Source organism: Mytilus edulis, chromosome 10 (assembly GCF_963676685.1).
Source record: "Mytilus edulis chromosome 10, xbMytEdul2.2, whole genome shotgun sequence".
In the NCBI taxonomy this organism is placed as follows: Eukaryota; Metazoa; Mollusca; class Bivalvia; order Mytilida; family Mytilidae; genus Mytilus; species Mytilus edulis.
The window spans coordinates 58017806-58161984 of NC_092353.1; the positions used below are offsets into that span (position 1 = coordinate 58017806).

General features: G+C 33.5%; 4 protein-coding genes and 1 long non-coding RNA gene across 11 annotated transcripts; 2 read left to right on the top strand and 3 right to left on the bottom strand.

Moving 5' to 3' along the window:
• Positions 1-1546: 1546 nt before the first annotated feature.
• On the bottom strand, positions 1547-31347 carry LOC139491537 (choline/ethanolamine transporter flvcr2b-like). Of its 6 annotated transcripts, none has more exons than XM_071279283.1 (11): positions 31189-31347; positions 18313-18875; positions 17814-17955; positions 13495-13632; positions 11896-11963; positions 10369-10472; positions 7664-7774; positions 6722-6827; positions 5179-5290; positions 4254-4297; positions 1547-3720 (listed from the first exon to the last, which is right to left on the bottom strand). In XM_071279283.1, the coding sequence occupies exons 2-11, from the start codon at positions 18838-18840 to the stop codon at positions 3649-3651; spliced, it is 1425 nt and encodes a 474-aa protein (XP_071135384.1). In that variant the 5' UTR covers positions 18841-18875; positions 31189-31347; the 3' UTR covers positions 1547-3648. The 6 variants fall into 6 exon arrangements, with proteins under 6 accessions (XP_071135384.1, XP_071135386.1, XP_071135382.1 ...); XM_071279285.1 differs by lacking the exon at positions 31189-31347 and adding an exon at positions 28590-28696; XM_071279281.1 differs by lacking the exon at positions 31189-31347 and adding an exon at positions 26486-27122.
• Positions 29414-37827, top strand: LOC139491538 (uncharacterized). Its single transcript, XM_071279288.1, has 6 exons — positions 29414-29563; positions 32918-33107; positions 34827-34956; positions 35892-36021; positions 36666-36811; positions 37603-37827. The coding sequence occupies exons 1-6, from the start codon at positions 29561-29563 to the stop codon at positions 37631-37633; spliced, it is 630 nt and encodes a 209-aa protein (XP_071135389.1). The 5' UTR covers positions 29414-29560; the 3' UTR covers positions 37634-37827.
• A 3291-nt stretch (positions 37828-41118) lies between these two features.
• Positions 41119-45729, bottom strand: LOC139491539 (glutathione S-transferase 3, mitochondrial-like). Of its 2 annotated transcripts, none has more exons than XM_071279290.1 (5): positions 45556-45729; positions 43980-44041; positions 42827-42884; positions 41917-41989; positions 41119-41358 (listed from the first exon to the last, which is right to left on the bottom strand). In XM_071279290.1, the coding sequence occupies exons 1-5, from the start codon at positions 45673-45675 to the stop codon at positions 41249-41251; spliced, it is 423 nt and encodes a 140-aa protein (XP_071135391.1). In that variant the 5' UTR covers positions 45676-45729; the 3' UTR covers positions 41119-41248. The 2 variants fall into 2 exon arrangements, with proteins under 2 accessions (XP_071135391.1, XP_071135390.1); XM_071279289.1 differs by lacking the exon at positions 45556-45729 and adding an exon at positions 45327-45516.
• An 11036-nt stretch (positions 45730-56765) lies between these two features.
• On the top strand, positions 56766-70388 carry LOC139491540 (protein downstream neighbor of son homolog). The gene is made up of 10 exons (XM_071279291.1): positions 56766-57156; positions 59442-59579; positions 61286-61474; positions 62879-62988; positions 63671-63727; positions 64719-64897; positions 65895-65991; positions 67427-67570; positions 68561-68756; positions 69950-70388. The coding sequence occupies exons 1-10, from the start codon at positions 56872-56874 to the stop codon at positions 70298-70300; spliced, it is 1746 nt and encodes a 581-aa protein (XP_071135392.1). The 5' UTR covers positions 56766-56871; the 3' UTR covers positions 70301-70388.
• A 45216-nt stretch (positions 70389-115604) lies between these two features.
• Positions 115605-126654, bottom strand: LOC139491541 (uncharacterized). The gene is made up of 3 exons (XR_011656569.1): positions 126401-126654; positions 125166-125273; positions 115605-115728 (listed from the first exon to the last, which is right to left on the bottom strand). It is a non-coding gene; the product is annotated as an uncharacterized lncRNA (long non-coding RNA).
• Between the last annotated feature and the right edge of the window lie 17525 nt (positions 126655-144179).

The window sequence follows — 144179 nt, forward strand, 5'->3', positions numbered from 1 at the left end:
TGTCCCCAACATGTTTTTAATGTCTGTTTGTTTTGTACACACACCGTTGTCAATATAATAGACTTTAATATGGATGCAACCGTCATACAAGTGAGAGGTTTAGCGCTATAAAACCGGGTTCAATTCACCATTTTCTACATAAGAAAATGCTTGTTCTAAGTCAGGAATATGGCAGTTGTTGTCTATTCATTTGATGTGTTTGTGCTTAGAATTTGCCATTTGATTAGGGAATGTCCTCGGGGTTTATATTTTTGTAGTTTTACTTTTTATTTGTGTTAAGCCATTTCAAATGATATTTTAAAGTGCGTCCTTCTACTTTTTTCATGTTACACTATTGTTTCAGGTTGGGATGCAAGTTTGTTACGATGTTCAGAAGTGGTAGTTTGTTGATGTGATTCATAAATGTTTTTGGTTTTCCGTTTGAATGGTATTGCAAAAGTCTGTTCTTTGGCCTGTTATAGCTTGCTTTTCGGTGTGAGCAAAGGCTCCGCATTGAAGACCGTACTTTGACTTAAAATGGTTTTTCTTTTACAAATTGTGACTTGGATGGAGAGATGTCTCATTGGCACTCCAAGCACATCTTCTCATAGCTCGAAACCATCAAAATCAATTGTATTGAAAAGTCAATATCGTGACAACACAAACAAAAATATTCAGTATAATAAATCAAATAACAAAACGACAAAGGCACAACTTAATCATGTGTTCATGTCTTGCAGTATAATTCATAAAATCATTTTCTTTAGAAAATGCATGTACAAAGTCAGGAATCTTCATAAAATGAATTAGTCTATTTGCAAAAAGCAAATAAATACTATAGCAATCCAAAAATATCTTACAAAAAAGATACAAAGATAAAAACAGCAGAAAACAACACGCATGATACAATGTTAAGTAATAATATGACATGTCATTATCCATGCTGCCTTTAAATAATATCATAGTTTTATATCCTGCTAGTTGCATGATTTATTAGTAACTGTAGTTTTTATGAATTGGTCTTGTTAACCAATATTCTTGTTCCAATTGTCCTCTGTTTGATAACCGTTTTTTTTGTCATATCTGTTTTTGCCATTGTTGACTTCTATAGAATATCCGTTTCACAGATGATGTCGAATATGTTCCATATGTAGTAACTCTAATTCCGGTCCCTTTTCAACAACTTGACCGACCGAATTTGTAACTTGAGCAACACGACGGGTGTTACATGTGGAGTAGGATCGGCTTACCCTTCCATAGCACGTGAAATAACTCCCAGTCTTTGGAGGGGTTCGTGTTGCTTAGTCGTTAGCTTTATTTCTTGTGTCTTGTGTGCTTTTTGTCTGTTCGTCTTTTTTTTTTTAACAAGTTGTCAGTTTGTGTTTGATCTTTGTGTTTAAATGGACCGCTGGTATTTTTCGTCCCTGTTTTGCTGTTCTGTTGATGTATTATCAATTCAATGCGGGATAACACAATTTGAAGAAATCCAACAATAACATGAATAACAGAATAGATTCCCATGATAGAAATTAATCTCTCAGACAGCACAATAAAGCAACTATACATCTAAATTGCATCTATTTAATTCGTTGAGACATTTCACAACAACGCCTATTTTTTAAATGATTACATGGAATCACATCAAGTTAGCCCAAATCACAAAATATCACCATAACTGCAAAACTAAATTTACAAAATAAAATAGTTAATAAAACAATTAAATGTGTTGTTTGATTTGACAATGTTTGAATATCAATATAATATACAAATATACAAATTAATATGTATAATAAAATTTACAAGAAAAAAGATAGAATAAATAAGCTAGTGTGCAGCTATTATTTCAAAGTATTTGTCCTTATGCAAAAAGAACAATTAGATAACTAGACATAATTTTGTACTTTGTATAAGTGAGATGCTTAGAGTCTACTATGAATTGCAATTTGTTTATCATAGACTTGTGTTTTATTTCTTATTGAAACATCTCATTGTGTACGGCTTCAGAAATATAAATTAGAGAGTACTTAAAAATGATAAAAGTACTTTTTGTTCACACTCAGTCATTCTTACAAACAATGTTTGGTTATACCTTTTAAACACGATCTTGTAAAGTGAGCTTTCATTCTGATACTGTCCACCAATGCTAAAAATATCAAATGGCTTTATGTGAAATGTGTTGCACATGTATGTACAAAATTAATATGCTGAGATATAATTTTGCAAGTTCTTCTCCCATTTTGACAATGTGTGAGCCATACGCTTATAGAAAGAAAAAAATAAATTGTAGTCGGTTTTTTTTAAATCACTTTCATACTTTTCCTTAAATTGATGTGATATGAATGAGTATAAGAATGCTTTAATTTCCCGTTTAAATAGTAAAAACCAACTGCATAGGTATTTTAATACCCTTATTTTGTCTGGTTTGGAATAATCTAACTTCTTTAAAACAAGGAAAAAAGCATGACTAAATAGATAAAAAAATATATACATCGTCATGTTAAAACAAACGCACAATCTGTCATGCTTTTAATCATTAAACAATTAAAGATACATAAAACAAATAAACACTTAATTCAAAATTAACAATGTAAAAAACTAGAAATTATGTAACAATAACTTAATTTGGGATGTAACATGTCTTCTGATTGGCTGACAGTGTATTATTTATCATCTCATAGACATAATTTCATTAAAAAAAAGTGACCGTGCCGTGACGTCATCAACGTTTTTCATTGATTTACGACGGTTGAAAATGGAATTTAAAATTAAATTATAAGAAATGACTGTAATATTGTTTCCGTCTATTCAAAATAATATAAAAAATGTGGTGCATTTTAATAATATCCTGTTACGCGTGTTATTCAGTGTGCACCACATTATTTATGTTATTTCTTCATAGACTAAAAAAATATTATAGTCATTTCTTAATAATATTATGGCTTGTCGGAATTCATGACATGTCATGCGTTAATTATTCACCAAATGAAAATTTGAAGAATTGAAAATGATCATATGTATACCTAAAAACATAACATACATTGTGATGAACATTTAGTCTTGAGCATTCAATCGTAACAAGACAGCAAATCGATTTTTGTAATTTACATCTTCAATGGTAATTAGTTTATCAAAAGAATATTTGACATCTTTTGAATATATCTAAAACGCTTTTAAAATCGCATGAAACAAACTATATACAATAAACGAAACGTCCTTAAAGACACACATTTAAAATTCTCAAAGATGAAAACCTAATATCATTGCTATAATTGTAAAATGGCTTGCAACAAAACAAAGTTGAAATTAAATCGAACATCTCTTTATCCATGATAAGTTTTCATCGATTTAAGTAACTATTTTTATTCTAATAATTAAAATTTGATTTTTTTATGATCTTTAATGTTTACAAATCTGCGAGAAAAAACATCAATGATGCCATTAAGAAAATAATAAGTTAAAGTAGATTTCCTATCGTACGGTTTTGTTACTGCTTACATAGCTTGTATCAGTTTTTTATAACTGTCTTTACACATGCATGCTTGGAAGACCTTACATCTTAAAGGATCATTTGGCCTCAAAACTGTATAGATGTTGAAATTATATCATCAAAAGCGACATATTCAGCATCTTACATTGTTCACATTATTGTAACACATTACTAGATGTCGCCTAAATAGATTGGTCCGCCATCTGGGATTTTTCATCTACAATGTACTCTAGCTGATCTATTTTTGCCATCATCTACAATTTAAAAGATTTGTTTGATGATAAGTCTGCATTGATATTCATTCTATAAATTGAACCATCATGCATCATGATAACATTTTTTAAAAAGTCTTATTATCCAAGGTGACAATACCTCTGAATCATCTCAAATACTTGTGTCTTTCACTGAAACATCTTCCTAAATTGTATTTTAACATGCAAGTTTTGATGGTGTCTTTTTTGCATAAAAATCTTAAAACAGATGACAAACGAATGAGCAGATATAAATGTTCTGTTATGAGGAAAAAGGAAACAAAAGTCGAGGGAAAGTCAAATTTATAAGTTCCTAACTTGGTGATAATGTGTTGGATTTTGAATCTGCGAGAGAAAAAACACAATCGTATGGTGTTTGATTCTCTATCTTTAGCTGTCGTGTCATATACAAATCGCGAATAAAATAAAAATTTCCCTATTTTCATATGATGTCACTTTAAATTTGACAAGAAATTATCATTTTTATCATGTTCAATATGTTCAATATGTTAACAAAATACGAAACAAAATTATACCTCTCTCCCTGCCTCTTGTCTTTTATAATTTGCACCAATAAAGGCTAAAAACATAAAACAAAAATATATATGTTTACATACTTTGAGTACTCTATTGTCAAATAGTATGAATTTAAATCCGGTAACATAGCACTGATAGTCATTCTAATTTCATATGTAATATTCAAAATAATGCTGGTATGTTTCGGTGTTTTCATGTCTTGTTTGACAAAGTCTAAATATATTTTGGGCATTGAACAAGAACTGTATGGGGTGAAAAGTCAGAATATATTCAACCTGTTTAACATATGGTGTCGTACAAAGTAAATCATTAGGTTTCATTAATAAAAGATAAAGTACATATCATGAAACCACTTGCATATATTTCAGAACTACGTTTACTAGTTGTCGTGATAATCGTCAAATTCACGGTAAATCAAATATTTTTATTAGCTATAAGACCTTGATTGCAGACTTTCTGGGAGGTCATTTGTAAATGTGTACAAATGGCATTTTCAAAACAAGGGGACTTAGAAAATCGATTTGTCTCACACTTTCTGTTGAAAATGCATTAACCAATTATTCGTATATGTAATTAGGTGATGTAAAATGTAACATCGATAAATTGTTCCGGCAATGTAAATTTTCATAGACTTATGATCTTTTTTCAACAATGATAAGTGCCCATTTCTCGTCAAATGTTTTAACGAAACCAATGAAATATATTCTTTTTTCCAAGAAACCTTACTAAAAAGTTGGGGGATTTAAAATAACGAGTCGAAAATAAACTGACAACGCCATGGCTAAAAAAGAAAAAGACAAACAGGCAAACACAAGAAACAACAAAGAAAACTAAAGACTTAGCAACGCGAACCCCACGAAAAACTTGGTCACACAAAAAAAAATCACACAGTTATCACTTGTGCATAGTAAGTCAAAGCCTTACCTGTAATAACTGTACCTATCAGTAGGGCTACACATATAGTTATATTGGCAGACAGAATACTGATGTTGTTCAACATAGCTCGCATACCAATGGTCAGTATAATGCCAAAAGTCTAAAACAAATAGTTCACAACTTGTATTAATTCAGAAAACAATCTACGGTTTAATTTACGATACAAATCAACTGAAAAAAAAGACCAAAAAACAAGGGATATGCAAGCACAAAAAAAAAAGAAAATATTTCTACGATCGAGAAGGGTCGTTAATGTACGACAAGGTATAAATCATCCACATTTATCAATTTATTAAAGAAATCAGTAAAAATGGACTAGAAATGTATGAATACATGAAACCATAAAAAAAAAGCATACAAAACAAAAACGGGAAAAAAAGATATTACAAACATCCTCGTTAACATATTGATAAAAAGTACCAACATACTCAAGATAATTTCCCGTTTCGCGTCTACTTTTTCATTATGTTTTAGTTTAGTTTTTATACATCTACAAGACCTCTTTGATTTGATATGTTCTATGTACGTATCATGTCTCGTCATCATAAAACGTCACTCTGTACTCTGATTTCAAGATGTGAACACCAAAACCAGAATTTTGAATGGTTATGGTTTATGTACCCTTCTGTAGCCATTTTTGTACGAGCTTTTCAAACTTCAATTGTATCAAAACTACAGATATAATGAATAATAGAGGTAGGCCTTTTTGTACATATTTCAAGGGGAAACTTGATGCAAAGCATTATTTTTTACTGTTCCATTGCATTTAATAGAAAAAGAGGACTTTGTGGCAGATAAATCAAGATTTTTATAGAAAATCCACAGCCTTTATCCTTGTACTCTCATATTTGGCAATTTGATGACTGATAGATATAGGATTATTGCATGCAGTGCTAGCATTGATTTCCTTAAAACAAGTTTATAAATGTAGTTATTGGTTAAGACAAGTATAAATATGGCAAAAATCAAACTTTTTGTAAAAAATAAACACTAGCACATCATAGAAAATCAAGTGAATAATTTATGTTTCAAATTTTATAACAAAAATCTCTGTATTAAAGGCTGTGGATTTTCTATAAAAATCTTGATTTATTTGCCACAAAGTCCTCTTTTTCTATCAAATGCAACGAAACAGTAAAAAATAATGCTTTGCATCAAGTTTCCCCTTGGAACATGTACTAAATGGCCTATCTCTATTATTTATTATATCTTTAGTTTTGATACAATTGAGGTTTGAAAAATTCGTAAAAAAAATGGCTACAAAAGGGTACATAAACCTTAATGTCTGAGTCAGAGTACGAATTTCGCGCTAGAAATTTTCTGATTTCAAGGCCGGATGCACCTGTCAATTCTATAATGCATACATGTTTTGGAAAAACAACTTACACAACAGTTGTCGTTCTTTTAATATTTTTGAAATGAAATAAATTGCTAGTATTTGTTACTGATCGTGAATGTTGTGTGAAAATATCGAAATTTGAAAAAATTACCGATCAACGAAATAATTTTACTCAAAATCAGAATAATTTACCTGTGCAGAGGCATTCAGTAGACCCGAGGATGTACCTTCAGATTCTGGATAAGTTATTTCAGCAGCAAATTCAAATCCAACAGGTAGATATCCAGTCATAAAGAAACTGAACAAATCATAGGAAAGAGTTTTAATTATATTAATTATATTAATAAAATATTACACAAGCGCTTTGTTATTTTAGTAACTAGTAAAACTGCGTAGATATTTATTGATATCATTCATATCAAGAATTCTTATTTTAAATAGGATAACTTTTGCATCTCAATTAGGTTATACATGTATATATATATTCGTGTATAAGAATAGTCATTTATTCATTATTCTCTTAGCATGTGCTACAAGTTATTTCATTTGTCGCTTTTTTTTACCATGTCTACAGTAAAGACATATAGATATAGATAGATGTGGTGTGAGTGCCAATGAGACAACTCTCTATCCAAATAACAATTTCAAAAAGTAAACCATTATAGGTCAATGTACGGCCTTCAACACGGAGCCTTGGCTCACACCGAACAACAAGCTATTCGGTTTTACTAATGTAAAACCATTCAAACGGGAAAACCAACGGTCTAATCTATATAAAAAAACGAGAAACGAGAAACACGTATAAACTACATAAACAAACGACAACTACTGTAGTGTACATCAGATTCCTAACTTAGGACAGGTGCAAACATTTGTTCATATTGTGTTGAAATGTATTGTGATATAAAATCATCAATATATCAATTTGGTGTGGGTTCTTTACCCTATCATTGCTTAATATGTTTGACTTTTTAAATGATTTGATTTCCTTTTAATGTACGCGGACTACCAAGGATTAGCCAATGCATGTCCATTTAGGATAATCAGTTTGACAGTATAATCCGACAACCGTGTGTCAATGCCTATCTGTATGTAAGTGTGGGTTTATTCATTCATTAATTTGAGTATACGTACCCTAGAGCTCCGGCACATAGATAAACTACCCATAGAATATCTAATTTCAATGTGAATGTAAATGCAAGCATTCCAGCCATAGATAAGAAGTAGATTCCAACAGTAGTTCCCCTAAAAGTAAACATTCATGGTGTAAGAATGAGCACATTGGTATTTTGTTAGAAACATTTTATTTTTTTTTCTCATTTGGACCATTTTTTTTTCTATTATTTTCATATATGAAATTTGCACACATCAACATAAATATGAGCATTTAATCTTTTTTTCGAAGTTTTCAAATCTAGAATTACAAAATTACATTTTTATGTTTACTTGAGGCTATCTTAAATACAAATAGAACATCTTTTATGTTTTTTAAGGAAACAATTAGAGATGTATACAGTTTTACATTTTCGAGCATTGTCAATATAACAGAGACGGACATTTTTTGCCCCTATGAACCTAATAATTCTAAGAATATTTTTGAACTATTTGAAGATTCTATATGTAATGCATCCATAGTTGTTTCCTTGATGAACAATACTAGCATAATCATAGTTTATGAAGCTGAAGAATAACAGATAAATGCCTGTGTAAAACGTCACATAAGGATACAGTTGTACCAAAGAAAACAATCTGCTTTTATTATTTCATATCTTCGTTTTTATAATAGTAAAGGGGGGAAGAGGATACTTGCCTTTAATGATGCGTGTTTTAACACCAATCTTCAATGTAGAGACAATAAAACATAAAAAATGTATGTATCCTTACAATAATAATTATCGAATTTACTAGGTACGTGCATTGTTAAGAGGTTTTATGAAGTGGATACTCGAACCATATATATTTGTAGTCTGCTGTTCAGATAAGAAAAAGTAGCCCCTTATTAGTTAGCAGTTTTAACTCTGAAACCTATTTAAACAACGTTGACATTTTGTATTCACGTGTATCGCGTATTTGGTTAATACATATTTAAATCGTACGCAAACAAAGATTTTTTATAAAATGCATTCTTGTTAGATGATGCATCGTCCTCCGTGGTGTTTGCTATGAATCTAAATTGATATTGGGCATTAAACTGTTCGAGGACCAAACAAAATTATATAATTATATAGGTTACAACTAGCACCCGTGGGACTCGACTTCCATCAAATTGACTCGAAAACTTTCTGGTACAAATATTGCACCAATATTTTGAACCAGCTTTTTTTAATCACGACAGTCATAAAGCCGCTTTAACATCCTTGAACTTAAACTTTGATTATCTAAAATGTGTATATCTATGTCGGTTGGTGCTTCAGATATTATTCCGCGAAATATGTTTGAGATTATATGCTTGCTAATTGTATTGGCTTGTTTCCTAGTACGTGTGGGGCAATACTTTAGTTTGATAAAACATTATAAGGGGACAAACTTTCTGTCATAGTGGACTTAATGACCAATTCAAATATTGGTTGTATTTACTTTCTTTTTAAATTTATCAATCAGTTGCACTATTTAATTTTAATTGCAATGATTAAGCTGAAATCAATAGTAATACATATAGAAATAGATAATAAAATATAATAATAAGAATTAATGAAAAACAACTTCAAGTAATATTTCAAACTGAAAGTCATTATGTGACGTATTATTCGGGCAAATATTATACTAGCTAAATAAATCTTTGTTTGTTATGCAAGCAAGGAGAATTTTTCTTTAGATGTGTATTCTATATCAAATGCAATTTAACCAATGAAGTATTTAAAATACTGAAAGTTTGAGATATAAAAGCGTGGTCCCAATTTAGTCATTATTAAAAAGACGAACGATTGATTTCTATAAATTAGATTTTCGGTTTTAAAAAACATTGTTATCATATTTTTTTATTTTTTTTTTTAGAAGATTCTATTTACATGTCTGAAAACACTTTGTGAAGAAATTGAAATCAAAATTGTATCTTTAACAAGTATAATTGCCTGCGTTTTGGTTTTGCATAAATGTATAAAGTCAAATTGCACTTAATAGGGTTGATATAAAACCAAGCAATTTGTCAAAATATAATAACATAAAAAAAAGTTCCCAGACATAAAATATGTTATGACTGCACTTCGTCATAACAAACAAAGGATGTACAAAAAAGGATGTATCCATAAAATTGTCAGACAAAAAATAAATAAATAGGGTACTAGAGGGTTCAAACTGATTTCCAGGAAAGTTTTCTAGTGAATATATGCAAATAGTAAGGTACGCACTATACCCTTATATCAAAATCCTTGTTTTAGTGCAAAACAATCTAATTGTAGCTTTTCAATTTATAAATAAATTTTATAGAATTTTTCAAACTAAGTTTCTTAAAACGATTTTAATCTACAGAACAAGCAAAAGAAAAAATTAATATTTGGCTAAAAATATAATCCATGACAATAAGAACACCTTACGAACAAGTTTCAAAACATCTTACAACAAATGCGTTGTTAACATGATGAAAAATATTTCAACGTATCTAAAATCTTAATTATTTTTTTTTATCTGTTAACTACAATTGCACCACACTTTTTATCTATCTCTTTGCCAAGATGAAAAGTTATAAAGAATGGACTTCCGATCTAATGACTCAAAACCATTTTGAACCCTTTTTCTAATGAAGCTGAAAACATAAATATTGTTCCATTAAAGAAAGGTTTCGTATAATTGAAGCCACCGTGTATGTGTTCTTTAGCCACTGTATTGAATGGCTATCTTACTTGAACGTTTTGGTCCTGTCAAGCCACACACCAGCCACTATGGAACCAACGACGCCAGCCAAAACGATAGTTAGACCTATCTGACCAGCGTCTTTCTGGTGACCCTGTTGTTAACATTAAACAAGAAAATATCTATTCAGAATTTCCCATTTTAGTAAATATGATCAATATAATGACAACCCTTTGATAAGATGAAAATATCCCACACCTCCCCATTATAATTAGTATGTAACTAAATAAATCCTTTTCGTCAGTAATTAAAAAAATATGTTCCAACAACATATGAAATACAAAAGTTTGAATTTCTTGTTTTACTTATCATACCAGCCATTGAAGATGAATATATATATATAGATATTAGTCCAATTAAAAATGATTACATGTTGGCAATAAAGTAAATGTTATCATACAATTTATATATAACCAAACATCCATAGCTTATAGTACAGTCAGCTAAAAAAATCATTCGAATTGATTACTTTTTTTTATTTAGCTTAAAATATGTTGGAAAAACAAATATAAAAAGACAAAGCTAAAACAAAAGATCTTGACAAATGTTCATTAGGTTTATCATTTACATACACCAGTTGGTTGAACTCCCAGACATTTAACATAGAATGGTAAATGAGGCTACATGTAATAATTTGTTGAACTGTCAACGATTGACAACATCAGTATATTAAACACATGGGATAATAAATAACATGTTATTAAGGCTAGAAAAAATATGTCCCATTTACTGTACATGAAACGTGTTAAGATAAATATGAACAAGAATGTTTCCCATGTACGCGGATGCCCCATCCGCACTATCATTTTCTATGTTCAGTGGACCATGAAATTGGAATAAAATCTCTAATTTAGCATTAAAATTAGAAAGATCATATCATAAGGAACAAGTTTCAAGTTGATTGGACTTCAACTTCATCAAAAACTACCTCGACCAAAAACTTTAACCTGAAGCGGGACGAACGAACGGACGAACAGACGAACGGCGGCACAGACCAGAATTCATAATGCCCATAAATGAGGCATAAAAAATATTTTCATTTGTTTGGTTAAATTAAAACACATTTGAAAAAATTATAATAAGATTTCACTTTTAATACTACAGTTATATCAAACCTAAATATATTTTCAGTGTAGTATGCCAAAACACAAATCACATTACGACAAAAATGCAACAGATTTTTTATCCGGCCTTATTTAAAAACTTTATATACATATAATATATATATTACATTAAACCACCATTTGATTGTTTATTCTTACAAAAATATAAACAGTATTTGATTAGTACCCTACAGTGGACTAGTCAACTAAATGTAAGCTGAATCTTTATTTTCTATTTCATGTATAAGTATTGACAAAATGAAGATAAACTTTAAGGTAATTACGATAAAAATCATATAAAATCTCTAGTTTAAATTATGATGATTAACACAATATTTCAACGTCGAACCAAATGGTGATTAATGAAACTTATTTGAGTATTGACATAATACTTAAATTCGTATAAATACTAACCTCAAAATAATACAATACGATTGGATTGAGCAGAGTTGATATTGCATAATACGATCCGGTGTTGATACCTGTAATTGACAGAAAACTTCGTTAATATTCCTTGAAGAACTGTTGAATTGGTATCGTTAATTTTATTACTACCACTGGGTCGATGCCTCTGCTGGTGGACTATTAGTCCCCGAGGGTATCACTAGCCCAGTAGTAGCCAGTACTTCGGTACTGGCATGAAAATACGGATTTTTTTGTGTTATTAAAATTTGCTGTTACAAAATGAAAGAAATTATTATAAATTAAGGAATGTATCTCCCTCATGCAAAGCTCTGATTCCTTTCACGTATTTGGCTATACTTTTTGGACCTTTTGGATTATAGCTCTTCATCTTTTATATAAGCTTTGGATTTCAAATATTTTGGCCACGAGCATCACTGAAGAGACATGTATTGTCGAAATGCGCATCTGGTGCAAGAAAATTGGTACCGTTAATTTTATTGAATCACATTAAAAATACCAATTGTTCTGCAGCAGAGGCGCATTTAGACAATTCATGTCCAATCACTGATGCTCGAGGCCAAATTTATTTGAACATCTATAGCTTATTAAAAATATAAAGATCTATAAACAAACAATACGAATAGCAAAATGAGGGCAAGAAACCAGAGCATTGCATTAGGGAGACACATTCCTCAATTTAAATATATCCAAACTTTTGTAGCCGCAAATAACATAAAAGTCGTATGTTCATGCCAGTTAAAAAGTGCCGGCTACTGGGCTGCTGATACTCTCGAGAACTATCGGTTATACGTTGAAATATGGATCTGCTTATTGAATATAAATAAACGTTGTATAACAATAAAAAAAAATGAATTTATACCATTGTTTAATTTAATAGGACATTTTTTAGCATATTTAAAAAAAAAACAAGAATGTGTTCATAGTACACGGATGTCCACTCGCACTATTATTTTCTATGTTCAATGGACTATGAACTTGGGGAGTCAAAACTCTAATTTGACATTAGAATTAGAAAGATCATATCATAGGGAACGTATGGCCAGTTGATTGAACTTCAAGTTCATGAAAAACTCACTTGACCAAAAACTTTAACCTGAAGCGGAACAGACGATCGGACGAACGGACGCACAGACCAGAAAACATGTCCCATAAATGGGGCATAATTAAGCAAAATATATATATTGTAATAACTCTAGTCATCAACTAAATACAATAAAAACCAAATGAATATTCATAGCGCTTAGTCATTTAAAGGACTCCAATGAAGAGTAACGGGTTTGGTTGTTACTTCCAATCTAAGACTGTCACAACATCAAGTACAGTGCAATTATGAAGGTAATGGTACATACATGAATACATACATTATTGAAGCCATATAGCCTCAACATTGCAACTTTATTATCTAATTTGTTCCGCGTTTTGGTGTAAAAATCGAAAATACGAAACATAACAAAATTATGGGTTCCTTATAAGATTTATTTTATGAAAAAATGCCATAAAAGTCTCGTGTACTTTTACTAAGGTTTACCCCGTTATATATAATTTAACATTTAGGACTCATTTCCAATCACTTAATCTTGTACTTACCATAAGTTAATGTCAGCAGTATAAAACCTCTATTTTTGACCAATCGAAGCAATGATTGCCCATAGTGTTCATTCGATGCATTTTGAACTGACAACATCTGTGCCTTGCTCGGTGGCATAGGTGGAGCATTTTTGAAAACTGAAAAAAAAACATAAATTCGTATACAGTCAAATTCTTATTTGGTGATAAATATATATCTTAACATGTACAATGAATAAGTTCTATTTTGCATAGCACCATATTGAATGCATTCAGAATATTTTTTTATTGTAATCTGCCTATAGTTGTTAATGTCTGTGTCATTTTGGTCTTTTGTGGATAGCTGTCTCATTGGCAATCATACCACATCTTCTTTTTTATATTGACCAGAATATTTTTTTTTTATCAAATTTGGGATCATAATTATTAGGTTTACCCCCCCCCCCCCCACCCCCATCCCCCTTAAAGTTTAATTATAGTTCCCTGAAACTAATTTCATACCAATGAATATGTACCAGCCTTTAAATTGTGTATGCCAGACGTATTGTCTACAAATGCTTTATCAAAGACGCTTGGTTCTACAGATTTTTTAAAAAGTTCCAAATAATTCACGAACTCGAAAGCATGGAGGATACAAATTTCTGACAGGTTTTGCAAAATGCAGATAACTTAAGAACAAAGGCGGAAGTAACGCTCAGTGTGTGGATCGTATGATACGAAGGGACATATAAAAATGCAACGATTAGGCATGAGTAATGTTTCAAATCTATCAATTAGATTACTTATATCAAAGACCTTACATTTTAACCATCTGATGAATTCAAGGATGAGAAAATACTGGAATACATGTAGTAGCATCTATATGCCGAAGTGAAACACACAGAACTGTCAAATTTTCCCAAGGATAACTTGCTTTGGGAGTTGGAAACTTGGTTTCAAAACAATTTCAAAATTAGTCAGCGAATTTGTGAAAGGTATGTTATAAAATTGAGACAGGTATGTTATAAATTATGTAAACAGAGGAATATTGAACATTAAAATATAGTAAGTGTACATTTCCTATCAGTACCAATTACAACCTGATAACTCTGTCACAACCTTACAAGACATAGCCACCGTGGTATTCTTGAACTTTAAACATAATTACAATTACTCAACAAATGAATATAGTTTTGACAAAAACACTGATTGCTTATTTAGGTTAATTCGCCTTATATTCATGATCTTTTATACCTTAAAGTGAATAAAACTAATCACATATACCAAGCTTATACCAAGACTCGCAGATGTCTTCTTTTGTAAAAGTGTAGGGCAAAATCACAAAGAAGAGTCAAAATACTTGTGCAAATAAAAATACGTCTAACGCCATGTACATGAGGTATGCCTAGGCGAAGAAAAATATTTTTCGAGTGAATATAATAATAATGAAAAGTGAATTTTAAGAAAAGGAAAATAGTTTCATTTCTTTTTTTAATGTCTAGCAACAAAAAATACCACTGGGGTGCGAAAGAAACGTCACACTATTAATGTCATTGACCAAGTGCACGTGGTTCTAAAAAGCTCATGATGCTTAAAATTTCTACATCAGACGTTATATGTATCTATTTCCATAATAATCAAGATAATTGGTAACTAAAATTTCAGTTCATATGCAGTCAATTGCATGCGTTGTATTTGTTTTCGCATCGATTCCAAATAAAAAATAATATCGTTGGGAAAGTTTCAGTACTCCTACCAGGTTGACTAGCGTATACATTACGCTATGACAGGACATGCACTTGAATTGATTGGATACCGTATCCTTTTCTGATACTGAGGGTAGGCGTAATTATTCAAAAGATGTTACATCGCTTTTAAAACTAACAAAAAAAATTGAACACCTATTGGTTTCACCCCCACACCATCTGTTGTGTTGAAGGACATTTTATATCTTTACTACCGATATGAAATACATTTTTCTCCCGTTATCATCGTGCACAAACACTTTATTTAAACTCGTTTAGATATTTGGTATCTTATACAATGATCGCCATCAATCCTATCCATTGACACATCTTTATTGTTACCAATTTGTAAATGTGTCTGGTTAAGAAACTAAAGATTTCGGCTCCGTGTTGTTTTCAAATATTTCATATGAAATTTTATGCGTTCAGTGACGCCGTTTTAACGTCCTCTTTGACTAGGTTCTTCAATTTTATATGTCACTGTGTAAAACATCGATATACCAAATTGTTGTATTCATTATTGACTTATTATTGTATTTTTGAAATATAAAGGTTGATGTTAATGGATCGTTGTGTTCATTTTCTAATCAAGGCTTTTCATTTTCATGTTCATAATTCTACTAAAATTAAAATCACAAAAATACCGTACTCTGCGAAAAACAACATTCATATTCCCGACTTGGTACAGATATTTTCTTTTCTAGTACTTGGTGGATTAAATCTGGTTGTGTAGCTATCTAAACCTCTTACTTGGATGACATACAATTCCATTATATTGAAAACGATGTGTAAACAAAACAAACATACATACTAGGTAAAAATGTCAAAATATGAGTACAACAGTCAGGATTGTGTTATAATCTGCCTATAAAATCAAACAAATATGTAACAAAGAAACACAAAAGGGCATATAGACAAAGCACATAAGCAAAAATAAAACACAAACTGAAGAAAAAGTCTTTACACTTCAAGTGTTTACCGAATCAGTGTTTACAAAATCTGGTTATTGATCCATTTTGAAAGATATTGTAACCATGTTGCAATAAGAGTTGTTCTTCCGTTTGCAGTTCAAGTAATCTTCGCTGTAAGTTTATTTGTTTTAATTTTGAATAAGAAAAATATGGTTTTATACCTCTTTCATATGGTTTGCCATTCATATCAAGTTCGTTAATAGGTTTTTGATTCCAACTTCTTGGGAATCTTATAGATTGTAGTCTGCAATGCTCTTCAACTTCTTCCTTTATTATGCATTTCTAACATTTTTTATTCGAGAATCACGGATATGTCGTTTGTAGACGAAACACAAGTCTGGCGTACTGTACAGAAGTTTAGACCAGATATCTCTGCTATTTATTAATATAGATAACTTGCGCGCATTATAATCTTTGGTGAGTTTTTTAACCACTGGGTATATGTCATGATCACTGCCGATGAACGTTTAGACCTCTTGGGTTTTATCAGCACAGTAGTTAGTGCCCATGTTTTAACGAGAACTATTTTGACATGGGGATAGTTAAGTAAATTTTCTGTTTATCATTCAAAACATCAAGGTATGTAAGATGACGCAGATGGCCTAAGCCAGATTTGAAAAAACTTTTCGGAATTGTTGGCTTAGAATGTGCTTTCATTTCGTGAGTGTCTCGGCCTTCCAATCCGTTTTATTAGAGTACATGTCACTAATGAGTCTATTTAGAAGGATTGTACATCTGGTGTATTTAACTGTTAGCCTTGTATCTTCGATTAGTTTTTCCAGTGGTAGATGTTTTTATTGACTGTATATAAAAGTTACATTATTGTTAACTTTAACGTTATCACTTTGTCTATACATACTAGTAGATTAATAAACATTTTATGCAATATTTTACTTGCATTCGCGAGATTTGACAGAACCTTTTTGAATGGTTAGTTTTCAATGATCTTCATCTTTGTAAATACTTGTGCACCCTTTGTGAATCGCCATTAAAACGCGCAACTGGCAAATTTAACTAGAAGCCTGGTATCATTAATCAATAGATATAGGAAGATATGGTGTGAGTGCCAAGTCTAGTAGTTTACACATGTAGTCCAGTAGTTTACACATGTAGTCCAGTAGTTTACACATGTAGTCCAGTAGTAATCAAAAACAAAAGTTATAGAAAGTAGAATTTTGTGTTTGTGGACTAACATTGCGGTCACGATAAAGAAAAATTCATTGTTTTTCTGAAGAAAGACCAATGTCATCCATTCTCATTTTTTATGTGATACAATGATGTGATATATTGTGACGAAATATTAATATGTGTTGTCAGAAATATTCTCATTCATTATTTATATCTTTCCATGAATATTGAATTATTAATTCTTTAGTTTCATGGACTTTTACCTTTTTGGATTGTCCATGGAATTTGGAATTTAAAAAAAAAAGATTTACAACTAGTGTATTCATCAAACAAATTATCATCGAGGATAGCATGCGTATAATGTTGGACACCAGACGGTAGTTTCGTCTTCAAAAGACAATCGAGTAAACAAATTGATATGCCAAAATAAGAACGAAACTGCTTAAAGGTCCGAAATTTCCGAAAGTTTTGATAAACACAGCTATATGTGAATTTTATGCTTGTAAACTAGACTTACTTAATATAACCATTATGAAGAAGAACGTAGTTACACCAGCTCCCATATAGAACATGGTACCCATATCTTTTCCTATCTGGTTTAAATCTTCACTGTAAGGTACTAATACTGGAGGCAACAGAAAACCAACGGCACATCCGACCTATAAGTATAGAATAGACATGATAGAGAAATAATCATTTGTTAAGTAATCGTTTGCAAATGTTTACCGAACCTGGTTTCATCTTTTTGGAAGTTTACAAAGTTTATAATAGATACGATAGTTTTTGTCTCATGTTCATTAATAAGAATTAACTCATTTTCAAGGATCTTCAAGTTGCCTCATGTTTTAAGTAATAGGCATACGCAACTCGCTGGACAGTTGACTTGTCATATTATTATTATTTGCTACAAATACGAAACATATCCCAAATGCCTCTAACGAATAAATAAAATGAAAATGAAAAATTCCCTTCCTTAGTCCTCATAATCGCGAAAAAAAAGATAAACAAAGCCTCACCTGATTTCCGAAAACCCCAATAGATGTCGCTGTTGACACCTCATTCGGTCCAAACCACACTGCCGCTAACCTAGCTGGAAGTCCAAGTATAAATATTTGAGCAATGGCACATATTGTTTGAGCAAACATAAGTACTGGGAATCTGTCTGGACTCACACATGCTACTTTGAGCCATGCCCCAAGTGCATTAAGAAAACAACCACAAATCGCAACAACGCGGAGGCCTTTTTTGTTAAGTAACCACGTGGCGGGAAATATCAACGGTATATATGCTAGCATATAAACCATAGATAACCAGTCTAGTGTGGTTTCCCTTTGAAATTGATCCTCTGGCATGCTAGCATTGTAATATTTTAATATCACGTCGCCTATAATGTTTAGATGTATCCACTGGTATGCGTTACTGAGAGAGTAGAAGGCGAACAAAAACACAATCATCCATCTTCTCTTGTAAACACGTGGTTGCTGATCCAAATCAGATGGGTCTTTTTCTGTTGTAGGAAGAATTGGTTTCGCCTGGACTTCCATTGTTGCTAAATCGCCGCTGCGACTCAACGCTTTACCTAAAAGAAAAGCAAAATTGTTAAGACCTTGGCCGATTGAGTATATCGAATGTTTTCTTTTGGTCAGATAACTGATAAAGGTTCACCGTCTTTAGGTCAATGGATCTGTTTGTGTTTAGATAAAAACAGATAAATCTTACCGAAGTTATACAATCGTTTGTTAATATTCCAACAAAATTTATCATTCTGTGTTTGTTTATTTAGTATATTAAACATGATAAGTCCTTCATTTCTTATACAAACAACATACTAATGGTTACACTGAGGCGAAAGCAATCATTTTAGCTTCATATTATGTTCAGCAAATTAATTTCATTTAATGACATTTTCAGAATCCTCTAAAAGGGTTTATATTTGAAAGCAATGTGTATAGCTGAAATCGGGTGTTCACCTGCCGTCTTTGTTCACAAATATTCAAGCACAAAAATAATATCATAATATTGATTAATAAATTGTCATTTATTCATCATATGATACAAAAATAAGGACATGTGATGTGCTTGCCAATGAGATAATTTCCAAGACTTACCATATAATTGAAAAACAACTTTACGACTGTTACAGTATACAAAAAAGCTACAAAACAAGTTACTTCCGAATGTTGGCTAGTTTATCATGATTATAGTGTTATATGTCATGTTTTTACTCTGACATTCTAATTTAAATTTAGTGTTTAGTGTCAGCGACTTGTCCTTTGTGATATTTGTATTACTGATTGATACATTTATATTTATAAAGTTGAACTAAAATGTAAGTACATTAAACTTTTGACCTCTAAATTCATGTGTACTGATTTTAAAAAGCAATTCTTATAAAAGATTTATACTGTTTCAATAGGATTTCTGTTTTTATGCAAGTTAATTTGACTATTGCATTGGCTTGATTTAAATTTGTGTGTGCTTGTTTTATCAAACGATAACCAGTAGAGAGCCGTGGTGTAGTCCTTATAAGGAGTTATTTCCTTTGAAAAAATATACACAATTTAAAAAAAATTGTATTTCGAGAATCAGAAGTCGTAGTGACTTGGGACCTACAGCAATAATCTTAAGTTCATGTGACCTTCAATTTGCACCCAAGGTCAAAGGTCACCGAGTGCCAAACAAAATTACGCTGCAATTTCAAGCTTGCATATTAAGAAAACGATAAGAGTTTGCTGCATACATACTGTGTATAAAATGTTCCTCTCGATGAGCTCTACATTTTATACTTTTAAAAGCTCAAAAACGTCCGACCGTCTGTTAAAAATTTACATCAACTTAATACTTAAAAATATAGTAACATGTGTATATCGTTTAAAAGGTGAATGAGAGCCGTGGTGTATTGGTTAGTGCATCGGACTACTAACACAAAGGTTCCTGGTTCGATTCCCGTTCGGGATGAAAATATTTCAGGAACTGAATTTTCGGCTCTCCCTTGACACCATTTGCGAGTATGGTCTTGAGGAAACTATGATAGTCCGTCGGAAGGGGACGATAAATGGCTGACCCGTGTTAAGAAAGGGTCATATCTCTTGCACGTTAAAGACACCCTTGTAAATTTCGAAAAAGAGCAGGCAATGCCGCTACAAGGCAGCACTCGCATCTTCAAAGTGGAAAGGGATTTATATAAGTTGTAAAACTTGTTTCCCAATCCACTACAAATAAATAGGTTTAGATTAAAATAAATTACCAAAGATGGCTTTCTTCGTTTGGTGTATACCATTCAATTCTGGTATAACTTTATTCATGTTTTTTTTTAATTGAACCAGTATCGACGTCACAACTGTTTCGCGGTTTGTTCAAACATTTTATGTTTTGGCTCTCTTAACTTCCGATCGCGAGAGATGAGAAATTTAATCCTGAAGATCGTATGAGAATCATACATTTTTATCAAATCTGTACCTTTGTTATATATACATGTAGTCCAGGCCTCAATACAACGATAGTACTCAACTACGCAGCTTCTTTTGAATATGTTCTCTTCAAGTGCTATTAGTTTATAGTTTTATGAACTAACAAAATAATATAGAGATGATATAGTACTTCTGAAATTTTGTACAATATTATTACAAGTACTAGATTTGTACTGCAAAATATGAAGTACTAGATTTGAACCTTCGTTAAATAGTTCTATGAAGATAAAAAATTATATAGTACTATTTTTTTTACTATAACTTGACAGGAAAGTTTACTGAAAATTCAATAATATATGGTCATAAACCAAAACCATGTACATTGAATTTACTTTTACTTCTCTTTAAAAGTATGAAACCGATACGTTCGATTTCAACATGTTCAAGTGAAAACCCAATAATATGAAATTTTACTATAATTTTGACATGTTTGAAGTACGGAAAAAAGTACTAAATATCTATAACCGTTTTAAGCAATTGAAAGTGCGCATATTAAAGTACCTGTGTATAAAAGTGAAAAAATATTTACAATGCAAAACGTGTTAACCATGTTAACCGAAATCTGAAAATTATGTTTTGTATTTTTTTTCTATTTTCATCAACACAAATTATTTTAATACGGAGGTTAATATACACAACGCTGTTAAAACATCATGGGAGACGATATGGATTGGCCAATGCTACAGTAATGAATCAAAACAATTGAATAGACAGATAAATAATAGATATACAAATAGAAAATAGAGAAAAAATGGAAACAAATATAAAGTATAGAGAAAAATTACATAAAATATTTTTAAAATAAAAAAAAATACAGAAATGAAGGCTCCCCCCAGTCCATACCCTCATGTGTTAGATAATATACATGAAATATAATCTGCACTGAATTTATAATAAGAAGGTACAAAGTCCATTGAATAAGATATTGTTCGCTGTATATATGTTTGGATAATGATAGAACAAAAGTGCGCGATGTTCAAAAGAACATACTGTCTACTGCTATTATTTTCTTTCTATTCTCCTAAAGGTTCATGCATTTTCACTCAATTGTTCATTAGAAAGGTTTTTGTACGGTAAAACTTACAAAGCACTAGTATGCTTACTAAACGTCAATTATTTTAGTTTGAAAAAATAAAGAAAAACCAGATTCATTTTGATCTTTAATAAATATCTTTGAATCATTTCTCTAATTTGAATTATTTTGTGCTCTATCATAATTTATAGAAGTAAAAAAGGAAAAATACTATTCTTATTATTAATGTAAATATCGATATAATTAAAGAACTAAGCTATAAAAGAGGAAATACATAAAATCTATTTGCAAGTTTCTTACCACATGAACTTGGACTTATGATGTATTTTAACTAGATTGGAAAATAAATTATGTTTATAAATGCTATTTTTCCCCGTTAATAATACGTAACATATGTTAAAATGGTTAATTTTATTAATTCAATAATAAGTATCATGTTAAAATTCAATATAAATTAATTAAAATATCTCTATTTTATTTTAACAGACAGATATTGAAATATACACAATGGTTGGTCTACAGACACAGTTATACTACAAACAATGCCATAATATAATCTGCGTTGAAATCTATATAAAACTAGTCGTCTGTGAGGTTCAAAGTCCATTCGTACACAATGTTCCTAACCAGTACATTTTTGTATTATGACATAGTTAATACATTGTTTATACCGTGTACTAAAAACATTGTCTGTCTTTTTTGTTTATTCGTATTATGAGGGTCCTTCATTTCTGCATTTTTAATTGTTTCTGTCATTTAAGATTCTTCAAAAACAAAGTTTGCCAATCTCTTCATATTTTTGAACCTTAACTACACTTTCCCTCAATATTAACACTTTATCAGAGGCGGAACTAAAGGGGGGAATTCCAGTGCATGCCCCCCCCCCCCCCCCCCCCTTTGTGCAAACAAAATGGTTGATTATAAATGGGAATCAATAAATCATGACACTGGAGCGGGCCCCTCTTTCGCAGTCAGTGCCCCTCTCCCCTGTTATGAACATTTCTGGATCCGCCACTGTTTATAGGTCACCCTCGGTTTCCGAACCCTTGTCTTGTTCACAGTCCATGCAATAAAAGTACCATGCATTACCGTTTGGTTGTCGCGGCAAGTTTTTCATGTACGCAGTCACGTCCTGTTAGAAAGTAGACGTTTATTCCGATAACTCGTGTAAAAAGATTGCCATATGCTCTCTGTACCTTGAGAAAAACAACTCTAAACGGGATCCGTAAATCGCCTGTTGCAATGAAAATTGTTGTCCCTTTCCAATGTAACCTCATATTGGAGTGGCAGTCTAAATTTCTTCGACCTTATCCCGGAAAACCTCTATTACGTGACCTATATCTATTTGTACTTATAGTTCTCGTCTTGATTCTACATGTAATATTTGCCACTGGACGTTAAGCAACCAGAAATCAATCAATCTATCTATCCGTCTACGAAATACCGTTTCTCGTGTTAATTGTCAACGAGTGATATGCGTGACCGGAATATTGCGACTGGATTCTTTAGGATAAGTTTTCAATCGATGATACAAAAAAAAAACCAAGCGAGTCTTAGTACAGATCGATGACCCTATAAATAATATAACACCAGGATGGCAGATTTATTAGACATATTTATACAGCTTTGTATTTTAGTTAAAAATATTGATCCGCCTGTGTTTATTTTATTTGACAGAAACATGCACAAAAACCAGTGATAGCTGATACACAGACGAAGTACTTCGACCGAATTTTTGACTACGAAATATAATTGCATGTATAGAATTAGACATATTTATACATCTTTATATCTTAGTTTAAAATATTGATCCTTCTTTGTTTATTTTATTTGACAGACAAATGCACAAAAACTTAAGTGATGTCTGAGAAACCGACGAAGTATGTCAACCTAATTTATTACAATGGAGTCCGACGATAATTGCATGTATATGTGCATGTGTTAATTTGCACAAAACTACGAATATTTTCCTGTGTTTTCATTTTATAGTATTAATCAACATTACATAATACACAAATTTTACCTGCTGAATATGACAAAATAGTGGCACATCAATCAGACTAAGCATCAAGGTATATGAGGGCCTGTATGCAGTTTACAGAACATAAAATGGACCATGCAATTATACAGGAAAATAGCATTATAGCAATGAATACAGAGAGAAAAGGGGGAGGTAGAGATAAAGAAAAGAGAAAATGGATAAAGAAAAGAGAAAATGAGTAAAGGAAATAAAGAAAAGAAAAGAGAAAAATAGGTTTTAACAAGAATTTGTCTATAGTACACGGATGCCCCGCTCGCACTATCTTTTTCTATGTTCAGAGGTCATGGACCGTCACGGAAATTGATTTCAAAACTGTAATTTGACAATAAAATTAGAAAGATCATACCATAGGAACATGCATGTGTACTTCATCAAAAACTACATTGACCAAAAACTCTAACCTGAAGCGGAACAGACGGACGCACGAACGTGTCGACGAACGGACGAACGGACGCACAGACCAGAAAACATAATGCCCATAGGTGAGACATTAAATAAAATAGAAAACTGAAGACCCCCATTGAGACAATCATATGTATTATAGTTTTCTGTCATTTTACAGTTCAAAGTACAAGTTTTTAAATTTAAAATTAGCAACGGGTCGCAACTTGTGATGTCAATCTATTTTTAATCAATTTCAATGCATGTTTATATTTAAAAACACTATCTTAAAAAAATAATGAAAGAAAGTAAAAATGCATATACCATGTATACTAATAATTAATTTCTATTTGAAGATAAACATAACGTATATGAGTATAATTTCATATATAAAGTTTTTCTTACCTAGCATTCCTGAATGAGAACTCATTTTGATTAATTATATATTATAACAGTCTTCAAATATATGAAAAATCTACTGCAATACTCTATATATTTTCATCATCCTCCATTTTCTGTTGAAACGTATCACAGATTGGAATCGACTGCTAGTCTAAAGATACGTAGTGGTAGCCATTTTACAATTGTAAACATTGGCAACGCGTTCATTGACCTCGCTGCTGTGTGTTTAGATTTCCAATAGTTCGATATAACCTATATCCGCGTTAGTGTGTCAATGCAGAATTAAATACTTTAATCATTTAAATTTTATTCAGTGTCCATTTAATCTGGTCACGTATATCCTTTTTAAAAATGCATTTTGAATTTAATACAGTATAAAATAACTTATACTGTTTAAATACGTAGTATAAGTTAAATGCAACGCTGTCAAGCAGTTGCAACTGTAAGCTGTTTTTCAAACAAATATGACATCCCATTTCCATTCAGAGGTATAATATAAATGAATACTTATTCATTTTTTACTGTCGCGGCCTCGCTCGGGCCGTCGTAGTAAATTATATAAATATTCAATGGTTAGAAACAAATAAATGTGACATATTGAGTTATCTTTCTTTGTCCAAATGCATACAAGAGGGTCCGGAACAGAGAATGCCTTGAGAACATTTAGCAAAAAATACAAAAAAAATAGAGAATAATAGCTGCTAAAGTATATAAAAAAAATGATGGAAAATATAAGAATAAGGTCATATAAATAGTAAACTCATTTTCTTGAGAATTTAAAAGAATTCTTTTTTTTAAGCTAAATTTAAATGCTCTAAATACATTAAGGAATACAGAAATTAAGGACACCCCCCAATTTTCTTACATTGATCTACATATGAAGTACACGTATGTATTTGTTATCTTACTGAACAAAACACAAAACTTTCAAACTTCACATGTTGTATATTACAATTTAACCTCTTCTATGAACTTTAAAAATATAAAATTAACATGAATGATTGTATGCTAACAATTTAGTTGAACCAAAGGTACGCAAACAGTTGTAATCTGAGATTGTAATTTAAAATTAACTTTTCTGAACGTAACGTATAAAGAATTAGAATGTTCCATTATTTTTCCAGATGTTTCACTGAAACTCAATTATTGGAACAAGATCTGTATAGCCATTAGCCAATCAATGTTCCAATTGTAATATATTTTATAAGCGGAAGATACTATAATGTTGTTAAAACTCCTTTGTCGAAGACAAACTGACATTGCAATGCATGCCGGGAAAAAGTAAAACGACTGACGAAAAGACATGAAATAGTATAGAAACACAAAATGGAAAACTTAAAAACTGAGCAACATGAACCCCACCAAAAAGCGGTGGTTATCTCAGGTTCTCCGAATTGGTTAACATCATAATACTGCTCCACATTTGGCATCCGTCGTGTTACTTCTGTATGTACAAATTTGGTGTTAATTTTCAGTCGGGGATGCCAAATTCATCGGAAAGATGACAGGGTTGTGGTCACAACAAAATATTATGTGTGCTTCCACCAAAAAGAAGTTTTAACTAATTGTCAAGAAAACTTGTTCGTGTTTATCTGTTTGGAGTTCGCGACATTTTACTTTCTTGCGATTTTCTAACTTTATTGAAACGTCTAAATATAAGGGTATATTTTTATCACATATTGGCGACGATTTATTTCTCGTTATTTTTTTATCGTGAAAATCGTAACAATAATGGGAAATATTTGGTTAACAGTATTAGATGTTGATTGCAGATATTTGATTATACTCTCTTTGAAATTAGAAATATAAGCGACTAGCGATTTTATATATTAAATGTATTTTGCAAATCGTCAAAAACTCACCATTAATGTGCCCATTTGATGTGACATCATTTATACAATCTGACGGGCTTTTAAATTCTGCGGTATTTTCTGAAATATTTGACTTTTTCTCGGAATCAAAACCTTGTTTGTTCCCATCGTCTGTTGGAAAAACTCTGTCGTCATCGTGTTCTAACGCTGCATTATTTTCCCCAGACTTATGAATTACGGAATCCTTTAGTTCGGCACTATCACTGTCGACTACTGGTGCATCGGTATTTGACTTTTGAGTAAAAAAATTATCACCATCTTTCATTGAAAGAATGATTTTCTCATTCTCAGCTAAGTCAGGGCTGTGAATATAACTGCTAGTTACATGCAATTTTTCTCCGTCAGCGTTTATATCTTTATTACTGATCATAACTAAATTATCCCCTTGCTCGCTCCACTTCTTTTCGACTGCATTTTCGTGTTCGACTGTTCCCGCAACTAAACTGTTAGTATCTGTGTTATCCATAACTGTTTGTCCGTTGCTCTTCTTTTTGACTGCATTTTCGTCATCTACTGGTCCCGCAACTAAACTGTTAAAGAAACTATCAGTATTTTCTTGTAGTGTTTCAGGGTCTGGTATGTCATTCGGGTTCATTTTTTCCAAGATATGTTTCGAGTTTCTCTATCCTAGCTTATGCATCATGTGTGCATGCCATTACTACTCTAGGCATCCTCGTCATTTAATTAGCTTCTTTATTGTCCAGTCTTTTGACACTTTAAGATGAATATACGATACTGTTAGTTCAAATTTAAGATATTTGACCTTGATCAAGGGTTATATATCTACATACTTGAATCATTTCGCATACCTCAATCTCTAGCTTGTGTTACGTAACGCAAAAATTGCGTTGACCTTGTCTATAAACAATATGAAGTGGCATAACATTGATGCTAAGCACATTCAGATTTTGGTTTACATATTATAACCTTTATCATAAAACTGGGAACTATGAAGCCACCATCGGACATATATTTACCTCGATTATATTGAATTAAAAGGAAATATTGCTCTATATTTCCTTGTTCTTCAACGTTTACTTGTTACATGTTGATTTTTAAAACCACAGAGTTCTCTACATTGAGGACTCATTGGTGGCCTTCGGCTGCTGTTTGATCTATGGTCGGATTGTTGTCGCTTTGACACATTCCTTATTTCCATTCTCAATTTTAATTTTAGAATCAATCGTGAATTCAAATGTAGTGCACCCGGCGTCCCCCTCCACTTCCCATAAAAAAGCATCATATGTATGTCAAAATGTGTCCTCTAAATCGCCACACCCCTCCCCTTTTTCCCCCAATATCAAATCCCGGATATGCGCCTGAGAATGATTATGGATTCAATTAAAAGATAACTTACCAAAACTATGTTCAATTAATGTTTTGTTAATAATACAATCTTGCGTGCTTTTAAGTTCAACGGTATGTTCTGAAAAGATTGGCTTTTTCTCAAAACTGTTGGTGCTCATTTCATCTATCGGTACACCTTTTTTGTCATCATGTCATGTATAAAAGTTGTCTTGCTGTTCCCTGACTGGTCGAAATCTGTATACATGCGCAGCAAAAAAGAAACAACAAAAGAGCAAAGTCATAGCGTTTTTATATCTGTTCTTTTTATTTTGTTTATTTTCTTTGGTTACATCTTCTGACATCAGACTCGGACTTCTCTTGAACTGAATTTTAATATGCGTATTGTTATGCTTTTACTTTTCTACATTGGCTAGAGGTATAGGGGAGGGTTGAGATCTCACAAACATGTTTTACCCCGCCGCATTTTTGCGCCTGTCCCAAGTCAGGAGCCTCTGGCCTTTGTTAGTCTTGTATTATTTTAATTTTAGTTTCTTGTGTACAATTTGGAAATTAGTATGGCGTTCATTATCACTGAACTAGTATATATTTGTTTAGGGGCCAGTTGAAGGACGCCTCTGGGTGCGGGAATTTCTCGCTACATTGAAGACCTGTTGGTGACCTTCTGCTGTTGTTTTTTTCTATGGTCGGGTTGTTGTCTCTTTGGCACATTCCCCATTTCCATTCTCAATTTTATTTATCTCAAAGTCAAAGTGAAGCCTTCAACAAAAAGCAAAAAAAAAAATCTAACCAAACTGCAAGTTTAAGACGGCCCCTAGCAACGGCTTGGATGGATCTTTATAAGAATGATTTAGATAGACTTTATAAGATGTAACACCACCTAATCAGGCTCGTTCGAAAAGAAACATGTTCACTAGAACGAATCCAAATAAATCTTTTTTCTGTAAAAAAAAATATTTAGCATTACATTATATTAAACGCAGAATTTAACCTAACATATCGTTGCTGTTCAAATGCTGGACATTCCATCAGAAAATGAATTTCATTTTCAATTGAATTTAAAGAACAAAATTTACAACTCCTTCAAATTAATTTAATCTTTTTCAATCTTTCTATAACGATCCTGCTCAATAGCTGGCACTAATTCTCATTTGCCTGAGGTACTTTCTAGTTTTAGAATTCTTAACAACATTTGATTCTTTCTTGTGTACTGACAAAAAAGAAACAGAAAAAAATCAAATTTTTACGTAAATGCATGTTATGATTTGCATTTCTTTTTTGTTTTTTGTTTATTTTGATAACTTATAACATGTATTTACGTAAAAATTTGATTTTTTTCTGTGTTTCTTTTTGGGTGTTTTTTTTTTTTTTCTCGTATTTTGATAACATGACTTTTGTTCTTTTTGATTGTTTATTTTTTGTTTTGTTGTTTCAAGTTATAATAAACGTTTAATTATCTCATACCGAGTATTTATTCACAGCTAAGAATAGTTAACACAATAGCAGATGCACAAAGGACGTGCTGTGACTCAATTACCCCAGCTCAGCTTCCTGCCTTTGATTGTATATTTACAGTACAATGGATGCAACTACTAATTAGTACAAACGTCTAGAGTGTTTTCTATATACATTCCACATGTTATAGTACTTATAGTTGCATACTTTTAGTACTTGTACTGTAATTTCCGCCCCTTGATACATTTCTTTAGTTAGTATTAGTACATCGTTCTGTATGAAGTGAAGGATTTTAGCCAATTTTGAATGGTAAGTTATTTAATCAAATTATTATATTCAATTTTAAAGTTAGTTTGAATGATACTCATATAATGTTGATATATTAATGTTTATTGAGTAATGCACAGTTATACCCCGATTGGGTTGAAGTCATACGTACAATAATTACGCCATTCTTATCATTTATTCCATCATATACATATATAAAAATAGAAGATGTGGTATGATTGCCAATGAGACAACTCTTCACAAGAGACAAAATGACACAGAAATTAATAACTATAGGTCACCGTGCGGCCTTAAACAATGAGGAATATCATACGTGCCCGAAAAGACAAATGTTAAACAATTAAAACGAGAAAACTTACTAACTAATTTATGTACAAAATAATGAACGAAAAACAAATATGTAACACAGCAACTAACAACAATCATTAATTAATTACATATATATGCTCCTCACACACAGGTATATACTAGGTTAGTTTTTATTCCAACCATCAGTATACTACGGAAGCCGATAAGGGCCATTCAAAAAAAAATAATTATGTCGTAATTACGACATAGCATGTCGTAATTTCGACATGACATGTCGTTATTACGACATCGCTTTGTCGTAATTTCGACATAATATGTCGTTATAACGACATCGCTATGTCGTAATTTCGAGATAACATGTCGTTATAACGACATCGCTATGTCGTAATTTCGACATATCATGTCGTAATAACGACATCACTATGTCGTTATAACGACAAAGCTATGTCGTAATAACGACATCGCTATATATAAAAGAATATGTATTATGATTGCCAAGAGACTAAATGACACAGAAATTAACAGCTATAGGTCATCATAATACGGAAGCCGATAAGGGCCATTAAAAAAAAAAAATTTATGTCGTAATTACGACATAGCATGTCGTAATTTCGACATAACATGTCGTTATTACGACATCGCTATGTCGTAATTTCGACATAACATGTCGTTATAACGACATCGCTATGTCGTAATTTCGACATATCATGTCGTAATAACGACATCACTATGTCGTTATAACGACATCGCTATGTCGTAATAACGACATCGCTATTTATAAAAGAATATGTATTATGATTGCCAAAAGACTAAATGACACAGATATTAACAACTATACGTCATCATAATGCCCCCAATAATTAGAACCCCCCCCCCCCCCCCCCCCGTATTACGACATAAATTTTTTTTTTGAATGGCCCTTATCGGCTTCCGTAGTATACAGCTTGACGTGTTGTTTTTTTTCAAAAAAGAGGAATGGAAGGATTAGAAATTAAAATTTGAAAAAAAAATGTCAGCTTTTAAAAGTTTTTAGAGTGTAAGAAATCTTTATTTTAGAAAACATATCAGAAAAAAAATATGCAAAAATAAATTGGTAGAATTAAACTTTTTCAAATGTGACAAAAAGAAAAAAGCAAATGTTAAAAATTCAAATATACCAGTGTATGTAAAAACGGTGTTTCAGCTTTGAATGACCGGTTTTAACATTTATTAGATATGTGCATGCTGCACAATAATTTAAAATACGTTGATGAGTGTTCATGTTCTTTAACAAAAAGTCCAAACAAGTTAATGTCTCTTCAGTGCTTTTTTACGAGATCTATGCAAAAAGTACTTACCAAAGACAATGAAAGTATGTTCCTAAACTGATATAAATCTAAGACAGTCTTGCAAGAAAGTCTTCAATTGATCTTTATCGGAATAAGTATACATTTACATGAATTGATGGTTAAAAGCTACGCCTTGCAAATATCATTTTCGGCGATTAATGTTATTTTTTCTGCAACTTGTTTACAGATCTAGAGCAAGAACAAACATCAAAAACCACATAATCATTTTTGGTATATATGTTCTCGACATAATGAAAGTGTCAATCGTTTTCACGTACAAAGGGCGCATGCAGTGCCAAAACAAAATATATAACCAGGGCAATAAACTTAAGGTGCAAATAGTTATATCTGTGAGGTAATCATATATTTGACAGTTATCCAAAAATGCACACACAAAAAAATCTGTCATCAACGGCAAATTCTTGAAAAGACAAAAAAAAAAAAACAGACGTAAAAAGGACAAACAAAAACAAACAAAGAGGTTATAGAACATGACATTATGTTAAATGTATATGTTGAGTGTTGATTTTGCTTTGCTGTGGTACTTAAATATATGAAGATATGATATGAGTGTCAATGAGAAAACTTCATTATAGGTAAAAGTACGGTCTTCAACACGAAGCCTTGGCTCCCACCGAACAGCAAGCAATGAAGGGCCACAAAAATGACAAGTGTAAAACCATTCAAACGGGACTTAATTAACTTAACTAGATGAGAGGTCACTTGTGGCTGATCGAATTGTCTTGATAGTTCATCTACAGTGGTCATTAGCCTGTCAACACTGAGGTTCACCGTTGTGAGATCGTCTCCAAATTATATCATCTGAATGTCGGTGGTTTTCACCGGACAGCTCTGATTCTCTCTATCCATAAAAAGTGACCGCTGTAATTGTCCTGAAAGAGGCGCTAAATACAATCAGGCAATTAAATCAACTAGATGAGTGAAACATGTGAAGTAGATAGTTTTGATGAACAAAACATGTATATATAAACACATGAAAAAAGGTCGGAAATTGATTCTTTCTACACTAGCAATTGCAATGGCCTATACATAATTTGCTTTCTTAAATGACAGTTGTTAGATATAGGAAGATGTGGTGTGAGTGCCAATGAGACAACTCTCCATCCAAATAACAATTTAAAAAAAGTAAACCATTATAGGTCAATGTACGGCCTTCAACACGGAGCCTTGGCTCACACCGAACAACAAGCTATAAAGGGCCCTAAAATTACTAGTGTAAAACCATTCAAACGGGAAAACCAACGGTCTAATCTATATAAAAATAAAAAAAACGAGAAACGAGAAACACGTATAAATTACATAAACAAACGACAACTACTGTACATCAGCTTCCTGAGTTAGGACATGTGCAAACACTTGCAGCGGGATGTGTTCACTTCCACTATACCATATCTCCTTATTTGTATACGTGACTTTGAAGAGTGCAAAGCATTTGCATGGTGAATGCACATGAAAAATACATTTTTTCATGTTTCACGTCATTAATAGCTAGTATCATTAATGTAAAAGTGCACAAAACTTTGTGGTTTTTTTCAAATATTACTAGCATGGCCTTAAAATTGTCTTTTGATATTTACTGAATTTTAAAGGTATCTTCAATAAAACATTGTATTCCTGTTTAGTGTCTTTTATGTATGGTCTTGAAATGTTAAATCATTTACCTTAAAATACTATTAGAATTGTCTTTTAAATTTTGTTTTTTTCTTAATTGTTTTAGATAACAGAGATGTATACATACTGCATTCTCTTGGTGGTCAGTTTATTGTCCGTTTGTAGCGGTATAGAAAATCAGTGGAAAGTTCAAGAATTCCCAAACCCAATATATCAAGTCGAAGATTGCGGAAGGTCGGCAGATGTTGAAAAATCATGGATATGTGATCCAAACAAAGTAATATCAGAGCAAGATGGTAAGCTTTGCTACTCGTAAAATCAATTTACCGAAACCACGCGAAACCACGAGTATGCTCGATCTCCATAACAATAAGTCAGTTGTATATTTACATCTTAAATTTGATTGGCTAAACCAATTTGATATCATGGTAAGCATTCTAAAGAAACTTGCTATAGAAAGCAAAACGTCCGATATTCAAATATCTTTACGATATGTGGTCGATCTTGAATATTTGTATATTTTCATATAGACGTACAAAGTATAATGCATGGTTACATTTTTTTTCACCCACGGGGTCCAACCCAGAAAGTTGCTATATGCTCATGCTACGGGAATATGAACATCATAGCACATATATATATATATATATTATAAGCAAAATCAAATGTTTGATACAATTATTTACCTAAGACTGAGTGTACATATTTTCCATAAATTTGGAACCAAATCTCACTGCTCTTTCCCCATTTTGGCATTTTGGTTGTAACTTTTCGTTTTGTTAGTTTTTTTAACGAATACTTAGAAACTGTCCAAATCAATAAAAATTATCGTTATTGGTCATCTTCCATTGTTGTCTTCTTAGATTTACACAAATGTAGTTCAAGATTGTTCTGACGTCTGACGGCCCTTATATGACTAGTTGGGGCCGGGTGTTTGGTTCATTAATATGTAAAGTCTAGCTTAGTGGACAAGAAGGCAGGGCTAGAAATTTAGATAGTCTCTGGAAACAAATCGTTGCATATATGGATAGATATTTTGCATTGTAACAGGCCTTTTAAATGCCATTCAAAAAGTTTTCACCAGGCTTGTTTAACGTGTAGACAGGGTAACACTTAATCAGAGAGGGCATGATAGTAATAAATAATCTTAAGGGAGCTACCATTTGATTTGTAATAGGGACTGGTGGGGTTGGCTGTGGGGGCGTTGGCTAGGATGTTTTAAAAAAAAACTACAAGACAGGAGTTTTGGGTGAAAAAAATGGACAGGATGAGACACTTTGCAAAAGAAAGGCAGGATGAGAATTTATGAAGGAAAAAGTCAGGATAAACCAATAAAAAGAAGCAAGGCAGAGATTACAACTTAAGGGAGTTGGCGTCTCAGCTTCAAAGTAATTAACTTTTCAAAACACTAGTTTATATTGATAGGGGATTAATAAAGGAATCAAAAGAGCAGAAAAAATATATAGGTCACCATGCTTGTTTTCGAGATATTACCCATTGAAATTTTGGCGGGAAAATGTTTTCTCTTGATTTTTCATAAGTTTATCATTGACAAGTTTAAGTCCTCAAAAACTACTAAAAAATAATTAAAATTTTATTAGACTTTAACAGACAGCTTATCATTATACATGTAAAAGAATTATAAAAAGAAAAATGGGGGTCACCGGGCAAAATTTGTTAAGGCATACAAATGAATAAAACAAGAGGATTCCGAAAATCTGTCAAAAATTTCAAAACAAGACAAGCGAGCGTCCTTAAACAAATGCAGGACAAACTTTTCATCCATTTTTGTGGATATTTGATGTCTGTTCACGAATAATAATGAATCCACAGATTTTCAAAGCTAGACCGACCATGGGTCCAGCAATGTAATGTATACATACAAACACTTTTTCTACACGTAGATTTTACACAAAAAAAAGGTTACGAAAGACTTGATTTATTGACAGATATAAATGTTAACAGTCAGTACAGAATTAGGATTTATTTAATCAGTCAGATGATTTTCTTTACAGTTAATGATATCAGCGACAAGCTGGTTGAGATCTATACCAACTCCAGATGTAACTGCGCAATGTGCATCAATAACAGAACCGGATATATTGTCATGGTTGCCATTATGCCCAAAATGTATAGGATTATCAAGTATGAACACTTTTTAGCCTCTTCGTGGTTTTTTATTATTATGTGATTATCATTATTATGTGGCCGTTTTTATAGTGATTATTCGATTACCAGACCAAATATTTCTTGAATTTTTGATTGTTTGATAATCTAGGACTGTCTTTTTGATTATTTGATTACCTTTCAAAAAAACAATCTTAATGACGATGTAAGTATATTGGCAAAAATTGTGATTATGTGATTATTTGGATAACCCCATGAGGAGCCTCACTTTTTACAAATTTATCAAATCGTTACTATGGTTCTCGAAAGCTTTTGACCACCAAAATTCGTAAAGGGCAAACACATTTTTGAAATAAAAGTAAGAACCAGCAAATGTTCTTCATGGACCATCAGGGGGGGGGGGGAGGGTGAAGGAAATTTCGAGAACTCTGCTAATCTGTACAGTTTATATTACTCAAGAAAATATTTATTTTTGTGTAAATTACATCTTGTTTTTCAAATGAAAATAGTTCTGAAAATAGTTCTGAAAATAGTTCTCTATTTTTAGGGATATTAAAGTGTCGTGTACGAGGACAGCAAGAACTTTTTGCAATGACGGACGTTGAATTTAAAAAAGGAAAGAAGAACTGCCCTCTTGTAGTCATTTGTGTAATGTTACTCGCAACTGTCAAGAAACAATTATAATGGATACATATAAAAACAAAAAACATAATTTGGGAAATGAAAAAAAAAAGTAACGACATTTTTATTATTGATGTTCATCTTAAGTTAACATATGCTGAAATGTCTTTAATGATTGCCAATTTATTCAGGTCTTGCTGTCAGATAAAAACGCATTTACCCCATCTGAAATATTTGCCGCTGGACGTCACTAATAAAAATAATCGATTATTCAAATTCCTATATATAGTGCATTACATATTTAATTTTGCTAAATATATTTTATATTTCAGTGCATCAAATAGCATGTCAGATATAATACAAGATGCCAGGGTGTATTCCTATTATCTAAGTATGTACTGGGGATCTTTTGCTACCTGCAAGCAATTGGTCTTGTTGTTGATTTCAAGAGATGATGGTGTGGTATGGTTATATACATTTTAATAAACCTGTATATTGTAATCACAGACTAACAAATACCACCTACTACAGTTATAATGGTCTTATACTAATAAGATAATTATATATGTATAGCAATATTTCAACCTCGTCTGTAAATGGAGAACATATATTTTATCTCCCATTTTTTGATACAACATTTCAGAGCTTGCAATTCCTGCCTTAATTTCCTTCATTGCGGGTTGGTGGTAACAAAGACGATTCTAGATCAAGGGTTACGGCGCGTGTTCAAAATCCGGTCCTCTTTTCCTCGAATAATACTAATCACCGACTTTGTACTTACATCACCAATTAAAATGGATGTTAAATGTGGTAGCAGGATCTGTTTACCCTTCCGGAGCGCCTGAACTGAACAGCATGCAGTTTTAGTTGTGTTCGTCCGTTATTTTTCTATCGACCATGTTTCGTTTTTGCTATAGCGTTGTCAGTTTGTATTCGACCTATTAGTTTTAATGTCTAGTTTGCATGTTCTGCCTTTGAAAAACGGTAATATTTTTTTTTAAACTGGTCACGGATTTTTCCTCTTGGCCAAAATTAAGGACAGCCATATTTATGAAAAAATAACCAAAACAACAATCAAACTAATAACACGTGACTTCATTTTGTAGGTTTATACATTAACGCAGATGGATGCAAGAAGAAAGCTTACAGATGAAATGGTAACAAAAATAACGCTTGATAATCAGAAATACTTTGATGGAAATGACAGAGTCAAGATGGGACAGGGGATCAAGTCAATGATCAATAAATATGGGTAATCTTTTTTGTAACGACATTATATATTTATTTTCCAAATGTGCTTGTTGTATTGTTATTTCAAGAGATAAGCTTAGTTTCTTGAAACATGGGTATTTTTTTTTGTAACGACATTATATATTTATACATCAAATTTGCTTGTTATATATTGTTATTTCAAGAGCTTAGTTTTTTGAAATATGGGTAACCTTCGCTTTACTCAAATGTAAAAAAAATCTACATTTAAATATTATAATAATATGCCTCAGAACACATTTACATTTTATTTCGTAGTGCATTTATTTGAGACAATAAATGCAACCTTTGCATCTGCTCTTTCCCAATGATTTTTTTTACAATATAGTGTAATTACATTATTCAACAATGCCAAAATCTGTTTTTAACAATAACAAATAATTTTAAAAAATCTTACAAAAGGCTAGCTATCACAGAACATTGACGGATCCAGGAGGTGTCGGGTGGTTGGAACCTCCCCCTTATGATATATCTCTGAAATATCTGAAGGTCTGAATGGGGTTGACAGAATAGACAATAATCATCTATGGGCAAAATATGCTAATTAAAGGGGACATAATACATTGCAATATAAAGAAAAAATACGCAAAAAAAGAAAGAAAAGAGAATAACCCGGAGTGCTTAAATATAAAGAAAAGAGACGAATAGGCATTACGAATAAAGAAAAGTTAAACAAAAAAAAAAAAGAAATGAAGGATCCCACATGAAGACCGTCATATCCTGGTTTTATATCCTTGTAATGTATTTAGACTAAAAAAAATTATTATTTTATAGAGAGTTGCTGAGAAAGCCATCAACAGAATAAGAGACCAGTCATTGAAAAAGGGTTAACACGTGTGTCTTGAAATATCATTAGTTATAAAGACAGTTGTAGTTTATTACAATAAAGAGGGAAAGAGTTTGCATGTAAATAATGTATGAGATTGTGAAATAAAATGTATATTTGTTAAAAATGTTTATATTTACATTGTATAATAAAATTTCAAGCTTACTTGTAAAGATTGTCACGCGTTTGATTGACTGCATAATTTTGGGTATATAAAGTCGGGTTGAAAATGTTATTTTTCAGAAATTGAAATAATACTGCAAAAGGATTTTTTATAATCTGAATCTCAATACCCAGACATCGTTGCATTGAAATAAACTTTATAGAAACTGCTTGTACACTATTTCAAATGAAAAAAACTAACAGCCTAATTATGAACAAAACAATTTACGAAAAACAAATATGGCAGACATGAAACAACGACAACCACCGAGCTATTATAGGCTCCTAACATGGGCCAGGAACATAAATGATGTGGGGGTGTTAAACTTGTTTTGAGGCGCCGATCATCCCCTAACATTTGACAGTGGTGTAACAGTACTAGTACAACGTAAGAACAAACCATAAAAATCAGTTGATATAAGCTTAGCCGTCATCAGATGGATTCAGATAGAAATACATCTAACAAAATAAAGTGGACGTAATTGTTTTACATTGTCTTATCGGAGCCTTTTATAGCTGACTATGCCGCGTATGGGCTTTGCTCATTGTTGAAGGCCGTACGGTGACCTATAGTTGTTAATGTCTGTGTCATTTTGGTCTCTTGTGGACAGTTGTCTCATTGGCAATCATACCACATCTTCTTTTTTATATGTGCTTATACATCCAAAACAAAAAAGACACAAAGTACAGATCTGAGAGTACTGCCAGTTACGGACAGCTAGTACAAAGCCATTTAGATATATATATAAAACAAGATGTGGTATGATTGCCAAATAGACAACTCTCCACAATAGACCATAATGACACAGAAATTAACAACTATAGGTCACCGTACGGCCTTCAACAATGAGCAAAGTCCATACCATTAACAAATATGTACCGATATGAATCTGCTGCTTTCCTGTTTGTCAAATGTCAGATGCTTTTTGTCAAGTGAGCTCGATTAAACAAGTAAAGTCTTATAAAGGCCGGAATGTGACATTTCTACTTGAAATACGTATATGATATTCATAAAAGATTTTAATGAGCAGAGAACCTCATTGTGATTTTCAAATACCATATATCAAAATATTTACTTTAATGGTTATATTAACAAAAACAACGAGCATCAGTTTTGCTAAACAGCTACCTCCGATCAGAATACGGACACAATCTAGTGTCCTTTAACTTATCTGCACGTTAGATGAACCAACACATATAACTTTTTGATCTGTCGATATAAGAAGATGTGGTATGAGTGTCAACGGGCCAATCTATATATAAATAACGAGAAACGCTTAATTAGAACCACACCAACAAATGACAACTACTGAACATCAGGTACCTTACTTAAAACAGGTGCCAACAAATGCATCGGGTTGAAACGTAATAGGTACCAACCGTCACCGTTTCCTGAAACAATAGTGTAACATCACAATATAGCTACTAGTAAAATGATTTTCATTTTCGCTTAAGTTTTGTTTTATTCATCTTAGCGATGTCAGATGTTTGGCAAGATCACTAAATGCAGACAATTTAGGGATCATTAATCCGAAGTTTGGTTAATACCAGTGATGTCAGAAGACGTCCTGTGGTTTCAAATGATAAAATGTGAAAACAGTTGACCGTTAAAGACGACGAATGAACGTCAGTGACGGTATTAGCTCAAAATGATGTCAGAAAGCAAGGAGAGCTCAAAAGCTAGTATAACAGTCACTACTCCACAATGATGTAGTCTTTCTGATAAGACCACCCTTTGTCCCCCTTTTCTCTCTACACACAAAGAGTTGAACCAATTAATTATTGTTGACGTGCACAGAGAATAACGTATGTCTCGCATACCATTGAATATTCACCGTGATAGACTTGGACATCGGAATGTCAATACTTTAGCATGTAAAGTATTCAAACACATCTTTTAATGAACAATCATTATGGTTCAAGGCCTTATAATCTCCGTGGAAATGAGATATGCCAAACATCACGGACTTATCTCAAATGGTTACGCTTAAAATAACCTAATTATTCTTTAGATGTTTAAGACAAACTACGTGCTTTAAGTGGTCCGTTTGATTCTGTTGACAGTTTTGGTTTTTCAACTCTTTACACTACACCTCCACACAACTTTTTCTATCTAATTAAATGGTCGTTTGGTAATTCTAAATGCAAATATATTTGCTGCAACTCATTGAAAGCATTCTTCTCAAATGAGAAAGGTATGTATGCTAGGATGAAAAAATATCTGCATTTTCTTAGTTGTAGTCTCTGTCCTGAGTTTTTATTTTGCATCGCTCTATTTGGTCCTGTCTTTTTCTTTATTAGTATCTCCCTAAACTTGGAATTGATAGTTAAAAGCAAATAAAAGTTATTAAATTGATTATATTTGTGTTCTTATAACACAGAAAAATGCGAAATAATTAAAATTAGTAGAAAACAAAAAATTACAGATTTTGGAAAAAAGGGAAGTGCTAAACAAAATGTGTCCTGTCCCTAAGTACCACTTGTGATACCTGTGGTACATGGTCATATATCTCTGACTCATAATAACATATTTAACTAAATCCATTGGATGTTATATTTGTTCTGATTGATATTATAGTTTTAAATAAATTAGGCTGTTAGTTTTCTCGTTTGAATCGTTTTAGATTGTCATTTTGGGGCCTTTTATAGCTGACTATGCGGTATGGGCTTTGCTCATTGTTGAAGGCCGTACCGTGACCCATAGTTGTTAATTTCTGTCATTTTGGTCTCTTGTGGACAGTTGTCTCATTGGCAATCATACCACATCTTCTTTTTTATATTAGAAATATGATTTTTTTTGTTTGTTGTTATTGGCTTTGAACTAGTTATCAGTAACTGTGAGTACTCTCAGATCTAAACTTTGTGTCTTTGTGCTGTGGGGTTGTACATTTTGTTTAAGTACCCTGCAACGTCCTCTAAGTGTTTCATTACTTGTTTTTGTTTAGTATCCATCTGATGAGTAAATCCCTTATTAACTGATTATTTTTACACCACAGTCTTATTTAGGGGAGGGTTGGCTGCCCGCTATCATGTTTAAATCTGCCACTCTCTGTATGTACAATGTATGTGTCTGTCCCAGGCGAGTAGCCTGTTATTCAGTGGTTGTTGTTTGTTGCTGTATATCATATTTTTTTTTCTGTTGATTATTTCGTTCTTCAATCAGGTCCATCAATCAAAGAAACTTTATAAATATAAGTATTTTTTTATTGTTCAATATGTTAGACATATATATACATATTCACTACAAATGTAAATTTAAAAACACATGAATTGTAAATTTGCAAATTTATCACTTTTATAAAAAAAAAATTGTTACATCACTTTGTACTGTCATGAAAAGTTATGATACATAAAAAGCAAATAAATCTTAAATGTTTAAATGAGTAATTATTCAATGTATAACAAATTCAGAGTAATGGTTGTTCATGTTGTTTAAACAAAGTTGACAAATCCAAGCATTTTCAATGCTGTAATAATGGAACAAACCAGGAGTGTCAGGAGACCAATATATGCAAAAACACCTCTCATTCTTTTCTTGGGATCTGCAAAAAGGAAAACAAAATCAGAGAAAAAATAACATTTATACTGAATTTATACACCCTGAGTGTCCATAGAAATGTGTTGTCTTATCAACAATCAACAAGTAAGGAAACATAACTTAAATAAAATGAAAACATGATCACCCAATTGCTATGCCAAAGTAAAACAAGGAGAAAATACAAAGAGTTTGTAAAGACCATACCTTACAGAAGGGCATGAGTTGACACACCAAATTAAATTAAATTTCAAACCATGTATTCTATAAGTATATTTTTTGTCCATTTTTTCATTTTGTATCATTCAATGTGTGCAATATTATAATTAAAATCAATTACAAACGAAAGTGAACCAACGCTTTAATTATAATTAAAAAGTGTACTAATATCTGCCTCAGACTTTATTTGTACAAAATTAAGCAGTAAAAAGAAATTGACTTTTGTTTTTAAAAAGCACATTTTCCTATCACCTCACATTTACTTGACATCAGCAAAACACGGTCCAGATTTAAAAATTTTAAACACAAAAAAGTGATAGTAATATTAAATATGTCAATTTGTTACCTCCGCTGTAGTATCCCAATGCGTAGAAAACACGTCCAACAATCCAAACCATTCCTGCTGCAGCTGATAATTTCTAAAAGTATATGTAAATCATTAAATTGTGAATTAAGCAAATATTTTAGGCATGTTAATCAAGAACACCTTTTTGAAATGTAAAATACATTTAGCCAAACGTCATTAGGCAAAGTTTCCATTCACTCTTTTTGCATCTTGAAAGACTATTACAATTTTTTTTCTGTGACACAATCCTTCTATGCAGGGAGCAGGGAGGTGTCACTGAAAAGAAGTTTAAAGTTGTTCAATAGAAAAAAGGCTTTAAAGACGTCAAAATTATTATTTAGACTAAGTTTTTCCTTGAAATTTTCAAAAAAATTCTTCCATATCAGAAGACATAGACCATGTACATGATGTAGAAGAAACCCTATGAGCTATTTTGACTTAAAACCTTTTGACTTTCCTGTACAGAAATAAGTATGTGGTTGGAATAGAAAAGGGGAGATAACTCAAATTTAAAAATAATTGCTACAGTCAAATGACAGTTGTACCAAAGGTCATAAATGCAAAGGTTTTTTTTATTCATTCAGATATTTAGAATTTAAATGAAATTAAACAATTAAAAAGATATATATATATATATGAACAAATTTATACTTTTAAAAGCTTTTAGAAAATCTTATGTCATTCAGAAATGATATCTGATTATCTTAAAAAATAAACATTTACATGTTTTGGCAGCAACTTCTGTAGTATTTTTAAGATGGAAAGCTAGGCTAACCATTGGATTATTAGTTGGAAGAATTTGAATTTAATATCATGAACTATTTATCAGAATTAATATATTGCATGGCAATTAACTTTTATTGTCAAAACTTTTAATATTTTGTAGCAATTTGTTATCTGTTTTACTTACTGGAAATGTCAAACCAGCAAACACCAACAAGATCAGAAACTGTGGATAGTTTTCAAGCCTGTAATAAAAAGGATTATTTTAGAAATGAATGATACACAATGAACAATGATGAAGTAAACAAAATATACCTTTTGAATAACAATTTACACAGTTGGTATTTAAAGATTAATTTTCATGTTGCACCGAGTGTATAGCAAATTTAAGCAAATTTTACAATATGAATATGTTTCTTCACAAAAACACTTTCAATAAAAACAGGCAGTAGATTCAACATAGTTTACATCAGGGCTGCAGAGGCGGATTTAGGGGGGGCCAGGGGGCCTGGGCCCCCCCTTTTTGGGAATTAATTGTTTGCTTATAAAGGGAATCATTGAAGCGTGACTGGAGTGGGCCCCCTCTTAGGTCAGTCAGTGGGCCCCCACTTATGAAAATTTCTGGATCCGCCACTGGGCTGTTTTATAAAAGTTTCTGCAACTCCACTTTGATCTTCACAAAAATTATAAAAAACATGAAAAAGAAAAAAAAATGTTGGAATATATTATCAATTCATTATATATATTCAAATCTTTATTGCCATAAAACTACATATTTATAGTATGTGACACAACATAACATAATGAAAATAAAAAATAACAACAAGATCATTAAGTTCCATAATAAAAGTAAATATTTCACCCTGTCCTCAGTTCAACAAATGTTCAATAGACTGTTTAAGCTATTTGCACATGTTGATATTCAAATCCAAGTTGATTTCAAAAACTCTATTATTTTCAGTTCCACTTCTTTGAACAATGTATATTTGTTATGCGATTAAAACTGATCTATGATGAGTTAGAAAAATACTTTGGAAAATGGCCACTTACCTCCTTGACAGGGACTGCCTGGTCCATACTAAACTATAGCAGAGGCGGATTTAGAGGGGGGGCCCAGGGGGCCCGGGCCCCCCCTTTTTGTGAAAAAAATTGGTTGGTTATATAGGGAATCACTGAAGCGTGACTGGAGCGGGCCCCCTCTTAGCGCAGTCAGTGGGCCCCCACTTATGAAAATTTCTAGATCCGCGCATGTATAGAGCAGTATATTTACAACATGTACAACAGTAATATTTAGAGTACTGATAGTAATACTGATTTTTTTTAAATTTCGGCTAACTTACGTATTTTGATGAGCTCTTTGTACACAGTTAAATCTATCATCATCGCTGTACATCTTTGGATACTGTAAAATAAATTATATCAATTTAAAAAACAAACTAATCTTACATAAACATATATGCAATATTGTGAAAGAATTGTAATGTAATTACTTCAGTGGGAAAGTAACTAAAAGATATACAGTGAGGTCAACAATTGACATTTGTCAATTTAAGAGGGTGGTAAAGGGTTATTTTCCTGCAACATATTTTGCCATTTTGATTTCATATGCAGCCATGACAAAAGGTTCTTTATTCACCATGTTTAGTGAAATCAGTAAAAAGATCAACATACAAGACATTTTTAATTGTTCGTTCATCATAAAATGACAATTTTATTTCGCGTTCTTCCGTTAAGAGAACCCCTCCCCCACCCCCCTGCTTTACGCCCCTTATTTAAATGAATGACAAAATGTATGATATTCATCATAGACAAATATGAATATATTAGAAATGCATGACATTGGTGTATGCTTCTTTACCTTTAGTTTGTAAGCTTTTCCACCCTAATTCATTTATCAGTGGCAAATCCAGGGTGGGGTCTAGAATCCCCCTTTTTTATGACCAATGCTTTTGAATGGGACATACATGACATATGGTTGGAACCCTCTCTTTACCGTCCCTGTTTACCATGTTGCTGACACTAAATGTACATGTATTTCTGTAATTATTTCTTTTTTTACTAAGTTGCATGTAACTGTACAAATGTACTCACTACTGAATTTTATCATGATTATGTATGCTCATGTATATGACATAATATCTTGGACTATCTGACTAATATTAGTATAACAGTCCAAGATGATATGTTTTATTTATAATTCTTTCTTTAGAGCAGATGCATGTTTCCATCAAATAAATCATGAATTTGTTGATTCATGTTTTTGTTAATACTTTGTTTAACTTAACTTTGCTCATTGTTGAAGGTCGTACGGTAACCTATAGCTGTTAATTTTTGTGTTATTTTGGTCATGTTGGTCACTTGTGGAGAGCTGTCTCATTGGCAATCTTTTTTTTATAATTGCGTAAAAATATGCAGAGGCGGATTTAGGAGGAGGACCCTGCACCCCCCCCCCCCCCCCTTTTGTGGGAAAATTTTTGTTGATTATATAGGGAATCACTGAAGCACTGACAGGAGCGTGCTATTTCTGGATTTTTTTCAATAAAGACTACTTGTCTCATTGCAATGCAGCAACATGAGCAAAGCACGATTATTTGTCATATTAAATGAATGGGCGGGTCTCTATGAAGTAAGAAGTATCAAGGATTTGTAAAGTCTTACTATACAAATCCGTAGGAGTATCAACTTACCGGCACTTCATACTTTTTCCTTGCTGCACCGACCTTATAACCCTTCCACATCAAAACAAAAATAGAAGCAATAGATGTAAGGATAACATATCCAAAATCTGCGGGAAGAGCGAAAGTTACTGCCATGATTTTCTTGTATAAAGTTATGCTGACTCGACGTTCCAAATCTTGAACGAGGATAGGATTATTGTAAACAACATATAGGTCAAAGTTGAAAGGGCATACTTACCGGAACTCCATATTCGGAGCGAGCTAAAAGGGTCCTCATTTCTAACCAATTCATTAAAAACCATGTTGATGACGCGACTAGAATAACATATCCAAATTCTGGCGAAATGTCAACTAACATAGTTTACCTGTTCAGGTAAAACTCGAACGTAAACATTGGGGAATCTTTAGTTTCAGAACAAATAGTCCGCATAACCATGATTTTTTTCCGGATTTTTTTTTTGTATACGTACTAAGGACTACTAATGACTAAATAAATTTTGGTCGTATATTCAAAGTTCAAAGTTTTATTGCCATATAAACTATACAGTTTGTGACATATTGGTATTACGTTGGCGTCGTCGTCTGCGTCTGCGTTGTCGTCGTCCGAATACTTTTAGTTTTCGCATTCTATAAACTTTAGTAATTTTAAAGTGAATAGAAACCTATGAAATTTTAACACAAGGTTTATGACCACAAAAGGAAGGTTGGGATTGATATTGGGAGTTTTGGTCCCAACATTTTAGGAATTAGGGGCCAAAAAGGGCCCAAATAAGCATTTTCTTGGTTTTCGCACTATTACTTTAGTTTAAGTTAATAGAAATCTATGAAATTTTGACACAAGGTTTAGGACCACAAAACAAAGGTTGGGATTGATTTTGGGCGTTTTAGTTTAAACAGTTTAGGAATTAGGGGCCAAAAAAGGGCCTAAATAAGCATTATTCTTGGTTTTCGCACTATAACTTTAGTATAAGTAGATAGAAATCAATGAAATTTAAACACAAGGTTTATGACCACAAAAGGAAGGTTGGGATTGATTTTGGGAGTTGAGGTCTGAACAGTTTAGGAATTAGGGGCCAAAAAAGGGGCCCAAGTAAGCATTATTCTTGGTTTTCGCACCATAACTTTAGTATAAGTATAAATAAAAATCTATGAAATTTAAACACAAGGTTTATGACCACTAAAGGAAGGTTGGGTTTGATTTTGGGAGTTTTGGTCCCAACAGTTTAGGAATAAGGGGCCCAAAGGGTCCAAAATTGAACTTTGTTTGATTTCATCAAATATTTAATAATTGGGGTTTTTTTATATGCCGAATCTAACTGTGTATGTAGATTCGTAATTTTTGGTCCCGTTTTTAAATTGGTCTACATTAAGGTCCAAAGGGTCCAAAATTAAACTTAGTTTGATTTTAACAAAAATTGAATCCTTGGGGTTCTTTGGTATCCTGAATCTAAAAATGTACTTAGATTTTTTATTATTGGCCCAGTTTTCAAGTTGGTCCAAAATTAAGCTTTGTTTGATTTCATCAAAAATTGAATAATTGGAGTTCTTTGATATGCCAAATCTTACTGTGTATGTAGATTCATAATTTTAGTCCCGTTTTCAAATTGGTCTACATTAAAGTCAAGAAATTTTCATTTGCACAGCATTGCGCAATAGCAAGAAATCTTCAATAGCAAATATTTTCAATTGCACAGTATTGCGCAATAGCAAGAAATATCTAATTGCACAATATTGTGCAATAGCAAGAAATTTTCAATTGATTGGAGTTATCTTTCTTTGTCCAGAATAGTAGTTAAATCAACTTAAATCATTGTTTTATACAATATACAATGTATATTCACTTTTACTACCAACTGATAAATTAAAACAATATTTACCATTCAGTGATAACAAGCACCTTTTGTTACATTTTAATATTTTATGATGTATTTAAATGAGTAGTTATTGTTGCAAACGCCATTAGAAATTTGAATTGAGATCAGTTTTGGAAAAAGGGAAAGGGGATGTGAAAAAAAAAATGGGAAGGGGGGGGGTTAAATTTTTCTCTTTTCAGATTTCATAAACAAAAAGAAAATTTCTTCAAACATTTTTTGAGAGGATTGATATTCAACAGCATAGTGAATTGCTCAAAGGCAAAAAAAAGAATTTTAAGTTCATTAGACCACATTCATTCTGTGTCCGAAACCTATGCTGTGTCAACTATTTAATCACAATCCAAATTTAGAGCTGAATCCAGCTTGAATGTTGTGTCCATACTTGCCCCAACCGTTCAGGGTTCAACCTCTGCGGTCGTATAAAGCTGCGCCCTGCGGAGCATCTGGTTTGATTTTGTTTTTGGAGATCAAAGTTTTAATTTATCAAAATTCCAATTTTCATTTTTTTTTTTTTTAAAGGATCACAGCGTTGGCTAGCAAGGCCCCCATGCACCTTTTCAAGCTTAATATGTTCTATTCTAAGCTCAATATGTTCTATTCTTTACATAATGGGACTGCCCCTGATTATCTCTGTGATTTAATGCCCCCGCTTGTTGGTCAAGTATCTAACTACGATTTGCGAAACAGTAATAATTATATAGTACCCGGTTATAGACTAGACATAACTAGAAAATCCTTTTTCCCATCCACTACTATTGAATGGAATAGACTTACCCCCGACATACGTACGTCCAAAAATATAAATATTTTTAAACGAAAGATGAAGTCCAAATTGATACAGCCACCTTCCTATTTTAGTTGTGGGGATAGAAAACTTAATATCATTCATACACGTTTGAGAAATATGTGCAGTTCTTTAAATTCAGATTTACATCGTGTTAATATTAAAGCAAATCCGGCATGCAGCTGTGGCCACCCTGTTGAGGACAGTATACACTATTTTTTTAGAGTGCGCTTTTCACAACGAAGCAAGAGAAATACTGTTTTCTAAATTAGAACGTTATGCTATATCCATTGAGCTTCTGTTAGCTGATGACGGTACCTTTCTTTTCAGCAAAACAAAGACATTTTTGAGTCCGTACAATCTTATATTAGAATAACACAAAGATTTAAAACAATCAATTAACGTTCTAAATTTCTACTTTACAACCTTTCAGTCCAGTCCAGTTGTTTCATTATTATTCCTTATTATATTATATTGTATTTTTTTTTTTATTTCTAATTTTTTTTGAAGTATGTATTACATGCATTACTACTATGTTGGTTTTTTTTTCTTTTTTTTCGCCAGTATCTAATGTACTTTGTGTTTATATTAATATTGGGAGAGGACGTTTCTAATGTTGTTATAACTTGTGTCCAATCCCTTTTGCTACTTATGCAAATAAAATATGTTTAAACTAAACCTTTTCAAATTCCTGGATCCGCATCTGACAAATGTGCCATTATTGAACCCCGGGCCCCTCGTAGAGGAATCCAAGTCAAATATACATACATTTAAGTAATAACAGTACTGTAGTTGAAGAGTTGCCACCGTCAATTGTAGATTTGACGGTGGCATATGCAGTTTTACTAGCGACGCGTAGCGGAGACAGTAAAGCGGAGATTTGCGACCGTCAAATCAAAATTGACGGTGGCAACTCTTCAACTACAGTACTGTTATTCCGATTCTAATGCATTACAAAAAGAAAACTATGATAAAACTTGAAAAAAATGTCTAAATTTGACAAATAGAAAAAAATCCGCGAACTTCATGAATGATTTTGGCATAAAGACGTCATGGCTAAACGTAACGTCATACAAACGAAAACTTACAAACTTGAGGTTATTACGTTACCTGTATGGCGGGTCCCTCCTTAGTTACGCCTTGTCAACTGTGGATTTGACGGCAACTTTTAGTCAATGAAAAAAATTGTTACATCCAAATGTCATTAGAAATACTGTTAAAGGGGCACTAGCTAAGAGATATACAAGTATTAACAAATCTAAAATATGATTTTTTTGGTTTGTTCAATCATTAATGAAAGTGAAATATGATTCGATTTTGAATCCGTATCCATGTGGGCTTCAATTTAACCCCTTAGCTAGAGATGAATAACGCTTGAATTGTGCGTGTTCGCGGTTATTTCATGAAAGGACAAGAATGTCAACCTTAAAAGTGAAACAAAGGTAAATTCGTCTCCAGAGCAAAAGGATTAAAAAAAAATGTGTTTCTCATTTTACGGCATAATACGTATTATTATGAAAAAAATTTGACATGTAAAGTGACAGTCTGGTATTACAGTTTGTTTGCATCAATTACTTTAATAATGTTTCAAACTTTCATAACATCTTTGAAACTTATGCTGGACAGTATGGCATTATAAATAATGAATTTGTATAAACATTCATGGATTGTTATGAAACTTCGACAAGCCGAAGCTACATGATATATAATATATGATCTACAAGATCAAGAAATGAAATGAAATGAAAAATTTTATTAAACAAAAAGATATGTATTTTACTGATACTTTTTACAATTAATATATAATTTATAGACCTTTGCATTGATAACACCAATAGCAGGTGAGACACAGGATTTAGTGGCATTTTTTAGGAATTTGTTATAACATGTATCAGTTGTTATTTGACTTTCAATAACGTACTGCGAGGTCTTTTTGTTATTTTGTGTGTGTGTGTGTGTGTGTGCTATGTATGGCGATCTGTTGAGTCAAACCCCTTTAAACTAGTTTAATAGTTTGTTCTTATGTTTTGCTGTTACATCACGTACTGTCCTATGTTATAGGATGGCTAGCTATAGGCCGCGACCGTTAACATGTTAGCCGGCCAAAACGTATGTGTTTGTCCCAAATACAAAGCCTGTAATTCAGTGGTAGTCGTTTGTTAATTTATATTTCTAATTATTTAAATATGATTTTAATGCGTTTGTTTGTACACGACTGATCAGGCTGTTGATTTTCTCGTTCGACTCATTTTTTACATTTTTGTCATGTCGCTGCTTACAGCTATATGATATGCATGCAGTGTTTATTGTTGAAGACTGTTGTATGAACTATACAGTTGCTAGTTGTAACGTCGATTTCGCGGGTTTCTTGTTGGGGAGTTGTCTCATTGGAGATCATACTACATTTCCATATTATACAGTAGCGGATCCATCCATTTTAAAAAGGTGGTTCCCAACCCAGGACAAAAAAAGGGGGGGGTCCAACTATATGTCCCCATTCAAATGCATTGATCGACCAAAAAAAGGGGAGGTTCCAACCCCCGGACCCCCCTCCCCCTGGATCCGCCACTGTATTATATCTTGTTTATGTCTTGATTTAAATACAACAAACACTTATTTGGTTCTCTCAGATTTAATTACAGCTGTTTCTTTAGATTAAATTCTAATAGTGAAATGATCATGTTCATGACCTTTTTTGTCATTTAAGATCATGTTTGTTGTTGCTCTGCAGTTTGTATGTGGTATCGACTTTGATATGTTTTTATTTGTGCGTTACTCTGTGATGAATGTTCTTGTGAATGTTATAACTTGTGTTGTGTTTCTGTCACGTAGTGTTGTCAATTCCGCGATATTTTTGTTTTCATGAACAATGTCATAAAGCGGGAAGATTGGCTAGCCATTAAACCAGGTTCAAACCACCATTATTTTTTTAATGTCCTGTACCTGGTCAGGAATATAGCAGTGGTTATCAAATAGTTCGTTTCTATGTGTGTTGGAGGTTGTTTTTGTTGCATTTCAGTTTCCCGGTTGTTCCCGGTTTGTTTTCCTCTTGATAGATTTATGACTTTTGAACACCGGTATTCTACTGGGTTTTTTTCTCTCGCTAAAATGTCCTACGCCCATTTACTATTGCATTTATTTCTGAAAACTAGTTTTAGTTTTATCATCCTTATATTCTTTGATTTCCTTTCTCTCATGCATGTGTGCCTTTTCCTTAGTCATATAACATATGACCTTGGGGGCATTATTTATTATTTCTATTTACTGTTCTGATAAAAAAAAATTACTATCAAGTGATGTGCTTTCGCATTCAAAAAAAATAAAAAATGAAAATATCAGTATAAAAACGTTAAAAATTGAATAAGGATGCGAAGTCATATGTTATAGAACTAGGCTTTTCCTCTTCTCTAGTTTTCCCAACCCTGCCGTTAAATCTACATAATATTTTTTGTGGTGACGAGACTACGCCTATTTTCACATACATGTTTTAGTAGTTTCAGAGGGGGGGGGGGGACATTTATAGGACCATGTTAAAAAAAAAATGACTTCAGAACCCATGATGTAAAAATCAGAGTAAAAAAAAACCTTTCAGAAGGGAACTTTCGTTTCTTATACACGCACACATGCACACAATCAGGGGCGGATCCAGCCATTGTAAAAAGGGGGGTTCCTAGGACAAAGGGGGGTGGGGGGGGGTTTCCAATTACATGTCCCCATTCAAATGCATTGATCGTCCCAAAAAAAGGGGGGTTCCAACCCCCGGAACCCCCCCCCCCCTCCTGGATCCGCGCCTGCACAATCAACTGCTAGCATCTGTACGTTGTCAATTGGTCTCTGGTGTCCACATTTGTCATTGGCCATCTATCTATCTATCTATCTATCTATCTATCTGTATATCTTCTGCCAATTAAGGCACACCTCCTGGTACCCGGAGTACGGTGTATGATAAATGTTATACAGAATATCCTCCACCAATATTTACAGTAGATCCATAAGAATTATTTACACTGATAAAAGTTCTTTATCCACACATAAAACACATATGTATGATTTAAAATCTAAAATTTATAATTTAAAATTGAATTTTAGATATATATTGCATAGAGGTGATCTGACAACACTATTGAAATGATTAATGTTTAATGCCACCTTTTCGATTCTTCTTCTTAGGGATAATGTTCAGTAATTCATATCTCTTATGGTGCAATTTATATATAAGATGCCTACACAATGGTTCTAAATGAATGTTAATGTCATTAGTAAGCTCTAAATGTGCCGAGGTGATACAATAGGCATAAGGATTCACTACGACAGTAAGAAGATCTATTTCTACGGACAGATTATATTTGGCAAACAGCAAGCTACAAGTGTTGGTGATCTTTTCAAGAATATCTCTACGTATATATTCAAGCCGGGTACAGCCTAGCAGAAAATGAGCAAGTGTCTCTTCACTACATTTGCATAGCATACAGACAGCATCTATTTTGTTTTGATTAAAGGCGGCTCTATTTGTTTGGAGAATGTATGTGCCAGTTGCAATTTTTAATCGAACTGGTATCTTTGCAATATCTCTAATGTTTGCATCTACAGTTCTTGCTATAGGATGACATTGCCCTATCTTATAGCTCATTTCCAGATATGAAAGTGTTTGAAATAACTTAGATTCGTCGTTAATACGTTTTTCCCAATAGCTATTAATCTTTGTTGATATTAATTTTTTCCACAAAAATTTGGATAATGGAGTAATAAGAAAACTGTAAGGATCATCAATGTCATATTTCAGGCAAAGCCTTTTTTATCTCAATGAACCAACTGTTGCTTTTCATATTTTTAATACTGAGCTGTCTCTCTGCAATTCTCCATTCCATTGATGTATTCCCTGACCTACATATATTGCCAAACAAAGTGAATGCCCTTTTATGAATTTCAGCCTCTGCTAGTAGTTGACCCGATATGATATAAACAGCAGGATCTGCTACATTTGTAGTCAAAGATAATATTTGCTTCAGCATCTTTTTGTATTGCTTACTGATTAGATCTAGATTTTTCCCACTGGGAAGTAATGTCTCCAATCCGTATAGCATAACTGGAAGGATATATGTTTTGACTAAACTGATTGCCGTAACCGGATCTAATCCATTTTCGCCATGTAGGCCAGATGCCATTAAGCTATATAGAGATCTCCTTGCTTTTTAAAGATTTTCCTGAATTGTGGCAGATGCAGAATCTTTATATGCTCTCTGAATGCCAATATGTGGGGTTTTGTCAACTACTGGCATCAGCTCACCATTCAAATCAAGATCAATATTGTCAAATAATCTGTTTGATGTTTTAACAGGGAGGATGACACTCTTTGTTGGTTGTAAATGGTACCCTTCACGCTTGCTGTAATCTGATGCTATATTGACCATTGCTTGTAGGTTGTAAGGATTCTCGCTTACTAAGGCTATATCATCGGCACAGGTGGGGGCACAGCAAGATATAGACCCGATTTTTCCGCCAAGGTTAGAATCTTCAAGAAGGTTTAGTAGTTGATTTATATATATCTTATATAAATCGGCGCTTAAAGTTCCGCCTTGTCGTACACCTTGCTCAATATTGAAAGAGTCTGATAGCTGCCCATTCCATTTAATTTTGGTAGTTGCATTTGTATATAGACTGTCTATAAGTAAGACTGATTGCTCTGATAGTCCGAGATGGTACAATTTCCGTATCATGTTGGAGTGACGAACCACATCAAATGCAGACTTAGCATCAAGCATTCCTAGGATAGTTGTTTTCTTTTGATCCTTGTTTTCTCTTTCAAATTCATCTATCATAAGTGTAGCAATAAGAGGAGCCGAGTTTTCAGTAAATCCTCGTTGTAGTGGGTTTTGTTTATCTAAAATTTGAGGATTAATACGGAATTTTAGTATGGTTTCAATAATTTTAGATATGGTTGGAGTGATGGTTATTCCTCTATAATTTTTAGCGTCTAATATATTTCCTTTATTTTTGAAAATAGGAGATAGTGTTCCAACTTTAAGAATGTCTGGTATAATACAGGTTTTAAATGCTGCATTTATAGTTTGAAGTAAGGAATTATTTAATTTTAATCCACCATATAAAATACTTTCCACAGTAACACCAAAAACATCTGACGATTTATTTCTATTCAGCTTATGTATAGCTTCATCTAGCTCTTTGATTGCAACCGGAGTATGCTCTCTCTCATTGGTACAAATCTTAATTATATGCTCATATTCACTGTCGACAGTATCTAGATATTGTATATCAAATTTCGACGTATTTGATTTTTTTGCTAGATTTGAAAAGTGAATTCGCCAGCCTTCTAAGATGTTTGTTTCGCTATAAGTTGATTGATCTACATGAAGTTCGTCAATAAGTTTGCCTAGTTTGCCTTTTTGTCTACTAATTAGCTTATGGAATAATTTGTTATCCATGACTCTAGCTTGAATTATTTCCTCTCTATCATTAATCCGTCTTTGAGCAATTTCATTCCTGCACTGCTTTCTTAATTCATAAGTTGTTCGTTTTTTATTGATAACTAGCTCATTGCAGGGGTCAGCTGGCCTCCCTCGAAATTTCCATAATGCATGTGCTTGTTTTTTTGCTTTAATAGCGTGGTATCCTCATTCATCACTTTCAGCTTCGGTCGTTTTCTGAATGCCTTGTGCGCTGGAGCTACTGATTTGGTAGCAGAGTCAATGATGTTATTGATGTTATAAAATGCATCGCTAATACCATCAGTGGTGTTAAGATCTAATTTTAATGCATCTATTCCTTTTTCTATGGACTCTTGATATTTATCTTTATCCAGCTTATCCCAATTAACTTTACAGTAGATTTTGCCTCTTTTTGATGACTTTAATTCATTTGATCCAATTGAGAACTCGAAGTTGATTTCAGCCTGAATTGGATAGTGGTCTGACACATTATTTATAATATCTAACTTTTTGACATACAATATATCATCTTGTAAAAGATCAGGGTACAGTATATGATCTATTGCCGTACTGTCTACTCCATTGGAGTGTATAAAAGTTTTACCAATCTCCTTTGCAGAAAATTTGCATTCTTCCATAAAATCTAAAATATATTGATTCCTCGTCGGACCAGATTTAATGAAAATATTTTCGTTAAAGTCTCCTCCTACTAAGATACAATGAGTTCCAGAAAATGATTGTACGATTTCATACAATATATCAACACATTCTTGAAGTTCAGAAATATTGTTATTGGATCCTCTACAGGGCAAGTATACCGAGACTAATAATAACTTTTTCTTGTCCCCTCTGACTTCCACACACTGAATACGCTCGTTGCCAATATCTAATGTTGTGATTAAGCTATCCATCTCTTTTCTCCATAAAATTCCAACCCCACCATATCCTCGGGGCATTTGCACAGGAGTTATTGGATCTCTATCATCTACGGATTTTCCTATCCCGTTAAGATGTTCATGCAACTCATTTAAGTTATCAATTTGGCAATTAAACAGCCAATGTTCCTGAAGGAGACAAATGTCCATATGATTGTACGCTTCCTCAAAAAATGGACCACGTGATAAAACATTTTTACAGTTAAAAGATAAAATCCTAATGCTGTTCTTCCTCACAGTACTATTACTATATACAATATTTACAGACTCTCCAACAGCCTGCCTCTTCTTATTCTATATATTTAGCCTTATCATATCCAATTTTAGCAGTTATCGCGTGACTTTGGAGACGTCACGCATCACCGCCATATCATGCCCAAGGAAAATGTATAGAAATACACAGGGGCTTTCGGAAATCGATTAAATAAATTTCTTATAGATCATGATACAATAAGTGTGGACATATATAGTAATTCTTCATATATTTAGAAATATATTTATGCCTTTTGGAAAAGTTTAAATTTTAATCTTCTCCCTTCCAAATGCTTTTGAAAAGTGTCTTGTTGCAGAGGAGGATTTAGGGGGTCCAGGGGGCCCGCCCCCCCTTTTTGAGAAAAAAAATTGGTTGCTTATATAAGGATTGATCATTCACTGAAGCGCGAAGCGATCGGGCCCACTCTTAGGCAGCCAGTGGGCCCCCACTTATGAAAATTTTTGGATCCGCCACTGTGTTGCCTCGATAGTTCACACTGTTAAATCATACAACTACGATAAATATTGGATTTTCTGCCGTGTTTAACATAAAATTGTAGTTTATACAAAACACTGAGATGGAAAAATTGTGGACATATGTGCTTATTACTATATTCACATAAATATTTGAAATATCATATCATCGTATATACAATAGTTTACTTTTTTTATTATGTCCCTTCCAAATTTATTTGAAAATTAGCTATTTTCAGAAAATCTGATAATATTTTTCAAGATGACTGGAATAGTTGCATATGGAAAATTGATATTTCAGAAAATTCCCGACTTTGATGTTGTTACATCAAGGATTTGTATAGTAAGAAGACTGAGTAAATTTCTGGTGAGTCAAATTGATATGGCTACTTAATAATCGGTAAACCAAACTATAGTGTATATATATCTTGTTTAAGTGACATAATAACCAAGTATCATGGTAAATCCTTGCCTAACTAAATATGACTTAAAATGTGATTAGTGGGTAAGCTGGTGTGTAACTGTCCCACACCCTTTTAACTAAAATATTGGCAAAACTGTCAGCATTCAGGGAATTGTGTTTGATTTAATGTAATAAACTGAAAGGAATAGACATAAATAAGGAGACCTGAGAAAAAGCCAAAGTGAAAACTGCACCCGGAAAGTAGCATTACTAATCCGTCATTGGTTTGAATTAGAAGATCAATTCAACGTCCGGTTTGAAAGCGCCAAATACAATATTTGTTGTTGAATCTAGAGCTTTCTTTGTCGCTATTATTTATATTAAGAATGGCAGAATCGCCACAATGGAAGAAACCTTCAGATATAATGAAGAATATGAGAAAGAAGAAAAGAATTTCCTTGCAAAGAGTTCCATCAAATGATTCATTTTCGAATACAGTTTTCGGGGACATGACAAACACTTCTTCACAACCAAAAAGACGTAACCCCTTTTCAAAAGACACATCAGATGATACACAACCATCCTCTAAACGACCAAGGAAGTCAGTCGATGAAGACCAACATAATGATTCAGTTGATCAGATTTCTTTCTTTAAAATGTTTAATGAATCGGTATGAACATCACCGCCTTGTCATGTTTTATAAAATTCAATTTTAATCACAATTCACATAATATCTCATTGCAATCACAATAACAGACAAACTAATACAACTCCACAGACAGTCCTAGAATATGCACACACACACACTCATACCAAATTCCTTCCTGCAGAACACAAACACGGCACCAATTTGTTTTCCACAAAAAAAAACAATTAAAATTTGAACCGATGCAGGACGTAATGGCCATACTACCATGACGGCCATACCCCTAAAACATGAAACGGCCAAAGTACAAAAACGGCCATACTTTGTAAAGACGTATCGTCCATGTTTTTTTTTTTCTAAATGTTATAGATGAATTATTTTGATACTTATAGATGGTTAAATTTCACCAAGACTGAGATTGAGAAGATTTTTATAGTTTAGAATAATATATATTTTTTACAGATATAATAAAAAGATCTGTAATAACTAACATGTGCTTGTATTTATACATGTATATCGTCATTGACAGCGACAGTCAACATTACGACAGTTTAAACTTCATATAAAATATGATGCCTTTATATCACATTACAATAAAAATGATTCTTCAGAAATTGGTTACAACTGATAATGAAATTTTCAATATACTTACATAATATGGCCGCAAAAAGTTATGAACACGAGCGATGATGTTCAAGCAAAGATAACTCTAACAAGAATAAATAAGATCTCCTGTACAGAAAAAAAGTACTACAAAATCATATTTATGTTATTATTATGAACAAATACTTATTTTTTTTAATTATATTTTATGTTATAAACTCAATAAAAAAAAAATAAAAGTGTGGACGATATGTCTCACAATGTGTGGCAGATATGTCCCATGGACGTATGGCCGACACATCCTAGGGCCGTCATGGAAGTATGGCTGTCGCGTCTCGAAAGTATTTGAACAGTCTCACTATAACTTAAGAGTTGCTCAAAGCAACTGTCTCAACATACACCTATAGTCAGTAAATTTATCATCAGTAAATAGTTATATCTTTATAATATTAAAATATAAATAGAATTAGAATAGGCACTGCCACTACATGTACATGCACTATGCATGGCATGATGCTGTGTAAACATGTTATAATAAATTTTCAATCATAATACACATGATACAAGTATAATTGTATGTACATTTCCAAAAAGCAATGCACCCTTCAGGTGAGAGAGTGAGGTGACATAAACTTCAAAGTGTTGAAGCAATTACTACAAATAGAAGAAGTACATGAAGTATGAAACATTCTTTTAGTTTTGCAAAGCTTGTTATATAATTAATTGAAATATGTTTTGTGAGTTCACATCAGACTATAAGGAGAATCATAGATAATCTGTAATTAGGGGAAAGATGTGATTTGAGTGCCAATGAGACAATTCTCCATCCAAGTCACCATCTGTAAAAAGTAAACAATTAAAGGTCTAAATGTGGTCTTGGCTCACACCTAACAGCAAGCTAAAAAGGACTTTAAAATAAAATGATCTGTAAAACCCCCAAACCAAGGGGTCTATAAATCTATATAAAAAACAAGAAAACACTTATGAACCACATCAACAAACAACAACTGAAAACAACAGGTTACTGACTTAAGTTCAAGACAGATGCAAAAAATATGCAGTGGGTTTAAACATTTTAACAGTCTCTAGACAACATTCACCCTAACCTGAAATAGTAGCTTAACATTACAACATAGAAAGATACACTATAAAATATCAATTCAAATGGCTTTACTCCATCAAAAAGACATATATTGATATAGGAAGATGTGGTGTGAGTGCCAATGAGACAACTCTCCATACAAATAACAATTTAAAAAGTAAACCATTATAGGTTAAAGTACGGCCTTCAACACGGAGCCTTAGCTCACACCGAACAACAAGCTATAAAGGGCCCCAAAATTACTAGTGTAAAACCATTCAAACGGGAAAACCAACGGTCTAATCTATATAAACAAAACGAGAAACGAGAAACACGTATATATTACATAAACAAACGACAACTACTGTACATCAGATTCCTGACTTAGGACAGGTGCAAACATTTGCAGCGGGATTAAACGTTTTAATGGATCCAAACCTTCTCCCTTTTTCTGAAACAATAGCATAACATCACAACAAAGAAAAACATACGATAAAATATCAATTGGCAGACTTAACTCAATCAAAAAACGTATGATTAAACAATGAATATATTGCATGTATTGATAAAAACAAGTTTTTAACATAGTGCATGTAAATCAACAAATATATCATTTTATTTCTAGAACAATACGAGCACAGTGTCAGCAGAAAAAGGTATTGAAATAGAGAAGACACCCACTCCAGTTTTTCTAAGAGAGGAAGAGGACAGTCAGTCTCAGTTTGCCTTCATTGAAAAGATTTTCAGTGCGAACAAAAATCAGGTACCTATAACAATGTATAACTGATAGCAGGAATGAATAATTTTCTTTTGACAAGGTTCATCTTTCAACCTTGTCCTCATTTTCATTTTCATTGTTAATTTTAATCATTTATCAGGCCTATAGCTATATGTCTGTCTGACAGGGTTCATCTGACCTTGACCACATAATTTTACATGGATCATTGATAATGTAAATTTTATAAAATAATTGAATGTACATGTACTACCTTTTTCTGTTAGGATTTTCCACACATATTCAATATTGATCATTAAAGCAGGCGTGACATTTCAATCTGTGCCCTATTGTACTCCTGTTAAATTGTATTCTACAAAATGTATTTAAAATATATATATATATACTGTCCAACATACAATGTACATGTATTAATTCAAGTTGATCATGTCTGTTCTGTTCTGTTTTGTTCAGGTAATTTCCTCTGTAATATATACATGTATATCTGAGCACTCCCGCTTGGGATATATGGTTTTAAAATATTTACACAGATATTTACAGTGTGGTGGACATGGGGTGCTTAGGCCATGGAAAATTAATTGTTGGTTTCCCCTAACATGGGAAAATTTTAAAGACCCGGCAGGCAGGCTTCTTTTTTTTGTTTTTTGTTTTTTTTTATAACCATGCATAATTATCTGTGCACTGGAATTCAATGAACTTGTTCCCAAAGTAAACAACATATCCGACACACATCCCTCCTTCAACTTGGAATGGTTGCAAATCAAGACTCACTTATTTCGAACTGTTTTTAAGCATTTCTTGTAGATTTTATATAATTTTAACTGACTGCATTAGTGTTAAACTGTAATGTATATTTTAGGGTACATGCATTAATCATAATAAATTTTTTTTAATTTTTTTTTTTATATAGAAAAAATTAAATGACCCGGCGGTAAAAAATGACCCCGTTGGGTTAGGGGAAACCATCAATTATTTTTCCATGGCCTTAAGTTTAAAAAACTTTATATACAGGTAAAACCGTGAATTTTAAAAACAAGTGTCCTGTGTTAAACACATATTGACCAATCAGATTGGTATGCACATGTAGATTGACACAAACTCCTGAAGGTGCTTGAGTCAAGTAGGGTCACCCAAGCCATAAGGTATAACATATGTAAATAATAACATACAAAATACCCTGTTGATTGTTTGATACATGTAACTTTTAAGTATACAAAGACATATTTCAAAAAATAGATTGTAGACTTACTACATGTCCGATCCTAATTATGTTTTTTTTTTCACTTTGGCCCCTTTAACAATTTTACTGCTATAACTAGGAGAATACCATTATCCTGATATCTGCAGGAGGAAGTCTTTCTCCAAGGGCAATCAGTAGTCTGGCAGTTATCAGTAAACATATAAATTAGTAAGAAAGAAATAAAAGAAAGGGAATTGTAGCAAGTCTACATTCACTGAAAATTTGCCACCTTGATAAACTTTTTTTAAATTTTGTATATACTTAATAAAGGATGACTACGTCTAGTCTCTATCAAATCATATTAGTCTGAGACAAGTAATTATATAAGGTCATCCAAGCTGTTGAATTACGAGGCAGAATTTGAGAGTTATTAACCAGCATTCATTGAAAATTCACAACCATGAATAAATTTTATTAAACGACAGAAGAATCCAAGAATCACTACATGAAACCTTTATCAAATCAAATGTGTTTTTTTTATCTTTCATATAAGAAACCTGTCCCAGTCAGTAAGAAAGAAGTAAAGAAAGAAGAACCAGTCTGTACGTCAACTTTTCCAGTAGACTGGAGTTTAAAGGTCAAAATGAGAGTGGTTTCATCAACCCCACTGACATGGTGTACACAACTGAAGACGATGGAGGAGGCAGTTGGTGTAACACAGTTTACTACTGGTCAAAAACAGGTAATTATATAAACATGCATTAATGTGATATACATGTAAATCATAATCCTAATAAGGCATTCATTTATTTACATTACAATACTGACTGTTGTACCCAAATTTGTTTACCTATATGTGTGATATTGTTTTGTTCACACATTGGCAATATAATAGAATTATATGGCACAATCATACAAGTGAAAGGTTAGGCTAGCTATAAAACCAGGTTTAATTCACCATTTTCTTCATATAAAAGAAATGCCTGTACCAAGTTGTGTATATATATGACAATTGTTTTCCATTCATTAGAGGTGTTAGAGCTTTTGATTTTGCCATTTTATAAAGGAATTTCCATGTTTAATTCTTGGATTCTTAAGAATAACCTTGTTGACATTAACACTTTTGTATAAAAAATTCATGAACATTCATAATTAGATTATCTCCCCTTGCCAATTCAGTTTAATTTTCAAGGGAAGATAATTGAATTTATAAATGTTCATAAAAAATGGAAAAACAACAAAGTTAGATAAAAAAAAAACAATTTTGAAAGACTGACAACACCATCGAACATTTGAGAAAACAAACCAAACTCATCTACAAACTTATTGGTGACGTGCTATGAAAAAAAGTTAAAAACACCAAATATAGTCCTTAATTGAAGAGCATACAGAAACTGAAATAAAAGTGCATATAACACTAGTTATACAGAAGAAAAAAAAATTAATAGGAACCCTGTCACACATGACACAAAATAGGTTATTTACTGAATTTTGTTTGACTTGTATTTTTGATGATGTAACTTTTTAGATTGACATGAAGCATAATATCACAATAATCATAAACATGATGAAATACCAACATAATTAATGGAGATTTATATTGCATAGATATAATCTATATTTAGTTTGTTTTGTGTCATACTGTGGATACATTTATTTTCGAAACAATTTTCGTGAATTGTAGAAACTTTGTATTTTCCAAGATATTTGATTTCCTGTTTTTGCCAATGCTTGTATACTACAAGCCTATAAAAAAATGATATTTTTTGAACATTTAAATTCCTGATACACCTGTTATAACAAAATCCATGAAATTGGTATCCCATAAATAATAATGAATCCACAGTACTTATTACCCACACTTTAAAAAAGAGGGGGTATACTGTTTAACCTCTGTCTTTCCATCGGTCGCTCCACACCATGAATAGTTTTCGTCGCAACTTTCTCAGACTGGAACTAGATTACAAGGATTTATAAAACTTGGTTTCAGGCCTAGGGTATATGTGAGTTAGCTATACCGTCAAATGCGTTTTCAGATTCATCATTTAGCAACCTTTTGTTTACCTTATACTTTTCATGCTTTTAGCGGGGCAGGGGCTCACAGATTACTGATCACAGATTCACTTTTTCAATATTGTTATTTCAGGTTACTGGCAATGATAAGTCAGAGTTCCAGAGCTGTTGTCTTTACTGGATCTATCCAAGCTTTCCATGGATGAAAATGTTCCCAAGAATAGTACCAGATAATAACATAAAGTAAATACAATCCAAAATACAAAGTTATCATACATAAACCAGTATAAAATACAAATTCATTGAAAAAAAACAGTTGATAAAATCAGTTCAAATCTGTCACATAAACTTATTGAATCGACCGAAGTGGACACTTGATTGTTAAAAAAGTGACCAAAACTTTTCATCAAATGAATCTGAATTTGATGCCAAAATCGTCCTTACTGGACCTACTCCTTTAAATATTTAAGGAATAACACATTTTCTATAGGGTTTGTATGCAGAAATTTGTAAGCAACGAAATCAAATATCCAGGAAAATGAGAGATTTCCTGTATTCACCAAAATTGATACACACAAAAAAAAAATGAACCCAAAGTTTAGTTTTGTAAACTTAAGTGACAGATTACACCTTGAAATACAGTCCATTTGTCTTTAGTTTAATCAGATCTTAAATCTGTGTTATACAAAGATGTGTTGGAACTACATTTAAACTTTCAAGACTTTGTGTCACTACAGCACACCTTTGAACAATGCAGGATAGACCACCTTACATCAGTACATCTGATTTGCAACTGGAGGCAGACTGAATATATGAATTTTCCAATATAACAATATTCATACATTCTAAAATTTATGTTTTTATGTTTTTTTTTGTAAAAGTCTAATGAAAAGTTAACCTTCTTTCAATTTTTTTTTATTTTCAGAAGATCATCAATAGATTTGTTACAAGATGATGTTCAGAAATCACTTCAGAATGAATGGTAGGTGTATTGTGTATTGAATCTGCATTTGAAATTTGAATGTATAGGAGTTCAGATAAATTTGAATACATGTATATTGGGAATACATTTTTTATTTTTCTGACATTGTAAATATGATGTGTCAAATTGTTAAAATTTATTTTTCTCTCCATTTTGCTAGTAATCAACCATGTATATAATATAATCAAGCCAAAATTTTGATACCTTACAATGAATTTTATACGGGTTTTTCAAATCACAAGTAATACATTTTTCACATTTAATTTGAAGACCTTGCTGATAGACAAAGAGGACATAAAGGTTTAACCTTGTCTATCTGTACTTATATAACTGTTATAAAACTTTGCCTCAACCAATTGTATGAATCTTAAACACAATGCTTTTACGTCCAAACACAGATCAAGTTCGAATTTGTGCTGCATTGCATCACTTTTACAGTTTATGAGTTATGTCCCTTTATAAATGGATAATTGCTAAATTTTCTTTTGTGTCCTTTAAATTAAGTTTGCCTCAACCAAATGTTATCAAACTTATAATAGCATCAAACAGAGATCAACTTCAACTTATGCTTGCGTTGCTTTTACTGTTCTAGAGTTACATCCCTTTATAATTGAAAAATTGTTCCATTTCCTGTACGTCTTCAAGTGTCTTTGTCACATGGAATTAGGAAATTTGTAAGAATCAATCATATGACTTTTCTACTAATATCTCGAAATTAAAATCCATGTTTAAAATTTTTTTCGCTGTAGATTCATTGTATTGGTTTATCAACAAAGGACTGGTAGATTATTTAAAGAAAGATTTGCTGTAAATGAATTATTATGAAATGTTCTCTTTTACTTCAATATGTAAAGAAGTAATCAGCAGAAGGGCTTCAATAACTGTGAGGGTCCTTGATACATTATATTTTATCATAATATCCCCAGATGTTGCTGCCAAATAAGCATGAAATGCATTACAGATTATCTCAATTATATTCTGTTGTTTTTAGGACGGAGAGTTTTTCTTCAGCTTTTCACCAAATGAGAGCTCAGCAATGTCCGTATTTTTATGTGTGCACACATCAATTTTCAGTATTGTTTAGAGCTAAGGGATTAGCAGGAAGTTCCTCTATGTGTGCTTTTCTCACACCAACTACAAGAGGATTGAGAGAATCACTGAAAAATGAAGGTATGTATTCTCATATATCATGTATATTGTGGACAAAACAAATGTTTTGGATGTATTATTATATATTTTTGGTAAGAAATATTCAACAAAATAACAAAAATGTTCAAAATCATATCATTCTGCCCAACTATTTTACCCTTCAGTAAAAAAATCAGTTAGATTTCATTCAGCGGAAATTATTTTACTGCTGAATTTATATTATCACACAGCTGAAATCTGACCATATGCCTTGTAAGTGGAATTCCTCCTAATGGTTGCTAGGATGTTAATACACTTTACACACTCGTAAAACAGTGACTAAGAATAGTGTTCATTAAAGGAAAACAATGCAGGTCCAACATATTAAAGGGGAGATAATCAAACTTTTACTGTTTCTCTTTGGGCACCAGTGATCTTTTTTTTTAAACAGAATAACATTGTTTTAATATCACAAAAATAGGGGATTTTCTTCTGAACAAATAGTTTTTAAATATATTCAATATTAATTAACGTAGCTTTTTTTTTAAATTTTTTCATCAGCATATAAAACAGCACATTAATTCTTATCCTTGTTTGTTCTTATTATGTTAATATCTATGTTTTTATTATGTTAATATCTATAAATGTTTTAACAGGTGATGTTGCTGAAATACAAAACGTTAACTTTGTACTCATAAGTGTAACAGAAAATATATTTCTTTTCAGCACTTATGTATATCTTGTGTATAAGATAAGATAAGAATTAAGATAAGAATTTTATTAATTTAATCAAGAACTCATAAAGGGCATCATTTTACAACACAATATGATTGGAAAAAGCAAAACAGAAAATACCATACTATAACGTTATGTATATGTTGTGGCCAGTTGTGAAATACGAACACACCATTAGGGTATAATACTATAATTTTTTATGAATAAAATTATTTAAAGTATATTTTTCCACTTAATATTTTCCTTTTGGAGATAAACATTCTCAGAAACATTTATTTGAATTTTGTCCTTCTTTATGTTTCAGATATTGAGTTTTCTATGCCAGTTTTAGATAATAAAAAGAGAAAATCAGCAGAAAGTTTGTTGGAACTTGAGAAAGAAAATCAAGAAATAACTGATAAGTATGTAATAGAATATGTAATTTAAGCATGTACAACATTGTTCATATATAAATATTAAACCACTGCAACAAGTGTATTATAGAATTTCTCCACTTTAAAATTATATTTTAAGGGAGAGGCTAGCCTCACTTTTTCATTAATTAGTTGAAAGTTGAGAAATATTGTAAAAATTGAGCTATAGTGGTGGAATCTATTTCTCTAATGATTTAAATCCTTCCTTTTTAAAAATTCGCAGAAAGTTAGGCCACAATTAAAAATATTTTGGTTTGCCCAAACCCTACCCAAGGTTGAGACAGTGGGTAGGTAGGTAGGCATTTTCTTCTTTTTTTTTTTAAAGAAATTTACATATCAAAAGTTTATTAGTCTTCATGCCTATCTGATTAAAAAAAAACTTCTTCAAATCAGGACAATAAAAGAATTTGAGAAGGCAGCTTTTTTCTGGGTAGGTAGGGTTTGGGCAAACAAACCTATTCTTTTTTATGGCCTTGTGTTCTTTATACATGTATGTGAAATCATCAGGCATGGTAACATTTTTATAGGACATTACAATAGGAAATTCAGCAGAAAACAATTTGAGCTCATAATTAAATTTTGACTTATCAGATACAGAAAATAGATATACCACTAGACATCTGGTGAGGAGAACATTTTTTTTTCACAATCCGTTTTGAAATCTGAAAATAGAGGGGGACAAAAAAAACTAATTTTAAAAACTAATTTTTATCAACTACAACATGCATGTATACTGACTGGTATAGTCAGTATACATGCATGTTGTAGTTGATAAAAATATATTAAAATGGATAATCAACCAAGGTAGTTAAACTATTTTATTGTTGTTATTTTATAGGAAATTACACATAATCCTTTGAGTTTTGAGGGATAAAATCTAATTTTTAATGGAAATAGATAAGAAAGAAATCTTTCAGAAATTATGAAACAGAAAAAATGCTTTGATAATCTCAATTTTGCAATCCCAACAAAAGTGTGGAATGTACATGTAAGAATTGATCCCAAACTTTTATACCATGCCAACGGCAAAATATTGGTTACTTTTATCTCCATGTCAAAGACACGACATTTTTGGAAAAGAGCAAATACTTGTAGATTTAATGTACATAGCCTAAAAAAAATAAAATTTATACTATTTTAAAAACAACAAAACCAATATATAAAAAAATGATAAACATGTGTATGCTTTATGATGTGCTATATCACAGTGCATTAAAAAAATGATGCTTGCATTTATAATTGCAAAAAAGTATGGAAAAAATGTTTAAAAATTATTGTTGTGATTTTAGAAAAAGCTGCATACAGATGTATGTATCAGATATTAAAATGTGAGTTGTTGTTTTGGCGATACTCTGCCAGTTGCATAAATAAAATCTCACAATTATTACGGACTTTATGATATAAAAACATTTTATTGATTCAGATCTAAAAGTACACCTAACCCTAAAGACGAGGAAGAAGAAGATGAAGATTTAATAGATACAGATGAAGGGGCCCATGTCTGGCTAGAAAGTATCGGCTTGGACAAGAAATCTTTTCCATCACTTGATCCAAACAAAGTGAAAATGTATCCTTTAGTCAATATCATAACTTCTAGATAAAATAATGATTGTAAACAGACTTTAGCCAACATTAGGTTAGGCAACTGCTGTTTAGAGATTTTCTAATCTCGGTATCAATTAAGTAGACCAATCACGATAACAAACACAATGCAATGGACTCTAAAAGGAGTGAGATTGGGTGTGTTGACAGGGTAAATGTCTCCTGCTTGAATGTTTAACCTGCCATGCAAATCAACACTGTGAAAAATAAATCAAGAAATAGGATACAATCTGTAGAATTACAAATAACATGGCTACTCTAGATCAAATATCTATAGACTTGTCACTAATGAGTTAAGACACAGAAAATCTCATAACATATCATGAATAAACGTTTGTGGTTTTGTAGTATACAGTAATTTGACAATTATACTACAAAACAGGAGGAAAAAAATAAAGTCAAAAGACATATATTTAGACCGTTGGTTTTTCTGTTTGAATGGTTTTACACTAGTTATTTTGGGAACCTTTATAGCTTGTTGTTTGGTGTGAGCCAAGGCTCCGTGTTGAAGGCCGTACATTGACCTATAATGGTTACTTTTTTTAATTTGTTATTTGGATGGAGAGTTGTCTCATTGGCACTCAAACCACATCTTCCTATATGTATATAAAGGTCAAATGTGATCTCAACAAAAAGAAGTGTCTCCTCGATGTTTCAATCTCCAAATTGGACCAAGTCTAGTTTTAAAGACCTGATATTGATAATGCATATGAATGTCTGTACATTTGAATGTTTTTCAATTACTTTATACATTTTTTTGACTGGTATGTTGAGAAGTTTTCAGCAACTCAGATTTTAAATTATACTTCAGTGTTATTTTGAAGATTTTTTTTTTTTTACCAAAAATGAAGTACATATTGTTTGTTGCCAATTAAGTTTTATAAATAAATTCCAGGAATGTATTATTTTTTTTTTTTCATTTTTATATTAAAAATGTTCCTTAACTGAGACACAGACAAAGAGAAGGTTTCAGAGTGATAGATAATCGTCCAGAATCCTTAGTTTATGTTGAAGGAACCAGTGTGCATGGACTATTTAATTTTCTGCTGAACTGTCGTAGTTGCATAGCAACAAGTGGTCCACAAGCAGGAGTACCACCATCCATACTATCACCTTCATCATTTAAAGGAGCTGCTCTAAAGTCTCATAAGGTGAGAATAGTCTTATACAAATACTAAATGTGTTTTGAAGGCTGATATGCCTTTGACAAATATAAGTTTAGGTAGTTATTGTCTTGATTAGCATGCAAAATTATGTATTAAAAAAGCAACAATGCTTAGGGTTGTTCCATAAAAAAATGCATGGGACCCAGTTAAGGTTCTTAAAAATTTCCTCAATGGGTCGGTGTTTATTTACACTGAAAGTGTGAAAGAAATTGAAAAATTGCCTCTTTAAATGGTCCCCCTATTCCGAAAGTGCCTTCTCTGGATACCAAATATGTTTTAATGGAACAGCCCATACTTTTTCAACATAATTTCATGAAAGTCTTTCTAGTCAAAATATACATCTTTGTTTTACATTCACATGGTACAGATGTAAAATGTATATATTGAACATTTTTTTTATGTGGATTCATTATTTTTTTTGGGATTCCAACTTTTGTAGACGAAAGTAAATTGAATTTAAATGTAAACAAACTTCAAATATTTTATAAACTTGTATGTTGTATGTAACAAAACCGTGAAATCAAATATCCACCAAAAAATGTTATTTTTCCTCAATCCAGGAAAAGTGGTATCCACAAAAAAATGAATCCACAGGTCTATGTAAACTTCACCAATGTTTTTTAGTCATAATATATATTTCGTTATTTGTTATTACACATTTGAATATCAATATAAGATAAGGACATCAGTTATGATTTCCAATAAAACAACGATCCACTGGAGATCAAATGACATAGATGTTAAACATTGACTATATCAAACTTAAATTCTGATGACCAAAACGATGAAGACTAACAGAAATTTTATCTCGTTACAAAAGGAATGCAGGAAATTTATTGTATCCATAATATTGTGATATTTGTAGAAAGGCAAAAAAGCAAGATTAATTATTGTAATTTCAGGAAAAAATCTGCATACACTTATAAGTATTGGATATCAGACTGTAAATTCATATTATTGCGACTATCACACAGTCACAATTTCACAATAATAAAAACCTTGCAATTTGAATATTTCTGGACTTACATTCATTTCCAAGAGCTGAGCATCTAACTTGTAATTTAAGCTTTCTCAAAATATATTGCAATTTGTTTTTATTTCTTTGCAACCTTTTATGATACGTTACATACAAATGATTTTTGTTTTAAAATCAATTCATGAAAATTCATATTCTTCAGGTTAAACATTCCATAGCTAGACAACCAGATGTCGATGGCAATATAAGACAAGTCCACATTTTAGAGGTGGCGGGGCCAGTTCTTCCACATCACGTACATACCATATCATCTCTCTTACATCGGACTCAAAACCAGGACTTTAGTTTGACTTTCAATACACATGAACCTTCTCAGCCATTTAATGTCAAATGTCTACCTGGTGAGGAAAATATTGTTGAAAATTGCAGACGGTCATTTTTAATGGAGGATCAAATGTATGATTCATTTTTTAGTGGACAATGTATAGCAGACAGACTTACCTGTATACATGAATTAACTTGTGAAAAAGAAGGTTATACATGGATATCTTGATATTTTATTTAATCTGTATGATTACTTCCAAATTATTTGTGCTAGGCTATGTAAGGTGTTGCCTTTCATTAAGGGCTTCTTATGATGAAAGTAGGGGTTCAACTGACCTCAACCTCAAATCATGGATCAGTGATCAAGGTTAAAACTATGAGATGAGGTCTGTTTCTTAGATACCTTAACCAGTAGATCAACTATATGTGGTGTATGGAATTATTGTAAGGGATAAATGTCAGTCTGGCAGGGATCATCTGAACTTGACATTATTTTCATGGTTAATTGGTCAAAGTGAAGTTTTTGTGATTTGGTTTGTTTTTCAAATTGCATAAGCAATAAGCCAACTATATTTGGTTTATGGAATAATTTATGGTGTACATGCCTGTTTGTTCGGATTTATCTGACCATGACCTCATATTCATGGATCTTTAAAAATGTTAAGTTTATGTGATACTTTCAACATAAAATTAGTGATCAGTAAAACAGCCAAGAAATATTTCAGTATGTGCACTCCTGTTTTTGTCTAAAATCTTTATTAAATAAAATGTATTTTCAATGAAGACATTTATTTTATGATAGACATTTAACACTATTTCATTAAGACATCCCTGAAGATTCAAGCAAAGTATTACTGTCCTTAATTCAGTTTTAGTTGGAAGTTCATTGAAACTAAGTTTAAACCTCAAATTAATTGCAACAGAAAATGTTTTAGTTCTAATCTATAGCATAATGCCCCAAATATACGCAGAAAAAAGTCCCATAAAAGTTATCTTGTCAAGGAAAACTCAAATTTTGCATTTTAAATTTCTTATGGAAAGTAACATTTAAAAGGGAGATAACTCCGCAAAAAATGGGTCCATTTTATGTCAGTTTTTGGTTGATTTTCTTTAAGTTCATGTAAACTATGATACTTTGATGGGGTTATAAGTTGGTATTTGACTTTATTATATAATCTTCTGCTCATGAAATGAACAAAACCAATGTGTTATGGGTATTTCTTTTGCATATTTTTCATTAAAGAAATTGGCTTTGACCATTTTGAAAAAATAATGTGAATATTTGGTATTGTTTATATATGTAAATTATATTTGTTCAGCATCTAACTTGTTTAAAGAAACTTTAAACCACAAGAAGAAGAATATATGCTTAATTAGTTTTATTCAATTTGAGATTCTTTACCTTGACATGCTGAAAAATCTAATAACTGGTCAACTAATGAATTATAAAATCTGGGTTGTAGCTTGATAAAAGATATAGAAACACCTTTACAGACTTTCTTTGTTATACTCTAAAGATGGCTAAAGTATCAAGAATCAATACATTCTGTTGAATAGAATCGGTAAAGTTATAATTTTGTATCAATTTTTATTGATATTTCTGCCTTTTTTAATGAGTTATCTCCCATATCAATGCAAATCTCCATAGGAATTTTAAAATCATGATTTTTTAGTTATCCTGAAGTTATATTTTATGTGACTTTTTTCTTCGTATATTTGGGTTATAATACTAAAGATTAAAACTTAAAAATCTTCTATTGCAATTACTTCAAGGTTAGGGTCAAATTGATGCTAGATTGACTGGACTACCCTTTATTTGTAATGCAAATTTATTTGTAACAAACATGTTGTTTTTTGCAGAGCCATGGACAATTAAAGCCATAAAAAAGAATAGGTTTGTTTGCCCTAACCCTACCTACCCAGAAAAAACTTTCAATGTCCTGATTTGAAGAAGTTTTTTTTATCAAATAGGCATGAAGACTAATATACATCCGATACTTAATTTATTTCTATGTAAAAAAAAAGAAAATGCCTACCTACCTGCCTGCTGTCTCAACCTTTGGGTAGGGTTTGGGCAATCCAAAATATTTTTAAGTTTGGCCTAAAATATTGAGAAACTCAGTGGTTGCTTATCCTAAGTCGGTTGAGTCAACGTAATATTTTCTAGAAAAGCTTCTTTGTCAGCTTAACCCTTTCCTCCATAATGACGCTTCTTGACGCCACCCCCTTTACTCCATAATGACGCCTTTTTATGCCTGTGTAGTGCCTCAGTTAAGACGTCTTGCCTAAGACAAATGAAAATCAGACTTAATAAAAGTTGTATCTAATATAAACAGGTTATTCATTAGAATATCTGACTGGAATTTCATTGATGAAATATTCATTTTAACAATGCATTTTAATACTTTAAACCTGATGATTTTTTTTTATTGAAAAAATCCTATGCGAATCAAGTATGTTAAAAAATAATTTCCATGGAGTAAAGGGTTAAGCTATACTTTTTTGTCCTTTTTGATTTATAAGCTATTTATTTTTTAAATAAGTTTTGGATTTTCAAATAATTTGGCTTGCATCACTGAAGAGACATTTATTGTAAAAAATTGTATCTGGTGCACAAACAACGATACCTTAAATGCCTTTTCCTCCATCAGAAGGTGGAAGAAAATGAAATCCCACATGTGGTATACAATATAGTACATGTAAGAGGTTTTTTTCTGGCATATATCTCATCTTTCATCTCATTTTCATACAAATTATTAATCACATGATATTATTTTTTAGTATTGTTGATTAATATATTTGTTATTTTACAATCATTATACCATTTACTATTCCTTATCAATCATTAATAGAATGATAATAGATACATGTATCTGTCTCACAGAGTTCATCTGACATTCACCTCAATTTCATGGTCCTTTTGTCAACATTGTTTTTCATGGTTATGTCTGTTAATCTGATACCGTAGTAAATAGGTCAATTATATTTTGTGTAAAAATGAATTTAGTTTATAATGTGTCCATCTGACAGCATTTTTGTGACCCATGACCTTACACAGAATTTAATTATAATTAGTTATGCTGGCAAGATATTTCAGCATGTGCACTATTTATTTCTCATATTGATAAGATTTCAGTATTTTTATGAATTGTAAAACCTTATTTTGTTTTTAGTTATTGATAATATATGTATTTTTTCCTTATTTATTAACATGATATTTTTAGGCTTATTTGCCAGATATAATGTGCTGTTGTTTTATTTAAATAAATTCATCAAATTTATACATTGACGCTTTATTATATTTATTTCACCATATGCTGCAACTTGAACCTTGTGTGCAATTCTTCTAATTTAATTTTTAAGATTTCCTATTTTGTTCTACTCAATGTATGTTCTGGAGAGAACAACACAAATATCTCTTTCAGTTTGCTAAGTAAGCCTGGATTATTGTAATACCCTTCACCTCCATTTTTGTCCAGCCTTCGACTTTAGTCGAAAAAGCTAGATTAAGCGATCCTACATTCCGTCGTCGTCGGCGGTGTCCACAAATATTCACTCTGTGGTTAAAGTTTTTGAAATTTTAATAACTTTCTTAAACCATACTGGATTACTTCCAAACTTGGACAGAAGCTCTTTTATGATCATAAGATAGTATCCAGAAGTAAATTTTGTGAAAATAAAATTCCATTTTTTCCGTATTTTACTTATAAATGGACTTAGTTTTTCTGCGGGAAAACATTACATACACTCTGTGGTTAAAGTTTTAAAAATTTAAATAACTTTCTTAAACTATCCTTGGTTTGTACCAAACTTGGACAGAAGCTTGTTTATGATCATAAGATAGTATCCAGAAGTAAATTTTGTAAAATGACAAATCCATTTTTTCCATATTTACTTTAAATGGACTTTTTTTCTGCCAGGAAACAACACATTCACTCTGTGGTTAAATTTTTAAAATTTTTTATAACTTTCTTATACTATTTTTTATTTGTACCAAACTAAGACAGAAGCTTGTTTATGATCAAAAGCTAGTATCTAGAAGGAAATTTTGTTAATATTTTGTACCTGTGTATCTGTATTTTACTTATAAATGGACTTAGTTTTTCTTCCAGTTAACATTACATCCAGTCTGCAGTTAAAGTTTTTAAAACATTTATAAGATTCATAAACTATCCAGGATTTTTTACCAAACTTGGACAGAAGCTTCCTACAATCCAAACATGATATCAAGCGGAATATTTTTATTGATTTTTTCCCTCATCTTTGTTGATTCTGCAATTTACAGCAAAAGTAGGCAAGACACTGGGTTCCGTGGAACCCTTACAAATTTTCTATTGGAAAGATCCGTTGCAACAACTCTTTCAGCAGTCCAGAGGTGGCCTGTTGCTAGATGTAACTTCGGTCCCTCTCTAATATACCTATATTACATGACCTAGATATCTTATTGTTTATTTATTCTCAAACTGAACATGCATGATATATTTGCATTTGAACATTACGAAAACATCAATTGACCAACCTATCTTATTGGATAAGTAATAAGTGGCTGAATTTGTTATTAATATGTTTCATTTTAAAAACATGATATGATTCAAGTGTGTATAACAGATGCTTTTGTAATGACCTTCAAGAAATAAGCACAATGTCAAATATCTGTGGAGCAAAAAAGTATTTAACTTTGAAAATCACAAATGCTAACCATATATTACAAATCCAGTTGTATGAAAACAAGCAGATGACAAAAAAAATATATTCTGGATCTAGATTTTATCTATTCCTTATAGTGTTAAATTTAGAGAAAAATAATTTTATTGGTAGCATCTAAAATCTTGATAAAAATGTACCCACCTGTGCAATTTCTAACTCAGACCTCTCCCTTTTTTCAAGTTTAATGGTTGCTCACAATATTATTATTGAGGGAAGTTCATGCTCGAGTATAATGGCAGGGGCAGATCCAGCCTTTTTAAAAGGGGGTCCCAACCCAGGACAAAGGGGGGGGGGGTCCAACTATATTTCCCCATTCAAATGCATTGATCGTCCAAAAAAAAGGGGGGGTTCCAACCCCTGGATCCACCAAAATGGTTGGATAATGTAACGATTAAAATGGAAAGAAAGGATGATCAAGATGTTGCTGATAAAATAAACTTAATACATAATAAATTTTAGCTATAGTGAGTAGATCTTGAAAATTGATATACAGTTGCTTATTTAACCTAAGTGAGAACACTAAGAATTAAAGAACATGTGTTTTATTATGGAATCCTTTAAAGCAAAGCCATGCTTTAATAATAAAAAAAATAAACTGTTATAGTTTAGATCATAGAGATGGTGATATAATGTCCATTCAGACCAATAAGTGATTTTTTTGTGAACTTTGTTTATACAACTTGAAATTTTTGGAGGATTGATTCCAAAAATCCAGGGGCGGATCCAGCCATTTTAAAAGGGGGAGGGGGGTCCCAACTAAGGACAAAGGGGGATTCCAACTATATGTCCCCATTCAAATGCATTGATCGTCCAAAAAAAAGGGGGGGATTCCAACCCCCTGGAACTCTCCCCCTGGATCCGCCACTGAAATCCAAAGTATTTTCCTGGAGAATGTGAAAACCTTTTTCATGGTTCAAATTAAAGTATTAATAGGATTAAGGGTAAGCACTCAGTTCAATACGAAGTGAACTATCTTTTCTAAACAGGAAACCATTTAGTAGCGGATTATTCAAGGAATCATTGAAGCAAAGCAAGCCACCACTTATGGAAGCTAGTGAGTGCCCCCTTTAATATCTGGACCCATGACTGTAATAGTGTTTTGAACTATTCTTTGTCTTTGTCATAACTATATTTAAGAACAATAAAACAATTTGAACAGTATTTGTTGAAATGTAATAATTATGATAACAAAGCATACATATATCCGCAACAAGACCAAAGTGATAAAGTTTAAATATATTGTGACGTCCGTAAATATCGTTTCCGGACCCGAGCATGTTTTCATATTAGAAGATGGGAATTTCCCTTAGTAAAAAAAGGACAACAACTCTGTCTGTATGGGAGATTGACAATATCATCTGCCAAATGAGCTTTTCTCATGTTTTCTGGTAGAAAAAAAAGTATTTAGGAAAAAAATCCAATTAGATTGTGAATATATTTTGTGAAGAAATTAATTTATGTTCACACTTATTCGGAATTAACAGCTAGGTACGTCTTATTTTTCATCTTTTGTCGCGGGTCCCACAGGCACAGGCACTTGTTTCTGTCCATTGAAAGACCCACTATCAACATAAATATACGTTGATAGTGGGTCTTCCAATGGATAGAAACAAGTGCCTGTGGCGGGTCCCGTCGGGTGCACAACGTCAATGACTTGAATAGATCTATCTACGATAATAACAATGTATAGCTGAGGAACCGTTCATTTGCCATTTATTTTCCCAGTCCTCTTAGTGACTTGGTCTTTCTGCAGTAAATCACTTTCTGCTTGGTTGCTTATGGTTTCTATAGAGGAGGCTATCGTCCACAAACAGTTTGCTCTCTGGCTAGTCCAAATAATTATGACATCTTGAAAGTTATATTTTTTTTCTTTGACGACTTACATCGACGTTGTTGTGTTTCAGTTATGGGCGTTATTACTCATGGCTACAAACCTTTAACTATCTGTTTATAGTCAGTCACTTCGTTGTCTTCGAGGTACCAAGATATAAGCACGTCTTGTTGGGTTACACTGTATTATCGAAGTGCGGTTTCCGGTCTTGCGCATTGTGACATAGTTGTTCCTCCGTGATCGGAGCACCTTGATATCAGACTTTACCACACTCCACTCCATTTTCTTTGGGAAAGTTTCATAATATTTATTTGAATCCTGGTCCTAAATTTTGATCCTAAATTTGTAGCAATAAAGTTGATATATAATCTAGTTTATGAAATGACTGTTTCAGTAGTTAATGCTATTGAAAATCCATCAGCGGTTAAAATACCATTTCGGCAAATACTTCAATTGTAACTCAACATTTATACATTTTATACATCAACAACACGGTAACTATATTCCAAGTCAAGGACTCAATATAAAATTTAGTAGTCGTCGACTCCTGTTCCAGATAAAATCCTTGACTAATGAAAACCAGAAAAACTCCCGGTGAATTTCATTAGAACAAGAAAATTAAATATAAAAATATACGCAAAATCACTCTTAGAACGGAGTAAATACATGAAATATAAACAGTTTCTTCATATAACGAAATAAACATATATACATAAATACAGTCAGTTCCTCATATCTTCTCAAGTACAGTCAGTTCCTCATATCTACTCCCTCTTTCCATATATTTTTTGTGTATTGGAAAATGTAGTTTCGAAGACTTGCTCCACTGGAATGTTAAGTAGTTTTGAGATTTCCTCTGCCACAAAGTTGACTATATATGGATTTGGGATTTGATTTTCTTTATATTTAATATACGGAGCATCCGATTCCAAAACTAGACGATCAATTCCATTTTCTTTTATAATTTCGTGGATATTTGGATAACGGTTGTCAAAAATAAAGGGGGTGATGCCAAAAACTAAATTAACGAAATGTCCTGAAGCTGTTAAGTAAATTTCTTGAGATGAAGTGAAGCAATGCCAGTGGATCTTCTGTTCTTTTGGGCAGCAGTTTACAAGAGAGGTAAGTAAAGTCAGATGAAGGGCATCATTTCCACGGCAATGTATGACGACTGGTAGACTATTTGTTACGGCGAGTTGTAGTTGTTTCTCAAGATACTCAATCTGTTTAGATAGATTAACGTTTCTATCTGAAATGTCAAGTCCACACTCTCCAATTGCCACAGTCCTGGAGGACTTGACAAGGTACTCTAGATCTGTCAGATGTCTATCTAGATTTAACGGTGATGACGAATTAACAGTGCGTGGGTGGATACCGAAACTGAAATGGACAGATGGTGTTTTGCGCAATTCTGTTCTTTGTGACGAATTCGGCCAGGATGAAGGAAAACAGAAATTAGCCACCATAAACATCATGCACGTTTTGTAGTATTCCCGAGTTCCAAAGTCGGACAGCTCATGGAAACCAGAACAACCGGTACGAACCAAGAGCGTGTCCAAATGGAAATGGGAGTCAGCAATTGAAATTGGTCCGGAAAGTTTGATTGCCAAAGGTCCTAATGAAATTCCTGCTTCAGATTTATACTCTTCAAAGGTTTTAAGCCAATGTTGTTGATCGGGCTGTAATTTTGAGATAACAATAATCAAAACTTTCCAGTGGATTAAGGAATGAAGGCTATAGACGGACTTAGATTTTAATTTCTTCCCCTGTAGAGCAGGATAATCATTTAACCGGTTAAAAAGTCCGACTAGAGACAGCTCTTGTTCTGTGAAGTTTCTATTAGTTTTCACATCTGCCATTATCTCACTTACATGTTTCACTAATCCATCAGGGTACTCAACATTATTCAGAACTGCCAATTCCCTTAATAACCCGTTCATGAGTTGAACCCAACTTTCCCCGTACTCATCTTCATCCCACATAAAACGTTCAACATCTGTATGGTGTTCCTTGCCATGGTACTCCAATCTTCTTTCTTGCATGCTACAGCACCAGCATGCCGTCTGCGGACTAAAGTACCACGGAAGGTGTTTATCCAATGCATGTCTGGCTGGGTGTCTGGCCTTCAGTGGGCACAGCAGACATTGCGGAGCCTTCGGATCTACCTCAACCGTCTCATCCAGCACTTCCATCTCCTACCCCATGATCACAACTGTCCTATTCCCTTCTAACTCGATCTCCTCCCTTTCATCATACTCCAGCTCGCGTTCAATGGACGCCATTCTACTTATAAACTGTAAATAAACAATTACAACATAAAATAATATTTTTACACAGTTACAACACAACACAAAATATTTACACCCAAAATGCTCAATTAATCATCGTACATCGTACATCGTAACATAATCATCCAGATATCTCGGTCGATTCCTTGTACGACCGACATACTCATTTTCTTCTGAATCCTCCACTCCATAGAGAAAGGTTTGATCTAAATCATTTTCACTAAATGAGTCGTTTAAATCTGATACAACCCTATAATGATGTTCACACTCCTTTTTACCAGCACTGTCAGTTACGCAAAAGGGGCATGAACTAATAGCTTCAGCAACAGGGCTATGAATACTTCCTGGGGTATCCATAACCTGGTTATTCATATCAACATTTTGGACAGGACTTCCATCAGTGATCTGACCATAATTTCCAGAACTACCGGAGCATATCATGGTCAGATCATTGTCTGGAATTTCGTCTGGGAATAACACCGAGAGATCGTGGCCAATATCTGGATCTTGTATCATAATATCTAAATCCTCATTCTCCTGAGGAATACCTAATGAAAGCCTATGTTTAGCATATTTAAGCCATTTTGGTAAAACTCTGTCCTCACAGGGTTTCAATTTATCATGGTGCACAACGAGAGCTTTCTTACGCTTTTGGATTCTGTACAAAACAGGAGATATGACTTTGATAATTAGATAGGGCCCCTGCCAAGGTGATCTTAGCTTTTTACTCTCCCCTACCTTAGTAGCGGAATCTATTCTATAAACGGCATCTCCAACGTCATAGGTTCTTTGAAAGAGCTTAGTATCGTAATCCCTTTTCTGTCTGAATTGTGCAGACTGGATATTCTCCCTGACAATTGAATGTACCTCTTCCATTACTTGCTTTAGATCTCTAATAAATTCCGATGGTTGCTTATTGTTACCACGAGCATGTGAGGTGCCCATTAGCAAATCCACAGGATGCTGAACTTCTCGTCCAAACATAAGCATGTTAGGGGAATACCCTGTATTTCTGTTTTCAGTTGATCTAATGGCTCCTGCTAGCAACTGTAAATTTTGGTCCCAGTCTCTTTGTTTCCCTTTTAAAAAACAACGAATGCATTGAATGATGGTTCTGTTGTATCTTTCCACCTGACCGTTGCAGCAAGGACGATATGCCGTGGTTCTTGTTTTGGGAATTTCAAGAAGACTACAGAGTTCACGAAATAGATTTCCATCTAGATTTTTACCCTGATCTGAATGTATCATGGACGGACAACCAAATCTTGATATAAAATTATCAGTTAATGTTGTAGCAACAGTTTGAGCATTCTGATTAGGTAAATCATAAAATTCGACCCATTTGGTGAACTGGTCTATTACAACAAGTATGCACTTGTTTCCTTTTGTACTTTCTCTAAGTGGACCTAAAATGTCTATATGAATTCGTTCCATGGGAGAACCAGCATGGAATTGTCCAAGAGCTCCTTTTGCTTTTCTATTCGGCTTTTTATTGATGTTACATACCTCACAAGTTCTAACATGAATCAATGCATCTTGCCTCATACCATGCCACATGAATTTTGACTTAAGCTTGTTGTAAGTTTTCTGTTGTCCAAAATGTCCAGCTACTTTTGTATTGTGACAATTTACCAAGACCTCTTGTTTCATTGATTTAGGAACCATGACAAGTGATTTTGGCGGCACAGTGTCTAACCACTCATAGACTAGAATTCCTTTCTTAAATTTTAGCTGTGAATTACAGCTCCACCAATGTTTTGCGGCTGGACTGCATAGCTGTAATTCAAACTCACTGGGTACTTGATCATTCTTTAACCACTGTATAATCTGACATAAATCTGAATCCTTCTCCTGTTCTGCAATAATGTCCCTGGGTGATCTGCCTTCCATCCAGTTGCAATGGTCTGTTTGGGCATTGTTGACATCAGTCTCTGCTACTTTCCTCACAGCAAGTGGAATAACGTCATCAATATCAGTTTCAAATTGTCCCCAACTTCTCTGTGCTCTACAACAATAATCGCAGCCCCCACAAGGCAACCCTTCCAACTTTGCACCAGCAAAATAATAGCCACAAGCCTCAAGATTATCAGGAATCCTCGAGAGACCATCCGCATTAGCATGTTTCTTACCAGGCCGATGTTGTATTATCATATCATACTGCGAGAGTTCCTCTAGCCATCTAGCTAACTGTCCTTCTATCGCCTTAAACCTAAACAGTGTGGATGTACTAATTGAACCTCGTACACATATAACGTATTATTTATAACGAACAAATGCAAATGTTATTAACGATTAAAGGTTTTATCATTAAATATTATTCACCAATACGTAATTTTAAATATAGAATCCAGGCATTGAACTCTATGACAGAAATGACCGCCAATTTAAGGATATGATTGAAACATACACAGGTTATCAATTTTATTCTTTTTCCTATATTTTTTGTATTTGTGAAGAAGAGTTATGCTGATAATGTGCATCATTTCGTATGTGTTTCGAACACAAAACGCATAAGTGCTTGGACTTGTAATGCGTTTATTTTTATACATGCAGGATACTATCGCTACAAGGTTGTTTTAACATCCATAATTTTTACGAAATCTTACATAATCTATATCTACCATTGACGTTGTGACTGCGATTGACCGTTTTAGTTTTTTTTTGTATTTCCCTTTGTTTAATCTTATGAGGAATGGCCTGCAAAGTTACGTGTAAATGTAATACCTACAAGACTTTCATTTTACATTCACGAGAGAATAAGTTTAAGAAAATCTGGCAAAAACATTACTGAAGTTAGAGATGAGTTGATACGATCAGATACAATTAAAGTTTCTAGAAAGGTTTTAAATGAATTTTTACGATGTTGCCGTCAGAGCGGAAATACTTCAGTCGATATTTGTACATGCAATATTTGAAAAGAAAAAATAGAAAATTTTAATTGACTTTTTGCAATTAGTTAAAGCTAAATATTTCTGTTTAAAAGTGTTATGAATTGTTACTGTTTTAAACACATAATATGATATACGTAAAATACTGAAATAAAAGTCATTTTAACAAGAAAAAATAAATGTTCAAATGTACACGAAGTTTATTTTATACTGTATGCAATCAGTTAACACGAAAAGTAAAGCACATGTTTATATTCTAGTGTACGTAAAATAAATTTGTGAAATCTGAATGGAACGCCCGCTTACTACTGACTAGACAGACACAGAAAAACGCGCGATTACTCGAGTAGACATTAGAAATTTCCATTTTGACCGCGTTAACGTTATTATAGTCAACGTGAAATGTTGAGTTTATTAACGAAATAATAGTACACAAGAAAAACACAGCATAGAGAACTAAAGACTAAGCAACACGAATCCCACAAAAAAACTTGGGAGTGATCTCAGGTGTTCCGGAAGGGTAAGCAGATCCTGCACCACATGTTTTGTTGCTCATGCTTAACTTATCGGTCTTGAAGGATTTTGAGGTCTACTGTAATAACATGTTATAATATTTTAACTTAGATGTTTTACAGTATCATTTTTAATTATCATCATTGTCTACACTGACGTCTGATGTAATTGACATATTAATAAAACAAAAAGTACACTTCTACTCTTATTTGTTGTACGGATAATACATTATTGTTATCAAAATATGGTGGTATACAGTTTTAAACGGTTTAAACATTAGATGATCATTTTTATGATCTTTCGGTTGGTCAATTCGTAGGATTAATATAGGGTGACAAAAACTGTAATAATACGTATAAACTCATATTTTTGACTGAAAACGATATTGCATCATGTCTTTATCTTGTGTTTTCTTGAGTCAAATAAATACAACGACAAATGATATAGAGTAAAGTAGTTACTTGATACTACAAATTATTATTAAAATGTCTTCTTGTGTGATAGATACACGCACTTCGTCATGTTACAATAACTCCTTTCAAAAATAATTCTTTAAACCGGTTGTAAGTGTGTTTTTATGTATCGATGGGTCTTTTAAATAAAACTTTAATTGATGTTTCATATGTGTGTGCACCATTTTAATTTATTGTGGACTTTTTAACTAATTGGTAAGTGAAAATATAATAAATTGTTAAATTGTTAATTTGGAGTTCAATATTAATTGACCCAAATCGTAAGATACATTGTAATGTTGTGTGTAAATTCGTTGTATATCAGGTGGAATAAGACATGATCAGTAAGCTAGACAACCATATAATATATATCTATAAATAACCCAAATGTCATTTAAATATTCAACCAGTTGAATTATCTGTATTTATTGATATATAACAACACTACACTATCTTGTAGGTTTAGGTTAACCGCCGTTCATTAACTTACCAACTATGTGATTTATTTGTATCACTAAGACTGTTAACAAGACAAGTATATAATTTGATTTGGTTTTATGAACATCACCCGTTAACCCATTTCGTTAGTATACATCTATTGTAATTGGAGTTTTTTCCGATGCAGTCGATATTAGTTTCGGTTTGTACCCTTTAAACTTAAGGACGCTTAACTATGGCAACAGAATACGCATGCTCGAAAATCCTTTCTGTGATTGGACAAAATGCTGTCATGGTGGGTGATTTGGTTGTGTTTGAAAAAAACGTCTCGTAAATTATATCGTGATGGAAAGCAAGTGAGAAACTATAAATATTTGAACTAGATCTTACAAAGATTTATATTTTTATGAAAATAATTGCTCTTTGCATCCGTGACAGCTGTTTGTTCCGGACATTATATAATTTTTAATGTAAACTTAGTTGTACGAACGTACATGACTTTTAGAACGCACCTACGCATGTGAGATTTCCGCGGGGTTTTGGTGAATGTAAACAGAAAGATACGAGTATCGAGAATACTGAACACAAACAGAGAAAAGTTTAAACGTTATTTAAATGGTATCTTTGTGCTTCTGAAGGGTATAGAAATGATAGTTTTAAACATATACTCAAATTTAAATACGTCGGATATCTTTTTTAAAATAGTTCTTGTTTGTTAATGAGACTATTGTCTGAGTACGCTTTTTTATTGTAAATTGTATCAATATATTATTTTATTCTGGTATCACTTAAGTTGGACAAAGGTATACAGAAAAACATATTAGTTTACATTACATTGCATATATGTACATCAGATAACTATACACCGATTCCCTCCGTGTAACGTTTAGGGACTATTAGTCAACGAGAAGTTGTATCGATCAGACGATAAACACATTAAATGTAAAGTCATCCTAACTATCAGTTCAAGTTATAACAATGTTTGTATATCTTTTTTGTACGGTTTCAAATATACATTTGTTATCGTATTTTAGAGCGAAATATCCAATGAGCGTAATTTATTTATAAATGACTATTTTTGTATTGTGCGTTATGTATAGCAAAAATAACACATCAATGATAATAAAATATAATGCAGTAGTAACTTGACACTCCGAGTTCAATTTAAATGACAGACACACGAACATCGTCATGTGTCCTTTTTAAAATATATTTTTAAACTTGTGTTTACTCGATATTAATGTATTAAAGTTTGGAGTAAATATAATCAGTAATAGCTATTTCACGATTCCTAAAATCTAGGTAGGCACTTAAAGTTAACCATCGAGGGACGTTAACTACCGAGGGTAGTAATGAATATTCATCTTTACCGGATGATTGACAGCGATGTAAATAAAAACATGAGAGTGATTACCGTGTGTCAACGTCATATCAAATTAATTCAATTTAATTGTTAGAAATACTGTTTTCTGCTGAAAATAAAAAAATAAATAAAATTGAATGGAATGGAATGGAATTGAGCTATGTACAATACAGTAAATATTAGCAATTAGAATTAGACGGTAGACAAGCATATTTTGCCTATTGATTCTTTTTTGCATGCCTATTTGGTTATATTATAATGCACTAATTGTTTTGATACTGTTTAATGTTTAAATAAGACCCATATGTGAACCATTTATGCACTTTTAATATAAAGATCAGATTCACACAGGATCATACAGTTCGAGCTAACTATTTTATGTACGACAGCTATTACTAATGTAACGGTGATACTGAGATAATCTCCCTTTGCTAGAATATGGGATGACGCAAAATGAACTATATCACTGTGCAAGAACGGAATAGCAAAGTGAATATATAAATCAAACTGTATTGGGATGATTTGGTAAACGTTTATCCAACTTACTGGATATTTTATGAAAGATTTTGCCATTTGTATAGAGGAATTATACCTTTTCAAATAAACTTGGGAGAATAATACACTAATTATAGAATTTTAAGCAACTAAAACGAACTAATCTTGTCAAATAAACATCAAATTCATAGTCTTTTGAATGTAAATTTGTTGCGTGCATTTGTTAAATATTTAATGCGATGAGTGTCATTATAGCCTGAAATGAGATTTTGATTACAACGATTAAGAAAAAATTCAAACGCAATACTTCAAAATGCGAGTCTTAATTATTGTCGCAATAATAAAAACCTCGCATTAATTTCTGAATTTACAGACATCTACCGTGATCTGTTAAAGGTTTTTTTAATAGTGGATTCCGGTGTCACTTTGTCTCTTTTAGAGAGTTGTCTCATTGGCAATCATGCTATATCTTCTTTTTTTTATATAATAAAACAAAAACCTGAACGACTTTACATTATAAATTAAAATGCATCCTAGTCGTGATGGAGACAGAGTCAAATGAACAAATGGACTAGATGAAACTGAACGAAAAAAAGAAAGAAAACACCAATTTGATCTGATAGGGGTGAATTCTATTCTTTATTAATTCAAACTCGAGTTTGGTTTGGAACCGTATCTATTGCGATTATTACCCAAGGACAGATATTACATATCTGAACTTCGATGCTCGAATTTGAAGTTACCTATTGAGACGGGTAGATGGGCGGGGATCGCGAGGGAAAATAGAATATGTACATTATGTAATGAGGGAATAGGGGATGAGTTTCATATATTGTTTACCTGTAAAAATGCTGATGTTTCTGCTCTTAGATCAAAGTTTGTACCAAATTACTATGTAATGAATCCAAGCAAGAAGAAATTCACTGGCTTGTTGTCTATATGTAACGTACAAGTTCAAAGGAAATTATCAATTTTCGTGAAGAAAATCATAAAATACTTAATCTAATTATACCAATTGTCTTTTAGAATATACTATGTATTTGTGTTTCGTTTGTCCTGTCTCGCTATGTATTATCTTAATATGGTTGTATATATTATTGTCCTCTTGTACACAAGTATGTGTCTGAGGTTATGAATAAAATCTTGAAATCTTGATACGAGAAAAGATTATATTTGCTTCGGCTTTTTCCATTTGCGCCAATCTGCACTTAATTAGCGCCTATTTTTTTTTATTTCTTTGCGCCAAATTTATTTTCTTCATTTGCACAAATTAACAGGTAAACACAAGTCATGAGGCATATAAGATGTATAGAATTTATTTATATAATAACAAAAATATTCCTTCTGGCCTTTTGCCACCTGCCACTTGCTCACACGTGACGAGGAGGAGGAGGGGGATTGAAAGCAGGATAAGTTTATTGCAAGTGTACATCACACTTGAAGTAGCACTTTATAAAATAAGATTGTAACAGTTTGACATAAAAAGCACATTTGCATATGCACAAATCTTTTTTAACTGAGTATTGTCATGCAACACTTCTGTTGAACTGCAACCTTGTGATATCTTCCCTACAATAAAGCATCCCCTTTTTTATCAAAATTTTTATAAGTTAAAGCCTGTTTTTTTCTTTATGGCATCGGTTCCATATATGAAAGTAAATGTTCGGGTACCAGAAATGTGATTAAATGATGATACCCATGAGCTCAACATGTGTCTATACACACATTTATCTATATTGTAGCTTGTGTTCATTGAATTGCTGCGTTTGGTTAAACAAGTTAAATTTTATCATCTAAATTTATCAGACCTAACCTTTCGAATCAATTTGGCGCAAATTAAAAAATGTCAATGTGCGCAAATGAAAAAAAATATGCTTTTTCAAAATTGGCGTAATGGTCATACGTACATTCACCGATCACATATTACTGGTTAGATTAAAAAATAATATATTATTTAGATTAAGAAGTACTTTAAGAAATTGATTGATTGTTGTTTGCCATCAGTACAGCCGCAAATATTTCAGACAAGTTCAGGGAGAAAACTAAATAATGAATACAATAGGGAATGTTACTGGTCAAATAAATGTCATCAGTCATTCAGAGTGAAGTATAGATACGAAACTTTGGACTGTCGATTGAAAATAGTTTGTTTTTAAAACAACCGCCGGTAGGTATAGACAAATACGGTTGATAGACGGTATATAGGAGCACTAAATTCTATGTTAACCACCGACAGTAGGTATAAAGAAATACTATTGAAAGACGGTATATAAAGGAGCACTATATTTTACGTTAACCACCGACGGTAGGTATAAAGAAATACTGTTAATAGACGGTATATAGGAGCACTATATTGTATGTTAACCACCGACGGTAGGTAAATTCAGATACTTTTGACAGACGGTATATAGGAGCACTATATACGGACCATATAATACGTTATATTGACCATCGACGGTAGGTATAAATGAAAACTGTTGATAGACGGTTTATAAGAGCACTTTATTGTATGTTAACCACCGACAGTATGTATAGACACATAATTTTAATAGACAGCACTATATTTTACATTAACCACCGACGGTAGGTATAGACAAATACTTTTGATATACGGTATATAGGAGTACTGTATTGCTTGTTAACCACCGATGGTAGGTATAAACAGGTACTGTTGATATACGGTATAAAGGAGTACTATATGTCATGTTAACCACCGACGGTAGGTATAGACTTAATACTGTTGATAGACAGTATATAGGAGGACTATATTGCATGTTAACCACCGACGATAGGTATAGACAAATACTGTTGATATACAGTATATATGTGCACTGTATTGCATGTTAACCACAGACGGTGGGTATAGAAACAGGTTAGAAACATAGTGTTGATAGACGGTATATAGGAGCACTATATTGCATATTAACCACCTATGGTAGGTTTAGAAAAATACTGATAATAGACGGTATATAGGTGCACTGTATTATATGTTAACCACCGACGGTAGGTAGAGAAAAATAGTATTGATAGACGGTATATAGGAGTACTGTAATGCTTGTTAACCACCGATGGTAGGTATAGACAGGTACTGTTGATATACGGTATATAGGAGTACTGTATGGTATGTTAACCACCGACGGTAGGTATAGACAAATACTGTTTATAGACGGTATACAGGAGCACTATATTGTAGGTTAACTACCAACAATAGGTATAGACTAAAACTGTTGATAGACAGTATATAGGATGACTATATTGCATGTTAACCACCGACGGTAGGTATAGACAAATACTGTTTATAGACGGTATATAGGAGCACTATATTGTAGGTTAACTACCAACAATAGGTATAGACTAAAACTCTTGATAGACGGTATATAGGAGCACTATATTGTATGTTAACCACCGACGGTAGTTATAGACAAATACTGTTGATAGACGGTATATACACATGTAGGAGCACTATATTGTATGTTAACTACCGACAGTAGGTATAGACAAATACTGTTGATAGACGGTATATAGGAGCACTATATTGTATGTTAACTACCAACAGTAGGTAAAGACTAAAACTCTAGATAGACGGTATATGTAATAGCACTATATCGTATGTTAATCACCAACGGTAGGTATAGACAAATACTTGTGATAGACGGTATATAGGAGCACTATATTGTATGTTAACTACAGACAGTAGGTATAGACAAATACTGGTGATAGACGGTATATAGGAGCACTATATTGTATGTTAACCACCGACGGTAGGTATAGACAAATACTGGTGATAGACGGTATATAGGAGCACTATATTGTATGTTAACCACCGACGGTAGGTATAGACAAATACTGTTGATAGACAGTATAAAGGTGCACTTTATTGTATGTTAACCACCGACAGTATGTATAGACACATAATTTTAATAGACAACACTATATTTTACATTAACCACCGACGGTAGGTATAGACAAATACTTTTAATATACGGTATATAGGAGAACTGTATTGCTTGTTAACCACCGATGGTAGGTATAAACAGGTACTGTTGATATACGGTATAAAGGAGTACTATATGTCATGTTAACCACCGACGGTAGGTATAGACTTAATACTGTTGATAGACAGTATATAGGAGGACTATATTGCATGTTAACCACCGACGATAGGTATAGACAAATACTGTTGATATACAGTATATATGTGCACTGTATTGCATGTTAACCACAGACGGTGGGTATAGAAACAGGTTAGAAACATAGTGTTGATAGACGGTATATAGGAGCACTATATTGCATATTAACCACCTATGGTAGGTTTAGAAAAATACTGATAATAGACGGTATATAGGTGCACTGTATTATATGTTAACCACCGACGGTAGGTAGAGAAAAATGGTATTGATAGACGGTATATAGGAGCACTATATTGTATGTTAACTACCAACAGTAGGTATAGACTAAAACTCTTGATAGACGGTATATATAATAGCACTATATCGTATGTTAATCATCGACGGTAGGTAAAGACAAATACTGTTGATAGACGGTATATAGGAGCACTATATTGTATGTTAACCACCGATGGTAGGTATAGACAGGTACTGTTGATATACGGTATATAGGAGTACTGTATGGTATGTTAACCACCGACGGTAGGTACAGACAAATACTGTTGATAGACGATATATAGGAGTACTGTATGGCATGTTAACCACCAACGGTAGGTATAGACAAATACTGTTGATAGACAGTATATAGGATGACTATATTGCATGTTAACTACCAACAGTAGGTATAGACTAAAACTCTTGATAGACGGTATATATAATAGCACTATATCGTATGTTAATCATCGACGGTAGGTATAGACAAATACTTTTAATATACGGTATATAGGAGAACTGTATTGCTTGTTAACCACCGATGGTAGGTATAAACAGGTACTGTTGATATACGGTATAAAGGAGTACTATATGTCATGTTAACCACCGACGGTAGGTATAGACTTAATACTGTTGATAGACAGTATATAGGAGGACTATATTGCATGTTAACCACCGACGATAGGTATAGACAAATACTGTTGATATACAGTATATATGTGCACTGTATTGCATGTTAACCACAGACGGTGGGTATAGAAACAGGTTAGAAACATAGTGTTGATAGACGGTATATAGGAGCACTATATTGCATATTAACCACCTATGGTAGGTTTAGAAAAATACTGATAATAGACGGTATATAGGTGCACTGTATTATATGTTAACCACCGACGGTAGGTAGAGAAAAATGGTATTGATAGACGGTATATAGGAGCACTATATTGTATGTTAACTACCAACAGTAGGTATAGACTAAAACTCTTGATAGACGGTATATATAATAGCACTATATCGTATGTTAATCATCGACGGTAGGTATAGACAAATACTGTTGATAGACGGTATATAGGAGCACTATATTGTATGTTAACCACCGATGGTAGGTATAGACAGGTACTGTTGATATACGGTATATAGGAGTACTGTATGGTATGTTAACCACCGACGGTAGGTACAGACAAATACTGTTGATAGACGATATATAGGAGTACTGTATGGCATGTTAACCACCAACGGTAGGTATAGACAAATACTGTTGATAGACAGTATATAGGATGACTATATTGCATGTTAACCACCGACGGTAGGTATAGACAAATACTGTTTATAGACGGTATATAGGAGCACTATATTGTATGTTAACTACCAACAATAGGTATAGACTAAAACTCTTGATAGACGGTATATAGGAGCACTATATTGTATGTTAACCACCGACGGTAGGTATAGACAAATACTGTTGATAGACGGTATATACACATGTAGGAGCACTATATTGTATGTTAACTACCGACAGTAGGTATAGACAAATACTGTTGATAGACGGTATATAGTAGCACTATATTGTATGTTAACTACCAACAGTAGGTAAAGACTAAAACTCTAGATAGACGGTATATGTAATAGCACTATATCGTATGTTAATCACCGACGGTAGGTATAGACAAATACTTGTGATAGACGGTATATAGGAGCACTATATTGTATGTTAACTACAGACAGTAGGTATAGACAAATACTGGTGATAGACGGTATATAGGAGCACTATATTGTATGTTAACCACCGACGGTAGGTATAGACAAATACTGCTGATAGACGGTATATAGGAGCACTATATTGTATGTTAACCACCGACGGTAGGTATAGACAAATACTGTTGATAGACAGTATAAAGGTGCACTATATTGTATGTTACCTTCCGACAGTAGGTATAGACAAATACTGTTGATGGACGGTATATAGGAACAAAATATTGTATGTTAACTACCGACAGTATGTATAGACAAATACTGGTGATAGACTGTATATAGGAGCACTATATTGTATGTTAACTACCGACAGTAGGTATAGACTAAAACTCTTGATAGACGGTATATAGGAGCACTATAGTGTATGTTAACCACCGATAGTAGGTATAGACAAATACTGTTGATAGACTGTATATAGGAGCACTATATTGTATGTTAACTACCGACAGTAGGTATAGACAAATACTGTTGATAGACGTTTTATAGGAGCACTAAATTGTATGTTAACCACCGACAGTAGGTATAGACAAATACTGTTGATAGACGGTATATACACGGCTGGTAATCTACACACGCAGAACATTTGGTTCTGCAATGAAAACCGTGAGAGGATTTCCGGTTGTGCTTGAGTGGATCAATTGTCACCGCTTCGAAAGGTATATACATTTCTAAATCGCAATTTTCTTATTCGACTGATCAAAATATTGAAAATCGGAGAATGCTATGCTGTGGTGAATACTTGAACAAAAAGATAAATGTATCATTTACCTTTGTACGTGGAGTTGAACTCCTACAAAATCAGTTGCCGCACGAGAATTTGCCTTAAAAAGTGACATTTAAATTTTAAAATGGTTCTAATTACAGACCCTCAAGTTCAAAATTACTTTTTATTCGGTCAATGGGTATGAATGTCGTTTAGGCGGCGTGTACGCTGTCCGGTGTTGATCAACATCTTAATAAATCTAAAAACCTCATATTTTAATTATGACATGCGTGAGGGGATCGGTTCTGATTGAGGACATCGTGAATGCGTGAGGGGACGTGAAATCATAATATTATATCCAAACTATGAGTATTTGAAAGTTACCTAAATGTGGTCAGATTGTTCATGAAAAAAACACATTTGTGTGCATAAACAAAATTAATGAGATAGAATTTTGAAATACATTGTGGGAAGATAGGTTTTACCAGAGATATGTCTCTGGTTTTACGAACAATAAAAGGAAAAATTTTGTCAACGATTTGTTTCTAGCTACAAATAAAAGTTGAAAAATTTCATATCAGTCCAGTATATATTTTTTACGAAAAGAGTTAACTCCACTTGTATTGCGTATTTAAAAGAAAATGAATCGCGAAAACACAAATTTAGTTGAATATTTTGATTTATACAATACATCACAAAGTTTTCTGTATATGATTAAACAGTCTTACCAATAAATTGCAAATATGTCTCCAATAAAGGCAACAGTTACTGTAGTAAACCGTAGTCGAAATTCATAAATTGATTGAGAAAAAACAAATTCGGACTACAAACTAAAACTGAGGGAACACATCAAATATAAGAGGAAAACTACGACACAACCGCAACACAAAATTAAATTTTAACATACACAGAAACGAATTACAATTTAACAATGGCCATTTTCCGGACTTGGAACAGGACATTTTAAGAAAAAATGGTGGGATGAACCCGTTTTTGTGGCATGCAAAACCTCCCGCTTCTACGTCAATGGTAAATATATCAGTCAAAGACAACATTACATGACAAGACTACAATACAAATAAATGATAGAACATATAGGACAGAGAAACACTCCAATTATAACTAACAAAAGGTACCAGGTTTGAAAAACACTTATACGTCAGACGCGTCTTTCGTCAACACAAGGCCTACCAGTGACGCTCAGATGAAAAAAAGTTCGAAAGCCAAGACAAGTACATTGAGGACCAAAAGTTCCAAAATTGTGTCTAATACGGCTAGGGTTTCTGCTTGGAATAAGAACATCCTTGTTATTTCGAATAATTCATAATTTTGCAACCAGTGATGTTTTATAAAATGACTATATAATAGATATACATGATAAAATCGAAGTGGTGACTAACTACACAAAAAAACCGGATACTACAAATTACCTAAACCAGCACATTAAAATTCACAGCCGAGTTAGCCAAAACCATAAACGCACAAAGTGACGTAATATATGAATTTCTTAAAAAATATCCCAAAAATAGGATAGAGAGAATTCAGGATTAGATTGGCAATACTGATATAACATTTATCAATAACAATGACAATTACAATATCAATTAATATCAAATTGTGGTAGTAAACTATACCGATTATTTGCCCAAATCCACGAATTTGGACACACATTTGAAATTTATTGGCTAAACTTTTATTCATAAAAAGAAAACACGGTCATTTATTGTCATTTCAAAATTCTATTTCATAATGTGTATTTATGCACACAAATTTGTTTTTTCATGAACAATCTAACCATATTAAGGCAACTTTCAACGACTGATAGCTTGTATATAAAGATATGATTTCAAGTCCCCTCACGCATGACAAAATGAAAATATGAGATTTTTAGATTTATTAAGATGTCTATCAACACCGGACAGCGTCCACGCCGCCCAAAACAACATTCATACCCATTGACCGAATAAAAAGTAAATTTGAACTTGTATGTCTGTTAATAGAACCATTTCAAAATCGAAATGCCACTTTTTTAGGCAAATTCTAGTGCGGCAATTGATTTTGTAGAAGTTTAACTCCACGTACAACAGTAAATGATACATGTATCTTTTCGTTAAAGTATTCACCACAGCATAGCATTCTCCGATTTTCAATATTTTGATCAGTCGAATAAGAAAATTGCGATTTAGTAATGTATATACCTTTCGAAGCGGTGACAATTGCTCCTCTCAAGCACAACCGGAAAATCCTCTCACGGTTTTCATTGCAGAACCAAATGTTCTGCGTGTGTAGATTACCAGCCGTGATATAGGAGCTCTATATTGTATGTTAACTACCGACAGTAGGTATAGACTAATACTGTTGATAGACGGTATATAGGAGCACTACATTGTACGTTAACTACCAACAGTAGGTATAGACTAAAACTCTTGATAGACGGTATATAGGAGCACTATATTGTATGTTAACCACCGACGGTAGGTATAAACAAATACTGTTGATAGACGGTATATACGAGCACTATATTGTATTTTAACTACAAACAGTAGGTATAGACACATACTGTTGATAGACGGTATATAGGAGCACTATATTGTATGTTAACTACCAACAGTAGGTATAGACTAAAACTCTTGATAGACGGTATATATAATAGCACTATATCGTATGTTAATCATCGACGGTAGGTATAGACAAATACTGTTGATAGACGGTATATAGGAGCACTATATTGTATGTTAACTACCGACAGTAGGTATAGACAAATACTGGTGATAGACGGTATATAGGAGCACTATATTGTATGTTAACTACCGACAGTAGGTATAGACAAATACTGTTGATAGACTGTATATAGGAGCACTATATTGTATGTTAACCACCGACGGTAGGTATAGACAAATGCTGTTTATAGACTGTATATAGGAACACTATATTGTATGTTAACTACCAACAGTAGGTATAGACTAAAACTCTTGATAGACGGTATATAGGAGCACTATATTGTATGTTAACCACCGACGGTAGGTATAGACAAATACTGCTGATAGACGGTATATAGGAGCACTATATTGTATGTTAACCACCGACGGTAGGTATAGACAAATACTGTTGATAGACGGTATATACACATGTAGGAGCACTATATCGTATGTTAACTACCGACAGTAGGTATAGACAAATACTGTTGATAGACGGTATATAGGAGCACTATATTGTATGTTAACTACCAACAGTAGGTAAAGACTAAAACTCTAGATAGACGGTATATGTAATAGCACTATATCGTATGTTAATCACCGACGGTAGGTATAGACAAATACTTGTGATAGACGGTATATAGGAGCACTATATTGTATGTTAACTACAGACAGTAGGTATAGACAAATACTGGTGATAGACGGTATATAGGAGCACTATATTGTATGTTAACCACCGACGGTAGGTATAGACAAATACTGCTGATAGACGGTATATAGGAGCACTATATTGTATGTTAACCACCGACGGTAGGTATAGACAAATACTGTTGATAGACAGTATAAAGGTGCACTATATTGTATGTTACCTTCCGACAGTAGGTATAGACAAATACTGTTGATAGACGGTATATAGGAACAAAATATTGTATGTTAACTACCGACAGTATGTATAGACAAATACTGGTGATAGACTGTATATAGGAGCACTATATTGTATGTTAACTACCGACAGTAGGTATAGACTAAAACTCTTGATAGACGGTATATAGGAGCACTATATTGTATGTTAACCACCGACGGTAGGTATAGACAAATACTGTTGATAGACTGTATATAGGAGCACCATATTGTATGTTAACTACCGACAGTAGGTATAGACAAATACTGTTGATAGACGTTTTATAGGAGCACTAAATTGTATGGTAACTACCGACAGTAGGTATAGACAAATACTGTTGATAGACGGTATATAGGAGCTCTATATTGTATGTTAACTACCGATAGTAGGTATAGACTAATACTGTTGATAGACGGTATATAGGAGCACTACTTTGTACGTTAACTACCAACAGTAGGTATAGACTAAAACTCTTGATAGACGGTATATAGGAGCACTATATTGTATGTTAACCACCGACGGTAGGTATAAACAAATACTGTTGATAGACGGTATATAGGAGCACTATATTGTATTTTAACTACGGACAGTAGGTATAGACACATACTGTTGATAGACGGTATATAGGAGCACTATATTGTATGTTAACTACCAACAGTAGGTATAGACTAAAACTCTTGATAGACGGTATATATAATAGCACTATATCGTATGTTAATCATCGACGGTAGGTATAGACAAATACTGTTGATAGACGGTATATAGGAGCACTATATTGTATGTTAACTACCGACAGTAGGTATAGACAAATACTGGCAATAGACGGTATATAGGAGCACTATATTGTATGTTAACTACCGACAGTAGGTATAGACAAATACTGTTGATAGACTGTATATAGGAGCACTATATTGTATGTTAACCACCGACGGTAGGTATAGACAAATGCTGTTTATAGACTGTATATAGGAGCACTATATTGTATGTTAACTACCAACAGTAGGTATAGACTAAAACTCTTGATAGACGGTATATAGGAGCACTATATTGTATTGTTATAAATGGGTATTGATAATAATCTCAAAGAAACAACACATTATTTCTAAATTTTATTGGGATCAATATCTGAAAACCTGAAAAATAACGGTCTTAGATGATTTTCATACACTAAGACAACTTTGGCAAACTCAATTTGGGGAGATCAAATTGCATATTTTTATAATAAGTACCAATTTTATCAGATAACATAACATTTAACATAACGTCTATCAACTTATCAAGTTGACATAGCGGTAAAATTCAACTGTCAGTGAACAGGCACTTCGATCACGATTTTCAGGGGTCTACATTAAATTCACACTTTCAGGGGATAATGGGTTTGTAAAACATGTTTGTCGTTACCTATTCATTCAGTCTCAGTGTTATTTGATACATCTTTGGGGTAGTTTTCCCTTAAATTCCATCGTGGCGAGTGCTTGTTTACATATATTGGAAGTTGCCATTCCAACGAATGGTCACTTCCGGGTAACGGTACTTCTTTATAAAGTTATAATGATACATAAAAGTATTATTAAGATATGATTAAATTACTTGCTGGCCTTCCTTTTATTGTGTAGGATATTTAATAATAAGATATAATTACGTTAAGTACGTTTTTTGTGAAGCACCGTTAAGGAACTATTTTGTGATTTCAATGACGTCAGATAGAAACGTAGGTGATAAGGCTAAGAGTATGGAATTTTAAGGTTTATATTTATTATGTCACTTATTTATTGGAATTAAAGGCAAACTTTCGCGATTTTATGGATTTATAACGACATTTCGGTACATGAGCCAGAGTTTTCCTTAGTATTTCAAAGTTATAGTAGATTTTCACTTCTGTGAGTCGCGGATGTATTTCACCGTCAAGTATAAATACGGCGTCGCACTAGCACTTTGGCATATCGTATCTGGCTATCAAGCAGAGCAGTACAATAAACCAAACAACCCTTAAAGTCAAGCAAGCTATTTAGGTACAGGATGCATTTCGATATACAGCTATTTCACCTTAAGCTATGCGATAGCATTTCAAGCCTTTATTTATCTTTTTACATCTTTTGGAATATTTAACTAAAAGCTCACATAAGGACGTCTAGGAACCAAATATCGCTTTTATAAATATTCCCGCTTAAGCAGGTCTTCAACAGGAAGTGGCTTCATATTAAGACAAGATGAGGAACCAGTTCAATGTTTACAATTTCTCATAGCAGTTTTTGGCAAATTACACAAATTATTAAAGATGTAAAGATACGATGTCCCACCACGTTGACAACTTTCTTATATCGTAGTTTAATGAAATACGTATATTTCATTCTCTCATTATTGTATTGATAGGATAAAGTCTTGTAAATCTGTATTTATAAGTTATATCTGGGGTTCGGAAGGCCAGCATCTTACTATTACAATTTATGGTTATACTATGTTATTGCTGATATTTGCATGCGTTATTTATTGAGATATACATGCCTACTGGACAAGAATAAAAGTCACTCTTTTACGCTGGATTCTTCATTTATATATGATTATGCTGGAGTCAACAAACTACACTCAAAACAAGACAAAGTAACGGAACACTATCAATAAGCAATCATACGGAATTAAAAGTACACTCGACCCCTACTCGCCCGCCTGTAACAGTATGTTAACCACCGACGGTAGGTATAGACAAATACTGCTGATAGACGGTATATAGGAGCACTATATTGTATGTTAACCACCGACGGTAGGTATAGACAAATACTGTTGATAGACGGTATATACACATGTAGGAGCACTATATCGTATGTTAACTACCGACAGTAGGTATAGACAAATACTGTTGATAGACGGTATATACGAGCACTATATTGTATGTTAACTACCAACAGTAGGTAAAGACTAAAACTCTAGATAGACGGTATATGTAATAGCACTATATCGTATGTTAATCACCGACGGTAGGTATAGACAAATACTTGTGATAGACGGTATATAGGAGCACTATATTGTATGTTAACTACAGACAGTAGGTATAGACAAATACTGGTGATAGACGGTATATAGGAGCACTATATTGTATGTTAACCACCGACGGTAGGTATAGACAAATACTGCTGATAGACGGTATATAGGAGCACTATATTGTATGTTAACCACCGACGGTAGGTATAGACAAATACTGTTGATAGACAGTATAAAGGTGCACTATATTGTATGTTACCTTCCGACAGTAGGTATAGACAAATACTGTTGATAGACGGTATATAGGAACAAAATATTGTATGTTAACTACCGACAGTATGTATAGACAAATACTGGTGATAGACTGTATATAGGAGCACTATATTGTATGTTAACTACCGACAGTAGGTATAGACTAAAACTCTTGATAGACGGTATATAGGAGCACTATATTGTATGTTAACCACCGACGGTAGGTATAGACAAATACTGTTGATAGACTGTATATAGGAGCACCATATTGTATGTTAACTACCGACAGTAGGTATAGACAAATACTGTTGATAGACGTTTTATAGGAGCACTAAATTGTATGGTAACTACCGACAGTAGGTATAGACAAATACTGTTGATAGACGGTATATAGGAGCTCTATATTGTATGTTAACTACCGATAGTAGGTATAGACTAATACTGTTGATAGACGGTATATAGGAGCACTACATTGTACGTTAACTACCAACAGTAGGTATAGACTAAAACTCTTGATAGACGGTATATAGGAGCACTATATTGTATGTTAACCACCGACGGTAGGTATAAACAAATACTGTTGATAGACGGTATATAGGAGCACTATATTGTATTTTAACTACCGACAGTATGTATAGACACATACTGTTGATAGATGGTATATAGGAGCACTATACTGTATGTTAACTACCAACAGTAGGTATAGACTAAAACTCTTGATAGACGGTATATAGGAGCACTATATTGTATGTTAACCACCGACGGTAGGTATAGAAAAATACTGCTGATAGACGGTATATAGGAGCACTATATTGTATGTTAACCACCGACGGTAGGTATAGACAAATACTGTTGATAGACGGTATAAAGGTGCACTATATTGTATGTTACCTTCCGACAGTAGGTATAGACAAATACTGTTGATAGACGGTATATAGGAACACAATATTGTATGTTAACTACCGACAGTATGTATAGACAAATACTGGTGATAGACTGTATATAGGAGCACTATATTGTATGTTAACTACCGACAGTAGGTATAGACTAAAACTCTTGATAGACGGTATATAGGGGCACTATATTGTATGTTAACCACCGACGGTAGGTATAGACAAATACTGTTGATAGACTGTATATAGGAGCACTATATTGTATGTTAACTACCGACAGTAGGTATAGACAAATACTGTTGATAGACGTTTTATAGGAGCACTATATTGTATGTTAACTACCGACAGTAGGTATAGACTAAAACTCTTGATAGACGGTATATAGGAGCACTATATTGTATGTTAACCACCGACGGTAGGTATAGACAAATACTGTTGATAGACGGTATATAGGAGCACTACATTGTACATTAACTACCAACAGTAGGTATAGACTAAAACTCTTGATAGACGGTATATAGGAGCACTATATTGTATGTTAACCACCGACGGTAGGTATAAACAAATACTGTTGATAGACGGTATATAGGAGCACTATATTGTATTTTAACTACCGACAGTAGGTATAGACACATACTGTTGATAGACGGTATATAGGAGCACTATATTGTATGGTAACTTCCAACAGTAGGTATAGACTAAAACTCTTGATAGACGGTATATATAATAGCACTATATCGTATGTTAATCATCGACGGTAGGTATAGACAAATACTGTTGATAGACGGTATATAGGAGCACTATATTGTATGTTAACTACCGACAGTAGGTATAGACAAATACTGGTGATAGACGGTATATAGGAGCACTATATTGTATGTTAACTACCGACAGTAGGTATAGACAAATACTGTTGATAGACAGTATATAGGATGACTATATTGTATGTTAACCACCGACGGTAGGTATAGACAAATACTGTTGATAGACGGTATATAGGAGCACTATATTGTATGTTAACTACCAACAGTAGGTATAGACTAAAACTCTTGATAAACGGTATATAGGAGCACTATATTGTATGTTAACCACCGACGGTAGGTATAGACAAATACTGTTGATAGACGGTATATACACATGTAGGAGCACTATATTGTATGTTAACTACCGACAGTAGGTATAGACAAATACTGTTGATAGACGGTATATAGGAGCACTATATTGTATGTTAACTACCAACAGTAGGTAAAGACTAAAACTCTAGATAGACGGTATCTGTAATAGCACTATATCGTATATTAATCACCGACGGTAGGTATAGACAAATACTTGTGATAGACGGTATATAGGAGCACTATATTGTATGTTAACTACAGACAGTAGGTATAGACAAATACTGGTGATAGACGGTATATAGGAGCACTATATTGTATTTAACCACCGACGGTAGGTATAGACAAATACTGCTGATAGACGGTATATAGGAGCACTATATTGTATGTTAACCACCGACGGTAGGTATAGACAAATACTGTTGATAGACAGTATAAAGGTGCACTATATTGTATGTTACCTTCTGACAGTAGGTATAGACAAATACTGTTGATAGACGGTATATAGGAACAAAATATTGTATGTTAACTACCGACAGTATGTATAGACAAATACTGGTGATAGACTGTATATAGGAGCACTATATTGTATGTTAACTACCGACAGTAGGTATAGACTAAAACTCTTGATAGACGGTATATAGGAGCACTATATTGTATGTTAACCACCGACGGTAGGTATAGACAAATACTGTTGATAGACTGTATATAGGAGCACTATATTGTATGTTAACTACCGACAGTAGGTATAGACAAATACTGTTGATAGACGTTTTATAGGAGCACTAAATTGTATGTTAACCACCGACAGTAGGTATAGACAAATACTGTTGATAGACGGTATATAGGAGCTCTATATTGTATGTTAACTACCGACAGTAGGTATAGACTAATACTGTTGATAGACGGTATATAGGAGCACTACATTGTACGTTAACTACCAACAGTAGGTATAGACTAAAACTCTTGATAGACGGTATATAGGAGCACTATATTGTATGTTAACCACCGACGGTAGGTATAAACAAATACTGTTGATAGACGGTATATAGGAGCACTATATTGTATTTTAACTACCGACAGTAGGTATAGACACATACTGTTGATAGACGGTATATAGGAGCACTATATTGTATGTTAACTACCAACAGTAGGTATAGACTAAAACTCTTGATAGACGGTATATATAATAGCACTATATCGTATGTTAATCATCGACGGTAGGTATAGACAAATACTGTTGATAGACGGTATATAGGAGCACTATATTGTATGTTAACTACCGACAGTAGGTATAGACACATACTGTTGATAGACGGTATATAGGAGCACTATATTGTATGTTAACTACCGACAGTAGGTATAGACAAATACTGTTGATAGACGGTATATACTAGCACTATATTGTATGTTAACTACCGACAGTAGGTATAGACAAATACTGTTGATAGACGTTATATAGGAGCACTATATTGTATGTTAACCACCGACGGTAGGTATAGACAAATACTGTTGATAGACGGTGAATAGTACTGTATTGCATGTTAACCACCGACGGTAGATATGGATAAATACTGTTGGTAGACGGAATATAGGAGCACTATATCGCATGTAAACTACCGACGGTAGGTTTAGAAAAAAAAATAATAGACGGTATATACATGTAGGAGCATTTTATTGCATGTTAATCACCGACGGTAGGTATAGATAAATTATGTTGATAGACGGTATATAGGAGCACTATATTGCATGTTAATCACCGACGGTAGGTATAGACAACTGTCAATAGACTGTGTAATGGAGCACTGTATTGTATGTTAACCACCGACGGTAGGTAAAGACAAATACTGTTGATATACGGTGTATAGGAGCACTATACTGTATGTTAACTACCGACAGTAGGTATAGACAAATACTGTTGATATACGGTGTATCGGAGCACTATATTGTATGTTAACTATCGACAGAAGGTATAGACAAATACTGTTGATAGACGGTATATAGGAACACTATATTGTATGTTAACCACTGACGGTAGGTATAGACAAATACTGTTGATAAACGGTAAATAGGAGTACTGTATTGCATGTTAACCACCGACGGTAGGTATAGATAAATACTGTTGGTAGACGATATATAGGAGCACTGTATTGTTATTGGTTGCTGTCTTTGATATTAATTTTACGTTTATCGTTTCAGCATTAATCGGCCGGCTGTTAGTTTTCGTTTTTCGTCACATCTAGTCAGGAATGGGTTTTAATTGCATTTTACATGAATACATATGTGTAACTCATGGCTGATTCACATTCGTTTGTCTTTGGTGGATAAGTTTTCCATTGGCAATATTACCACATATCTTCTGAATTTTCATTGCATCATCTTAACATGTAAAATTCGTATATAGAAAATATATACGTATAGATAATACATATATAATATAAAAAAGTAGATGTTGTATGATTGTCAATGAGAAAACAGTAGTGTTTGTGGGACAGAATGACCCCCATTAAGGTGGACGTCGGACGCTGACGCCATATTCGAAAGTTGGCGCAGACGCCGACGCCATATTTGGGCCTTAAAGCGGACGCCATAGTCGACCCTGAAATCAAGACGCAAACTTCGGGTTGGAACATGTTACTCGGACATCGAGACGCCGACGCCATATTTGGGCTTAAATCCTGGACGCTATATCTTGGTGTTTGACCAGGCTACCCTCCAGGGTGAATACTTTTAGTGACCCTAGAAAGAGTTTTTCAAGACTTGAGACCTGCTATACATCCATGTAGGTGTTTTCAGATTTTTTTTTCTTTTCTTCTGTTTTTTTTCTTTCTTTTTTCATTATTTTTTTTGTATCATTATTTTTCATTTAACCAAATAGTGCTACGAGTTTACTGTCATTCTGAATCGTGTCAGTGGATGAAAAGTTGTTGATAATGTCCTTCATCTCGAGTCCCGACATCTCAATTTGACATAATAAATGCAATACAGGCCACATGTATCTGAATCATCGGGTTGGATTTGATTGCAAACCACACAGTATTTCGGTCCATTGACGATGAGTACATTTCTGAAATAGCGTTGGTACTTTTCCGGTAATCGTCCTAAGGAGTCGAAAAATTCTGATGGACCCGATGCGGGGAAATGAAATGCAACCCAATGACTCCCCTTTTGATCACAGTTGTCCGTATTGACCACAAACCTTCTACGCCTGTCGCTCACATATCTAGGCAAGTCTTCTGCACAGCAAACGGTCACGGGCAATCCACTCAAAGCATCCTCTACATCTTTCCCGGTCATCGTTAAGGGCAATGCCGTTTTTATTCCCACAACCTTGCTGACGTTGGGCTTCTCATCCACGTAGGTGAGCAAACACTAAGTACTCCGCAATCCTGACAGGCGATGAGATCTTTCCGTGTTTCAGCATCCTCTGACTAAATATGTGTTGTCTCGTCGGCAATATCTTCGTCTGATGAGACCGAACTATCGTCTTCAAAAGTATTCGAGAGACGGTCGTCATCCCTCTGTCCGTCTGGTGTCTCTCCTTGACCGACCTGCAAGACCTCTGTGTGCAATCTGGAGGCTTCTGGGGTTCTAGCTTTTAGGTCAACAAGAAAGTACCCGAAAGGTGTCCTCTTTGCCTCTTCAAATTTCCGGAGAAAGAAGTCCCCTCGAGAAGGATACATCTGTCGGCCAAGAGTCACGATGGGCTGTAGATCAATAGGGTTATTAAAGAGAATGAGATAATGACAGTTTCGTCTCTGGGTGGGGTCTTTGCCAAAGTATAAATTCTGATTAAAAACGACGACCGATAAATTCCTATGGTGACACCCTTCCGTAAACAAATCATTAATTCTGGAGTCTTTGTCCGATGTCGACATGAGGTCATCTAATAGGATCATGTTTCGAATGTTGGGATCGAAAAAATGGTCCCTTTCGAGATCAAAAGGAATTCCACGAATGAATTCAACGCGTGGAAGCACTGCATGTTCGTTGTATTTCCTCGTAAAGAGGTTGCCACCTTTTATACAACCAAACGATCCTGTCTGGACTAGGACTTCACAGTTTTTTTATGTGTTGAAACAAATAAAATAAAATAAGTTTTATCGCAGGAGGTTGGACCGGACACAATCATGGTGAAAGGGTGTCTAAACACGAAAGCCTTCTGCTGCTGCTTTTGCTGCTGCTGCTTCTTTTTCTGCTGCTGCTGTTACTGCTTTTGCTGCTGCTGGGTAACACCTGGGTGGTATAGTGGCTCATCGGAAGAATGCTTACTCCTTATATGTCTTTGAAGATCGTGCGGCCACACATACACTTTACAGCAAATATTGCAATTAAACATACTCGTAATTTCCTAAATGACAGTGAGTAGTTTCCTCTTATAGATTTACTTCACTTCCTTCGAAAATATAGCAAGAGAAATACATGGTCATCTTTTAGACGACATATTTGAAGATGATCGTATCTCAAAACAAATTCGATGTGATACAATTCATTCCTGGTTACCGTGAAATAGACTGGTTTCCCAAACGTCACGTCCGTGATATCTTCATTTAATCGTATCGACTGGAGAATATGGAGAGATTTCCCCTAACGTACGACTGGTGCACGAAATCGGAACAGAAGTACATACGTCTCGTTTAGGCTTCTAATTCCGGTATGAACGACACCTTCAATGCACATTCCCACGATCCATCCAACGTATAGCGTTTTGCAAGGCGCACTTTGAAATTGCCACGTACGTTATTTTCAAACGATGGATGAAAGCGAGTTTTCGCTATTAATAAATAAACAAAACTCGTCCATAGTGTTAATTCCAGTGAAACCTTTAGTATCTCTCTTACAGCTTTGTTATACTCAAAGCCGTATTTAAGGAAATAAACGGAAATAGTAATTGATTGCTTAACGTCCAGTGGCAAATAATTCATGAATGTTTAGAACACGTTAACCATAAATACAATAGGTATAGGTTTTGTAAAAGAGGCCACCCCGCGGGATAAAGGGTATATTGGATAGGGACATAAATTTTGCCTTGCAATAGGCTAAAATGTGTTGTGTATAAGTACAGTAAGACTAATTTATCTTCTATACGGTTGAAATAATTTTTATAGTCAATACAATTTTTTGTGTTTCTGTATAATTAATGAATCCTCCTGATCATCTTTCTTCCTTAAGCATTTAGTAATCTTTATCATAATTTTATGTTAAGGACTATATAGACATAAAACTTGTTTGATTGGACCGTATGCTAAGAGCCGGCCACCTACAGAGCCAGAATCATCTCATTTATACCGGTTCAAACCGGTTCTTGTTTCTCTGCACGGACATAATTCTTGCACGTGCACAAACAAACTAAAAATGCTACTGTAATTATATACTGTAACAGTCGTATTTGTTTGTATTCCTTTATAATTTTTTTATAGTTTAACATCCCATAATTTTTAATTCCTTATATTTAAGCAGCCGTATATTTCTCTATTCGATATATTTTACCAGTCCCTATTTCACTATTCTTTATATTTATTTTGGTCATATTTCTTTATTCTTTATTTTTCTCGCCCATATCATTCTTTATTTATTTTTTCGTCCATTATTCTCTATTCTGTAAACCCAATCCAAACTCCTTGTATATAAATATTGATTGATTAAATATATTATCCGTGTATTTTTGAAGATAAAAACCAACTACGACCGTGGAATTTTCAAATATATAGTTAAGATTATGTTAAATGAGAAACAATTTTAAATGACCAGACGTGGTTTTAGTTAATCATTTGGGTTGAAATCCTAATCATATGATAGTAATTATATGTGGTTGAAATGAGTTGGAATGCAATACTACTCAATGTTTACGGTTGTCATTTTTATCTAAAAGATAAAGATAATTATTTAATGTCACAGACTATATTTTTATAATTGGTGTCCGTTAATTAGAACCAAATAAAAAAGTGTACACCTGTAAACATGTTATTGAAAGAAAGTGTATAAAGATACTTATTTTTAATCACCACATGTGCTTTATCTCTTAATCTAATTATTTGAGATGTCATGTTAAACAGGACAATAGGATATTAATTAAGTGGTTCAAATAAGTCGGAAAGCTACGGACGCCTATAGGACCTCCCACAAATATAATTTGAATTCGAAATCACGAATTTAAATCGTTATTACGAATTTTATAATTCGTTATAACAGCTTAAATTTGTGAGAACGAATTGTTGGAAATCGTTATATCAGATTTTGTAATTCGTTACGAATTATTACGAATTAAATTCGTTATCACAATTTTTTGTAATGTGTGATACCGAATTAAAATCGTTATAACGAATTGTATAAATGGTTATTACGGATTAAATTCGTGATAACGAATTTGTGGAATTTGTTATCACATTTTTTTTAATGTAATTTGTGATTCCAGATTAAAAACATTTTAACCTAAATTTGAACTACCTCACCTGGCACACAGGGTTAAGTTAGCTTTTTTCTCTTTACTGAAACCTTTTGGTCAAAGTTAAACAAACTTGACCACGAGCAATTTAGTTTTAACTATTTCTATTTTAAAAATTAGCAAAATTGATTGGACACTTAATTTGGTTGTTTGTTGGTTTTGTTTTGTTTTTGTAAATTAGCGCTGAATGGGCACAAGTTCAGAACGGTAAAAGTGACGTCACCCAATTTCAAACTTGATCATCAGACTCAGTGTTTTGTGTTAATAAACATTGTGTATTAATTCAATAACATTTGGTTGAGGCAAACTAAATGTAGAGAGCGGAAATTATAGAATAAACACTACGTCTTTGACCATTTGTAAAGGGGCATAACTCACGAACTATAAAAGAGACGCCCTTCAATTTCAAATTTTATCTGTGTGTTTTAGTAATTGGCATAGTGTATAAGTTGAATTTATAACATTTGGTTGAGGCAAACGGAAACCATTTCTGGGAACGTACCCGACAAACGGACTGGACTGACGGACAAGGGCTAGACTAAACTTCTCCCACGCCTAGCGGCGGGGGCATAAAAAATGTGTTTGATACCCATAATTAATGACAGTAACATTTGTATTCCTTTTTCTTAATTTAAAGTCTTCTCAGACAGGCGATTTCCTTCGTGTGTATCGCCAATTAATATATTTTACACAGAAGCAAAAGAATTAGTTTCGGCAACATGGTTAATCGAAGTGTAATACCTAAGATTTTCATCCCTAGGTTTACATTTCGATAAACCATGTTGGCGAAACTATTTCCGTTGCATCTGTGTAAAATGTATCCAGAGGTACACACACTAATGATATTCACCGCTTAAAAAAACTTTGGTAGAAAATAAAAATAAAAATATTTCGGTCAAGAAATATGAGAATTAGACATATTTTCCCCCGGAGAGTTTCGGTGTGTAAACTGGGTCACTGGCTAATAAACCCACCCGTTTACACGACAAAAATTTCTAGGTATAGTGTAAAATGCGTTAAAACTAAATTGATTGCGGTCAAGTTTGTTTCACTTTGTCAAAAAGGTTTTAATGAAGAAGATTTTTGTAAAAGTAATAAACAGCGATGGGTGCAGAGTGAGGAAGAAAGCTCTCTTTATTCTGTGTGCCATGTGAGCTAAAAATCTGTGATAATGAATTTTAATCTGAAATTACCAATTACAATAAAAACTGTGATAACGAATTCCACAAATTCGTTATCACAAATTTAATCAGTTTAAACAAATTCTACAATTCGTTATAACGAATTTATCGTTATAACGAATTTATCGTTATAACGAATTTATCGTTATAACGAATTTATCGTTATCTCAAATTACAAAAAATTGTGATAAGGAATTTAATTCTTAATAACGAATTACAAGATCTGTTATAACGATTTTCACCAATTCATTTTCACAAATTTAATCTGTTAAAACGAATTATAAAATTCGAGATAACAATTTAAATTCGTGATTTCGAATTCAAATAATTTTATATTTTTGGGAGGTCCTAAATGGGCTTCCGTAGAAAGCAATACTACTGAATGTTTCACGATTGTCATGTTAATAAGATAAGAAATCCAAAAATTAAAAAGATAAAGACAAATATTTTATGTATTGATATCAAACATTTTAATCCAATTCTCTTTACACGGGAATAGTTCCGCCTACTGCATTGAGTGGCAGTTTTTCTGATTAATATAAATAGTATATCTTGGAGAATTCTTACAGTTGTTATAAACATGTATAAGCAGTTAATTATTTAAGAGGTAGAAGATTCTTTTCAGAATTATCACAGACTTATTACCTAGGGGTTGGGTAAGCGTTTATCAAAGACAAATTCTCGTCCATTTTCGAGAATATACCGTCCACTTTTAAGGGTATGACGTCACTTTAAAGGGTAGTCTGATGCAACATTAAGGTATAGCGTCCAAGTTTAAAGCCCAAATATGACGTCGGTGTCTCGATGTCCGAATCATACAGTCCAACCTCTAATTCGCGTCCCGATTTCATGGTCGACCATGGCGTCCGCGTTAAGGCCCAAATATGGCGTCGGCGTTCACACCCAGGTCCAAATATAGCGTCAGCGTCCGACTTCCACCTTTATGGGTTCATTCTGTCCCACAAACACTACTGACAACTCTCCACAAGAGACCAAAATGGCACAGAAATTAACAACTATAGGTCACCGTACGGCCTTCAACAATGAGCACAGCCCATACCGCATAGTCACCTATAACAAGTCCCGAAATGACAATGTGAAACAATTTAAACGAAAAAACTAACGACCTAATTTATATACAAAAAATGAACGAAAAACAAATATGTAACATATAAACAAACGACAACCACTGAATTACAGTCTCCTAACTTGGGACAGGCACATACATACAGAATGTGGCGGGGTTAAACATGTTAGCGGGATCCCAAACCTCCAAAAACCTGGGACTTTGGTGTAACAGTACAACATAAGAACGAACTATAACTAGAGGCTCTAAAGAGCCTGTGTCGCTCACCTTGGTCTATGTGCATATAAACAAAGGACACAAATGGATTCATGACAAAATTGTATTTTGGTGATGGTGATGTGTTTGAAGTTCTTACTTTACTGAACATTCTTGCTTCTTACAATTATATCTATAATAAACTTTGCCCATTAGTAACAGAGAAAAATATTTGGTAAAAATTTACATAAATTTACCAAATTAATGAAAATTGTTAAAAATTGACTATAAAGGGCAATAACTCCTTAAGGGGTCAATTGACCATTTAGGTCATGTGGACTTATTTGTAGATCTTACTTTGATGAACATTATCGCTGTTTACAGTTTATCGCTATCTATAATAGTATTCAAGATAATAACCAAAAACAGCAAAATTTCTTTAAAAATTACCAATTGGAGGGCAGCAACCCAACAACCGGTTGTCCAATTCATTTGAATATTTCAGGGCAGATATATATTGACTTGATTAACAATTTAACTCCTTGTCAGATTTCCTCTAAATGATTTGGGTTTCAGAGTTATAAGCAAAAAACTACTTGTTACCCCTGTTCTATTTTTAGCCGTGGTGGCCATCTTGGTTCGATGGCCAGGTCATCGGACACATTTTTCAAACAAGGTACCTCAAAGATGATTGTGGCCAAGTTTGAATTAATTTGGCCCAGTAGTTTCAGAGGAGAAGATTTTTGTAAAAGATAACTAAGATTTACGAAAAATGGTTAAAAATTGACTATAAAGGGCAATAACTCCTAAAGGGGTCAACTGACCATTTCGGTCATGTTGACTTATTTGTAAATCTTACTTTGATGAACATTATTGCTGTTTACAGTTTATCTCTATCTATAATAATATTCAAGATAATAACCAAAAACAGCAAAATTTCCTCAAAATTACCAATTCAGGGGCAGCAACCCAACAACAGGTTGACCGATTCATCTGAAAATTTCAGGGCAGATAGATCTTGACCTGATAAACATTTTTACTGTTGTCAGATTTCCTCTAAATGTTTTGTTTTTTGAGTTATAAGCCAAAAACTGCATTTTACCCCTATGTTCTATTTTTAGCTGTGGCGGCCATCTTGGTTGGTTGACCGGGTCACGCCACACATTTTTAAAACTAGATATCCCAAAGATGGTTGTGGCCAAGTTTGGATTAATTTGGCCCAGTAGTTTCAGAGGAGAAGATTTTTGTAAAAGATTACTTATATTTATGAAAAATAGTTAAAAATTGACTATAAAGGGCAATAACTCCTAAAGGGGTCAACTGACCATTTCGGTCATGTTGACTTATTTGTAAATCTAACTTTGCCGAACATTATTGCTGTTTACAGTTTATCTCTAGCTATAATAATATTCAAGATAATAACCAAAAACAGCAAAATTTCCTCAAAATGACCAATTCAGGGGCAGCAACCCAACAACGGGTTGACCGATTCATCTGAAAATTTCAGGGCAGATAGATCTTGACCTGATAAACATATTTACCCCACGTCAGATTTCCTCTAAATGCTTTGGTTTTTGAGTTATAAGCCAAAAACTGCATTTTACCCCTATGTTCTATTTTTAGCCGTGGCGGCCATCTTGGTTGGTTGACCGGGTCACGCCACACATTTTTTAAACTAGATACCCCAATGATGATTGTGGCCAAGTTTGGTTCAATTTGGCCCAGTAGTTTCAGAGGAGAAGATTTTTGTAAAAGTTAACGACGCCGGACGACGGACGACAGACGACGGACGCCGGACGCAAAGTGATGGGAAAAGCTCACTTGGCCCTTCGGGCCAGGTGAGCTAAAAATCAGTTGAAAAAGGCTTACTCATCAGATGGAAAAAAATACAAATATATAAGATCCATACAATACATACAGACCATATATCGAAACCAATATATACTAAGCATTCAGCCAATCAAACAAAATGCATCTTAGAACCAAAGATCATTTTCACACTGTATATGGGTTAGAGATCTTAAAACAGAGTTTTTTTGGACACTGTATATGGGTCAGAGATACAGTTTGTATACAGACTGAATCTAAAAATTAGACCCATAGATAAAGCATACAGAAAATGCATACAGACTGTATATAAGAGCCACAGGCAGTGCACACACTTTATCTTGCAGTAACAGGCAAAACATACAGACTTTTATTTCAACTTGGAACAACTTACAATGCATACATACTGTGTCTCTGATCCATAGACAGTGTTAACCGACCAAATCTAAGATATACCGACAATAGAAGTATATTAGACTCATAGTCAAAGCATATAAACAATGTATAAAGACTAAGAACGACGTACAATACATAAACTTAATTTAATTTACAACAAAGAAAATGCATACAGACTGTATCTGGGAAGCACAGACAATGCATTGACTGTGTGTAATCAAAGAACCTTTGTGAGCACGCTCACATACTTCACAGCCCGACATTGTCACTAAGCAAACAAAATTTCAACAGATTATTTAGTTCAAACACGCATGAAATTCTGTTGTGTAATTTCAGAAGATATGCAGAAGTATATTTAGGCCGAAATTCTAAGTTCAGAAGGCATAGTTCCTAATTCCTAACAAGAGTACACACGTTGAAATTTCTCGCCTTATTTATGTTGATAGACCTAAATATAAAGTTTTACTACAATTATCACATAAACTTATTAATAACATGACCAAAGAAAATGAGATCAAGGTCATATGACCAAAATGAGGAATACATTTACACCTTACAATCATTCAATACAAATCAGGTCAAGGTCAGATGACACTTGGCACAAAAACTAAACACTGAACAATGAACCTCGAAAATGAGGTCAAGGTCAAATGAGACTTGCGAGGCTGACATCATAAGATATTTCCAGACACCAAATAAAGTTGACCTATTGCATATAGTATTAGAAAAAACGAACAAAACTCAAAAGCTTAACTTTGACCATTGAACCAAGGAAATGAGGTCAAGATCAGATGACACCTGTCAGTTGGACATGTACACCTTACAATCTTTCCATACACCAAATATACAAGACATATTTCATATAATATCTGAGATATAGACTTGACCACCAAAAACTTAACCCTTTTCATTGATCCATGAAATGATGGCGAGGTAAAGTGAAAACTGTCTGATGGGCATGCTGACCAAGGTACGCAAATACTAAACATAGTTACCCATAATATGAGAGAAATTACAAAAAACTTTAACTTTTTTTCAAGTAGTCACTGAACCATGAAAATGAGTTCAAGGACAATGGACATGTGACAGACGGAAACTTCCAAACTTAAGGCATCTGCATTTAAAGTATGGAGCATCCAGGTCGTTCGCCGTCTAAAATATAAAGCTTTTAAGAAGTGAACTAACGCTGTCGCCGCCGCCGCCGGATCACCATTCCTATGTCGAGCTTTCTGCGACAAAAGTCGCAGGCTCGACAAAAACAAGAATGTGTCCATCGTACACCGTTCCCCACTTGCCCTATCATTTTCTTTGTTCAGTGGACCGTGAAATAGGGGGGAAAAACCTTCTTTGGCATTAAGCTTAGAAAAAAACATATTATTGGAAACATATGTACTAAGTTTCAAGTTTATTGGACCTGACCTCCAACAAAAACTACCTTGACCAAAACATTTAACCTGAAGCGAGAAAACGGACGAAGGAGCAGACGCATAGACCGGAAAACTAATGCCCATTTACTATCGTAGGTGGGGCATAAAAAAATTAATCATGATTTTCTGCCAATATGCACATTTACATAGCATGTCCTAACTATCTAAAAAATTCATGAAACTCTGTTGTGGTCTTTAGACAGATTTTATGACAAACTGTTGTAGGAATATATAGGAAATCAATGAATTGATAATTTCATAATTTCCTCATTATCTACAAAGATTTATAAAACTCTGTTATGTGGTTTCAGAGGAGTTGCAATAACGAGAACAGGACTGACAGACCGATGGATCAAAAACATTGTACCATAAAGAACTTTGTTTGATTTGGTATAATAAAGGGTCTGCTAAATAATGTAAGGCTGAGATAAATTAGTCATTTGGTCACACCAGTTTTTTGGCGAGGTTCGTTTTGTTCAGTCTGTGATGTTCTTTGTTGTGTTTTGCATTCTGTTGTTTGTTTTTTAATCTTTCTCTTTTTTTTGCCGTGGTTTTGTCAGTTTATTATTGACTTATGTGTTTGAATAAGCCTTTAGTATCTTTCGCCTCTCTCTTCGGTCAATTTGATTATGTGGGACATACAGATTTAGACCCAAACTTGTCTCTGATTGTTTCGTGATTATTGCAGATGTAAATCATACTATAAAATTGAGTATGGAAATGGGGAATGTGTCAAGGAGACAACAACCCGACCATAGAGCAGACAACAGCCGAAGGCCACCGATAGATCTTCAATGTAGCGAGAAACTCCCGCACACGGAGGTGTCCGTCAGCTGGCCCCTAAACAAATATGTATACTAGTTCAGTGATAATGGACGTCATACTAAGCTCCGAATTATACACAAGAAACTAAAATTATATATCATACAAGACTAACAAAGGTCAGAGGCTCCTAACTTGGGACAGGCGCAAAATTGCGGCGGGATTAAACATGTTTTTTGAGATCTCAACCCTCCCCCATACCTGTAGCCAATGTAGAATAAACAAACGCGAAACAATACGCACAGTAAAACTCAGTTTAAGAGAAGTCCGAGTCCGATGTCAGAATATGAAACAAAAGAAAATAAACAAAATGACAATAATACATAAATAACAACAGACTACTAGCAGTTATTGACATGCCAGAACCAGACCTTAATTAAACTGATTGAAAGATTATGTCTTCATCATATGAATATCAGGCACAATCCCTCCTGTTAGGGGTTTAGTATTATACCGTCATGAAATATACAACCCTCTTATTTACAATATCATTTGATCAACACCTATTTACAAGGGTCTATTTGATATGATTTTTCTCATTGTTGAAGGCTGTATGGTTGCATATAACTGGTTACATCCACTTTTTTTGAACTTGAGTGGATACATGTAGGCGTCTCATTGGCAATCATACCACATCTCCGTATTTTTACAGTGTTGTATCAGTACTGTTACCTAATAACAGGACAAAACAAGACAGTAATTTGACAAAACTAAAGACATACATACTTGATTTTACTTCTCTAAAGATATAAACAAAATTTTCATAGTTCGTATCTGAACATGTACACAGCCATGGGAATTTTAAGGGACTATATTTCAGTGTGCATATATTTAGTAGCTAATCTGGCTACTTCCTGTTTATCAGACCGGTACCTTAGAAAAGAATTGTGACAATATATCCAATCTTTTCAAAAACCAAAGACTAACGTCACTAGGAGCAGCAGTTAGTTGTCATAGATACTCTAGATAGAAAGATAATCTGCCACTTTTATAAAAGGGACTACACATAGTTTTTGAAAGGGTATAATCGGTTTGTGCCGAAATTACTTTCTTTAGTCCAGAAACTCATTTGTGCTAAATGGTAATCTCCACCCACATTTAGGACTGGCAGTTATTTGTAGTTTTTATCAACAGCTTGCACTTTTTCTAAATTATATTTGCTTCTTTTAAGACTGACCAAAACTGTTTTTTTTACCATTGTGGTTTGATTAAGGTAGTGTATATCAAACAGCTGTTGGAAATATTTTGGACAACCCTCTTATTTACAATATCATTTGATCAACACCTAGTGGTCTTTGGTGGTATCTCGCATAACATTAATAAGGTCTTTTTTAAAAGGCAACTTGAAATTATTGGTCCCATATTTATGTGCTATAGCAAATGTATGGGCTGCTGATCTGCATATATGATAGCAATATATTCTTATGTTCTCAATGACCCCTTATTTCTTCACTCCACTTTATAAGATAGAAATAAATGTTATTCCATATTTTATTGGTTTTTTTAAAGGTATCATAATTTAGACATAAAGACAAAACTAAGCACAGTGAAAAAGTCTACCCTGTCCTGTAAAGTTTGAGATGTTTTTGTTGTTCAATCTTTGTCACTTGTATGGAAACACTAAATCTTGATAACCTACAATAGAAATATTATCACTTTTATTTCAATTCAATTGTTGCAGTTATCATGCATGTAATAGAGAAAATGATAAATTAGACCAGATCTCCACATTAATAATATTAAAACTAGAGGCTTCAATGAGCCTGTGCCACTCACATGGTACTTTTATTTACAATTGATGCATGATACAAAAATTGTCCATACAAACCGTCAGTGTTTACCATACAATACAGTACTTCTATACACTGTCTGTATACAGTATTTGTCGGATTTTGTCCATACCTATCGTCGATGTTTGACATAAAATACAATACTCCTATATACCGTATATCAACAGTATTTGTCTATACCTACCGTCGGTGGTAAACATACAATACAGTCCTCCTATATACCGTCTATCAACAGTATTTGTCTATACCTACCGTCGGTGGTTAACATACGATATAGTACTCCTTTGCACCGTCCATCAACAGTATTTGTCTATACCTACCGTCGGTGGTTAACATGCAATAAAGTGCTCCTATATACCGTCTATCACCAGTATTTGTCTATACCTACCGTCGGTGGTTAACATACAATATAGTGCTCCTATATACCGTCTATCAACAGTATTTGTCTATACCTACCGTCGGTAGTTAACATACAATATAGTGTTCCTATATACCGTGTATCAGCAGTATTTGTCTATACCTACTGTCGGTAGTTAACATACAATATAGTGCTCCTATATACCATCTATCAACAGTATATGTCTATACCTACCGTCGGTGGTTAACATACAATATAGTGCTCCCATATACAGTCTATCAATAGTATTTGTCTATACCTACCGTCGGTAGTTAACATACAATATAGTGCTCCTATATACCGTGTATCAACAGTATGTGTCTATACCTACTGTCGGTAGTTAACATACAATATAGTGCTCCTATATACTGTCTATTAACAGTATTTGACTATACCTACCGTCGGTAGTTAACATACAATATAGTGCTCCTATATACCATCTATGAACAGTATTTGTCTATACCTACCGTCGGTGGTTAACATACAATATAGTGCTCCTATATACCGTCTATCAACAGTATTTGTCTATACCTACTGTCGGTAGTTAACATACAATATAGTGCTCCTATATACCATGTATCAACAGTATTTGTCTATACCTACTGTCGGTAGTTAACATACAATATAGTGCTCCTATATACTGTCTATCAACAGTATTTGTCTATACCTACCGTCGGTAGTTAACATACAATTTAGTGCTCCTATATACCATCTATCAACAGTATTTGTCTATACCTACCGTCGGTAGTTAACATACAATATAGTGCTCCTATATATACCGTCTATCAACAGTATTTGTCTATACCTACCGTCGGTGGTTAACATACAATATAGTACTCCTATATACCGTCTATCAACAAAATTTGTCTATAGCTACCGTCGGTGGTTAACATACAATATAGTGCTCCCATAAACCGTCTATCAACAGTATTTGTCTATACCTACCGTCGGTGGTTAACATACAATATAGTGCTCCTATATACCGTCTATCAACAGAATTTGTCTATACCTACCGTCGGTGGTTAACATACAATATAATGCTCCTATATACCGTCTATCAACAATATTTGTCTATACCTACTGTCGGTGGTTAACATACAATATAGTGCTTCTATATACCGTCTATCAACAGTATTTGTCTATACCTACCGTCGGTGGTTAACATACAATATAGTGCTCCTACAATGTATATACCGTCTATCAACAGTATTTGTCTATACCTACCGTCGGTGGTTAACATACAACATAGTGCTCCCATATACCGTCTATCAACAGTATTTGTCTATACCTACTGTCGGTAGTTAACATACAATATAGTGCTTCTATTTACCGTCTATCAACAGTATTTGTCTATACCTACCGTCGGTAGTTAACATACAATATATTGCTCCTATATACCGTTTATCAACAGTATTTGTCTATACCTACCGTCGCTGGTTTACATACAATATAGTGCTCTTTGATACCGTCTATCAACAGTATCTGTCTATTCCTACTGCCGGTAGTTACTCCTATATACCGTCTATCACCAGTATTTGCCTATACCTACCGTCGGTGGTTAACATAAGATATAGTGCTCCTATATACCGTCTATCAACAGTATTTGGCTATACCTACCGTCAGTGGTTAACATACAATATAGTGCTCCTATATACCATCTATCAACAGTATATGTCTATACCTACCGTCGGTGGTTAACATACAATATAATGCTCCTATATACCGTCTATCAACAGTATTGGTCTATACCTACTGTCGGTAGTTAACATACAATATAGTGCTTCTATATACCGTCTATCAACAGTATTTGTCTATACCTACCGTCGGTGGTTAACATACAATATAGTGCTCCTACAATGTATATACCGTCTATCAACAGTATTTGTCTCAATCTAATTAAAAACCGATCTCTCATCGCTCTTGTTTCTGATATGTCGCGTGGGAGATCTAACGAAACCGGCTTTGAGGTCAAATGTGAGTGAACTAAAAGTTATGAATTTATAAAGATATGCAAATGAGTTGACGACCTATTAATAAGCCAATCAAAAAAGTTTATGAATTATTTTGACTGACGATTTCGTCGTAAATAAAAAATGAGTTACATCCCTTTGCCTTACGTTAAACTTCCAAGATCGTGGAAGACTCAATTTCATTGGTCGAAAAAGACACACCTACGAGGTCACTCACATGTGACCTCAAAGCGGGTTTCGTTAGATCTCCCACGCGACATATCAGAAACAGGAGCGATGAGAGATCGGTTTTTAATTAGATTGTATTTGTCTATACCTACCGCCGGTGGTTAACATACAACATAGTGCTCCCATATACCGTCTATCAACAGTATTTGTCTATACCTACTGTCGGTAGTTAACATACAATATAGTGCTCCTAAATACCGTCTATCAACAGTATTTGTCTATACCTACCGTCGGTAGTTAACATACAATATAGTGCTCCTATATACCGTCTATCAACAGTATTTGTCTATACCTACCGTCAGTGGTTAACATACAATATAGTGCTCCTATATACCGTCTATCAACAGTATATGTCTATACCTACCGTCGGTGGTTAACATACAATATAGTGCTCCCATAAACCGTCTATCAACAGTATTTGTCTATACCTACTGTCGGTAGTTAACATACAATATAGTGCTTCTATATACCGTCTATCAACAGTATATGTCTATACCTACCGTCGGTGGTTAACATACAATATAGTGCTCCCATAAACCGTCTATCAACAGTATTTGTCTATACCTACAGTCGGTGGTTAACATACAATATAGTGCTCCTATATATATACCGTCTATCAACAGTATTTGTCTATACCTACCGTCGGTGGTTAACATACAATATAGTGCTCCCATATACCGTCTATCAACAGTATTTGTCTATACCTAGTGTCGGTAGTTAACATACAATATAGTGCTCCTATATACAGTCTATCAACAGTATTTGTCTATACCTACCGTCGGTAGTTAACATACAATATAGTGCTCCTATATACCGTCTATCAACAGTATTTGTCTATACCTACCGTCGGTGGTTAACATACAATATAGTGCTCCTATATACCGTCTATCAACAGAATTTGTCTATACGTACCGTCGGTGGTTAACATACAATATAGTGCTCCCATAAACCGTCTATAAACAGTATTTGTCTATACCTACTGTCGGTAGTTAACATACAATATAGTGCTCCTATATACCATCTATCAACAGTATATGTCTATACCTACCGTCGGTGGTTAACATACAAAATAGTGCTCCAATATACCGTCTATCAACAGTATTTGTCTATACCTACCGTCGGTAGTTAACATACAATATAGTGCTCCTATATACCTTGTATCAACAGTATGTGTCTATACCTACTGTCGGTAGTTAACATATAATATAGTGCTCCTATATACTGTCTATCAACAGTATTTGTCTATACCTACCGTCGGTAGTTAACATACAATATAGTGCTCCTATATACCATCTATCAACAGTATTTGTCTTTACCTACCGTCGTTGGTTAACATACAATATAGTGCTCCTATATACCGTCTATCAACAGTATTTGTCTATACCTACTGTCGGTAGTTAACATACAATATAGTGCTCCTATATACCGTTTATCAACAGTATTTGTCTATACCTACCGTCGCTGGTTAACATACAATATAGTGCTCTTTGATACCGTCTATCAACAGTATTTGTCTATACCTACTGTCGGTAGTGGCTCCTATATACCGTCTATAACCAGTATTTGTCTATACCTACCGTCGGTGGTTAACATAAGATATAGTGCTCCTATATACCGTCTATCAACAGTATTTGGCTATACCTACCGTCAGTGGTTAACATACAATATAGTGCTCCTATATACCGTCTATCACCAGTATTTGTCTATACCTACCGTCGGTGGTTAACATACAATATAGTGCTCCCATATACCGTCTATCAACAGTATTTGTCTATACTTACTGTCGGTAGTTAACATACAATATAGTGCTCCTATATACCATCTATCAACAGTATATGTCTATACCTACCGTCGTTGGTTAACATACAATATAATGCTCCCATATACCGTCTATAAACAGTATTTGTCTATACCTACCGTCGGTGGTTAACATACAATATAGTGCTCCTATGTACTGTCTATCAACAGTATTTGTCTATACCTACCGTCGGTGGTTAACATACAATATAGTGCTCCCATATACCGTCTATCAACAGTATTTGTCTATACCTAGTGTCGGTAGTTAACATACAATATAGTGCTCCTATATACCGTCTATCAACAGTATTTGTCTATACCTACCGTCGGTAGTTAACATACAATATAGTGCTCCTATATACCGTCTATCAACAGTATTTGTCTATACCTACCGTCGGTAGTTAACATACAATATAGTGCTCCTATATACCGTCTATCAACAGTATTTGTCTATACCTACCGTCAGTGGTTAACATACAATATAGTGCTCCTATATACCGTCTATCAACAGTATATGTCTATACCTACCGTCGGTGGTTAACATACAATATAGTGCTCCCATAAACCGTCTATCAACAGTATTTGTCTATACCTACTGTCGGTAGTTAACATACAATATAGTGCTCCTAAATACCGTCTATCAACAGTATTTGTCTATACCTACCGTCGGTAGTTAACATACAATATAGTGCTCCTATATACCGTCTATCAACAGTATTTGTCTATACCTACCGTCAGTGGTTAACATACAATATAGTGCTCCTATATACCGTCTATCAACAGTATATGTCTATACCTACCGTCGGTGGTTAACATACAATATAGTGCTCCCATAAACCGTCTATCAACAGTATTTGTCTATACCTACTGTCGGTAGTTAACATACAATATAGTGCTTCTATATACCGTCTATCAACAGTATTTGTCTATACCTACCGTCGGTAGTTAACATACAATATATTGCTCCTATATACCGTTTATCAACAGTATTTGTCTATACCTACCGTCGCTGGTTTACATACAATATAGTGCTCTTTGATACCGTCTATCAACAGTATCTGTCTATTCCTACTGTCGGTAGTTCCTCCTATATACCGTCTATCACCAGTATTTGTCTATACCTACCGTCGGTGGTTAACATAAGATACAGTGCTCTTATATACCGTCTATCAACAGTATTTGGCTATACCTACCGTCAGTGGTTAACATACAATATAGTGCTCCTATATACCATCTATCAACAGTATATGTCTATACCTACCGTCGGTGGTTAACATACAATATAATGCTCCTATATACCGTCTATCAACAGTATTGGTCTATACCTACTGTCGGTAGTTAAGATACAATATAGTGCTTCTATATACCGTCTATCAACAGTATTTGTCTATACCTACCGTCGGTGGTTAACATACAATATAGTGCTCCTACAATGTATATACCGTCTATCAACAGTATTTGTCTATACCTACCGCCGGTGGTTAACATACAACATAGTGCTCCCATATACCGTCTTTCAACAGTATTTGTCTATACCTACTGTCGGTAGTTAACATACAATATAGTGCTCCTAAATACCGTCTATCAACAGTATTTGTCTATACCTACCGTCGGTAGTTAACATACAATATAGTGCTCCTATATACCGTCTATCAACAGTATTTGTCTATACCTACCGTCAGTGGTTAACATACAATATAGTGCTCCTATATACCGTCTATCAACAGTATATGTCTGTACCTACCGTCGGTGGTTAACATACAATATAGTGCTCCCATAAACCGTCTATCAACAGTATTTGTCTATACCTACTGTCGGTAGTTAACATACAATATAGTGCTTCTATATACCGTCTATCAACAGTATATGTCTATACCTACCGTCGGTGGTTAACATACAATATAGTGCTCCCATAAACCGTCTATCAACAGTATTTGTCTATACCTACCGTCGGTGGTTAACATACAATATAGTGCTCCTATATATATACCGTCTATCAACAGTATTTGTCTATACCTACCGTCGGTGGTTAACATACAATATAGTGCTCCCATATACCGTCTATCAAAAGTATTTGTCTATACCTAGTGTCGGTAGTTAACATACAATATAGTGCTCCTATATACCGTCTATCAATAGTATTTGTCTATACCTACCGTCGGTAGTTAACATACAATATAGTGCTCCTATATACCGTCTATCAACAGTATTTGTCTATACCTACCGTCGGTGGTTAACATACAATATAGTGCTCCTATATACCGTCTATCAACAGAATTTGTCTATACGTACCGTCGGTGGTTAACATACAATATAGTGCTCCCATAAACCGTCTATCAACAGTATTTGTCTATACCTACTGTCGGTAGTTAACATACAATATAGTGCTCCTATATACCATCTATCAACAGTATATGTCTATACCTACCGTCGGTGGTTAACATACAAAATAGTGCTCCAATATACCGTCTATCAACAGTATTTGTCTATACCTACCGTCGGTAGTTAACATACAATATAGTGCTCCTATATACCTTGTATCAACAGTATGTGTCTATACCTACTGTCAGTAGTTAACATATAATATAGTGCTCCTATATACTGTCTATCAACAGTATTTGTCTATACCTACCGTCGGTAGTTAACATACAATATAGTGGTCCTATATACCATCTATCAACAGTATTTGTCTTTACCTACCGTCGTTGGTTAACATACAATATAGTGCTCCTATATACCGTCTATCAACAGTATTTGTCTATACCTACTGTCGGTAGTTAACATACAATATAGTGCTCCTATATACCGTTTATCAACAGTATTTGTCTATACCTACCGTCGCTGGTTTACATACAATATAGTGCTCTTTGATACCGTCTATCAACAGTATTTGTCTATACCTACTGTCGGTAGTGGCTCCTATATACCGTCTATAACCAGTTTTTGTCTATACCTACCTTCGGTGGTTAACATAAGATATAGTGCTCCTATATACCGTCTATCAACAGTATTTGGCTATACCTACCGTCAGTGGTTAACATACAATATAGTGCTCCTATATACCGTCTATCACCAGTATTTGTCTATACCTAACGTCGGTGGTTAACATACAATATAGTGCTCCCATATACCGTCTATCAACAGTATTTGTCTATACTTACTGTCGGTAGTTAACATACAATATAGTGCTCCTATATACCATCTATCAACAGTATATGTCTATACCTACCGTCGTTGGTTAACATACAATATAATGCTCCCATATACCGTCTATAAACAGTATTTGTCTATACCTACTGTCGGTAGTTAACATACAATATAGTGCTTCTATATACCGTCTATTAACAGTATTTGTCTATACCTACCGTCGGTGGTTAACATACAATATAGTGCTCCTATGTACTGTCTATCAACAGTATTTGTCTATACCTACCGTCGGTGGTTAACATACAATATAGTGCTCCCATATACCGTCTATCAACAGTATTTGTCTATACCTAGTGTCGGTAGTTAACATACAATATAGTGCTCCTATATACCGTCTATCAACAGTATTTGTCTATACCTACCGTCGGTAGTTAACATACAATATAGTGCTCCTATATACCGTCTATCAACAGTATTTGTCTATACCTACCGTCGGTGGTTAACATACAATTTAGTGCTCCTATATACCGTCTATCACCAGTATTTGTCTATACCTACCTTCGGTGGTTAACATGGAATATAGTGCTCCTATATACCGTCTATCAACAGTATTTGTTTATACCTACTGGCGGAGGTTAACATAGAATATAGTGCTCCTATATACCAAGAGGGATAACGGATCTGCATCTAGAATTTATCATGCTGCCCTTTTTTTGGATTTTTAAAATTCTTGTTATCCCTCAATTTTTACATTCATCCCAAATAATACAACAGTAGTCAATTAGGGGCAGAACACCCATTGTATTATGTTTTCTTGCAGTTATATAAAAAAAAATGTATTTAAGAAAGATGGTATATTCTGGATGATATATTAGCACAACCTTGGTCAATTTGATTTCTCCAGTTACTTAGTGGGCTGTCAATTTTGAAACTAATATTTTTTCACATGAAGAATTTTGTAATACTTTAATTTATTATCAAGTTTGGTTGAAAAGTCTGAATAGTTTCTGCTTTGTTCCAGTAATCAAACATTTTGTTTCATTTGCATCTATGAACATGTTATTCATTTTACACCACTCTTCAACCCTGTATAAATCTTCTTGAACATCATCATTTATATTTTCTAGATGTTTCCCCCTGATTTATGAATAGTGGTGTCATCAGCATGTACAACGATATAGGTCTGTTTCACAATTTTTAATGCATAAGGGAAGGTCATTTATAAATAGCACAAACAATAGAGGACAAGGTATAGAACATTGGGGAACACCAAATTTCACATGTTGTTGTTCAGAGTTAATATTACAAATGTATACCTTTTGTTATTCAGGTACGACTTAAAAAAGCTAACAGTAGTCTCACTAAATCCATACATGTCGAGCTTTAAACAAAGAAAGTCATATTCTACCAAATCAAAAGCTTTTTTTTAAATCTTAATAAAATTGCTAGGTTTAAATTACCATCTTTCATTTCTTGCAACCATGTGTCAATGATATTAAATAAATGTCAAGCTCAATCCAGTATATATTCCAAGTTATGGACAAATGATAATGCTATTAAAAATACCAAATCATAACCAGTGCTTTTCTCTTTTTCTATTTACAGTATATGACTAGGTAATAATGATTACTTTTTTCAACTATTTTCCTACTTTTTTGTTTCCTCTGCTTTTGTATCAAGGGCATAATTGTTTATGGCAAACTAAGCATCTGCATAATCAAACTATTCCTAACTATACTCTACCTCAAATTCTGGAAACTGCAAAATTTTTGTCATAGCAGTCTTATGGTAGCTGAACTATTTCTATTTTTTGTAAATCTGGATTAATAAGTCTTTTGTCACATTCTGGGGCTATAGAAAAAAAACATTACAGAATTATCAAAATTATGTGTGTATAATGTTTGTGTACAGTCATTCAACTAAAAAAGGACAAAAAATATTTTTTTGTGTATAAATAAATAATTGTGATTTTAATGTCTTAATATTATAAAAAAAAACTTCAAAAGATTAAATTTAAATTATAATCTAAACATGAAAGAGCACATATAAATCAACCTTTTACTCAGATTTATATCTAAAACCAGTTATAACTAGCTATAATATCTTTGACTTCACAAATATCATCATCTAATTTTACAAATCAGTATTTATTTGGTGGCACTTCCTGCACACTAAGTATGTTATGCCTTAGGTTTAATTTTGATGCAATCACATTTCAGAAGGTACATGTCTTGAACTGTTTTAATGAATAAATTACAGTTTTAAACTCAGTTTAGGCTGACCTGAGGTCAATAGTCTTAAACAATGTCATCAAACTATCAGTTTTACTGTAATATATTGATATTGTGACATTTATGGGAAAGAGCATATGAGTTAGTCATATTGGTCAATACAATGGAAAGTTTATATCTGAGACTACTATAACACTATGTGTTATACTAGTAGTCTCAGTTTATAACTATGTTAATGTCAATTATATACATGACATAATAATTAAATCATTTAAAAAACTATTCCAAAGATTTCTCTCAAATCATGTTTACATTTTTTTAGAGAAGAGTCTGTCTGAAATATATTCAGGGGTAGTCCAAATAGTTATGACTTCTTAAAAAGCTATATTATGGGGAAAAAAGGGGGGGGGGGGGGGTCTATTATGTTTTTTTTCATACAGGAGGAAGACGTCAAAGCAAAAAAAAACCAACAAAACAAAATAAAATAATAGCCTGTCAAGACGTCCTTATATCATAAAAATTTGGTCTAATTTTGGGATATTACATTTAACTTCCTTTGATGTCGGGGAGGGGATAAGTTTTGACGATTAATTATTCTTGAAACTAACAATAATTATTTCTTATTGTTACTTTGTTAAGCGAGCGAGATGTGTGGTTCTCGAGTTATTTAAAAAAAAAAGGGGGGGGGGGGGGTGTTACTATATCAAATTTATCCAGTTTGGAGACAATAAATATTTAAAATCTAACCATAAACTCCAATGTTCCTGCTTTTTTTAGCAGAACAAACACGATGGCATTCTCGTCTCTGTTGTAATCAATAGTTAACTCATTTCTTCTTCCAGGTTATTTCTTAATCAATTATGATTATCAGCTGTCTATCTATTTACCATGTTTATGTTAAACTGGTCCGTAATTCCATCGTAGTGTATCGATAACTGAACACAACAAGGATCCAGTTTATTAAACGTATATAATATACAAGGTTCCTGAGTCAGTAACCGTAACTATCACCGTGCTTTGTACGCATGCGCATGAAACACCAACAACAATGATAAAACAGGGTATACAGTTCCGTAATTTCGTATATTTTTCTTATCTTCATACTAAAGAGCTCCAAAAGTAGGCGTGCTTAGGTGCACTGGGCGGGTCTAAAAACCGACTCTCGGTGGTTAACGTCTCTCGATGGTTAACTTTAAGTGCCTACCTAAAATCTATCACGTAATACATAAAATATAATACCAGACGAAAGTGTAATATAAACTCTTGCTGGAGTTTTAGATCACATAATTGCAATAAAACCCTACTTAAGGAGTAGCTATAGATATACTTTACATGGTTGTTTTCAAATAATCAACATCATTGATGAATAATGACATAAAAATATATGTATAAATATTTGTTTCCTTTCTCGTTTGATATAAGGATCATCGGAGATCACCTAGTTTTTGGTGGTGTTTGTGTTGCTTAGTCTTCAGTTTTTTATGTTGTGTTTTATGCACTATTGATTGTCTGCTTGCTTTTCTTTTTTTGCGATGGCTTTTACAGTTTATGTTCGATATGAGTTTGAATGTATCTCTAATATCTTTCACCCCCACTTTGATATAAAACATTAAAAATGTATATGTTTTTTATATGATACAAAAACATATAAAAGAACGTATTTGTCGCAATTTCTCCTGTTTAGAAGCTAGTGAAACTAGAATAAAAAAACACACCGGTAACTTTGCTGCATATTGATAAAAACAAAACATATTGGAACATAATCATGTACACACAATAAAAAGATCTTAAGGGGCACCAATTTTTCAAATAATCCACAAAGTCCTTAACATGTTACCATTTCACAAAATATCTTCATTTTTCAATAATTACTGACTAGTTAAACAAGTAGAATTCTGCTTAATCTGGTTCTAGAGGTTGTCTTAAACTTGCTATGAGGTACATATAGTATGCTCATTGTTGAAGGCGTGAAATGATGTTGACTTCAAGATAAAAAAAGCACAAAAAAGGCATTGCGTCATAGCTTTGATTATCCGGAATTGTTTTTGGATTTTGACTAAACAAGGCTAAGTCACTAACCCTTTCATTTCCTTTTCATTAGCTCTTTTCATAGTACTCAATAACTTACAAAAAACAGTGATGTGAACATAACTATTTATCTGTAACAAATGACTTCTGAAGTATTCATACAATGTTTGCTTCAACCACAGTAAGCAGAAGTAAACAAAGAACATAAAAGTCCTAACAGAAACTACAGTATTTCAAAGTCTCTTGAAATGTCAGAAAAAATTAAATGATATCTACTATGTTCAATTGTAGTAATTAATCAATTATCAGGCTTATAAATCCAACATACTTGTCTGTCAAATCAACTAAGCTCCGCCTTTACACATGAAATTGAAAATGACAATCAATAGTCTTTTGCTACAGCATGAAATACTATTTTCGCATAGTGCAGTTAACGCTCTATATTTCTTTTATAAACTATGTAAAAGTTGCAGTTTAACAATAGAAGGACATTCTTACAGGAAATATAATAAATACCAATTATGGTCATTACATCCAAATAGGCATATAGTCTGCACCATATTCATTACTTAATAAGCAACACGACGGGTGCCACATTTGGAGCAGGATCTGCTTACCCTTCCGGAGCACCTGCGATCACCCCTAGTTTTTGGTGGGGTTCGTGTTGTTTATTCTTTAGTTTTCTATGTTGTGTCATGTGTACTATAGTTTTTCTGTTTGTCTTTTTCATTTTTAGCCATGGCGTTGTCAGTTTGTTTTAGATTTATGAGTTTGACTGTCCCTTTGGTATCTTTCGTCCCTCTTTTAATAACCTGGACAGCATATTTCACCATTTAAACACTATTATGTATTCTCTAATTTTAGGACACGCTGATGTATGATAATCATGGAGTTGTTTTGTCTTGATGAGGTACAGTTAAAAATAAGTTAGCAATGCTAGTAACTGACTTTATATTTGTAACCTGTCAATTATATAAACTTAATTTTTTCAAATAATTTTTCGATATAACGCTACTCACAAAGAAGTTGGTCCAGTATGACCCCTTTTTGACCCCAAAATATAGCAGTTTTACAAAATTGTCAAAATGTACTCTTTTAGTTATTTATTGGACAGGAGAATGCGTCTGCTACATAAATATGGCCTTTTTTTTTTTTTACAATACAATGCACATATATCGGGTACTAGCACCATTAAGTCATGGTAAATTACTGAATCTGCACTATTCTAGCATTTTAGTTAAATTTTAGACGGTTTTCGTGTTAAACGAAAGTGGCCGCATTCGTGTTCATCCTTAATATTGAAATGTAAGTTGTATTTGATTAAATACATAACATACATAAAGGTTTAGGATGAACACGGATGCGGCCACTTTCATTTTTGACAAAAAAAGATCTGAAAAGTGACTTTTTTCGGCATATTTGGTAGATTTTTCAATTTGAGCTTGAATCGGGTCGTTTTAAATGACTAAATCAGTTAAAATCTTTCAAATGAAATAGACACTTATATATTTAAAAAGTGGTCAAAATCTTTCGTGAGATGAACCTGAAATTTGAGGCCAAAATCGGTCCTTACCGGACCAACTCCATGTCAGAATATAAAAATACTTTCCAATATAAGACCGGGGAAGATCTCTGTGTAGATATGAACCCGTGGATACGAGCATACTTATACAACCAGTACTTTCATTATGAACTGTACTTACGATATCACTTGTAAGTAAGCTGGATGAATCCTTATTCCTATACATTTTTTGATAAATTGGGGTATTCTTTGGCCCAAATAAGTTTTAGTTAAAACTTTTCGATCCAAAGTTTTTTTTTGTCGTTATTTATTTCTCATGGAATATCATATTTTGCAGAAACAACAAGAATGCCGTCCCGGATGTACAGGTGAGTAACGGAATGATTTTCCTCCTGAAATAATTGATATGAATTATTGAATAATTAAATATAACCACCTCACTAACGAATGTGTTATAATTAAACCATTGTCGTGACGTCAGCTTATTCATTTACCATGGATTCTTGTTTTCTAGAATCAACAATTCCTATAAAGCTGTCGCTGAAATGGACTTACCAAATTATATTCAATTGTTTTCTTTGTGTGCCTAAGTTTCTGATTTCTGTTCACTAATAGAATTAATTTTAAAAACTTTCATTTATGTTTTTGTAAATTTAATGAGCATTCACTGGAAATCGAACCTGTTCTTGAAATCTGTTAAATGTGACTGACTTAAACATATCGAAGCAACCTCACGTCTACCAATGGGTTACAATTTTGATGTCTATTATGTTTATAAAAATGAATATATGACATACATCGGTACAGTGGACACACAGGACTTGAACCTTTATATATGCATAATAGGCAATTGTAAAGTATAAGAGGGTAACCGCAAGATTAACATGATTATGCCCAATGAGTAAGAGGTAGATCCTTGTCGGCTTAGGTTCGAATCGCTATATTCTCCTTGTTTTTCTTTTTCTCTACTATACTTGTTTTTTTTATTAATTTTAGAGCTAGGTTAAAAGTATATGTAAATGTCACGTAAGGATGAATTTTCGTAACAGAATATGAGAATTTCAGGGAAGGAATCAAAAGTCAAAGGTATATGGGGACAGGACAGTTAGTGTGTAACATTCCCCCCCCCCTTTAAAAAAAATCTTTATTCCTTGTTTTCTATTAATTTCAATTTCAATTATTTTCGCTATATATATATATATATATATATATATATATATATATATATATATATGAGTCTGAAAGATTGTGTAACAATACCGATAAATAGATGGAAAACAAAACACTAAAAAGTGTTGAATATCATTGCACAAAGATGGAAAAACTGAACAGATGATATAAATTATACAATAATTGCAAATATTTCGGCTCAACAAATGGCCTTCTTCGGTGACAAAAGTTTTAACAATAATGAGATATAATGTATAAGGTGTAAACATAGATCACTAATAATACAGGTAAGTTTTGGTCGATTGATTTTAATCCAAAATCCTGAATATAATAATATTAACACTAGACTGTAAATTTAATTATTTCTTTCTATTGATTCCATCTGGATGGAGGACACCCAGTGTTTTTATCCAAAACCTCTCCCGATTTTCTCTTTGCCTATTTTGCCATGTACAATCCTGTTCGATCACAAGTATCTTCATGTGATCAAAATCTTTCAGGTTGTGATCTGGTAACCTGAAATGTTGGCTGACAGGAATGTACGGTTTTTTTGTGAGGTCACTCCTGTGGCCATTGAGGCGTTTGTGAAATGGCTGCATAGATTCACCAACATATTGGAGACCACATCTAGGACACTCAAGAACGTAAATCACGTTTGAGCTTTTGCAGTTGACATTGCAAAATATCTTGTATGTCTTTTCTGTGGTCTTACTGTGAAATGTTGATGAATGCTGCAATTGGTTGCAACATTTGCAGCGCTTGTCCCCACAAGGCTGACAATTACCTACAGTATGGTTAGGTTTGGAAAGGTCAGCACGGACAAGTATATTTCTCAGGCTGTTAGGTTGTTTGAAGGCAATCATGGGAGGCTCAGGAAAGATTTTGGATAACTTCGAATGTTTCTCGATTGCTGTCCAATGATCACGAATGGTCTTGAAACTATTTCTCAGGCATGGATGGTAGGTGAGCACACATGGGATTCTTTTACTTTTCTGTTTATCTTTGTAAGTTAGCAGACTGCTTCTGGGGATGGATTCCGCTTTTCGAAAACTATTTTTGATGTTTTTGTGTTTATATCCCCTTCTTTTTAAATGTCCTTTAAGCTGCCCCAGACGTTGTTTTGCAGTGTCTTCAGAGGAGCAGATTCGCCTTATTCTGAGAGCTTGGCTGTATGGAATGCTCTTCGTGCAGTGTGGAGGATGGCAACTTTCAGGCGACAAGTATTGATGAGTATCTGTAGGTTTAGAGTATATATCTGTGTTTATTATACCTACAGAGAGGGTGCTAGATGTATCAAGGAAGTTTATGGTGGAATTAGATGTTTCATGGGTGAATTTGATGGTAGGGTGTTGATTGTTAGCATTTGTTATAAAAGTTTCTAATTTTTGGTCTCCCTTGTCCCATTTCATGTCAACGTCATCAATAAATCGATACCAGGAAAGCGGTTTTTCGATGGAGCACTCCAGCAGTTGCTTTTCAAATTTACCCATGAATATATTGGCATAAGATGGAGCCATTTTTGTACCCATAGCAGTGCCATTTGTCTGTAAATAGTGTTCTCCTTGGAATGTGAAGTTGTTCTTTTTCAAGACCATAGTAAGCATTTCAACTAAGCAATCAGTAGGTGGAATTTTAGGAGATCGAGAGTCCCACACTTCTCTACATGCTTCAATACCATCCGCATGGGGAATATTCGTATAGAGAGAGGTGACATCCATAGTGACAAGAGTAGTATTGGCAGGTAGAGGGTTTAAATCCTGCATCTTTAGTAAGTAATCTGTAGAATCTTTAATAAAAGATGGCAAGTGTTCTACATGTGGTCGAAGATAGTAATCAACGAATTCGGATATTTTTTCGGTGGGATGACCATTAGCTGAGACGATTGGTCTACCTGGGTTACCAGGTTTATGAATTAGCAAGCGAATTCGAGAACATCCAAGAGCGCCTGAGCGATATAACCAACACTAAGACCGCCACTCTCCGCTCCAGACAAAGATGCAAATTTCAACGGGATGGTACTTCTTTCCCATCCATTAGTACAAAAGAAAAAAAGAATAATAAAACCAAAAACAGACATTTTAGACGTAGACCTCAAGTCCTCAGCAACAAGATCAATACCGTTGTTAATCTTTCCAGCAAACAACTTACTGAGGACGAAACGTCATTACTATCCAGAGGCCTAAACTTTTGTCCAGTCCCTGGTCCAGTGAATGATACTAAATTGTCTGAGGAACTGGATTATTTTGCCAGGAGCCTCCGCATCAAGGAACATTTTGCATCGAAAGAGGACGATAGCACCACCTCAGATAGTGACTCTGATGACTCCAATGAATATAGATTTAGAAAGAAAAGCAACTGGGTCCCTAAACCAAGCAAAAACACCACCTTAGAATCATTTATAGACAATGTTAAAACGGATATACTTACAAATGTAAAAATAAACAATCAGACCTATGATAATTTAACACCTGATGAACGTGTGGCTTTGACAAATTTGAGAGATAATGACGACATTGTTATTAAACCTGCAGACAAAGGGAGTGCAGTTGTCGTCATGGACAAATCTAACTATGTCCAAGAGGCCATTCGCCAATTAGATGATGACCGGTTTTACAAAAAACTTAATTCGGACCCCACCCTCCAATTCAGCGAGGAAATAACAGAATGTTTAAAGGAAATGTGTGACAATAACATCATTGATATAGATACTTTCAAATATTTAAAACCTGAAAATTCAAAACCTGGGCGATTCTACCTGCTCCCTAATTCATAAACCTGGTAACCCAGGTAGACCAATCGTCTCAGCTAATGGTCATCCCACCGAAAAAATATCCGAATTCGTTGATTACTATCTTCGACCACATGTAGAACACTTGCCATCTTTTATTAAAGATTCTACAGATTACTTACTAAAGATGCAGGATTTAAACCCTCTACCTGCCAATACTACTCTTGTCACTATGGATGTCACCTCTCTCTATACGAATATTCCACATGCGGATGGTATTGAAGCATGTAGAGAAGTTTGGGACTCTCGATCTCCTAAAATTCCACCTACTGATTGCTTAGTTGAAATGCTTACTATGGTCTTGAAAAAGAACAACTTCACATTCCAAGGAGAACACTATTTACAGACAAATGGCACTGCTATGGGTACAAAAATGGCTCCATCTTATGCCAATATATTCATGGGTAAATTTGAAAAGCAACTGCTGGAGTGCTCCATCGAAAAACCGCTTTCCTGGTATCGATTTATTGATGACGTTGACATGAAATGGGACAAGGGAGACCAAAAATTAGAAACTTTTATAACAAATGCTAACAATCAACACCCTACCATCAAATTCACCCATGAAACATCTAATTCCACCATAAACTTCCTTGATACATCTAGCACCCTCTCTGTAGGTATAATAAACACAGATATATACTCTAAACCTACAGATACTCATCAATACTTGTCGCCTGAAAGTTGCCATCCTCCACACTGCACGAAGAGCATTCCATACAGCCAAGCTCTCAGAATAAGGCGAATCTGCTCCTCTGAAGACACTGCAAAACAACGTCTGGGGCAGCTTAAAGGACATTTAAAAAGAAGGGGATATAAACACAAAAACATCAAAAATAGTTTTCGAAAAGCGGAATCCATCCCCAGAAGCAGTCTGCTAACTTACAAAGATAAACAGAAAAGTAAAAGAATCCCATGTGTGCTCACCTACCATCCATGCCTGAGAAATAGTTTCAAGACCATTCGTGATCATTGGACAGCAATCGAGAAACATTCGAAGTTATCCAAAATCTTTCCTGAGCCTCCCATGATTGCCTTTAAACAACCTAACAGCCTGAGAAATATACTTGTCCGTGCTGACCTTTCCAAACCTAACCATACTGTAGGTAATTGTCAGCCTTGTGGGGACAAGCGCTGCAAATGTTGCAACCAATTGCAGCATTCATCAACATTTCACAGTAAGACCACAGAAAAGACATACAAGATATTTTGCAATGTCAACTGCAAAAGCTCAAACGTGATTTACGTTCTTGAGTGTCCTAGATGTGGTCTCCAATATGTTGGTGAATCTATGCAGCCATTTCACAAACGCCTCAATGGCCACAGGAGTGACCTCACAAAAAAACCGTACATTCCTGTCAGCCAACATTTCAGGTTACCAGATCACAACCTGAAAGATTTTGATCACATGAAGATACTTGTGATCGAACAGGATTGTACATGGCAAAATAGGCAAAGAGAAAATCGGGAGAGGTTTTGGATAAAAACACTGGGTGTCCTCCATCCAGATGGAATCAATAGAAAGAAATAATTAAATTTACAGTCTAGTGTTAATATTATTATATTCAGGATTTTGGATTAAAATCAATCGACCAAAACTTACCTGTATTATTAGTGATCTATGTTTACACCTTATACATTATATCTCATTATTGTTAAAACTTTTGTCACCGAAGAAGGCCATTTGTTAAGCCGAAATATTTGCAATTATTGTATAATTTATATCATCTGTTCAGTTTTTCCATCTTTGTGCAATGATATTCAACACTTTTTAGTGTTTTGTTTTCCATCTATTTATCGGTATTGTTACACAATCTTTCAGACTCATATAATTTTTCCTGTTTGTGTAGTATTGTCAATTTTGATGATCCAATACCTATTAAGTTTACTGGTTGGTAGATTCTTATAGACTCTATATATATATATATATATTGGTAAACTATTCATACCGGAAATGTTGGATTTTTTAGTAATCTATATATATATATATATATATATATAAACGAGTCTAAATTGAAAACAACGTTCAAACCTATGATTGCGTTGGATAAAACCCGCAATTTTTATACGTGTGCATGTAAAATAAATTTCGTTGTAGAAGGGTCTAAATACAGCACAAAAGACCAAAAAAGTGAAGAAGTATATTTAAACAAAACGCATTTGACTAACAGGTCGAACAACTGATGTTCTTGTACCCTGCTGACTGCCATTGGCGATTGCCAAATAAAACTGATTATAAGATGTCACAAAATGGATCTTAATATAAATTTGATACTAAACATAAAACAATTAACTTGTGGCCACGATGTAATGCCCAGACATAAGGTGTTAAATATACTCGTCTAAACATCAACCCAACAATGTTAGATCTGTAAATTTGCTTTCGCAAATTCTTTAATCTTCCCTCGCCGGGATTCGAACCCATGCTACTGAGATATCGTGACACCAAATCGCGTACACTGTAGCCGTCCGGCTAGACCACACGACCACCTGGGCTTCACATATATATATAAAGTACCTATGAAATCAACCTAACGATGTTGGAGTAGTTCTAATTCGTAACTTACTTCCAGAGCGGGGCTGTAACCTGTACTTATTTATATATATACAAGTTTAAATTGAAAACAACGTTCAAACCTATGATTGCGTTGGATAAAAACCGCAATTTTATACGTGTGCATATTAAACATATTTCGTTGTAGAGGGGTCTAAATGCAGCACAAACAACATTTTCCAAAAGACCAAAAAGTGAAAAAGTATTTTTAACAAAACGCATTTGACTAATAGGTCGAACAATTGATGTTCTTAAACCCTGCTGACTGCCATTGACGATTGTCAAATAGATTGATCATCAAGAAGTTACAACATGGATCTTTATATTAATTTAATACCAAACAGAAAACAATAAACTTGTGGCAAAGATGGTAAACCACAAACATGAGGTGCTAAATGTTGTTTATCCATATTCGGATTTCGACAATTAATGTCTTTTCACTGATGTTAGGGATTGAAACAGTATTCGGAAGGCTATATGATTTACCTCAATTTAGGATAGACTCTTGAATTTTAAAGAGTCAAAATAGGATGAACGGATTATATAAACCGGAGGGAAAATATCCTACAAGCCCAAATGAAACAAATTTTAACAAGTCTAAATTGAAAACAAAGTTCAAACCTATGATTGCATTGGATAAAAACCGCAATTGCAATACATGTGGATGTCAAACAAAATTCGGGGTAGAAGCGTCTAAATACAGCACAAACAAAATTTTCCAACAAAGTGAAAAAGTTTATTTTAACAAAACGCAGTTGCCTCATAGGTCGAACAACTGATGTTCTTAAACCCTGTTGACTGCCATTGATTATTGTCAAATAACTTGATCACAAAGTTTTAACAAAATGGATCATATATATATATCTGATCTGTAACAATAACATCTCCATGCCTTATATATCATGTACTGTATTACAACGCTAGATTAAAACTGACGAGGACAGGTAACACCCGGCCACCGAAAGCTTTTTTTTTGTGAAGCAAAGGTGGTCATGTGGTCTTGCGCACCGGATACAGTGCAGGCGATTTGGTGTCACGATATCTCAGTACCATGGTTTCGAATCCCGGCGAGGGATCCGGAAGAACAAACAAATTGAGAAAGCAAATTAACAGATCTAACATTGTTGGGTTTATGTTAAGATGAGTTGTATATACATAATGTACACAGCCATGTATCACCATTATTGCTGGTGATCCGATGGATAAATTTGTTGTAGAGTTGTCACTGGCTCAGACGTAACAATAAATATAATCATTTTCTGTGATTGTATCTTATATTAATTTGTAGGGTCCTTTACTTTAGATAGTTTAGCTGATCAGTAAGAATAACATCTTCATGCCATATATATCATGAACTGTGGTACGACGCTAGATTAAAACTGACGTGAAAAGGTACCACCCGGCAACCGAAAGCTTATTTTTTATGAAGCCCAGGTGGTTGTGTGATCTAGCGCACTGGTTACAGTGCAGGCGATTTGGTGTCACGATATCTCAGCATTAAGGGTTCGAATCCCGGCGAGGGAAGAACCAAAAATGTGCGAAATAAAATTTACAGATCTAACATTGTTGGGTTGATGTTTAGACGAGTTGATATACATTATGTACACAGCCATGTATCACCATCACTGCTGGTGATCCGATGGATAAATTTGTTTAAGAGTTGTCACTGGCTCAGACGTACTTATAAATATGATTATTTTCTGTGAACTTTGTATAAAAGTGACACCTAACATCCACGTATTCCAACATCAATCCGAATTCCGATAGCAAACAATCTTATTCGGAAGACTCCGTATACATACTATAATTACAATAAAATACTTATAGTATGTATACGGAGTCTTCCGAATAAGATTGTTTGCAATCGGAATTTGGATTGATGTTGGAATACGTGGATGTTAGGTGTCACTTTTATACAAAGTTTGCATTGGGGACTGTGTCTCACTGGCATCTTCCCTTATATCATCATTTAGTTGGTGATCCGTGTTCCTAATCTTTCAGGAATTCGATACTTATTAACTTTGTTCCTATAAATATTTTTGGCGATGCCATTACGACGGAAAAGCATGTCAAACATTAGCATATGATAAATGTCACTGTAAAAATTCGCTTACTCAATTCAAAAAGTAATTTATTGTTTCGGGAAAGGAAGTACGGCACCTATGGCCAATCCTGTCTGATTCACATAATTGGCATTACTGTAACATTAGTACTTCTAACATGTTGTTGTTGAAAACAGATTCTGAAGAAAATACATACATCATCACGTTTAAAGAGAAACACCGAGGATATTCCACATGTGAAATCTTTGGAAATATAAAGCACACAGGTAGCTTTTTCCAACGAAACATTTGATGATAAGGACACATTAATAGAAAACTTTGTTTGCATTTTCTTGTGATCAGAATTTGGAATAAACAATAAATATTGTATCGGTTTATTTGAAATAAGTAGTAATTGGCACTTGATACCTAGTGAAGAAAAACAATAATATTTATTGTTATTACTTATAATGTCATTTTGGAATTTATATTTTCCATTAAACTGGTATGTATTAAAGTACGTGTTACTCTTAACATAATTACAGAAGTAACAGAGCCAATGAAAATCAGTTTAGGCAAATACACCACGCCTCCTAACATTTCGTTCTGTTGATATTGCATTGATAAAAGTCTCTCAGATACTAGTCTCTGTGATCACAGATATGGCAAGACATTATGAAAAATATGCTAAAAGAAATGAACATAAACGAAGGCTGAAAAACAAAGCTGCAATGCAGCAAAGTAGGCTAAAATTTATGCTATCACAAGCTAGAAAAAAGGTTGTTTAACTTTCGCATGGAAAATTATCTGATGACGAGTATTTGGTTGAATCCACAGGTTTGAAATTCATTCCTTCACCGTCAGTCAAAAGGGCAAAGCAGGACTTATTACATGATTTTGATGAATTAGCCAGAAAAATGAGATGTCGTTACTTATATCATGGTAACTTGGATGAAATTCATCCCTTCCGAGTTAAATATGGACACACGCCACCTTTAACCTGCAACACCCTTGAAAAATACCTGTTCAATACAAAGCACGAACTATCTTCAATGCAAATTCGAAAATTTCTAAACAATTTAAGTCTTTCACAGAGGTCCGGCATTTCGTCTCTGTTAATTGATGAATCATTAATCATTAAGAAAGCCGATAAAAGTAACAATGTTGTTATTTTAGATAAGGTCATTCTTGAAGGCGATCGCCAATTAAATACACAACATTACACCAAATTGGAAAACTGCTGGTGGAGATTTATTTCCCCGAGGGTATCACCAGCCCAGTAATCGGCACGTTTGAGCTGACATGAATTATCATTGATATGGTTATATTCATAATAACTGTTTACAAAAATTTGTGATTTTTTTAAATACCAAGGCTTTTCTACCTCTTAAATACCAAGGCTTTTCTACCTCAGGCATTGATTACCTTAGCTGTATTTGGCAAAACTTTTAGGAATTTTGGTCCTCAATGCTCTTCAACTTCGTTCGTACTTTATTTGGCATCTTTAACTTTTTTGATTCGAGCGTCACGGATGAGTCTTTTTTAGACGAAACGCGCGTCTGGCGAACTTACAAAATTTGGTCCTGGTATCTATGATGAGTTTATTTACTACCACTGGGTCGATGCCACTGCTGGTGGAGATTTATTTCCCCGAGGGTATTATGACCCGACAATTGTTCGTTCAAAGTTCATATTTAGGATTTTGTATATTTTTATAATATTAGCTTTTTATTATTATTCCGAGTCCTCGTTGCGTTTTAATCATTTATTAGTTTATTGTATTTTACGCTATTCAAAAGTTACTTGTATTTTACACTTAACTATAATCCTTTCATTCAGATTAATTATCAAAGGTTTATATCCGTCTTTAAGATAAAAGGTTTTGTAACAAAGAATATAGATAATTTGACACTAAGTGATAACTGCCGAAAGCCATTCTTGACAAACTTATACGAAGTATGTTTTTAATCCGTAATCCCCGCTTTCGGCAAAACGCGAATTAATATTGTTTAATAAAAAGATATTTGATTGGTTCATTTTCCGTATGTCAATCAGTCTTTTGAATTTGTATTTTATATTTGTTTGTATGTTGTTATTCAGTTATGTTTTAATATTTGAAATATATGGATGTAAAATAAATATGTAAACTTTCCACCGACTTGGACTTTATCTCAAGTGCCACTAGTTTGCCCCAGAAACTAATTAATATGACATTAATATGACAGAGGTGACCAACAACCCGGTCATAGTATCACCAGCCCAGTAGTCGGCATGTTTGTGCTGACATGAATTATCATTGATATGGTTATATTTATAAATTAACTGTTTACAAAAATTTGTAATTTTTTTTAAATACTAAGCTTTTCTACCTCAGGCATGGATTACCTTAGCTGTATTTGGCAAAACTTTTGGGAATTTTGGTCCTCAATGCTCTTCAACTTCGTACTTTATTTGGCATTCTTAACTTTTCTGGATTCGAGCGTCACTGATGAGGTTTTTTTAGACGAAACGCGCGTCTGGCGTATTTACAAAATTTGGTTCTGGTATCTATGATGAGTTTATTTGACCTAAAAGAACTTAGATGTAATATCAATACATATGTCAAAGGCATGTACACCAAAGGTGTTATAGATTACTCCACATTTAATTACCTTAATAATGGTAATCAAATTGATTATGGGCCTGGGTATATGCATATCTTGCCTAAAATACACCGATTAAATGAATCGGATTTAGTGAAAATCAATAAATATGGGTTGAACATTGATAACATAATGCCGCCATGTCGGCCAATCATATCTCAGATTGGTATTGTCACAGAATTTATTGGACGCTATATCGATTATTTTTTAGTACCTAAATAGTACAAAAAACAACACACGTATATAAAGGATACGTCAGATCTAATATACAAGTTGGAAAGAATTAAGTCTAATGCAGATTTCTGGCTGTGTAGTTTTGATGTAGTACCAATTTACACTAATTGCCCGATTTATGAATAATAATCGGCAGTTAGAATTTCGTATGATCAGTCTGATAAATCAGATTACAAAATCATATGCCTACCGACCGATAATTTAATCTATCTCCTCATATTAATTTTAAAGAACAACATTTTTGATTTTAATGGACAGCTATATAAGCAAACAATAGGTGCTGCGATAGGAGCAGTGCCAAGCCCGGAAATCTGTGATATACTCATGGATAAAATTATAAAAGAAATTCGTTCTAAGTTTGATCATGAAAGGTATCGTGATGATATTATATTGATATATCACGGCAATTTGGAGGAAATAAAGGATTTGCTAGAGTTAGCAAATAATCATCATCCATTCCTGAAATTCACACTAGAATTCTCATCTAAAGAAATAGTATTTCTTGATGTTAATATTTTCAAGGAACTAGATTTTCTAATGAAAATATTTTGGATGTGAAAACACACGTTAAACCGACAAATGCCTACCTTTATCTAGATCGTAAAAGCTTTCACAGTAGACATGCGTTTGCAGGGTTTATCAAGGGCGAAGTAATCAGATACATTAGAACAACAAATAAAGATGTTGATTTACAATATATTTTGTTACAGTTCAGATTGAACTTAATAAAGAGAGGATACAAGGAGATTGAAATCGAAAAGTACATGACTGAGGCATTATCATGTAATAGATCTGATTTAATAAGAAAAAAGGCCAAATAAAACACAAAGGAAATTCCTTTAGTATTGGCAACGAAATGTAATCCAGGCATTCATAAATTAAAACAATGCATTAGTAAACATAGGGACCTACTAAAACAGGATGCAGTTTGCAACGAAATATTTTCAAGCAAACCAATAATAGCTTATAAAAAGCATAAAAATATTGGAGATCTATTGACAACGACAAAATTAAAATAAATTGATATAGGTAAATTAAAGCCCTGATGATGGCGGGCCTACAATGCTTACACCCTTTCATAAATGTTATACATTTATCATTAGCATATAATACAAAAACCGCCGAAACATTAAATTGATGTCGGATTGTTTGGGCTTGTATCATATTCTCCCTCCGGTTTATATGATCCGTTCATCCTATATTGTCTCTTAAAATTCAAGAGTCTATCTAAAATTGAGGGTAAATTTAATGGCCTTCCAAATACTGTTTCGATTCCCTAACATCACTGAAGAGACATTTATTGTCGAAATCTGGTGTACTAAAAAAATATTGACACCTTATGATTGTGGCATAACATCTTGGCCACACGTTTATTGTTTTCTATATAGTATTAAATTTGAATTAAGATCCATTTTGTTACATCTTGTGATCAATTTTATTTTGAAATCGCCAATGGCAGTCAGCAGTGTTAAGGACATCAGTTGTTCGACCTGTTAGTCAAATGCGTTTTGTTTAAATTTACTTTTTCACTATTTTGGTCTTTTGGAAAATGTTGTTTGTGCTGTATTTAAACCCCTCTACAACGAAATTTGTTTGACATGCACTCGTATAAAAATTGCGGTTTTTATCCAACGCAATCATACATTTGAACGTAGTTTTCATTTTAGACTTGTAAATATGTATATATAATCAAAGCCGGGGCGTTTCTATCTTCTGCCTAAAATACATAAAGTCAATAATCCAGGTAGACCAATTGTTTCCGCCAATGACCACCCTACAGAGAAAATATCAGAATTTATTGACTTTCATCTCAGACCACATGTAGAAAATTTACCATCATATATACAAGACACAACACATCTTAAAAAAAAATGGAATTTTTGAACCCTCTCCCACCTGAAACGATCCTTGTCTCGCTTGATGTTTCCTCCCTCTATACTAACATCCCCATGACGATGGTATTGAAGCCTGTATACGTAGGGAAGTCTGGAACTCTCGTAACACCTAACATCCACCAACTGAATGTCTCATCCAGCTTCTAACTTTGGTATTACAATGCAATAACTTCACATTCAAAGGTGAACACTTTCTCCAAGTTAATAGAACAGCAATGGGAACAAAGATGGCCCCGTCTTATGCTAATATTTTTATGGGGAATTTAGAACAGAGAATTCTCAATTCTCCTCTTTATCAACCCCTCCCTTGGTTCCGATTTATTGACGATATTGACATGAAGTGGGATAATACTGAACAAGAACTAAATTTGTTTATTGAACATGCCAACGATGCCCATCCCTCAATACAATTCACATATGAAATCTCTGACTCTAAGATCACATTTTTTGACACTACAACAAGATTTAGGGATGGAAACATGTTTACAGATCTGTATTGCAAGCCCACAGACAAACATCAATATCTGTCTCCTTTGGGTTGTCACCCTAAACATTGCACCAAGAGCATTCCCTACAGCCAGGTCATACGAATCAAAAGGATTTGCTCCACCAACGATGTTGCCAAAAAACGACTACAAGAACTTCGTGGTCACCTAAAACATCGGGGCTACAAAATAAAAGACATTGATAAAGGTTTTTCTCGTGCTAACAACATCAGCCGAGATGAACTTTTACAATATAAAGTCAAAAAGGTCAACAGGAGGGTGCCTTTTGTGTTGACTTACCATCCAAAATTTGACAACTTATCTCACCGTATCCGCGAAAGTTGGAAAGATATCGAAAAACATCCTAAACTATCCAAGATCTTTCCCGAGCCACCTGTACTGGCTTTCCGTTGGCCCAAAAGCCTTAAAGACTTTCTGGTGAGAGCTGAGTTATCCTCTCAAGCAGGTTCTTCGTCAGTGGGCTCTTGTAAGGGTTGTGGAAACAAACGATGTCTGACTTGCAAACAAATACTGATTACCCAGACTTTTAACAGTCACTCCACTGGTACAGAATACACCATATTTTGCAATGTTAATTGCAAAACTTCAAATGTTGTGTATCTCCTACAGTGTAAATAAGGTAAACAGTATGTTGGCGAGTCAGAACAGCCGTTTCACAAACGAATGAACGGTCATCGTAGCGACTACCAATGCAAGCCAGACCTCCCTCTTAGTCGACATTTTAGATTCCCTGGCCACACTAAGGCAGATCGCAATCGACTGACCATTACAATCATTGACCACAACTCTGCTTGGTCTAGGGAGGATAGACTTACTCGGGAAAGATTTTGGATACGAAAATTAACAAATTTGGCACCAAATGGGATAAATGAAAAGATGTAGTTCGACACCATGCAGTGCTTCAAATCTGGGTTATAATACTTATTATTGCAGTCTCTGTTTTTATTTCTTTTACCTTACTCATCTCTAAAATAAATCTGTTGAATATAACAATTTAAATTGCTTAATTTTTTTAGGGATGTATAAGAACCAAGCCACGTTCAACTAGTTTACTTCAGTCAAAATGTATTACTATATTTTAACGGCCGTTTGTTTTAAACATCGCAAACTCTAATGTAACTACACTACCGTTGTCAAATCTGAAT

Coding starts and splice junctions, on each gene's coding strand:
- LOC139491537 (XM_071279281.1), bottom strand. CDS start 27,089: ATGAACCCGAATGACATACCAGACCCTGAAACACTACAAGAAAATACT. Junction 17,956..18,312: donor TTGGGGTTTTCGGAAATCAG/GTGAGGCTTTGT, acceptor CTATACTTATAG/GTCGGATGTGCCGTTGGTTT. Junction 4,298..5,178: donor GATAGGTACAGTTATTACAG/GTAAGGCTTTGA, acceptor TTATGTTTTTAG/CCTTTATTGGTGCAAATTAT.
- LOC139491538 (XM_071279288.1), top strand. Junction 34,957..35,891: donor AAAATGTATAGGATTATCAA/GTATGAACACTT, acceptor TTTATATTTCAG/TGCATCAAATAGCATGTCAG. Junction 36,812..37,602: donor TCAATGATCAATAAATATGG/GTAATCTTTTTT, acceptor ATTATTTTATAG/AGAGTTGCTGAGAAAGCCAT.
- LOC139491539 (XM_071279289.1), bottom strand. CDS start 45,452: ATGGCAGTAACTTTCGCTCTTCCCGCAGATTTTGGATATGTTATCCTT. Junction 44,042..45,326: donor GGAAAAAGTATGAAGTGCCG/GTAAGTTGATAC, acceptor TTTATTTTACAG/TATCCAAAGATGTACAGCGA. Junction 41,359..41,916: donor ATTGGGATACTACAGCGGAG/GTAACAAATTGA, acceptor TCCTTTTTGCAG/ATCCCAAGAAAAGAATGAGA.
- LOC139491540 (XM_071279291.1), top strand. CDS start 56,872: ATGGCAGAATCGCCACAATGGAAGAAACCTTCAGATATAATGAAGAAT. Junction 64,898..65,894: donor AGAATCACTGAAAAATGAAG/GTATGTATTCTC, acceptor TTTATGTTTCAG/ATATTGAGTTTTCTATGCCA. Junction 68,757..69,949: donor CTGCTCTAAAGTCTCATAAG/GTGAGAATAGTC, acceptor CATATTCTTCAG/GTTAAACATTCCATAGCTAG.